The sequence below is a fragment of the Trachypithecus francoisi genome, unplaced genomic scaffold (genome assembly GCF_009764315.1).
Source record: "Trachypithecus francoisi isolate TF-2019V2 unplaced genomic scaffold, Tfra_2.0 Lachesis_group2, whole genome shotgun sequence".
NCBI lineage: Eukaryota > Metazoa > Chordata > Mammalia > Primates > Cercopithecidae > Trachypithecus > Trachypithecus francoisi.
The window spans coordinates 118,282,306-118,425,909 of record NW_022681465.1 but is presented as its reverse complement, the minus strand read 5'-3'; the positions used below and the strand labels follow the sequence as shown (position 1 = coordinate 118,425,909).

General features: G+C 48.5%; 2 protein-coding genes across 3 annotated transcripts; both read right to left on the bottom strand.

The window, feature by feature from the left end:
* Window positions 1-62,422: 62,422 nt before the first annotated feature.
* Window positions 62,423-100,598, bottom strand: FGF18 (fibroblast growth factor 18). Its single transcript, XM_033180286.1, has 5 exons — window positions 100,008-100,598; window positions 99,796-99,832; window positions 83,857-84,037; window positions 71,113-71,219; window positions 62,423-63,507 (listed from the first exon to the last, which is right to left on the bottom strand). Exons 1-5 carry the CDS (start codon window positions 100,037-100,039, stop codon window positions 63,241-63,243), a joined length of 624 nt encoding a protein of 207 aa, XP_033036177.1. The 5' UTR covers window positions 100,040-100,598; the 3' UTR covers window positions 62,423-63,240.
* An 8,341-nt stretch (window positions 100,599-108,939) lies between these two features.
* Window positions 108,940-129,245, bottom strand: NPM1 (nucleophosmin 1). Of its 2 annotated transcripts, XM_033180284.1 has the most exons (11): window positions 128,891-129,245; window positions 126,766-126,845; window positions 125,449-125,568; window positions 125,081-125,174; window positions 124,055-124,161; window positions 123,893-123,957; window positions 116,735-116,792; window positions 116,002-116,088; window positions 114,371-114,472; window positions 111,993-112,067; window positions 108,940-109,296 (listed from the first exon to the last, which is right to left on the bottom strand). In XM_033180284.1, the coding sequence occupies exons 1-11, from the start codon at window positions 128,946-128,948 to the stop codon at window positions 109,258-109,260; spliced, it is 885 nt and encodes a 294-aa protein (XP_033036175.1). In that variant the 5' UTR covers window positions 128,949-129,245; the 3' UTR covers window positions 108,940-109,257. The 2 variants fall into 2 exon arrangements, with proteins under 2 accessions (XP_033036175.1, XP_033036176.1); XM_033180285.1 differs by lacking the exons at window positions 108,940-109,296; window positions 111,993-112,067 and adding an exon at window positions 113,033-113,373.
* Window positions 129,246-143,604: the final 14,359 nt, after the last annotated feature.

Below are 143,604 nucleotides of genomic sequence, written 5' to 3'. Positions count from 1 at the left end.
ATAGAGGCGGTGTCCCCTTGCTTCCATGGCCACTTTCTGGCCTATGCTGCCCCATGCCTTCCCAAAAACACCTGCTCTCTCAGGACACAGGCTGTTTGCCGCATCTCACTGCCCTCACTTGTCCACAGCCTCTTGGGCACTCTTCACTCCCTGAGGAGCCCCCCAACTGCAACTCTTGCCATTGCCCTGAGTCACTTTGACACCCTCACGGACATCCCTCCCGATGTCCTGGCCCCTCTATCTTGGACTTCCTCATCACCAATGCCCCTCCTCCACCCCGAATCAGCCATCTTGACTCGTCATCACAGAAACTGTACTACTTCCACCATCAAAGACCCAGTCAATACCTTCTTCACCGGCAGCCTTCTCTCTGTCTCTGGGGCTCAGGAGCTCCTGTACTGCCCCCTCTGTCCCCAGACTGTTCTCAAACACACCTCTCTCTGTCCCTGAGAGCTTCCATCCCACGGCTGCAGCCCAGATTCCACAGCCAGCACGGCCATCCCTGCCTGCCCTCTCTGCCTCCACCACCCCCACCTGCCTGAGTCGCAAGCCTGGGTGACCCTCCAACCCACGCCCCTGCTCCTGTGCCTAAACAGCTGAGCTGGGCCAGAGACACTCACCCCGAGAGGCAGCTGGCTTCTGTGCTCCCAGTCCCAGGCTCGCACTGGGTGACCCGCATCGCTGGCAGCCTTTCCCTGGGCCCCAGCCGGCTTACTTTCCCTCTCTCCTTCATGGTCGCTGTATTGTTCCTTTCCTCTCCTCAACCCTCCCTCAACCTCAGCCTCAGCAAACTCCTCCTGACCCTCAGGAAGTGGTCTGGTCTTGTCTTGATCTTCATAAAGAAAATGGAGGCCTTTAGATGGAGGTCCCTGGATCTCCCCAGCTCATCTCCCTGCCCTGTGACTCTCCCTTCATCTCCCCTCACCGTGGAGATGGTGGCCCAGCCGCCATCCCCGGCCCTGGGTTCCCAACTCGGTCTCTTCACCCATCTTGCTCTCACTGATGTCCTTTCTCCAGAATCTCCATGTCCTCCTTCTCTGCAGGGTGCCCCCCATCCGCTTTTTTTTTTTTTCTGAGACAGGATCTCGGTCTGTCACCCAGGCTGAAATGCAGTGGTGTGATCTCAGCTCATTGCAACCTCCACTTCCTGGGCTCAAACCATCTTCCCACCTTAGCCTCCTGAGTAACTGGGACTACAGACACTCGCCACCACACTCAGCTAATTTTCATATTTTTAGTAGAGTTAGGATTTCACTATGTTGACCAGGCTTGTCTTGAACTCCTGGCCTCGAGTAATCCACCCACCTTGGCCTCCCAAAGTGCTGGGATTACAGGCATGAGCCAGTTTGCTTGGCCATCATCAGCATTTTTTAACGTTCTAGTCTCTCCCATCTTAAGACAAGAAAAATGTCCTGGACTTCATTCCGCTTCTCAAGCAAATTTATCAGAATTGTCACTCTCTTCTCATCTCTCCTCATCTCCCTTCCATTTCTTCAACCGACTTCAGTCAGACTTGCAGCCGAATGCTCCAGGAGGCTGCCAATGACAGCCTCGCCACCAAACCCGGGGGCTGCATGTCTGCTCCAGCATCCTTGGTCTCCCAGCAGCATTGGAGGTTACCACTCCATCCCTCTTCAAAGCTTCTCCTCCCCTTCCTGGTTTTCTCCTGCCTCTGGCTACTCCTCCAGTCTCCCTTGGAGCCAGGGTGACAAAGGTCCAAGCTTGCCCAGGACGGAGGGGCTGTTCGTCCTCCTATGTGGGGTGCCACCTTCTCTGTCCATGTTGCTTTCCCAGAGCTTGGTCTTCAGCAACTTTTCTCCCCGCTTTGCTCTCCTGCTTCAAGTGTGAGCTCCCACCCCTGTGCACTTAAATAAAGCCTGTGTGCCAGTGACTCCCAAAGGCAGGACCCAGCCCAGCCCACCCTGCCAAACTCTCTATGTCACCCTCTCCCACTGTGTCCAGAGTCCCTCCAAGGCAGGGCTACATGTTACGCCAGTCTGTATCCCCACAGTCTGAAACCTGTAATGAGAAAGTCAGTGATAACAGCAACTAACAGAAATTAAGTGCTCACCACGTGCTAGGCTCTGCTCAGTACCTTATATGAGGATATGAGGTCACTCATGCAATTCTGCCAACAATCCCATCAAAGCCATTTTAGAGGAAAGGAAACTGAGGCTGTAGAGGAGCAGTAACTTGACCAGCATCACATCACTAGGAAGCATGGAGCCAAGACCTGAGCTCCACAGTCCATGCCCTGACCTCACCGATGAGAACTTACCTTGTGAGGCAGGAGCCCATGACCCGTCTATTGAGTCGAGTTTTACTGGGTTACCTCCCACCCTAGAAGAAGTGGAGATCCTAGAGACTTCAACCAACCTCCTCCCGTTCTTGGAACTGTAGCCAGAGGTACCATTTGCCAAGAACTAAAGAAACATGTAAGGGAATGGTTAGAAGCTTAATCTGGAGTGAGACTTGCTGGTTTGAATGCCAGTTCTTTCTCTTGCTAACTCTTGGGGCTTGCTTGAGCAAGTCATTTATTTTGTACCTCAATTTTCTCATTTTTAAAATGGAAGATGGTGACCAGGCGTGGTGGCTAACACCTGCAATCTCAGCACTTTGGGAAGCCGAGGTGTGCAGATCACAAGGTCAGGAGATCAAGACCATCCTGACCAACATGGTGAAACTCTGTCTCTACCAAAAATACAAAAATTAGCCGGGCGTGGTGGCGGGCACCTGTAATCCCAGCTACTCGGGAGGCTGAGGCAGGAGAATCGCTTGAACCCAGGAGGCGGAGTTTGCAGTGAGCTGAGATGGCGCCACTGCTGTCCAGCCTGGCGACAAAGTGAGAATCCGTCTCAAAAAACAAAAAACAAAAAACAAAAAAAACCCAAAAAGGAAGATGGTAATAGTAAAGATTAAAGTAAGATAACACAATAAAGCACATAGCACAGTAGCAGGCACAGAGCAGATGAGCCACAAATATTTACTGAGCCTCTACTGTGTATTAGGGACCAACCTGGATGCTGGGATACAGAACTGAAAATATAGACAGGGCGGGGGCTGAAGGGTGTTTACAATCATGGGTGTAGGAAAAGAAACCCTGCAAGATTTGCTTTCTTTGATAACTGAGTTGCTGAGCTGTGTCTAAAACCAGCTTGTGCTTGGGGTGAAAGAGAAGCCGTGCACTTATTCACTCTCATTCCTCTCTGCCTATTCCCTCTCAAGCATAAGCTATTCCCTGTCCCAGCGCTCACTAGAAAACTCCTACTCAACCTGTAACACCCAGCCTGATTATTAGCCTCTTTCTGTGGAGCTGCCTCTGATTCCCACCGAATAGAACCAGTGTCTCTTTCCTCGGGCTAACCTTAGCATCTTACATATCCTCTTACCAGAGCCACTCATTCATTCAGTTTCATTAAACAAACACATTTGCTGAGTACCCAGGTACCTATTACGGGCACTGAGGTTACAAATAATAACTAAATGCTAATGTCTATTGAGTACTTACTATAAACCAGGGAGTTTTCAATGCTTTATGTATAATCTTCACAGCAACCCTGAAAGAGAGGAGCTGTAATTTTCTCCATTCTGTGGATGGGGACACTGAGATGCAGAGAAGTTCAGTTGCCCAGGCCTCACAGCTAGGCAGTGGGGAAGCCAGGATTGCTACCTGGGCCCATACCCACCCTGCCATATCACCTTGCAGAAGCCTGAGGAAATCACATTCCTTGCCTTCTCTGAGGTTCATCCACTGTTCATTTCTAGGGCGACCCCCAACCCGGTTTCCCCAGGACTGAGGAGTTTCCCAGGATGTGAGACCTCCCGTGCTAAACCTAAGAAAGTCCCAAAGAGGGACAAGTTGGCCACCCCAGTCTTCCCTTGAATTGTTGTGGAACCAGATTCATACTCACATCTGTCAGATTCCATACTTGCCCTCCCAAGCAACCTCCAAAGGAAAGAAAGAAGCTCCTGGCTGCTGGTCCCAGCGCTCCCGGTCTGCAAGGACCACAGGCTGGTGGAAATGGGGCTGGGGAGGGGCCAGCTGGAGGCCAGCAGGCAGGGAGAGGACCTCAGAGCAGGGGCCGGGCTCCCTTCATTCTTAGAGCCGGTCAAGTCACCACTGGCGGGCACCACTCCTGCCTGGCCCCTTCCCCTCTCTCGGGCCTCCTCGCCTCTCTCAGCAGAGGGAGAAGCTGAGGTGATGCTTTTCCCCATCCAGCCAGGAGCTGAAGAGGACTCAGGCCTCCTTTGTCCAGCCCTTTCTGAGGTGAGGGAGGGTGGGCCACTCAGGTGAAAATGTCTCCCCACACGCGGTGGCTCACGCCTGTAATCCCAGCACTTTGGGAGGCAGAGGCGGGCAGATCACGAGGTCAGGAGCTCAAGACCAGGCTGGCCAACATGGTGAAACCCCATCTCTAATAAAAACACAAAAATTAGCCAGGCATGGTGGCAGGCACCTGTAATCCCAGCTACTCGGGGGTCTGAGGCAGGGGAATTGCTTGAATCTGGGAGGCAGAGGTTGCAGTGAACCGAGACTACACCACTGCACTCCAGCCTGGGCAACAGAATGATACTCTGTCTCAAAAATAAAAAACAAAAAGAATAAGGAAAATGATGCCTCCCCTTGCCCAGTTCCTCTTCCTTTTTGGCCTGGTTCTAGGGATCCACTCAATATGATCTCCCTCTAGAGAAAGTAGTTTCTGAACAGCAAGGGGAAGGACAAAAGCATTGAAATGGATGAGAAATAAGAATAAATAAAAAGCACCATTCTTGAAAAGAGAAACCTTGAGTAAATGCTGAATTAATCTCATTAGTATGAAAGTATGGCAACTAGTTCCCATGTTAAAACCTCCTTTATCCCCAAATCCCCATCACCCCACTTTCCTTCTCCACTTGCAGTCAAATGCCTCAAAAGAGTCTACATTCACTCTCTCCACCTCCTCTCTTCCCATTGTCTCGAACCCACTCCAACTACCCCCTTCCCACCACTACCACGTTCCTGTAACCCCAAGACCTCTAGCCATCAGCTCCCATATTCAGTTTGTAGCCCTCGTCCTCCTCAATCCACTAGCGGCATCCGTTTGACACAGGTGACCCCTCCCTCCTTCTTGAAACCTGCTTCATGCTTAGCTCCCAGACCCTGCTCTGCCTATTCCCCTCCTGCCCTCAGGCCACTCTTTTCCAGCTGCCGGGTTGGTTGATCTCCATCCTGTTGCCCCATAAATGTAGGAGGGCCTCAGGGCTCTGCCCTCAGATGTGGACTTGTCCACACACCAACTCCCTTGGAGATGGATCCCATCAGTCTTGCTTCTTTAAATATAGCCTTTGCACACCCACTACTCCCAAATTTATATCTTCGGTCCAGACCTCTTCCAGACTTGCCGCTCTTTGAATATCCTCAACACCCACCTACATCAAGATCCTCAACACCTACCTACATCCAGATCTTTGCACCTTCTCTTTCTGTACATTCATCAGCAGAGCTACTCCAAGACACCCTCTCTTGCCACTTTATATATAAAGTAGCACACTTCCATAAACATCATCCACCCCCCAAATCTGCTTTCTCTCACTTCGTGTCATTTATCACAATTTGTCATGTATTTATTTGCTTATGCCTAATAGACTATAATCTCCTTCCATGCTGGAACCTCTTTACTTTGTTTACTGCTTTATCCCCAGCACATTTAATAAAGGCATATAGATAAATAGATGAAGGTGTGTGTGTGTGTGTGTGTATATACATACACACATATATATGCACACACATCTTTTTATATATATATATACACCTTTATTAAATATATGTATTTATATATACACAGATATATATGCTATGGTCCTATACCAAAGCAATATCCGGCATAGAGATGGCACGCAGTAAATATTTGTGGAATGGATGAATGAAAGAATGAATGAATGAACAAAATTGTAAATCATGAACAAGCAAGTAGCTGAATAATGGGTGAATACATTAATTAAAAGCTACATGAGTGGGAAATAAAAGGTCATGTGCTATGGAATACTAGTTAGCAATACAAAGGAATGAATTACTGATGCATGCAACAACATGGACAAATCCCAAATGATTCAGCCAAGTAAAAAAGAGGCCAGACACAGGAGATGATATAATATATGATTCCATTGATGTAAAATTCCAGAAAATGCAAACAAATTCATAGTGACAGAAAGCAGGGTGGTTACCTGGGTGTGGCACTGGAGGGAGGGATGGCCTGCGAAAGGGCACAACAAATCTTTAGGGAGCTGGGAATTGTCCGTGTCTTAATTGTGGCAATGGTTTCACGGGTAGACACGTGCAGCTGTTGAAACTCATCAAATTGTTCATTTTAAGGGAATGCAATTTATGGTATAGAATCAGACCTCAGTTAAGCTGATTTTTTTAAAAAGAAAAAAGTGAATAAATAAATCAGTCAACTTACTCAACATCCCTCTCCTTCTCACTACTCCCACCAGGGCTCCAAATACTTGGATGGAACCCGAAGTGACACAGTTTGGGTCTTTCTTTCCAAGAAAAGCTTTTCTTCCAGTGCAAATGGGATTGGTATCTATTTAGTGCCTGCTGTGTGACAGACACTGTGTCCATAATTATTTGAATTCTTCCTAACAAAGGTCTTGTGAGGTGGGCCATATTATTCCCATTTCACAGATAGGAGCACTGAGTCTCAGAAAAGGAGAGAGACATCTCCAGAATCATACAGCCCCAAAATGGCAGAACCAGGATTCAAACCCGAGTTTCTCAGACTCCTAAGCTACACCACGAACTTCCTCCCCACCAAGGTCCCCTGTACAAACCTCGTGTGTGTGTGTGTGTGTGTGTGTGGCCTTGTACATGTCTCTGATCTCTCAGCGAGAAAGTGTTGCTGCCACCAAGGAGAACAAATGTGTTTCTCATCACGTCTGAGTTGTCATGAGAAGATTCAAGGAGAAGCAGTAGCCAGGCCAGATGTTGTCTCTAGTCCACTGAGGACAAAGAAACCATCCCAGCTGAAGCAAGAGGGTCAGGCAGTGGTGTCCCTTTTGGGGTGAGGGAGGTGGAGGCGGCTATTCTCTGCCCAAGTGTAGGCCCCAGGAGGTTGCACCAGCCATGTCAGGGATATGTTTCTATTAAAGCTGGGGTGGGGGCACAGAGGAGACCTCGGTATGATTTCGCTCGATAAAACATAACCTGCCACCTACAGACAAGGAAGAAGGAGAGGAGAGGCCAAGGAATGCAGAAAACTGACATTTTTAAGAATGTAATAATATTTAAGGCACAGTACCAGACACTTGCACACATACCTCACTTGAGCCTCACAGCACGCTGCCAGGTAAATAGTATTTGATTTCCCTTTTATTTTTAGATGAAGAAATGGAGGCTCAGAGAAATAAGGCACATCTATCAATCACATAAAGGGTACATGATATGTTGCTTCTCGTCTACTAACTCTTCCGTAAAACAAACTTGCCGACTTTAGCATTTCCCCAATTTCTCACTCCCAAAAAGATCTATAGATTCCCAATACATCTATTCACACACCTATCTACTCATTCACCCACCCTGCCATCCATTCCTGCCTACATCTACTACACTTAGCCTTTCAATTATCCACCGGTCCACTCGTTTACTCATTACTCAGACTCCACCAGTCACACAGCCATCCACTGGTCCATGCATATGTGCGTCCATCGGCACTTCATCCAACCACAGGTCTTACTAGACAACATCCAACTATCCAACCAACATTCCACCCTTATCATCCTGTCCACCCACATGTTTACAACTCAACCAGTCACTCACCAATACATATATTCACCTCTCTACCTATCTGCCCACCCACCTACTCACACAACCAATCACTCTATTATTCATCTACCTATTCATTCACTTATTCATTCATTCATTCATCTGGCCTCTAAACACATAACCAATCATTTATATACATCATCTCATCCACATACCCAGTTATCCACTTGTCCATTCATCCCTCTGTTCCGCTATCCAGCTACCCACATTCCATGTATACAAAGACACACAGGCTGTGATAGATAATTTCATGTCTCAACTTGATGAAATTGCACCATCCAGATTTTTGGTCAAACACCAGTCTAGATGCTGCTGTGAAAGTATTTTTTAGAAAATTTAACATTTAGACCAGTAGACTTAGAGTAAAGTAGATGACCCTCTATAATGTGAGTGGGCCAGATCTAATCAGTTAAAGGCCTTAAGGAAAAAATGACTGAGGTTCCCCAAGAAAGAAGAAATTTTCCAGACAGTCTTTAGACCATTTAGAAGAATTGCAGCATCAACTCTTCCATGGATCTCCAGCCTGTCAGTCTGCCCTGCAGATTTTGGACTTACCAGCCCCGACAATCACATAAGCCAATTCCTTAAAATAAATCTATCTGCATCTATATATCTATACCCACATCCTATTGATTCTGTTTCTTTTTTTGGTTAAAAAAAAAATTTAAGTCAGGCACAGTGGCTTACACTTATAAATCCCAACACTCTGGGAGGCCAAGGCAAGCAGATCTTTGGAGCCCAGGAGTTCGAGACCAGCCTGGGCAACATGGCAAAATCCCATCTCTACAAAAAACACAAATAATAATAATAATAATAACTGGGTGTGGTGATGTGCACCTATAGTCCCAGCTACTAGAGGGGCTCAGTTGGAAGACCAATTGAGTCTGGGAGGTCAAGGCTACAGTGAGCCATGATCACACCACTGCACTCCAGCCTGGACAACAGAGTGAGATCCTATCTCAAAAAAAAAATTGTTTAATTAGGTTATATAAAAGCCCAACATAAACACTTTATGCAAGATTGAAACGCATCTTCAGGTTCAGGTTTTATAAAGATCCTCTGCATATAAAAGCTGCTTTTAGTCCCTCGTGCCCAAGAACGTCATACTTACCCGGCAAGGGAGACACCATGATCACCAAGAATGTTCTCTATAAAACTGATAGCAATAGCAATGGCGAATGGTAAGTTAATTTGCAATTCTAAAAACATGATTTAAAAAATGGCTCAAAGTTGGCCCGGTGCGGTGGCTCACACCTGTAATCCCAGCACTTTGGGAGGCCGAGGCAGGCAGATCACGATGTCAGGAGTTCGAGACCAGCCTAGCCAACATGGTGAAACCCCGTCTCTACTAAAACAGAAAAATTACCTGGTTGTGGTGGCACGCATCTGTAATCCCAGCTACTCGGGAGGCTGAGGCAGGAGAATTGCTTGAACCTGGGAGGCAGAGGTTGCAGTGAAGCCAAGATCGCACCATTACACTCCAGCCTGGACGACAAGAGCAAGACTCTGTCTCAAAAAATAAAATAAAATAAAATGTTCAAAGTTTAAATGCTTATGATCATTACAAACCAGAATGTTTAAATTCACAATACAAACTTCATCAATCTTGAGTGTTTTTGTATTAACATAACTTTTAGAGGACTTTTATATGACTTCATCGAATATTACATTTGTTTCAACATAAAAATATCGGCTGGCTCACACCTTTAATCCCAGCACTTTGGGAGGCCGAGGTGGGCGGATCACCTGAGATCGGGAGTTCAAGACCATCCTAACCAACATGGAGAAACCCCGTCTCTACTAAAAATACAAAAATTAGCCTGGCGTAGTGGCGCATGCCTATTATCCCAGCTACTCGGGAGGCTGAGGCAGGAGAATCACCTGAACCTGAGAGACTACAGTGAGCCAAGACTGCGCCATTGCACTCCAGCCTGGGCCACAAGAGTAAAACTGCATCTCAAAAAAAAAAAAAAACAGTTGGCTTTTCCTCAAAATTCTCAGGTAATACTGGCACTTAGAGAGATTCCTCACATCTACCTGTGACATTGTGTACTCCCTCCGATGCCATCAGCATTCAGCTTGAGAAGCACAGCTCTGGGCAATGAGGAGAAACTGAAGTGGTTTAACCCAGGGAATGATATGTTCTGATTAATGTTTCTAGAAGCAAAGGCCCTTTGGAACATGGTGGGTGTGATGGAAATGGAAAGAAGTCTCTAGATGTGGTGGGCATTGTTAAAGTGGCACTGGCGGGACGTAGTGACAGAAAGAAGAAGATGATGGGGTCAAGGAAGACTCCTGCGTCTGGCTTGAGAGAACGGGTAAGTGGAGATAGCATTGCCTGAGAACAAGGAGATGGGAGGAGAAGGGGAAGCAGTGAGCAGTTCACGTTTGGGCCTGTGGGGTTGGCAGTTCCTGTGGGATCCCTAGGGAGATATTCAGCAGGTGGCAGACATGAGCGGCTGGAGCTTAAGGAATAGAGAACTGAGGGTAGAGTCTTGAGTTAGTAGGAAAGCATAGGTGACAATCCTATTGGAATTGAGGGGCCTCAGGGCCATAAACGAGCTTCTGTAGGGGGAGCAGGGAGGGTCCTCCAAGCTGCTCCCTCTTTATCTGGGGCTCATGGAGGGTTCACAGGAGCAGGCGAGCCCCATAGGCTCCTGTCCTGCACAGATGGGCAAAGGGGTCATCTCAGACTCCAGCTAAGGGGTGGGCCCCGGAGCTCCAGCTGGAAACCCCATTTGGGGGCTGCAGGGGTGTGTGTTAAACTGCTCCCTGGGTGGCTCAGGCCAGAGCAGGGCAGCTCAGAGAACAAACTGTTGTCTCTGCCATAAATCCCGTCAGCCATAAAGTCCCTTTCCCTGTGACCCCTTGGTTGGTGTGAGAAACTGAGGTCAGGGCAGGGCAGGGTGATGACCCCCTGACTCCGGGGCCACTGGCCTCCCAGCCCACCATACTGTCACTTTCAGGGCCTCGCAAGCCCGTTCAGGGACCCAGCACTGAGAGACATGGCTCCGGCCTGGGAAGCAGAGCCCTGGTTCCAAACCCAACAATGCCCTGGTTTTCCCTTCCACTGCTCGCCCCCTCTGCCCCTGTCTGTATCTTGGTTTCTTCATTGGCAAACTGTGTTGAGAATCCCCGCTTTGCCTCTGGAGGGAAGTCTAGGACTAAAAGGAAAAGCACAATTTAGCTTCAGAGACCTGAAGGATCTATTTGAGCATGTGCCCCACAAACTTCATCTCTCTGCGCCTCCGTTTCCTCACCTATAAAACTGGCATCATGGGCCTGGCACGGTGGCTTGCACCTGTAATCCCAGCACTGTGGGAGGCCGAGGCGGGTGGATCACCTGAGGTTGGGAGTTCAAGATCAGCCTGACCAACATGAAGAAACCCCGTCTCTACTAAAAATACAAAATTAGCTGGGCGTAGTAGTGCCTGCCTGTAATCCCAGCTACTAGGGAAGCTGAGGCAGGAGAATTGCTTGAACCTGGGAGGCAGAGGTTGCAGGGAGCTGAGATGGTGCCACTGTACTCCAGCCTGGACAACAAGAGTGCAACTCCGTCTCAAAAAACAAAACAAAACAAAAAAACTGGAATCATGATAAACCCAACTGCCTCAAAAGGTTGTGTGAATGAAAGTGAGTACTGAATGAGGTACAAGTACAGTATCAATGCACTCTAGTAAAGCTGTTTGAAATGAAGCGTATGCATTGCCCTTTGTAAAATGTTTAAAGGGGTGCTAAGGTGGTCAGATAACATTTAGACGACTAGGGAAAATGTGATCAACAATGATTTCATGAATTGCCTGGGAAATGACATAATTTTTTCAATTGCACTTAATTTTCCTAAGATTTTTCTTCAAGACCAAAGCACTCATTTCCCAGCTGCCTGGAGTATTACCTGATGATGGCACATAGCAGAGTTGTCTCCAGGAATTGCCTTCAGCTAAGGTAAGCTGCCTCCTTCAAGGCTATGCACCTCCACAGGGGCAGCCCACGTCCAGTGACTGGTCTCCTCACTTCCATTCAAACAACCTAGAGATGCCATCCCAGCTCCAGAGACGCTTGTGGAATTGGCCAAGGCCTTTGTCTCCACTGTGTAGCAGTTCAACTTCTCCCTCCACCCCATCCTGCTTTCCTCACTCCCTCAGAGGACTCCCCTGCCCTGCTGCAGTGGTACAACTCTTAAAACTTTACCAACCATGATTTATGATGGGATGCCACACAGATGCAAAGCCTCAGATGTTTGAGAGGTTGGGGAAAATATCTTTACAATGATAATGGTATCAAATGACTGTTGCCAAGTGTCATCAATACAGTGGAAAAGACAATAAAGGGCTGCCAGTGTTTAATTACTAATTGAAGGTGAAGTGTGAAAGCCAGATGTTCTGCTTGGCAACATAAGAAGAGATTCCCATCTCCTGAGCATCAGGTTCAGAGTTCAGGAAAAAATGAGCTTCAGAGGTTGAATTCTCAACCCCAACAAGTCGGCTATGCCAGAGTCATGGTCCTGCTTGGATGGAGCGGAACTCAGAAGATGGATGTGGGAACATCTGGATGGAGGCACTGAAAACTCTTAAATACCTGAATTTCCCTGAACCCTATGAGTGTGCAGACATGGCTTACCACTCCCTGTTCAAGGCTGGCATTTCCCTCTTATCTGAAGATAATGCAGAGGTCTCTACTTTGAAAGACAGGATCTACCTCATTCAGAATCTACCCTCATCTTCTTCCTGGCTGCCAGACCAATAACTAGGGTTAATCACAACATGACCCAGCCAGATGAGTGGCAGAACCTGCTAAAGACAATGCTAGGGGACTACCACAAACTTAAACATGTAGCTCCAGTTGCAGCTGCCATATTGGATATGGCCTTTTGGCTACAGCAAATTAGCACCACGACAGGGACTGGGCATGTGGCCACTGGGTTGGCAAACGCATTCATTCCTATCACTATTAGGAAAGAGTACCAAAAAGAGTTATATTCACGTAGGATGGATAACAATCTTTCTCTAGGGCTATGGTAATTCTCCTAACCTCTGTCATAATGCACTCCGAAAAGATGTGGACCATCTAGACATCGTGCAAAATACCACAATAGCCCATGATGTTGAAAAGCTACAGCATACTTGGAAGGCTAAGGCAGGAGAATCGCTTGAACCCAGGAGGCGAATGTTGCAGTGAGCCGAAATCGCACCATTGCACTCCAGCCTGGGTGACAGAGTGAGACTCTGTCTAAAAAGAAAAAAGCTGTAGCATGTTAATTAGGCCAGAAAAACAAGAAGTGGCAAGTATGTTGGAGACCTTAGAAAAACACATACTTCACAGAGTAAGAGAGAAACTATATGAAGGTTCAGAGACCTACCATGTCAGTGATGTTTCCAAGAGTCCGGAGGCCAGGGCGTGCTGGGTCTACCCCCTCTAAAGTAAAAAACGACTTAGGCATCTTGCAGCTCCCACCACGGAGAAGGAAGCAGAAGGTCTGGTAAGGCCCTTTGGGTTCCAGAGGTAACATATTTTCCACTTGGAAATGTGTTCTTTCTGATCCATTTACCAAGTGACATGGAAACGGCCAACTTTGAGTTGGACCCAGAGCAGGAAAGGGCTCTGCAAGTGGCCCAGGCTGCAGTGCAAGGAGCTCTGCCTCGTAACCCAGTCTGTGCTATGCTGTTGGAAAGTGGCCATGGTAGGGGCAGGGTGTGGTGGCTCACGCCTGTAATCCCATCACTTTGGGAGGCAGAGGCAGGTGGGTCACTTGAGGTTAGGAGTTCCAGACCAGCCTGGCCAACATGGTGAAACCCCGTCTCTGCTAATAATACAAAAAAAATTAGCCAGGTGTGGTGGCATGTGCCTGTTATCTCGGCTACTCAGGAGGCTGAGGTGGGAGGATCACTTAAGCCTAGGAGGCAGAGGTTGCAGTGAGCTGAGATCGTGCCACCGCACTCTAGCCTGAGCTATAGAGTGAGACTCAGTCTCAAAAAAAAAAAAAAAAAAAAATTGAAAGTGTCCATGGTAGGAAAAACATGCCACTTGTATTTTTTGGGCACACCCCAGTAGGACAATTAAAATGTAGACTTCTAGAGTTCCAGAGCAAGGACATGCCATCTCTAGCAACAAATGGCATCTATCTAAAAAACAGTCCCTGAAGGGCTGCCAGGCCCTGGTAGAGACAGGCGCAGGACCAGACGGCACCAAGTGACTATGGGAACAGAACTGTCCATCATAAACTGGGTTCTTCAGACCCACCAAGTCACAATGTCAGGAAACCTGGCAGGAGATGCCACTCCCAGGATTGGATGTGAGCAGGGCCTGAGGGCAAAAGTGATCTGCACGGGCAAGTGGCCAGATGCCCCATTGCCCACCACTGCATAACTCACAGCCAAGCTCTAGTCACCACTGCCCAGAAGCCGACCAGTTCCGCCAGCCTAACCTAGAGATGGCAGCAATGGCAAGGCCTGGAAAGAACTAGAGCCAGGGCCAATGGGCAGGCAGGAAAATGAGAATCTGGAATCAACCATGGCCCTCACCACATTCAGGAGGAAGCCCAAGTCCTTTGCAAGGCTGCACAATTCACCATGACCTTGAGCCCTGTATTCTATTTCACCCCATTTTCCACCACTATCAGCTCTGTTCCACCCCTTATACATGCACACACATACACCCCATACACCATGGTTGTTTGCTATGCTACAGCCACTCTGAACTTCTTCAGTTTCCAGAACACACCAGATATCACTTTCTCTCTCCTCTGAGCCTTCACACATGCTGGTCCTTCAGCCTGAAACACTATTCCTCACCTCTACCTAGCTAACTCCTACTCCTCCTTCAGGGCCCAACCTTAGATTTCATCTCTCTCAGGAAGCTTATCCAGGGTCACCAGAGACTGAGTTAAGTGATCCAATTCCTGCAGCCCTTTGTCACCCCCTCACCTGTCCATACCACTTCTTTCTGGATGAATGGAGTAGTTAATACCATCCTGTATTATAATTTAAAACACATAGACATTCAATTTTGCATTAATCAGAGCTCTCTAGAGAAACAGAGATATCTGTAGATATATAGAAAGATGATTATGAAGGACTGGCTCATGTGACTATAGGGATGGGGAAGTCTCATGATCTGCTGTCGCAAGCCAGAGACCCAGGAAAGCTGGTCATGTAGTTCCAGTCCAAGCCCAAAGGCATGAGAAGCAGAGAAGCCAGGAGTGTAAGTCCCCGTCTGAAGTCAAAGGTTCAAGAAACAGGACCACTGGTGTAAGTCCTGGTCCAAGTTCAAAGACCCAAGTACCAGATGCACTGATGTCCATGGGCAGAAGAGACGGATGTCTCAGCTCAAGCAGAGGAGGTGGTCTTCACCTTCCTTCACTCTGTTGTTCTATTCAGAACTTCAACAGATTGAATGATGCTCACTTGCATTGGAGAGGGTGATCTTCTTTACTCAATCTACTGATTCAAATGCCAATTTTTTCCAGAACCCCCTCCAGACACACCCAGAAATAATGCTGCGCCAGTTTTCTGGGCAACACTTACCCCAGTTAAGTTTACACATAAAATTAACCATCCCAAACTTCAGCCTCCAAATTCAGCCAAAATCTGCTATTTGACTTCAACCTTGTCCTGGGCTTTGGAAAGCAAATAGACAAATGCTAATGTCACTGTCATTTCTGGCATTCCTAAGCTGTGGGTGAGAACTGGTCATGTAATCATATAGGTTTCGCATGGCGTCCAATCATTGTAACAACGTCAGCAATACATAGAAGACATACCATTCAGGCATGTTGTTAATTTCTGAATATTTACTTTTAGGGTTTTTAATTTTTTTTTTTTTTTTATTCACTCAGGCTGGAGTGGAGGGCCGTGGTGCAATCGTAGCTCACTGCAGCCTCAAACTCCTGTGCTCAAGTGATCCTCCCACCTTGGCTTCCCAAAGTGCTGGGATTACAGGCATGAGCCACTGTTCCTGGCCCTGAACATTTGCTTTTAAACATAGGAAATAATTCTAAATGTAACTTGAAGTGAAAATTGCCTTATGGGATTTATATCTTATCAGGCAGTCAAAGGGTAATGTATCATTGCAAGCATAAAGCCTGCAATAATTAATGACAATTGTGAACGCTGTTCATTTTATATACAAAAACAATTAAGCAAAATAAATTGACAGCTGTTGGTAGGCAATTCTCTGTGAGTCTCTTGATTTTCTTTCCTTTTTTTTTTTATTTTTGAGACGGAGTCTTGCTCTGTCACCCAGGCTGGAATGCAATGGCATGATTTCGGCTCACTGCATCCTCCGCCTCCTGGGTTCAAGTGATTCTCCTGCCTCAGCCTCCCGAGTAGCTGGGATTACAGGCATGAGCCACCACGCCCAGCTGAGTCTCTTGATTTTCTGCACATCTTGGGAACAGAGGCACTGTCACTTCAAGGTTGTTTGTATGTTATGAACAGCCCTGGAAGATCTCCATAGTATCTCCCTTCAGACCAAAGCGTAGGTTTGTCCAATGTCTGATATAACAAAGAAAAAGTCTTCTCCAGGGCAAAAGTCAAGTCAGTTTCCTGACCATTATAAAGGATACGGTTCCCCTAACTCAGGGTCTCTCCTCTGTAACACAAACCCACGGCACGTGCAGCCTCCACCTGGACCCGGCATGTGCAGCCTTCACCTGGACCCCTCCACATCATCCTTGTCAATGAAGCTCATGATGCCTGCGGTACAGTGAATAAGAATGTCCTTGTCTCTTGGGTTGATGGGTGCAGCAAACCACCATGGCACGTGTATACCTATGCAACAAACCTGCACATTCTGCACATGTATCCCAGAACTTAAAGTATTAAAAAAAAAAAAAAAGAAAAAAGAAAAAAAAAGAGTGTCCTTGTCTCTGACCCTGGAATCTTGTGTCTTCTGCCAGGATCCATGAAACAATGCAGGCTAACTTGTTAACTTGTATACAACTAGGATAAAAATCTCAGACCTTTTACAGTTCTTGACAACAGTTTACTTAAATATTAAGAGAGAGTATGTCCTAGGTCAGGTTTCTTGGGAAGCTGGCTCTAAGATTGCAGGACTCCTCTCAGCTAGTCAAGCAGAAGAGGTGACCCAAGGCCATCTCCTTGGGTCTGGGGAAGAGAGGCAGGTGTAAAGCATCAGGCAGTGGGTGAATTCCCAGATGCCGCTGTCTGAACCTGCACTTCTCCTGTTTCCAATCTGCATGCTGACCTTCTCCAAGGAGCGCTGAGATTAAACCCAGCTGAACACCAAGCCCCAGGGATGGGAACTCCACAAGTTCTGCACCCCAATTAGCAGGCAGACGGGGTTGTCAACCAGAGAGATAGAGGGCTGCCCAGACCAGGGTGCAGACCTCTCCCAAAAGCTAAAGACGTTAATCTAGGAATTATACATGTGACTATTTTTAGACAGGTGAAATCTGTAGAAAGCAGATAGGCTCAAAATGCAGCAAAAACCTGCTTTGAATTTACAGAGCAGACCTCCATGGGAGGGAGGAGGGGTGACTGGGGGGGCTCTCTTTCCAAGAAAAAAAGATGGAAATAATTTGATAAAAACGTGAAGGGGGGGTGTGGTGGCTCATGCCTGTAATTCCAACACCTTGGGAGGCCCAGGTGGGAGGATCGCTTGAGCCCAGGAGTTCAAGACCAGCCTAGGCAAATTGAGACCCTATCTCGATTTAATTACATAAAATATATATGTATTAAAAAAAAAAAAAAGGTAAGGGAGGACTCATTCCCACAGACACCCACTGTGCATCAGGTATGATGCTCAGAGAAATGACGTCTCAGTGTGGCCCAAACTCCAGACCCCATTCCACCACTCCCACATGCAAGGACTATCTGCAAATTAGATACCGATTACAAATGCAAGCTCTGGTCAACATGAATAACAACAACAATGGATGTAAACACATCAGAGAAGCTGGCAAACTTCCCATAAAGGGCCAGAGAGTAAATATTTTGGACTTGTAGGTAAGACTACTCAACTCTGTCACCGTAATGCAAAAGTAGCCAGAGACAATATGTAAGTGAATGAATACAGCTGTGTTCCAATAAAACTTCATTTTTTAAAATGAATATATTTTATTTTGGACTGGATTTAGCCTGTAGACCCACAGTTTGCCAACTGAAAATGTCAAAGTAAAATTACAAAACACGGCAGCCTGTTTTAAATATTAGCTCTGAGCAAATTAAAGGTTTTCAACCCCCATAAAATGTAAGATATCCCCAAGGCAATTTCAGGACGTTTTAGAGATACCAGTCCAGGCTGGGTGTGATGGCTCATGCCTGTAATCCCAGCACTTTGGGAGACAGAGGCGGATGGATCACCTGAGGTCTGGAGTTCAAGACCAGCCTGACCGAGAAATGCAAATCAAAACCACAATGAGATACCATCTCACACCAGTTAGAATGGCAATCATTAAAAAGTCAGGAAACAACAGGTGTTGGAGAGGATGTGGAGAAATAGGAACACTTTTACACTGTTGGTGGGAATGTAAACTAGTCCAACCATTATGGAAAAGAGTATGGCAATTCCTCAAGGATCTAGAACTAGATGTACCATATGACACAGCCATCCCACTACTGGGTATATACTCAAAGGATTATAAATCATGCTGCTATAAAGACACATGCACATGTATGTTTATTGTGGCACTATTCACAATAGCAAAGACTTGGAATCAACCCAAATGTCCATCTGTGACAGACTGGATTAAGAAAATGTGGCACATATACACCATGGAATACTATGCAGCCATAAAAAAGGATGAGTTTGCATCCTTTGTAGGGACATGGATGCAGCTGGAACCATCATTCTTAGCAAACTATCACAAGAAGAGAAAACCAAACACCGCATGTTCTCACTCATAGGTGGGAACTGAACAATGAGAACACTTGGACTCGGGAAGGGGAACATCACACAACGGGGCCTATCATGGGGAGGGGGGAGGGATTGCATTGGGAGTTATACCTGATATAAATGATGAATTGATGGGTGCTGATGAGTTGATGGGTGCAGCACACCAACATGGCACAAGTATACATATGTAACAAACCTGCACGTTATGCACATGTACCCTAGAACTTAAAGTATAATAAAAAAAAAAAAAAAAAAAAAAGACCAGCCTGACCAACATGGCAAAATCCCGTCTCTACTATAAATACAAAAAAAAAAAAATAGCCTGGTGGTAGCAAAAAAAGTAGGGTGTAGTGGCAGGCGCTTGTAAGCCCAGCTACTTGGGAGGCTGAGGCAGGAGGATTGCTTGAACCCGGGAGTCAGAGGTTGCAGTGAGCCATTGGACTCCAGCCCAGGCGACAGAGCGAGACTCTGTCTCAAAAAAATAAAAAATAAAGAAAGATACCAACCCATAGGGCACTACAGGCCAGACAATTTGATAACACGACAAATTCTATCAAGGTGAAATTGCCTACTATGAATCACATCAAGGTAATTCTGGGACAGGATATAGGGTGGCCAGATGAAATGTAGGATGACCAGTTAAACTTATTTTAAGATAAACAGCGAATAATGCTTTCATATAAATATATCTCATGCAACATTTGGGACATACTCATACTATACTAAAAAATTATTTGGTGCTTAACTGATATTTAAGTTTAACCTGATGTCCCATATTTTTAATCTGCTAAATCTGGCAATCCTAACAGCATGTGTAATCTGAATCGAAGAGGCTGTCGAAAGCCTACATCTACAGTTCTTTGTGATTGCAAGGCCAGGGCCAACTGAAGCTGGTATCCCGGGACACCCTACCACCACCCCACAAAGGCCCTAGATCCAAAGTAGAAAATTCACTGTTCAAGCAGATAGATCCAGGTTCATACGCAAATTGCCTGGTACCTAGTGGGTAGATGAGAAATTGTAGTTGTGGGTTTTATTCATTTGCAGTTTCTTTTGTCGTCGTCGTTTTGTCTTGTTTTGTTTTAAGACAGAGTCTTGCTCTGTCACCCAGGCTGGAGTGCAGTGGTGTGATCTCGGCTCACTGGAACCTCCGCCTCCCGGGTTTAAGCGATTCTCCTGCCTCAGCCTCCCGAGTAACTGGGATTACAGGTGTGCACCACCGCACTGGGCTAATTTTTGTATTTTTAGTAGAAACGGGGTTTCACTGTGTTGGCCAGGCTGGTCTCGAATTCCTGACTTCAAGTGATCCATCCACCTTGGCCTCCTAAAGTGCTGGGATTACAGGCGTGAGCCACCATGCCCGGCCCATTTGCAGTTTCTTGATGTGTTTTATTCTCCCTTTATAAACACTAACACTTGTTGGTGACCTTGGCCAAGTTTTTGAATTTTTTGTGAGCCTTAGTTTCCCCGTCTGTAACACAGGGATAATGCCAGCACCTTCTTCAGGAACCATTGGTATGAATTAAATGAGCCAATATGTGTCAAGTGCTTGGCACTGTGCCTGACAACTAATGTGCTTTCTGCAGATTTTAACAAAGTCTCTGCTAACTGATTCCAGCTTCACATTGAACCTTCTATTAAATCTTCAGAACAACCAGAGAGTAGGTATTAAGATCTCCTTTTCACAGAGCAGATACACTGAGGCTCTGAGAGCTCACTCGTAAGGAAGAAGCAGGAGAGATGGGATTTGAACTGGCAGTTCTGGCTGTGCTTGGCTCAACAACTGGCAAGGCTGGGCTGGGCTGGCTCCACACAGCCAGGATACAAAAGGCAGACTAGGCTGTGGCTCAGCCTCCATAGACCTCAGACACAAGTGCCCCCATCTGCTGAGCAAGCTGCCAGCTTCCCAGCAGATGACACTAGCCTGCAGAACTGGCACATTTTTACCTGGGTCAGGAATATTACCATGGGCAATCAGCTCCAGGTTGGGCCACTGGAATCAGACCACCCACGGGTTTTCCAGCTGCTGCGGGGCAGACAGGGGGAGGATTCCTCTGCCCCTTCAAGCATCCAGGGTCTTCAGCCCTGAAGACCTCTCCCACTGCCCTAGATAGAAGCCCTCCCTTATGCCATTGGGGTCCAAGGCTTTCTAATCTCGGTTTCCCCCAAGCATCTTCCTTACCCACTTCTAGGCCTTGCCTGACCCTGTACTTCTCCCTACCAGCCCAGGGCATGTTTAAAATCGTCCAATCAATTCAATTATGTGTCATGATTTGCTCGGCAACTGTCTTCCTCATTTGGCTGGAAGCTCCATGCGGGCAAGACTTCATCTATCCCAATAAACGTTTGTCGAATGACTAACAGACTGTGGCAACTAATATTTTTCAGGCATCTTTTATGTCCTAAGCCCTTTACCTGCATTTTTGTTGTCGCATTGCCAGGCTAATTTTGTGAGGTTGAAACTAGCAGTCTCATTTTACAGATAAGAAAACTGAGGTTCAGAGCCAGTCATAAAAAGCTGAGTGACATGGTAGTTAGGAGTGTGGCCTCTGCCACTTGCTGGCTGTACAGCTACAGGCAAATCCCTCACCTGTGAGATGGGAACAGTCACCTTACTACCTCAAGTGGCTGTTGTGAGGATTCAGTCAGAGAAGAATGAAAGGTACTCAGTGATGTCTCCGAAATACAATTAATGCAGTGAAATTGTTAGTATTACTACTTTTGCCAAACCAGACAGCTCATAAGTGCTGGTGCTGGGATCTGATTTCACTGTTCGTACAACCACAGCAGAGAGAAGCAAGACAAAAAGCGGGTGGAGCTGGGGCCTTGAGATTGCGGTCCTTGCATAGCTTTAGCCAGGCCTGACTGCACACTGAACCTTTTCCTAGAAAGACAGGCCTGGCCTTGCCACCCTTGATGCCATGAGGATGACAGGGTTGGCAAGCAAGTGGGCTACAAGCCCCATCTTTAACTTCATGGCTGAGTTACACTGCCACCCAGGCTGGGGTTGGGCAGACTGTGCTAAAGATGGAAATGGGACAGGAGAGAAGAGATAGCTCAAGGCCTGGACTTTTCTGCTTCCAGAATAGCCATTCATCTCTGTTCTTGTCCAAATCTGGAAAGAGAGCTTTATGGTACCCCTGGGAAAGGTACAAGATGCAGAGTGGATGAATCCTCACAAGGGAGCCATGGTCGCAGCTGTCCCTCCAGCTCAACATGCATCATGAGAAACATTCAGACTCTGGAGCTGGACATGCCTGAGGCCAAGCCCCAGGCTCACCACACCTGGATGTGTGGCCTTGGGCAGGCAGCTTTAGCCTTTGGGCCTCAGTTTTATTCATAAAGTGGGTAGAAAAAAACACCTCATCCTGGATTGCGTGGGGTATAGAATAAAACTAAAACTAACATGAGAAATGCACTTAGGCAAGGGGTAGGGGGCTAGGGGAGGGATAACATTAGGAGAAAAACCTAATGTAGACGATGGGTTGACGGGTGCAGCAAACCACCACGGCATGCATATACCTGTGTAACAAACCTGTATGTTCTGCACATGTATCCCAGAACTTAAAGTATAATAAATATAAAAGAAGAAGAAGGAGAAGGAGGAGGAGGAGGAGGAGGAGGAGGAGCAGAAGGAGGAGGAGGAGGAGGAGGAGAAATAATGCACTTAGGCTGGGTTAGGTGACTCAGGATGCTAAGGAACGTGGCCACTCCAGTGACCATATGGCCCCCAGATATGATGGGACCTCCCAACACTTTGGGAGGCTAAGATGGGAGAATTGCTTGAGGCTAAGAGTTTGAGAACAGCCTGGGCAACATAGTAAGACCCTATCTCTTAAAAAAAACCATTTTTTTAATTAGCCAGGTGTGGTGGCGTGTGCCTGTGATTCCAGCTACTCAGGAGGATGCGGCAGGAGAATTGCTTGAGCCTGGGAGATTGAGGTTACAGCACATTATGATCATGCTACTGTACTCCAGCCTGGCTGACAAAGTGAGACCCTGCCTCTAAGTAAACAAACAAATAAATAAAAACAAACATAAGTAGCTGGGCATGGTGGCTCATGCCTGTAATCCCAGTACTTTGGGAGGCTGAGGCGGGTGGATCACTCGAGGTCAGGAGTTCAAGACCAGCCTGGCCCAACATGGTGAAACCCTGTCTCTACTAAAAATACAAAAAATTAGCCGGGCGTGGTAGCACAAGCCTGTAATCACAACTACTTGGGAAGCCGAGGCAGGAGAATTGCTTGAACCCGGGAGGTGGAGGTTTCAGTGAGCCAAGATTGCACCATTGCACTCCAGCCTGCATGACAGAGCGAGACTCTGTCTCAAAAAATAGTAAGAATAATAAAATTAACATAAGAAAAGCACTTGGCACACAGGAGGGACTCTGTAAATGTCAGGTGGAGTTCCCTCTACCTCCCAGTCCCCCTCTCCCTCTGAGTCTCTCTTCCCAGTTCATTTCAGAGCAAGAGTTGGAAGGAACAAGAAGACCATCTTGGAGGCAAGCCTTAGTTAGGCTCTGCAGAAAGGATCCAGGGCCAAACATAACATCAGATTATTAAAAATGTGGACTGTAAACACCGGCACAACAGGCCAGAACACAGTGGCCAACACACCACAGCCCAGCTGCTGCTCATGCCCGTGGCCACACCACCTGCTGCCCCTGATTCTGGGATGGACCCAGCTCCACAGGCACCGGGCACAGACTGTTGTGTTTTTCCTGAGTTGAGCCCTGGGGACCTGGCCAAACCCTGTCCTCATAGTGAGAAGTCCTGGCAGGGTTCCTCAGAGAGGAGAGGGCCTCCTACCCTGCCCCCTGCCTTTAGGTTGGCCCTGAGGAGGTGACCAGAGACCAGGCCCCTCAGGGATTCTACAAGCTTGGGCCTGACAGTGTAGAGCCAGGTGCAGCATACAGGACGGGAACCCCAGCAACCCCAGTTGGCAGCTGTGTGAGCTTGGGCAAGCCACTTTACTTCTCTGAGCCCAAGAGTCCTCATCCAAAAAATGAGGGTACTGAAAGCCACCCCCTCCCCAGACTGTGGTGTGAGGGTTAAATGAGATAGTGCATGTAAAGCACAGTGCTGGCAGAATAAAGGTAGGACCGGGCCTCAGTGCACCCTGGCATCCCATGCCAAGCAGGACAAGTCAGATGCTGGGAACCAAGCTCCCATCGTATCTGGGGGCCATGTGGTCACTGGAATGGCCACTTTCCCTAAAGGTGAGCAGCCTGGGTGCAGAGCTGAGTGAGCAAGTCTTGGAGCCAAAGAATGCTGGATCTTTTTTTGTTTTTTTTGAGTTGAAGTCTTGCTCTGTCGCCCAGGCTGGAGTGCAATGGTGTGATCTCAGCTCACTGCAACCTTCGCCTCCCGGGTTCAAGTAATTATCATGCCTTGGCCTCCTGAGTAGCTGGGATTACAGGCGTGCACCACCAAACCCAGCTGATTTTTGTATTTTTAGTAGAGATAAGGTTTCACCATGTTACCCAGGCTGATCTTGAACTCTTGACCTCAAGTGATCCACTTGCCTCGACCTCTCAAAGTGCTGGGATTACAGGTGTGAGCCACCGGGCCTGGCCGGAAAGGTGGATTTGAACCCCACCCCCATAGCTGTCACTGCCCCATCTATAAATAGTGGTATTACTTACCTCACTGACATACTTGCTCACTCAAGGAATTATTGAATTATTGAAAAAAAGAATGAGGACCTGCCTTGTGTGCAGCTCTAGTCTCCATGGAACCCTAAGATTGGGTTCCTGTCCTCAAGATCATTGTGAAGATTCAAGGAGATGCTGTATGGCAATTTGGCCTGGCATTCGGCAAGTGCTCTTTCCAAATAAGCTGGCTTCCCTACATTAATTACTGTCTGCCTCTCTCCCTCCCCACCTTCCTTCCTCCTTCTCTCTCTCCCTTGGTGGCCCTTGCCTCCTTCCTTCCTTCTACTCCTACCCTCCCTTCTTCCCTCCCTCCCTCCCTCTGTCCCTCCTTTCCTTCCTTCCTTCCTTCCTTCCTCTGTGGGGCATGAATCAGACATGGGCCCTCTAGGAATAATTACATAGAGAATGGGGTGGAGAGTTCAACCCCCTCATTCCCCAAACAGGTACCAAGCCCTTCTTGGCAGGTGCAGACCAGCGCCTGGAAGGAAAAGACAGGGCTGGTGGCCACAACAGGAGAGAGGATTTAAAAAAACAACCCACTCAGTTACCTTCAAAAGACCAAGACTTTGGCCCCAAGACCTTCCTTCCAGCCCTGAATTCTCTGATCCTCAGTTCTGGGAGGGAAAGGAGAGAAGGGGCTGGATGACTCAGTGCCCCTCTGGGCAGAGTTTGTTCCAGCCCAGGGGCCCAGGGAAGCCCCTTGTGGGGAGGGGTAGCTGGTGGTCACATAAGCTGCAACGGGCCCTGGGACGCCCCATTGTCACCCCAGGGTCATGACCCCACAGGAAAAGAAGCTGTGGGACCCTCCCCAGCATGCCCCGCCTGTGTCACCACCCAGCCTGGCTGAAACCTGATCCGGAGAGATAGAGCCGGCCGAGCCAGCCAGTTATGTCTTAATGTAATTTAGCTGTAATCGCAGCGTGTTTTCCCTCGCTATAATTAGTAAAATGTGGTTGTTTTCTGTGTTCCTGGAAGATGTCTGAACCAGAGCCAGCTCCCCGTAGCTTCTCTGACAGGCTCTCCCAAACAGGCCCACTAGCAACACAGTGGATTTCCCAACATTATTTCCCCCCTTGACCTGAGTTCTCCTAATTCCTGAGTTGAGGCCTCTCTCTCCTGGCCCCTGAGGACACGTCTCAGGGTTTAGCATGGGGCCTGCATGCTGTAGGTGCCCAATAAACGTGAGTGGGTGATTGAGGGATCAAGCCAGCAACAACGAAAAATCATGTAGGGAAAGAATTCCTCGTTTAGGAAGTCCACAAGGCCCTCAAAGAAATGTGTGTGTTGTGTGTGTGTGCTCACAGGTGTGTGTGCTCCCAGGCGTGTGTGTTCTCACAGGCATGTGTGTGCTCTGTGTTGTGCATATGTGCTTGCAGGCATGTGTGTTTTGTGCATATGTGCTTGCAGGCATATGTGTATTGTGTATGTGTGCTTGCAGGCATGTGTGTGTTTGTGTGTGCTTGCAGGCATGTGTGTGTTGTGTGTGTGTGCTTGCAGGTATGTGTGTGTTGTATATATGTGCTTGCAGGCATGTGTGTATTGTGTATGTGTGCTTGCAGGCATGTGTGTGTTGTTTGTGTGTGCTTGCAGGCATGTGTGTGTTGTGTATGTGTGCTTGCAGGCATGTGTGTGTTGTTTGTGTGTGCTTGCAGGCATGTGTGCATTGTGTATGTGTGCTTGCAGGCATGTGTGTGTTGTGTATGTGTGCTTGCAGGCATGTGTGTGTTGTTTGTGTGTGCTTGCAGGCATGTGTGTATTGTGTATGTGTGCTTGCAGACATGTGTGTATCGTGTCTGTGTGCTTGCAGGCATGTGTGTGTTGTTTGTGTGTGCTTGCAGGCATGTGTGTATTGTGTATGTGTGCTTGCAGGCATGTGTGTGTTGTGTGTTGTGTGTGTGCTTGCAGATGCAGCTGTCTGCATGTGGGTGTATCTGGGATATCGGCACAGCCAGCTATGCGTGGGGCTCTACCAGGTTGGGACGTTTTGTCTGTGTGTTCCCACCAGACAGCGCTTGTGTGAGTGTGGGAATTCTGTGTGCTGTGCACGGGGCCACCCAGAGAGCACCAGAACTGGCCCTGAATGCTCTGCTGACTGCAACACAGCAAAGGATGTGGAGCCCCTGACTCTCCCTGTCCTGCGAGCACTGCTCACATCCCTTCTGCCTCAGATCCTCCTTCCGCACAGTCCTTTCTTCTTTCACTCGGGCATCAGCAAACATCCCTCAGGTCCTCCTGTGCACTGTCATCTGCCACTCTCGGTGGCTCTCCAATGGGTCTCTCTGTAGCTTCTTACTCCCCCACGAGTTCATTCATTCAATGAGCATTTCTTAAATAATTACGTGGGCTAGCTTGTGGTTTCGTGGTTTGTTTTTGTTTTTTTAATGAAAGATCAAGATTCACGTTTTCTGCGTTTGCCAATTCTCTCCCAACAGGAAACATGTTTCAGATCTCTTATTATTTTATTATCAATCGCTATGTAAAATAAAGTGGTGATAGCACTCACCCTTACCTCAAAGAGTTTTTGTGTACAGGCTACAGTCTAAATTCCTTTGCTCGGTATCCGTGACGACAGTGATTATGTCACAGAGGCAGTAGGGCAATCAGGAGCAAGAACTCCCACAACACTTATTTGTGTGGCCTCAGGCAGGCGACTTCACCTTTCTGAGGGCAGTTTGAACATGCTTGATGTGTAAGTGCTCAATAAATGTTAATTATTATGTTAGCAATTGTGTGGGCTTTGCATTTTCAATTAATTGGTCATGCTTGGAAAGTGCCGCCAACAATCATTTCTCCAACCCAGCGCCCAAAGTTGTGTCCTTGGCAGAAATCAAGAGCATCTGCACCAGAGGAATGCCGGGTTCTAGTTGGCTGAATTCGCCTGGACTCTGGATGTTCTAATTGGCTGGAACACGAGTGGGTGTGGCCCATTTCCCAGAGCGCACTTGGCAGTCATTCTTGGAGACGGACGTCAGACCGAGGATTTGGCATTTAACCTGGGCTATTGTTCTTTTTATCTTTTCTCGGGAAATCTCACCAAATATCCAGCCCTATGATTTCTGCAGATAAATTCTTCCAAAACACATCTCTCCTTACAAAATGCATAATTGTAGTATTTGCCCCACGGCGCTTGGGTGGGTGAAGTGGGAACGCGTGCTCTAGTGCGATGGTGCCGAGTTCCACCTTCTCACGTTGGGCTGGGGGTGTTCTGGGGACCTTGGCGCCAGGTCTTTACTCATGTGAAAGCCTCCGGTCCTCCTTGCAAATAGGGCATTTCTCCCGGCCAGGCACAGGAAGAAATTAGCTTTTTAAAAAATTTTGGTAAAATGCACATTAAAATGTTACCATCTCAACCATTTTTAAAGTACAGTTTGGTAATGTTAAATACATTCACATAGTTGTGCAGCCAATATCCAGAACTCTTTTCATCTTGCAAAACTGAAACTCGTATCTGTTAAACAGCAACTCCCCACTCACCCCTCCCTCCAGCCCCGGGTAACCACCACTCTATTTTCTGTCTTGATAAATGTGACCATTCTAGGCTGGGCACGATGGCTCATGCCTGTAATCCCAGCACTTTGTGAAGCTGAGGCGGGCACATCACTTGTGGTCAGGAGTTCAATACCAGCCTGATCAACATGGTGAAACACCGTCTCCACTAAAAACACAAAAATTAGCCAGGCGTGGTGGTGGGCACCTGTAATCCCAGCTACTAGGGAGGCTGAGGCAGGAGAATCACTTGAACCCAGGAGGTGGAGGTTGCAGTAAGCCCAGATCACGCCACTGCACTCCAGTCCAGGAACAAGAGCGAAACTCCATCTCAAAAAAAAAAAGAAAAAATGACTATTCTAGGTGCCTCATATACGTGGAATCATGCAATATTTGTCTTTTGGGGACTGGCTTATTTCATTTAGCATTTCATAACATCTTCAAAGTTCACCTGTGTGGTGGCATATGTCAGGATTTCTTTCCTTTTTAAGTCCTGAATAATATTCCATTGTAGGTGTTGGTCACAGTTTATTCATCCATCAATGGACGCTTGGGTTACATCCCCCTTTTGGCTATTGTGAATAAAGCTGCCATGAACATGGCTGTGCAAATACCTGTTCGAGTTCATGCTTTTCATTCTTTTGGGTATATACACAGAAGATGAATTGCAGAATCATATGAAAATGTTATTTTTAATTTTTTTGAAAAACTCAGTGTATTGTTTTCTGTAGCAGCTGCACCATTTTACATTCCCACCAACACAAGTGTTCCTGTTTTTTTCATTCTCACCAATATTTCTTATTTTTTGAAAGTTTTTTGTTTGTTTTTTGTATATTCTTTTGACAGTGGCCATCTTAATGAGTGTGCAGCAGTATCTCATTGTGATTTTGATTTGCATTTCCCTAGTGATTGCTCATTCTGACTAAGGGATTCTGTTTTAAACAATGAAACCAAATGGGGAATTTCTTCACCCCTAGTACCATCTGTACCATCTTTGAGACCAGAAGTGGCTGTGGGGCTTTTTCATTTTTGTTTTTGTATTGAGACAGAGTCTTGCTCTGTTGCCCAGGCTGGAGTGCAGTGGCTCAATCTCAGCTCACTGCAATCTCCATTTCCCAGGTTCAAGTGATTCTCCTGTCTCAGCCTCCCAAGTAGCTGGGATTACAGCCAGCAACCACACTGGGCTAATTATTGTATTTTTAGTAGAGATGGGATTTCATCATGTTGGCCAGGCTGGTCTCGAACTCCTGACCTCAAGTGATCTGCCCGCCTTGGTCTCCCAAAGTGTTGGGATTACAGGCATGAGCCACCGTGCCAGGCCGTGATTGTTCTTTTTTATGCATTCATTCATCACTCACTCATTCCTTTGCTATGCCTTAAATGCTGTACTGAGCTCTCCACAGATACTTAGGAGCAATTCCAAGGCAATGCTACTGAGAGCAGATGTGTGAAATGACATTCAAATGCAACATGGAGAACTTCAAATGGCCACTGAATACATGAAAACATTCTTCACCTCACTGATAATCATAAAAATCCATACCTAAACAAGAAGATGAATTTTCTCTTTTTTTTTTTTTGCCCTACCTTTTAGTAAACATTTAAAAGAGTTATATGAGTACTAACAAGATGAGAAAACAGGTCCTGATACATATTATTAGGGAGAACATAAATTGAGTCGACATTTTTGGAAGATAATTCAGCAAGTTCACATCTAGAATTTATCCTAAAGCAAAACTGGGGCAAACACACAAAAATAGGAATTTTACAATAATACAAATGACCATCAAGAGAGAATTAACTAAATAAATTATGATATGGTATGGGAGAAGACAGTGGCAGTGAAAGATGTCCAAAACAAAAGGCTCCTCCCAGATCTACGAGTTCCACATCCTTGGTTCAACAAACTGTGGATGCCAAACCTGTGGGCTGATTTCTTGTATCCACAGGTTCCCGCGAGGCAGACTGAGACTTGAGAATTCTTGTATTTTGGTATCGCAGGGATCCTGGAACCAAACTCTCATGGATACTGAGGGATGACTCTAAGCTAAAGCGAGTTACAGAAAAGTCTACAGTGCATATAAGCATACATACATACATAATAGGGAGGTAGACAAACACTTGTTTGTGCTGCTCTTGACAGTGGTTCTTTTGATGTGATGGTTTGAAATATGAAGACATAGACATAGAGGACAAGGATATAAGACTAATATCAAAGGAAGAGAAGTTTTAAAGATGTCTTCTGTCTTTTGCAAGTCTGCATTTTCTTTGGAATGTTTACAATGTACTTGCATTTTTCTGCTTATAGTCAGAAAAAATAATAATATTTTAAAAATAAATTCACTTTGGGAGGCCGAGGCAGGAGGATTGCTTGAGCCCAGGAGTTCAAGACTAGCCTGGGAAACACGGTAAACCCCCATCTCTACCAAAAATGCAGAAATTAGCCAGGCATGGTGGCATATGCCTGTAATCTCAGCTACTCTGAAGGCTGAGGTGGGAGGATCACTTGAACGTGGGAGGTCGAGGCTGCAGTGGTCGTGATCGCACCACTGCACTCCAGCCCAGGTGACAGAGCAAGATCTTGTCTCAAAAAAGAGTTTATCTGGACAGATTATTGTGAGATAAAGGCCATTAAATATATGAGAAAAAAGAATATGCTTTTCCAAGTGAGAGAAAAACAGAAACAAAAAATAGACAAAATTATTCAACTGGAGTGGAGGAAGTTAAGTATTATCTGTGCATGACGAAGTCACAAGTCACAATACTTAAAATTGCAGAGTAAAGTCGAATCTCATAAACAAGTTTTTACAGGAATTGAAGCACATAACCCACATGCCATTTTACCTCTACAGCATCTTGCAAGATAGGGGAGGGCAGGTTTGCTTACCACTGTCAGCATTTCCCGTTGATGGACGTGGATACCAGGTCCCAGAGAAGGAGGATGACAATCAGACCCTCTAAGGGGAAAGCATCTGAAGGTTTGGAGGGAGGGACAAGCTGGGTCAGGAGAACCCAAGAGCAAGGACAACTTCTCTTCCTTTGGAGGTGGAGCTGTCCACAGGCAGGAATAGACTCTGTCCCCCAGCTCGGCACCTTGGCAGGCTGATTCCATCTCAGGCGCTCTTTCTTGCTGAACCCTGTGCAGCCTGAAATTCATATTTATCCAAAACCATGGCCAGTCCGCCCAGAGTGCCTCCTAAGATGGAAAGGCTTGCCATTTTAGTCTGGACCAGCCACCTTCCTTGGCAGAGAAAGAGCCCAGGGCATGGAGTGGGGTTCTGTGGCACCGCACTGTGTCCAGGGCCCTCCTGGCAGCCCAGCCAAATGCCATCTCATCACGTGTGACCCTGAGGCAGCTGGGGCCACCCTTCCCTTCAACCTGCAGATACAGGCGCTCGAGCCCTGCCCCACAGGTACCTGCAGGACATGCAGCACCCTCCTTACTGCTTCCCAGGAGATCCCCCAGTGGCACTACCTTCCCTCTGTGTTCTGTCTCCTGCTCCTCAAGCCCACTGTCAGCTAGCTGTTCCCTGGTTGCTTCTGCCACCTTGATCACCTTGGCCACCAGCTGCTGGCCCTGCTCCACCCTGCTTGTCCTAGGCATGACCACAGCCCACTCTTCTTCGTTCCCCAAAGCACCCCAAGAACAGGGCTTTTGCCCATGACAGAGGGCTAGTGCTGCAAAGAGCAAAACTCAACTTAAAGCTGGAGAGAAAATCATCTGTCCCTAGAGTTTGTTAGCACTTCACCTTGACAAAGGATTTTCCTTGTATGTTTCTCAGGAATCCCTTCTCTTTCTATACCTTTACCCCCAAAACCCAGGACTCCTACTTTGGTGCCCCCTAAGATGGCTTCCATGAGGAGGGTGTGGGCAGTACAGGTGCCATGATACATCTGGGATACTCAGAAAAGCAAATTGCCTGCAGCTCTGCCCTCCATGCGTGTGCTCAAGCTGTTCCGCTGTCCGATTCAGCTTTCCTCTTCTGCCTCTTCTCTTTCCTACTCTCTCCTCGCCCTTCACGTCTCAGGTAAGGTTTCCCCTTTCTGCAGAGCCTCCCAGGATGAGTTAGAGTCCCAGCCTCAAGCGTTCCACAAGCCCCTTACAACATATTATAACAGAGGTCGTAAACCAAAACCCCAGGGGGATTTTGGTTGGTTTACTCTTGTCACCCCGGCTGGAGTGCAGTGGCACAATCTCGGCTCACTGCAACCTCCGCCTCTCGGGTTCAAGTGATTCTCCTGTCACAGCCTCCCAAGTAGTTGGGATTACAGGTGTCCAGCACCACACCCAGCTAATTTTTTCATTTTTAGTAGAGACAAGGTTTTGCCATGTTGGCCAGGCTGGTCTTGAACTCCTGACCTCAAGTGATCGGCCTGCCTCGGCCTCCCAAAGTGTTGGAATTACAGGCTTGAGCCATCGCACCCAGCTGGCTTTGTTTTGTTTTGTTTTGTTAAAACAAATTTTTTTTTTAATTTTTAATTTTAATTTTAATTTTTAACTTTTCTGGTTGATGCTCTTTTTTTCAGATTTTTAACACTAGTTTTAAGTTAATTTTCAAGTTTTGAAAAATAGGAGAATTCACATAAGTATCAAAATTTCTGATTTGACTTAAAAAGCTAGACGGTCTGTCCACACAGGGTCCATTTTCCCATGAACCCAGTGTGGGAATATGGACCCACATGGCAACAAGAGACTGCAGCTGATGGAAGCTGCCACCACCGCCAGGTGTGTCTCTGAAGTTCACCACAATCTCCACCATTCCCTATTGCCTCACACTTGGTCCCCTCACTAATTTACCCTCCCTACCTGCCCTGTATCAGGGGAAGTGGTCCCCTCACTAATTTACCCTCCCTACCTGCCCTGTATCAGGGGAACTTGTGGCTCCTGCAAGGTTGGCATCCCCTGCCCCGACCTGCCTTTGTCTCTCTAACACACTGTGAGCACTTTGAGAGAAAAGCTTCGCCGTGTCTGCCTCTCTACGCTGAGACAGACACTGGCTCAGAGCTGGTGCTCAACAAATGATTTGTCAAGAAAACACTTCAAGGCCCCTCTTCCCCCAGGAGGCCAGGACTCAGTATCTACGGCACCCAGGGATAGTGGCGCCATTGCTCTCCCTCTTGATCCAAGTTCCCCATGGACACTGGAAGGCCCACATCCCATGTTCTCAGCAAGGCCTCTCCTTACCCTCTGGATTACTTAGGGAAAACTAGGCCCTGCACAGGTAGTCCCGGCTCCTCAGCGAGTGGCTTTTACACAATGAAACCTCATTTCTCCTTCGCATCACAGTCCAATGCAGTTGCTCCTGGCCAGGCAGCCTCCATGCAGTCACTCAGGGCCCAAGCCTCTTCCATTCTGTGCTTCCATCCTCTTCCAGGCCCTCAGAGTCCTCTCAGCCAAGGGGCAAGAAAAGAGAAGGGGGCTCATTGGAGGGATTTTGGGGCCAGACCCAAAGTGGCATGAATCACTTCCACCACACTCCACAACCTAGAAATCACGCACATGGCCACACCTAATTGGAAAGAAGAAAGGGAATAGCAATGGAGCCATGTGACCAGGAGGGGTGGAAAAGGTAGAGACACATGAACATTGAGCTCTCGCTACCAAGCCTTCCTTCTCCTTCATTTCTGCTCGGGAGGAATCCTGCAGAGGTGCTCCAGACTCACAGGGACTTGATCTTTCAAGAGCAAGAAGCTAAAAAACAGTTTCCTAATCTCACTCCCAGCCTTGTTCAGTGACTCCTCCCAGGAACTGTTTTAAAGACCTATCGCTGCTACAGAACAAGTCACCCCAAAAGGGACTACGCAAGGGTGTGAATAGCAGGCATGCTTCACTGGACCAATCTAACAGTCTACACAGGTGCTCCAGCAGGGCAGCGTAGAACAATGTGGGACCTTTGAGTCCAGCCAACCAAGGTTCAAATCCCAGCTGCAACACTTGGCAGCTAGACGACCCTGAACATGCCACTTAGCCTCTCTGAGGCTCTGTTTATGCATCCTCATAGAGGGGTGAAAGCACTGTGGCCTTGGGGACTCTCAGGCTCCTGTAGCCCCCTCCTCCTCAGCTTCCACCCACTTTTATCTCTTAAATATTGAGATTCTAGATATGATTCTTCTAAAGAAAGAGAAGCAGTAGAATGCGGAAGTCAAGTCACAAGCTCCAGAGTGCCTGCCTTGCGGGGCTGCTGTACGGATTCAGTGTGATCATGCTGAGCCCTGGGCTTGGCCCCCACTAAGTGCTCCACACACATTATTAGTTCCCATGCCCCCGGCCCCAGCGGGACCCACCTGACGGTGTTTCCCCACTGCAGGGTATGTCTTGTACATACTGCAGCTGTATTTAATTCCCCCAGCATCACTGCAGAAGTCAGACAATTGCAGAGATTCGACTCCTACAAAAGAACAAGGTGACTCTCAGGTGGGACCTGGGTAGGAATTCACTCCATTACACAGAAACAGGACTTCGCATGGTACGGGGACCATATCCCCCCTTAGTGCTCCCAAGCTGGACACATAGCCAGGGGACCATTGATTCAACTCACATGACCACAGGCTGCTCCAGGACCCAGGATCCTACCCGGGAGAGGGTTTGGGACTGCTCAGAGGTGAGAAAGGGGCCTCTTGTTTACTATGGCTCTGGGGAAGAACTGATGGAGATTTAGGGGGCCCACATATCCATCCCCCAAGCCACCCCTTGGCTGCCACTGCCTATGACAGCCCACATGTCCTAGAGTCTCCAGTCAGGGCGGAAGTCTCTTCATCAGGGATATGAGGTTCTCTGCCCAGTTGCTGAGGCCAAGGATTAAAGCATCTACCTGTGTCACCCAAGGCCTGGACCTTATCTCAAAGTCAAGGTAGCACCCATAGAGGGAGCAAGTGGTGGTCTGGCGGCTCTACCCCTAACCAGCTCTGGGCCCGTGGGCAAGTCCCTGCTCCTCTCTGGGGCCTGGAGAGGGGGCATTCGATCAGGGTTTTTCAAACTGTGGCCTGGAAAGCTTCAGGCTCCTGTACCCCCACCTCCTCTGCTTCCACCCACTTTCATCTCTTAAATGTTGAGATTCTGGATAAGATTCTTCTAAAGGAAGAAAAGCAGCAGAATGCAGAAGTTAAGTCACAAGCTCCAGAGGCAAACAGACCTGGGTTCAAATGAGTAAGCTCAGGCAAGACAGTTCACCTCACTGATCCTCAGTCTCCCCATCTGTAAAATGGAAATAATACTGGAACATACCCCCGTGTGGGTTGTTCCTAGTACTAGGGGAGATTGTGTACATAGAACTGTTGGTATCGTGTCTGCCACACGGTGAGTGCTCGCTCTGTGGATGTAACCTACCATTATCATTATTTTGAAAAGCTGCCAAATTTTGTGAAGGTTTACAGATTTTGCTTTGGTGGTCTCTGATCTCATCAGTCCTAGCCCCCACCTTTGGTTCTCATCCCAGCCATCCTCCCCACTGCAGGGGCTGACTCTGGATGTCATGGGGCGTCTGCACTGGGCCTGGGACCCCCCTGCTTAGACCTGGATGGTGGTCTCAGCTCTGTCACTGACCAGCGGGGTGGTCTTGGGTGAGTCATTTTACTTCTCCAGACCTCGGTCTTGTCATCTGTTAAGTGGGAATGATGTCACTATATGCCTTCTAGGGGTGTTGTAGGGATTAGTACAGCACCTGACACATAATAAATGCTCAATGATTGCTGTAATGTTTAAGTTTAGTTGGGGGAGGCAGTTTGGGTTTTTTTTTTTAATCATGTTGGGGGGGGTGGGCGCCCTCTAGTGGTGAAGCCCCAGCTGGTGGGGGGTGCCTTAGCCTTTAGCCTGGGTGGGGAGGGTGGTGAAGGAAGGGCCTGTGGACCCACATCTTAGACGGGACCTTCTTGGAACCAGGGGTGAGTTCCAACCTAAGGTTACCACAGCTGGCCCTGGGACCAGCGATCTGTAAGCTGGTTTGGCAGGGAGGGCAGAGAAGGAAGTTCTGGCTTAGACCGCTGGGTAAACATCTCTGCAAAGAAGGAAGACACAGTGGCCACCATAGAGCGAGACGACAGGCATGAGAGGGTGCAGAGGCAGTTCTCATTCTCTCCTATTCTGTTGCTAGACACACCCTCACTATCATCCTCCCTGTCCATTTTACAGATGGAAAAACCGAGGCCCACAGAGGTAAAGGCGCTCTCCTACGGTCACACAAGACATCCAAGGCAGAATGCAGGCCGGCACCTGAGCTCCAGGTCCAGTGCTCTCTGCTCCACGCTACAAGGTCAGCTTGGCCAAGCCAGGCAATGGGAAGCAGAGGACATTTCATTGAATCATACAGTGAAATTTCGAAGAAGAAGGGGAAAAAAGCAGCAGGCGGAGTTCCCAGGGCTGGAGCCCTGCCCGGCTGGTCCCAGAGCTCAGGGAGGGTGGGAATGACGCAGCCTGGGCCCATAGCAGTCTCAGGAGCACCATTCGCCGGGAATCTGAAGGCAACGGCAGCCAGAAGGGCTGCAGAGGCTCTGGGAAGGACGGCTGAGCCGGCGGCGGCCCAGGCTGACTCCACAGGGGCGCCAGGATCCCTCCATTACGGAATCCAACGGGACCCCCACCTATCCCCAACCCCCCCGCCACACACACACAAACACAGAGAAGAGCCCAGGCCCAGCAGAGCGAACCAGCAACAGAAGCCTCCTCCACAAGGAAGGGGTCAGCCCGGAGCAGAGAAATCCCCGCAGACCCATGAGAGGGGCGGCCACCAGCAGGAGTCCAGGCCCAGCTGTGGGCCGGGGCTGAGGCAGAGGGCTGGAAGCCATGGACACGGCCAGCTCCCTTCCCCACTCAGACGGGCTCCTTTCCTGTCCTCCAACCTGGGAGGCCTCGCCTGCTATGTATCCGAAAAGCTTTCTCATGAGTTATAGCTCAGCTGAGACTCACAACGCCTCTGTCGGATCATCCCAACCTACAGGCAAGGAAGCTGAGGCTCCATGCGGGGAAGGGAAGGGGCTGCAGGCTTTCAGAGCCATTCCCACCCAGCATGACTGCCTGACATCACCCCTTTTGACATCTTGAGATCTGCAGCATTAGGCTAGGGAAAGGAGGGCATGGATCTGGTCAGCCACTAGCCCCCAGGACCCTGGTAAAATGCTATCCCCTATCCCAGCACTCAGCAGCCCCCAGCCCCAGCGATCACACACTCCCAGGGCTAGATGTGGAAGGAGGTGGTGCATGGTGACACAAAGAAAGCAGGCTTTGGCTCAGCTGGACCTGAGTTCAAATCCTGGCTCTGCTGTGTATTTTCTGGGTGACCTTGGACATGTCATTTACATCTCAGCTACCCAGTTTCCTGAGCTGACAGAAAAGCATAGTATCCTCTGCACATGCCGTTCGTAGTAAAAATAAGAGCTACTGTTTATTGCACCCTTTGAGATCAGGTCCTGTTCTAATCACTGTAGCTGCATTAGATGATCTAAGCCTTTCAACAATGCCATGATATGTTATTACTCATAGCTCCATTTGCAGAGAAGAAACAGAAATATCCAGGAATAGGCAGAGGAGGGATTTGAACTCAGCCTGTCTGGTCCCTAAATACTAAGCTACGGTGTCCATTTATCACACAGGAAAAGCACATCAGCGATGTCAGATGTGCTGTGGGGCTGGAAAGTTTGGGAGGAGTGGAGATGGCAAGGTTCAGAAACAGATTGGCCAGGGAGTGCCTGTCTCTGCCAGGATCCATTTGGACCAAGCTCATACCCTGGGTCTGGGAAGAGCTCCGGTTGTACTCTGGGGTCTCAGCTCACAGCTCCAGCCCGGTCACTTCATCAAATCACCGACTTCTCAGTAGTCACTGAGGCTGTCTTCTGGGCCAGGCCCAGGACTGGACATGCAGGCCAAGGCAGATGAGGGGCACAACGCCATAGCCCCCTCAAGTGGAAGGAGGCCTTGCTAGATGCCATGATGGTGAGGAGGCAGGAAACCAGGGCCATCTCTATGGTAGGTGGACTCACTACCTGATGGAAAGGAAGCTCTGCTCCCAGGGCTGAGAGGCTGAGCTCTCCTGGGACCCCTCCCTGCCCAGGAGCTGCTCCTTTAAGAAGCCTGACTGGCCCCTTTAAGGAGCAATGGAGCGAGGCCATTTCCCACTGTGTGCCCCCTCCAGTTGCAACTAAAAGACTCCTGGCTTTCACACCCAGGCTGAGCTGGGGATAGGCAGCCCCCTGCTCCTCCCTTGATCTCCTGGCCACCCCTCAACCCACCCCAGCCCAAAGTCCCCATGCCTTCATGCCTCAGTCCCAGACCCTCAGTGGCCCCCATCATCCCATCCGCTCTTGATCTGTTCCCTGGCTGGGACTCCTGGCTGGGGCTGCAGAGCCCTTCCCTTCCCACTCCGTGCTTGGCAGAGGGGTGAGTGTCTGTTCTCGAGCTGGGCCCAGGGGGCTGGCCGAGGCCAGCGAGTGGAAAGGGAGGTAGAGGGCAGGGCTGTCTAAAGGGAACCCCTTTTTCCAAGGAGCCAGATCCACCCACCACAGGGATGTGGGATGAGGGCAGGCAGAAAGGGGGACCAGCCTAAAGTGAGTGCTGGAGAGCATCTATCTGCACAGAAGACTGAAGTAAGTGGTTAGGCTTCCGGAAGAACTGATTAACCAAGGAGAATCCAGACCCCTGCAAGAACGGAAAGCCCCCATCTTCCTGGGAGTCTTGGCCTTCAGTCAGAGGAAGGCAGGCAACCATGCATCCAGAGGGGCGCCCGCTCTGCACCTGGCACCCTGCTAGCCTTCAGTCAGAGGAAGGCAGGCAACCATGCATCCAGAGGGGCGCCCGCTCTGCACCTGGCACCCTGCTAGCCTTCAGTCAGAGGAAGGCAGGCAACCATGCATCCAGAGGGGCACCCGCTCTGCACCTGGCACCCTGCTAAGACACCTCACAGGTCTGATGCCAGCTCACACCCGGACTTGCAGCCTTCCCACTCAGGTCCTCACCCAACTAGCAGAATGAGTAAGAACCTGGGCTTGGGAGTCTTGACAGATGCTGCAATTGAATCCTAGCCCCACCATTTACCACCCGTGTGACCTTGGACAAGTCATGTCACCTCTCTGGGCCTTAATTTCATCATCTGTAAGATGGTGATAGGCTGGGCACAGTGGCTCACACCTGTAATCCCAGCACTTTGGGAGGCCGAGGCAGGTGGATCACCTGAGGTCAGGAGTTCAAGACCAGCCTGGTCAACACGGTGAAACCCCATCTCTACTGAAAATACAGAAACAAATTAGCCAGCCGTGGTGGCGCATGCCTGTAATCTCAGCTACTCAGGAGGCTGAGGCAGGAGAATCGCTTGAACCTGGGAGGTGGAGGTTGTGATGAGCCGAGATGGTGCCATTGCACTCCAGCCTGGGCAACAAGAGGGAAACTCCATCTCAAAAAAAAAAAAAAAAAAGATGGTAATAATAGTTCCCACCTAGGGAGCTGTTGCAATGAATGCTCAGGCAGTGCGTGCTCCTTTCTATGGTTCTGCCAGCCCTGCATCCCCGCCGAGTCTCTTCGGTCCTGGTGGAGCCCCAGGTGGGGTGTCCGGCCTTCCTCAGCAGTGGGGAAGTCCCTCCCCTTGGCTCTGCCATCCTCCTGCTTATGTACTGCAGCTGTTCAGCAGAAGATGCACACAGCCATATTGTAGTCTCTTGCAGAAAGACCTGCAGACTGTCACCACCAAGGCTCCAAGGGACCCTCCCCAGGGCACCCCTGCGCTGTCACCTACTGGAATCAAAGTGAGGTCGAGAGGGGCCACTGAGAAGTGGATGGATCTCCCCAGATCCGCATCTGAAGGCCCGGGTCAAGTTTGTGTCTCCCGCTCCTTAGCAGAACGGCCTTGACCCCTCTGAGCCCTGTTTTCCCATCTGTGATGTGGAGCGCGCAGGAAAGCTCCCAAAGACTTCTGCCGCTGAAGGAGCTTGTTAGCCCAGGCTGAGGAGAGCCAAGGGGATGCAAATTCAGCCTCAAGGCTGCCCTTGCCTTTGTTTGCTTTATTGAGTAAAAGAAAATACTTTGAACATTTTATGGGGACTTGGGGAGGGGAGGAGGGGTCAGGGGAAGGCTTCATCCAAGAGAAACAGCTTCCAAGGAGGATCCAGCCAAGAAAACCCTAAGTGGGGGCCAGGGGGTTTCTCTGAGTGTGGCCAGGGATGGGAGTCTGAGGGGACACAGGAGCCAGGAGAGGGGCGGAGCGCTGCAGACGGTGAAGAGACCCCTCAGGCTGATCCTTCCCCCGCCAGCTAGTGCCTCCTTTCCTGCTGCCGCTGCTGCCCCAGGGGCCACCTAGAAGCCCCAGCTCCCCTATCACTCCCACTTGGGCTCGTTCATTCATTCCTTCATGCACTCACTGACTCATTCACTCATTCACACAGGCAGTCACTGTTCCGCTCATTCTTTCCCTCTTCCATTCATTCCCTCCCTGATTCATTCATTCACTCACTGAGGCACTGGCTCAAAGGTGAACAGTCAAGGGCCCTGCCTTCAAGGCATTCTCTGGTTAGTACAGGACAGTCCCTGAGAAGGAGCATGCCTGAGGCTGTAAGAGGCCAGGGGACCCTCCCCAGGAAGTGGTGAGTGTGGGGCACCAGGTGGTAAAGGGAGAGGGGAGGCCGTACAGGAGAATGGCACAGAGGTGGGCAAGTGTGCAGTGTGTTTTAGAAGGGGGCAGGAAGGCCACGGAAGGGGTGGAGCTTAGCACCTACAGAAGGCCAGCCCTGGGCACGTGGCAGGGGACTCCAGGACTGCTGTGGGCTGTCACCACTGCACCGGGCCAGGATGCCCTAAAATTCCCCAGCACTCACTGTGGGCCTTTTCCCTAAATTTCCCAGGGGACTGAAGTCAGACTACTGTGGGACCCCTCCCACCCTGCCTGGGGAAACCCCAACATGGCCCTATCTCTCCCACCCCGCAGGAAACCCCAGCACTTCCTGCCGTCTGGGTCACAGATCTGAAAACCTTCCTCTGGGCTCCTGTCCTCAAAGGCTGCAGGTCTTGAAATTCAAGCCCAGAGATTGCCAAAGCAGCTCGAAAACTGCTGAGTATTTTTCAGAAGAAGGAGGAGGAGGAGAGGTAGAAGAGGAGAAAAACAGAGAGCCTGGAAAAGAGTGAAGCTGGCCCCACATTGGAGCTCCTGTGGCTCTTCAAGCCCAACAGCTGGCCTGGCAGCAAAGACTCTCAGGCAGGGTCCCTGGGAGTTCCAGGGATGTCCCCAGGGTACGGCCTGGCTCCGCAGGGATACCGGTTCCCAGACCGTATTTCCACCCTCAAAGGTCTTTCAAGCAAGTGTGTGATGATCGCCAGGGAAGCAACTCACTGCCCTTTGCCTCAGCTTAGCACCTGAAGGCCACTTAGCACCTGAAGGTGTTAAAAACTCCCAGGTCACCACTCCCACTGGGGATGCTGGCTGCCACCCAGAACTCCAGGAAAAAAGACCAAGATGGCCGACAAGCTCCCTCAAGCACAGCAGAAAGAAGAAGAGCTGAATCCAAACACCACCTCTCTCCTTTATTGAGGGGTCTTGGATCAGTCAAGCAGCCTCTCTGGATCTCAATGTAAATGTGGACAATAATAGCTATGATAACAATAGGAGTCCTATTTATTGAGTGCTTACTGCTTGCCAGATATAGGCTAAACACACAACCTCATTTAAGCCTCATGACAATTCTATGAGATTCCACTTTACAGATTAGGAAACTAAGCTCAGAGAGGCTAAGTACCTTGCCCAAGGTGATCCAAGCAACAAGGGAAAAAATAAAGATTCCAGCCCACCCACCCCAACTCCAGAGCCTGCAGACGTCACAGTTTTGCTGCATCTCAAGGTGTTTTTGTGCATTCACTGGACAAATGAAGAATGTCTTCTTGTGCTGGGCACAGGACGTAGAGAGATGAATCTTGTATCTGCCCTCAAGGAGCTTCCAACCCAGTGGGTAAGACAGATAAATAACCAATTACAATGCAGTGTGGTTGTTGTTTCAGTAGATGAATTACAAGATGCTGGGTGTATATGTCAGGCTATTTAATGCAAGCTGCTTTAACAAATAATCCCAGCATCTCAATGACCTAACAAGACATCACATGGTACAGTGCGTAAGCAGGAGCTTCTGCTCCACGCAGTCATTATGAGATCCAGTCCTCCTTGGAGTCTTCTGCTGGAATCCCCTACTGGATGTCGGCCAACAAGCAAGAGAAAGACGTCATGGAGGACTGCGTGGAACATTTTATGGGCTGGCCCAGAAATCGCATACCTCACTTGTCCATAATCCACTGGCTGGAACCAGTCACACTGTCCCACTTAACTGCAAGGGAGGCTGGGAATTGAGGAGATAGTGTTGGTGAGCATCTAGCAGGTGTCTGCCACCCTAGGGGAGGGAGACAAAGAGAACACATCCCTATTTGGGTTGAGCAGAGATGCTTCCAGGAAGTGAAGATCAAACTAGGTTTGATCAAAGAGAGCAGTGACCCTGAAGTGGGGCTTGGCTTGGCAAATCACAATATGTAACAAAGACCCTCCCCTTAGGGCCTCTCTTAACTGGAGACAGGTGGAATAGGGAAAGAGCTATGGACTGGGAATCTGAGCTCCAATCCTGGCTCTCCTCTGACTGGACAGGCAAGCAACCATCTGAGTTCCGTGTCCTCATCTGTAAAATGGTAATTAGAAGATTAACTTGGAGATTGGGGTCAGAACCAGGCACACAGAGCAGCACTTGATAGATGCCAACTATCCTTGCTGTTGTCTACTGAGGCTTCCTGAATCCACACTACTTAGCCCTTGGGTGTTCTCTAGCAGTGTTACCTAGACAGATTGTGAAGAAAATATTTAGTCTATTCCCCAGTATATGATCTGATTCCTACCACTTCACAGCCCTGAAGGCTCCAAGGGAGTGGGACAGAAAACTCTATCTAGAGGCTAAAAACCTGCCCCAGGACATAACTTTCCACCCAATGACTTAAAGACTTTCCTGTCCCAAACTGTCAGAACTGGAAGACACCTTACAGGTCATTTGGGTCATTATTTAACAGATGGAAAAACTGAGGTCCAGGGAAAAGAAGGAATTTTTCCTCAAGGCCCCACAGTCCAAAAACAGAACTCACAAATATGTTTCACCCCATGTGCCAACTCTGATCAATTGGTTGTGGCTGCCTGGAGCACACTGATAAGATTTCTGAGACTTGATCTGGCCTCAGTGGGAAAGAATACCAGAATTGATTAGTCATGTCTGCTATGGGTGGCTTGGGGAAAGTAGACAGTACGTATTTACGTTGCTCAGTAGATGACGAGAAAATGCATCAATCCTCCTCACCAACTTCTACCTTCTCCTTAAAAGGTTTAGCAACATTCATAGAAGATGGTTCCAAAATAAGTCAAAAGGACTTACGGGACAAAAACCCAACTGTCCAAAAGGAAGTGAAATCACTTAATAAAAGCTCTAATGTAGACCCTACAGCAACAATAACTCCTTAATCATCATTCAGGCACTATAACCCTGGACTCCAGTAACTGGCTCCAGTATCCTAAATTAAAGTAGATATTTGTTGTTGCTACTTCCCCTTCCTAGAAATGTCCCAATTTCCTCCTGAGGAGCTGCCTGTTCCCCATAGCACGCAGTTTGTTGCATATGTTCCAATCTGCCCCCACCCCACCCAAAACTGGAAGTTGAGTCTTAAAGCAGAGACACAAGGAGACTGGAAAATCGTCCAGCCTTGGTGCCCAGCTGTCTAGGTTCAGAGTGAAGAGGTGACCCCTCATCATAGGTGTTTCCACACAACATTGTCACTGTCTGTGTCTCCTGTTAGACAGTAAGTTCCTTAAGGACCGAGACCTTGTCTTATTCACCGATGAATCAACAAAGTTTAGCAAGCTGTCTGCATGTGGCAAGCGTTCAATAATCTTTGCTGTTCTTAAATGAATGAATAATTTAATGAATATTAAGAAAGCATATAAGTTCTGAATCAGAGGACAAGATTTAAGATTAGCTCTGCTTCTCACTAGCCATGTGACCTTGGACAAGCCTGTTACCTCTCCGAGCCTCAGTTCTCTCATGTATAAAATGGATACAATTCCACACACCTCCCAGGATTGGCGACAGGTTTAAATGAGATAATGGATGTGCAGGGCTTTGTAGACTGTCCAAGTGATGTGCAGAGGGCAATTACTCTCATCACCAAGATAGGAAAGAGGTTGATACTAGGCCTGAATAATACAAATAACAAGCCCACCCTAGCAGATAATTGAGTGAAGGTGAAGCAGATGTTGTGTTTGTCCAAAAACAGTTTGTGATTCAATGTCTGTGTTGAAACTTAATTCAAACTAGCTTAGTCAACAAGAAGAATCTGTTGACTCAGGACAGAAAATTTTGGCACTAGCTTCAGGTAAGGTTTGATCTGATAGCTTAAGTGATGTCACCAAAGACCTAGTATCTAAGCACCAAAGATTCACTAGCCCAACATTAATTGGTGGCTCAGTTGCTGAGCACACAGTTAGAACCTAGGACATTTTTGTTCAAAAAAGATAAGCCAAATTGCCCTTAATGTGATATGCAGAACCAATAAAAACTTTTGATGAGTCAGGAATCAGGAACTTTGGTTGCGTGAAACAGAAAGAAACATAAGGAAATGTATTGGAAGAAGTGACAGGGAGGTTGGAGAATAAGGCTTGGAAATGGACAGGAATCAGTGATTGGCAGGGCCAGCCAGGTCTGGAAGGACCTTGTAAAGCATTGTAGAGTCCCAGGGTCAATGAAAAGCATGGGGAGATTTAAGCAAGAGGGCGGCATGCTTCCATTCGTGTTTTTAAAAAATCTCGGCCAGGCGCAGTGGCTCATACTTGTAATCCCAGCACTTTGAGAGGCCGAGGTGGGCAGATCACGAGGTCAGGAGATCGAGACCATCCTGGCTAACACAGTGAAACCCCATCTCTACTAAAAATACAAAAAAAAAAAAAAAAAAAGCAGGTGTGGTGGCGGGCACCTGTAGTCCTAGCTACTAGGGAGGCTGAGGCAGGAGAATGGTGGGAACCCAGGAGGCAGAGCTTGCAGTAAGCCAAGATCGCCACTGCACTCTAGCCTGGGCAACAGAGTGAGACTCCATCTGGAAAAAAAAAAAATCTCTCTGTGACCGCGCTTGGTGGCTCATACCTGTAATCCCAGCACTTTGGGAGGCCAAGGTGGGTAGATCACCTGAGGTTGGGAGTTCGAGACTGGCCTGACCAACATGGTGAAACCTTATCTCTACTAAAAATAAAAAATTAGCCAGGCGTGTGGTGCATGCCTGTAATCCCAGCTACTCGGGAGGCGGAGGCAGGAGAATCACGCGGGGGGCAGAGGCTGCTGTGAGCCAAGATCGCGCCATTACACTCCAGCTCTGGGCAACAAGAGCGAAACTCAAAATCAAAAAAAATTTAATTGATTAATTAAATAAATACAAAATAAAAAAAATATCTGGCTGCAGCCTGCTGGAAAGATGGAAGGCAAGACAGGGCAAAAGAAGACTAGAGATGAGTTTGCTGCTGTGGTCCAGGTGAGTGATGATGGAGGCACAGATCATGGTCACGTAGAGCTGGAGAGGTCTTGAGAAATGTGAATAAAAAGAGATCAACAGGATATGGAGATGGGATGGGCCAAGAGCCAAGAATGACCCGCAAGGTCCAAGCCTGGCAGCTGGGTGGGCAATGGCACCACTCACTAAAATGGGGGGCATGGAAAAAGGATGGTTTCACCTTGCTGGGTCTTGAGCTGGTGCCATTTGTCCTGCAGAAGGCCTAGGCCAGGCAGCCAGCCCAGGGAACTGGCCAGAGAGGGGCAGGCTGGAGAAGGACGCCTAGTTTGGTATCAGACGTCAGGGTAATTCCAAACTCTTTTGGGTACAGAGTTGGGCCTCCAGAGCCAAGTTCTGGGATGCTCTTTGCCTCTGGCTTCCCGCCATAGGCATCATCTGCAGAGAATATTCAAAGATGTAAACATGATGATTTCATCAAGGTCCGCGCGTTAGGGGACACATGTGCAGGCGATGGCAGCCCATCAAACCGTGGAAATTCTGACCCAGGATGTTGAGACACAACAATATGGAGGCTTCCCTCCCCCGCATCCCCTCTGGCCCGCGCCCAGTTCTCAAAAGTGGTTAATTAATGTAATGAATTATGACAAACGTGGATGGCGCCTCTGATTTGCTGACAGCTGATACAAACAGAGGCGGTGGCCAAGAAACCCAATGCGTACATTACACACACACACACACCCCACCACCACCACATACAACTCCACCAAAAATAGCTTGCAGCTAGGTTTGTAATTCAGTGACTTTTCCATCTGTACTGGAACGTGGCAAGAAATGACTGCTGCTGCAGCTCAGGGTAAATGAAGAGTTGGAAATATGTTGTCTCCCTGTGTTTTTAAATTATAAAGCCTTTCTTCTCCTCACCTCTGCCTCTCCCTATGACATACAGTCTAGGGTTACCTTTAGCCAACCCTGCATTCAGTGATGAAAGGAAAGGACTCACATTCACTGAGGACCTACTATGTGCCAGGCCTTTGTATGCTAAGTCAAAACTCTTTTGGTTGTAAGCAACAGAACTCCAACTGAATCAGCTTAGGAGAAAATGAAAAAGGGTGGATGTGAAAAGTCCTCTGAAATATTTCATATGATCAAACAAAAATTGAATAGTCGAACTATAAGAAGGACCAGGAGATAGCTAGGGCCAGTGACTCAATCCCCGCCAGAGCTGAGGGCCTCCCCACCTTAACATATCATCTATCTATCTATCTATCTATCCATCTAGCTATCTATCTGTCTGTCTATCTATCATCTATCTATCTATCTGTCTATCTATCATCTATCTATCTATCTGTCTGTCTATCTATCATCTATCTATCGTCTATCTGTCTATTTATCATCTATCTATCATCTATCTATCTATCATCTATCATCTATCTATCTATCATCTATCTATCTATCTATCTGTCTATCATCTATCCATCTATCATCTATATATCATCTATCTATCATCTATCTATCTATCTATCTATCTATCTATGTATCTATCTATCTGCATTTGATTCTCACTAGTCACAGATTCCATATTTGTGAATTCACCTACTTGCCAAAACGTATTTGCAACTCCCAAGCAAATATTCATGGCACTTTCATGGTCGTTCATGGGCATGCATGGAGTGGTGATAATTTTTTTTTTTTTTCCTGAGACAGAGTCTCACTCTGTTGCCCAGGCTGGAGTGCAATGGTGCAATCTTGGTTCACTGCAACTTCTGCCTCCTGGGTTCAAGCAATTGTCTGGCCTCAGCCTCCCAAGTAGCTGGGACTACAGGCGCCTGCCACCATGCCCAGGTAATTTTTGTATTTTTAGTAGAGAAGGAGTTTGCCGTGTTGGCCAGGCTGGTCTTGAACTCCTGACCTCAGGTGATCCACCCTCCTCAGCCTCCCAAAGTGCTGGGATTACAGGCGTGAGCCACTGCACCCAGCTGTGATAATTTTTTGAGTCATATGATGCACATGTTTCCAGCTAAGGTCAAACAAGGCAATGCTCTTCTTGTTCAGCTCTCATTTTATAAACAAGCATCCTTTTCAAGGTCCATTTAGTGGCACATTTTTATCTGGAGAAGCTTCATCCAGGAGTTACAGTGCTGCTGACCATGCGTTCAGTGTCAATGAATCCATAATATATATTAAATAAAGTGTTTAAACAGAAACACACATACAATGAGGTATATGTTGATCCATGGATGAAAATGCTGTGACCAGAAGTTCACGGGAACCTAACCCTGTGGTTCCTCTGGGAGCAGTAGGTTGGTGTTCACTAGTTTCACTTGTGGCAACTTTACGGAACATAAATACCACCAGAAATGAGAGTCAACTGTATCTCCTGTTTCTCCTTCTCTTGGCCTGCTTCCCTCTCTCCAACTCAGTGTCCGCGGCAGGGCAAGGAACAGGTCGCCAACAGGTGTGCTCATAGCCTCTGCCACCAGGGAGGAGCTTTTCATGTTAGAAAAATCCAGGACCAATCAACTATAGTGGGAGTAGGGGATCTTGTGTATATACAGGGTGTCTCCTAGTGAAACTACATAAAATTCAGGAACACCAGTTCCTAAAAGAACAGAGGCCTGCTCTCATATGCCTGGAAAAAACACTGAGCAGACAAACATGTCACTCACTCACACATACACACACACACGGGCACACACATGCACATATTTATTTAATTCTCATTGCACAAGTTTTACTATATGCACATACCACCTGTAACATTACCATCTAGTTTTTCTTAAATTAACTCTTTATTTTTTTACTTCAATGTATGTAAAAGGAAAATTTATATTTCTATCATATGTAGAAATTGATCATCAAAATAAACTTGTAACGTTAAAATAAAAAGCAAATGTTAGTCCAGAAGCCATCTGAAATCCTTTCGCCTGAAATTGACCATATGTTTTGAAACATAGGTTTATGTTTTAGTCTCTGTCTCTGAACTGGGAGCTCTGTTCCGAGGAACTATCTCTCATTCACTGCAGGCCAGCACAGGACTGGCACATATGAGCATGCAATAAACATTTTATATTTAAGCTCAAGTTTCTGCCACCTGCATCTTCCTCTTAGGTATATTGGAGAGGACACTGGTTGAAGAAGAGGAGCCCCTCAAGAGGAATGAAGGGGCCGGGTGAGGTAGCTCATGCCTGTAATCCTGGCACTTTGGGAGGCCTAGCCGGGAGGATTGCTCGAGTCCAGAAGTTTGAGACTGGCTTGGGCAACACAGTGAGACTCCTGTTTCTACAAAAATAAAAATTAAAAATTAGCTGAGCTGGTGGTGTTCACCTGTAGTCACAGCTACTTGGGAGGCTAAGGTGGAAGGATTACTTGAGCCCAGGAGGGCGAGGCTGCAGTGAGCCATGATCGCACCATTGCACTCCAGCCTGGGCAACAGAGATCCTCCTCAAAAAAAAGGAGGAATGAAGGGATAGAGAGAGGCAAAGAGGGAATGGAAAGGGGGTGTGCCTAATGGGCTGAGTCCTATCTGACCTCTTCTTAGAACGACACCTGCCACGGACCTACTGCCCTCCTGTGTACTTTTCCTGATTCCTCAACATCTTCATCTGGACTGTACCCACGTCCTAAAAAGCTCTCTCTTTTCTCTTCAAGACTCATTCTTCAAATACTACCTCCTCTTCTGTATCAGTTGGGAAGCTTTTAGCAACACATAACAAAAAACCCAGCTGCAAGAGACTTAACTACAAAAAAAGTTTTGTTATCGGAGACAATGAGAAGGCCCCATATGACTTAATTCAGCAGTGGAACAATATCATCAAGAACTCAAGCTCGTTCCGTCACTTTGCTCTGCCATCCTCAGTGTAGCATCTAGCTTTCCTCATGGTCTCAAGATAGCTACAACAGTTCCAGCCCTCACATCCTCACCAAAATGCACACTCAAAAAAGGAATCATGACTTCCTTGTGTCTGTTTTTAAGAATCATGAAGCCAGGCATTGTGGCTCATGCCTGTAATCCCAGCACTTTGAGAGGCTGAGGCAGGCGAATCGCTTGAGCTGAGTAGTGAAAGACCAGCCTGGGTAACATGGCAAAACTCCATCTCTACAACAAATACAAAAAAATTAGCCAAGCATGGTGTGCTTGAGCACAGGAGGTTGAGGGTGCAGTGAGCTGAGATCACACCACTGCACCCCAGCCTGGGTGACAAAGTGAGACCCTGTCTCAAAAAAAAAAAAAGAATCATAAAACTTCTCTAGAAACATGCCCCACCTCCACCACCACCCCTCAGACCCTAGTAGTTTGTTGACCAAAACATAATCACATGCCCCGTCTGAAGCCAGTTATTGGCACAGGGGCTGCAGTTAGCGTGATGGGCTGTAATGAATCAAGACTCACACCTTGGGCCGGGTGCGGTGGCTCAAGCCTGTAATCCCAGCACTTTGGGAGGCCAAGACGGGCGGATCACGAGGTCAGGAGATGGAGACCATCCTGGCTAACACGGTGAAACCCAGTCTCTACTAAAAAATACAAAAAACTAGCCAGGCGAGGTGGCGGGCGCCTGTAGTCCCAGCTACTCGGGAGGCTGAGGCAGGAGAATGGCGTGAACCCGGGAGGTGGAGCTTGCAGTGAGCTGAGATCCGGCCACTGCACTCCAGCCTGGGCGACAGAGTGAGACTCTGTCTCAAAAAAAAAAAAAAAAAAAAAGACTCACATCTTGTTTGGGAGGCCAAGGCAGGAGAAGCCTGTGAGCCCAGGGTTCGAGACCAGCCTGGGCAACAAAGCAAGATGCCGTATCTACAAAAAATTTTTTTAAAATTAGTTGAGCATGGCGATACACACCTGTAGTCCCAGTTACTCAGGAGGCTGAGGCAAGAGGATCTCTTGAGCCTAGGAGTTCAAGGTTGCAGTGAGCCATGATTGCGCCACTGCACCCCAGCCTAGGTGACAGAGAGACCCTGTTTTAAAAAAGAAGAAAATAAAAAAACAAAAAAAGACTCACCCTTTGAGGATGACGAGGGTAGGGGGGCAAAGTTTCTCTGAAGTACATGACCCCATAGGGGAGCACAGAACCCGAGCCAGGCCCAGTTCTGTAGTGAGAAGCCGACCACATTCTTTTCAATACTTCTCTAAATACCCACCCCTCAGGCCACTTGGATAAAATCCCTCTTTGGTCCGTGGGAGCCTCGTGTCTAATGGATTAAAATGTCTCCAGTCTTGTCCCCCTTTCTAGACTCCTCTGCATAAAGACCACTCCATGCCATCTCTCTCCTTTGTCTAGACTTGTTGACTTACTTTGCACTTACCATAGCACAGTGTAATTTATAATTGATCGCTTACTAGTCTGTCTTTGTCGCTAGGCTGTGAGATCCTTCCAGATAGGCCAGAATTGTACTCAGATCTAAGAACCTGGTCCAAGGTAGGTGCCGGGGGGAATGCCCTAGTTCTATTGAATTTGCTGAAATGAATTGTGAGGCCAAGGGAGAGGGGGAGGAGGAAGAGGGAGAGAGAAGCCAGGAGGAAAGAGAGAAGAGGACAAGGCAGTCAATAAAATACAGGCTTTGGCTGCAGACAAAACAGGGGATGCCTGGAAGAGCCAATTCATTAACCGGGATGGAGATTCTATTGTGGGAAATAATCATTTGTTAGCTTAAATAAACCCTTTTACCTCAATTACATGTAATAGAATACAGAAGTATTGACTCAGCCTGGGAAGGAAGGCAGAAGTTCAAACCCACCACCACTTCACTTGCAGGCACTAATTGCCCCATGGCTTAGGTCAAAGGTTATTACAGGACTGAAATTGTCAGTGAAAATAAAAGCAGGGCCTCGACTCCTGAATTAGCTAATTGCTCCTCTCCTCTGCTGGCTTTGCCCTGGCTTCATTTCTAATAGACGTGCTCTGTGGGCTGGCAGGTCCCCCTGCCCAGCAAGCCACTATTTCCACCTCTCTCCTTGCTAACCCAAACCCTCATTACACTTGGGCCCCTCCTCAGACTGTCTGGAGGTACAGAAAGCAAGTGTCTTAATGCATCAGAGGCTGGCAACAAGAAGGGAACTGAAGCAACTTGGATGAGTTAACTTTTGTCCTCAATCACAATATTACCCAAGTGCTATGTTCTTTCTTTCTTTTTCTTTTTTTTTTTTTTCTTTTGAGATAGAGTCTCGCACTATCGCCCAGACTGGAGTGCAGCAGCGCGATCTTGGCTCACTGCAACCTCCGCCTCCTGGGTTCAAGTGATTCTCCTGCCTAAGCCTCCCAAGTAGCTGGAATTACAGGCGTCCGCCACCACACCCAACTAATTTTTGTATTTGTAGTAGAGACGGAGTTTCACTATGTTGGCCAGGCAGATCTCAAACCCCTGACCTCTTGAACCGCCCGCCTCAGCCTCCCAAAGTGCTGGAATGACAGGCGTGAGCCCCTGCACCCGGCCCACATGATGTTCCAGGCACTGTGCAAAGCCAGGTTCCAGCTTTGTGGGTTTCTTTGTGCCTCTGTTTAATCCTCACTAAGTCCTGACACTCTCCACTAAATTAAACCAGGGCCCTAGGAAAAAGAGCTGATCCCAGGTCAGGGTTGGGAAACACACAGCACATTGAGACCACGCCGGACGTCTTTCCACATCAGAAAGCAAAGAAGCCGTCAAAGCACAAAGGCCATGATGACAAAAAGACACAAGAGCCACTTGCAGGAGTCCTCACTGGTCAAAAATTGAAAAATTTGACCTTCAGAAAGAACAGTGACTACTATGGATTGAAACTCATTAAATAAATTTTAAAATCCGGCCGGACGAAGTGGCTCACGCCTGTAATCCCAGCACTTTGGGAGGCCGAGACAGGTGGATCACTTGAGGTTAGGAGTTCGAGACCAGTCTGGCCAACATGATGAAACTCCATCTCTACTAAAAATACAAAAATTAGCTGACCATGGCGGCAGGCGCCTGTATCCCAGCTACTGGGGGGCTGAGGCACAAGAATCGCTTGAACCCAGGAGGCGGAAGTTTCAGTGAGCGGAGATCATGCCAACTGCACTCCAGCCTGGGCTGTAGAGCAAGATTCAGTCCCTAAATAAACAAATAAATAAATAAATAAGTTTAAAATCCAAAAGTTCATAGTGAGACTTAAGCAATGCACTCCTCATCTTTGGAGAGTGCTAGTTAACTAATGCTCTGAAAACTGGTAAATAAAGAGAAAGAATCAGGCACTTGTCCTATATTTCCTGTATGAATTGTATCTTGGGGTAACTGTATAGTTGATGGAAAGAAAGTTCTTGTTTTTAGGAAAATCCCAGTCAATAGACAGTGAAGAGATCATAGAATTTGAAAATTGCCATTTTGCCATCCTCCTGTAATAATGAATTTAGGCTAAAGTTTTTCAGCCTTGGCACAGCTGGTATCTGGGGCCAGACAGTTCCTTGTGGTTGAGGCTGTGCTGTGCACTGCAGGATGTTCGGCAGCATCTCTGGACTCTCTCCGCTAGATGCCAGCGGCAGTCCCCCAGCCCCCAGTTGTGACAACTGGGGAGTTGGGAGACAACCAATGGTGTCTCCACGCACTGCTGAAGTGTCCCTGAAGAACAAAATCACCCAGGTGAGAACCACGGATCCAGGCCACAGTCCTCAATGGCTGCACGGATCGTTGGAGCCAAGGTGCTATGGAACCAAGCTACACATGAGTCTGAGGCAGCCCATGAGATGCTCAAGGAGGCTGTGGTACCCACCACCACACATCATCAGCCCTGGCCCCAGCATCCCCAGCAGACCAGAAACCCTACGCAAATTCCCCAGTAACATTTCCCCAACCCTTCGTTTTTTTCTAACAAAGTTGCCACTCCTATATGGAAATGATAAGTCCTCCCCAGCTCCCTTTCTGTTTATTTCCCACAGGTTATGTTCTCTCTTAACCACGTGTTTGCACACGTTGCTGCTACTCCCTAGAATGCCTCATCCCCACTTTATTCCTGCCAATGCCTCCTCATTCTTTGGGTCTTCGATGTCTCTTCCTCCAGGAAGCCTTCTCTGACTCCTGCTTTGTACTATCCTTGCCCACTGTTGCTCTTGTCCCAAGTTGTGGTCATTGCTAACTGTCTGTCTCCTCAACAAGACTTGTAGGAGCAGAAACTGTACCAGATTCATTTTTTTTTTAATCTCCAAGGAACCCAGTGTAGAATAGGCACTTAGAAAATGTTCAGGTAGGCCAGGCACGGTGACTCACGCCTGTAATCCCAACACTTTGGGAGGTCAGAGTGGGTGGATGACCTGAGGTCAGGAGTTCAAGACCAGCCTGACCAACATAGTGAAATGCTGTCTCTACTAAAAATACAAAAATGACCTGGACATGGTGGTGCACGCCTGTAATCACAGCTACTTGGGAGGCTGAGGCAAGAGAATTGTTTGAACCCAGGAGATGGAGGTTGTAGTGAGCCAAGATCACACCACTGCACTCCAGCCTGGGCAACAGAGCAAGACTCTGTCTCAAAAAAAAAAAAAAGGAAAAGAAAAGAAAAGAAAAAAAGAAAATGTTGCAAGTAGGAAGGAAGGAGGGAAGAGGGGAGGCCCGAGTTGGTATAAGCTGTAAGCATCTGGATGATCGTCAGAGTGTGAGTGCACAAATGAGAACTAGGAACACAACAGCCTTGACCATCTGATCTCCTTCCTTTCCTGCCTCCAGCTCCCATCGCTCCACTTGCTCCAAGCTCCTGTCATGCCACATTTCTGTAAGCCTTCACACAGCTTTACTTCTCTCCACCTCTGCATGTGCTGTTCCTTCGGCCTGGGCTGCTCTTCCCTCTTTCTCTTTACAGTTAAAGCTCTATTCAGCCTCCCCAAGTCTCCTGACCCCCAGCTCTCACCCGCTTCCCAGCTAGTCATCACCTCCTCTGTGCATCCAAATCTTTAGGTTCTGCCTCTCCACCTTCCTCTCTTGCTGCCTCAAAGTCCACCTGTTTCCAGCACTCAGCTGTGAGCTCCCCAAGGGCTACCTCTTGACACACCCACAAGGGATCGTGCTGAGGCACCTCTGTACTGCCAGGGCCCAGGAGAATGTTTTCTAGGTTGATGCTGTGCATCTATGTGTGCATGTAGACCATCGAAGTGTGGATTCGACTAGAGTGGGCTCTTCACACTTTTTACTCATGAACTCCCTTAAATAATTTTGAAAACTGTGTATTTTAGGCTGGGCGCGGTGGCTCAAGCCTGTAATCCCAGCACTTTGAGAGGCCGAGACGGGCGGATCACGAGGTCAGGAGATCGAGACCATCCTGGCTAACACAGTGAAACCCCGTCTCTACTAAAAAAAACACAAAAAACTAGCCGGGCGAGGTGGCCGACGCCTGTAGTCCCAGCTACTCGGGAGGCTGAGGCAGAAGAATGGCGTAAACGCGGGAGGCGGAGCTTGCAGTGAGCTGAGATCCGGCCACTGCACTCCAGTCCGGGCGACAGAGCGAGACTCCGTCTCAAAAAAAAAAAAGAAAAGAAAAGAAACTGTGTATTTTAGTAGAATCCATCTCATACTCAATTAAGTTCATCTAAATCAAATAAATATTCACTGAGAATGAATATATGAGCAGTGATGAGTGAGAGAAAATAAGAGTTACACCCAAGTTTTTAAAAAGTGAATGTGGATTTATAGTAGCCAGTAATCTTTTTGCATAAGTTATCCCCCTCACAAATCAGAATAAATGTTCAAGAAAATACAAAACACAAACTTCAGCTAGGCACGGTGGCTCATGTCTGTGATTCCAGCACTTTGGGAGGTTGAGGCAGCAGGTCACCTGAGGTCAGGAGTTTGAGACCAGCCTGACCAACATGGCAAAACCCTACCTGCACTAAAAATACAAAAATTAGCCAAGTGTGCTGATGCACGCCTGTAAACCCAGCTACTTGAGAAGCTGAGGAGGGGGACTCGCTTGAACCTGGGAGGCAGAGGATGCACTGAACAGAGATTGCACCATGGCACCATTGCACTCCAGCCTGGGCAATAGAGCAAGGCTCTGTCAAAAAAAAACAAAAAACAAAAAACAAAACACACAAACTTCCCTCCAAGACAGGATCATTTACTCAAAAATGACCAGTAGACAGCAAGTTTGAAACATTTTAACTCCTTCTCTTTAGAATTGGACAAAATACTTTACAGAGATATAAAGCAAGGAAGGGATGGATAAGAAAATGCTCCAGGCATTCCTTGTTCCCAGCATGCTGTCTCCAAATCTTAAACATTGTGATTCTGAGATGATTTTGTTGGTCCGCAGGTAGGTAGGTAGGTAGGTGGATGGACAGATAGATTGATGGATGGATGGATGATAGACTGATGGACGGATGGATGAGAGAGTCAGAGAGAGAGAGAGAGACAGCATGGAACGTAGCCATGGGTTTGTGTCCCTGAATGAGTTACTCCTACTGCCAATATTTCTCTTGCTATCATAAGACCCTCCCTTAGTAGTGAATACTGAACGCATTCCAGGACAATATCTGGGGAATGAAAGATACATGGTAACTCAAGAAAAACTGTCAATACTCCTCCCATCTGACTGTACGATATACCTGAATTCAGAGTAGCTCAACACGGGCCAAAACAGGGGCTGCATTTTGCCCTGAGCCCTTCCTTACCATGAATGCGTGGCACCAGGATTCAAGGGAGCTCCCCACACCGAGATGGGCCCTGTATTCCATAGTCTGGAGTTTTCTACCCCCCAGGGAACACACACAGTGAAATGCGGGGCCAGTAAGAGGTGTACCTTTCCACTGTAAAATGCAGCAGAGTATTGTGTAAAGTGGGTGGGAAGAGGAAACACATGCAGTCAGAGGGGTGTTCTGCAGCAGATGGGTTAGGAAGGAGCTCTTGGAATATGTACACGGATTCCCTAAGATGACAGTATCCATGTGCCTCTTGGTCTGGGACTAGAACACACCCTTGTATGGCGATACTGTACAAAGAAGGCGGGAGCATGCGTGTAAAAGAAGGGCGCAGAACAGTGGTTCCCAAAATGTGGCCCCAGACCAGCAACATCAGGATCTCTTGAGAACTCGCTAGAAATGCAAATTCTCGGGTCTACCCTAGATATTTAAGCAGAAGCTGTAGGGGTGGGCCCCCGCAATCTGTGTGTTCACGAGCTCTCCTGGGGACTGATGCACATTCGAGTGAGAACCTCTGGTATAGACCTGTCTTGCTTTTGTAATCACCCCTTCTTCCAGTAACAACACTTCCATATTCCTTGGGGAAGCCACCCGCTCCCACTTTCAGACCTTATAGTTGGGTAAAATTGGCTTATCCCTTCCTCAGCCTGGCTCCAGGGACTGGCCCATGTCCTAGGCCTGGACAATTAAACTATTCTGTCTCCCTCATCCCAGTGACTGATGTAAGAGTACTCAAGAGAGAGGGTTAAGCCAGAGTCCACCCGGGGACTTTTACTGGAGCCTCGGGAAAGATATGTTCTCTTTCTGCTGAAGTTATTAGTAAGCCTAGAACACAGGGAAAACCTTCCTGAGGATAAAGCCAACACAGCAGAAAGCAAGGAGAGGAGAGTGAGCACCTGGATCCAGCTTTGCCTGAAGCCAGAGGACTGTGCACTTTTCTGTTCCATAAGCCAATAAATGTCCTTATTGGTTCAAGTCGGTTTTCATGTGTTTCTATCACTTGCAGCCAAAAGAATCCTGAATAGTACAGGAACAGGCGTGAAGGTGCAGAAGGGGAGAAGAAGCAGGTTCTGGAACCTGGTAGACATGGCTTCACCACTTAATAACTGTGACTTTGAGCAAGTCACCTTGCCTCTTGGATCTTCCGTCCTTATGTAAGACAGGAGTCACACCAACTCCTGGGTGTGGGGATTGGTGGGGCGCTGTTCCATGTCATAATAGTCACATGCAGGATATGGGGAGTCACACAGATGGCCTTGAGCAAGTGACCTCCCTTCTGTTTGCCAGTTTCCTCATCGGTAGGAAACAGATTAAAAATAAATATCCAGGAAGATTGTGGTGGGAATTAAGTGAGAGAATTGGGAGAAGGCCCCCGCCAAGCTGGTACTGGAAAGAGACTGAGGTCTGTGACAGTCTTTTTAAATCGGCTGCACCTCCAACCCACCCCAGAGGGTGGATGACACGGGGCCTGCAGCTGCAGCGCGGTCAGCCTGGGAGACTGAAGAGCAGGGCAGAAATTCTAGCAAGTGCTAATTGGGTCGTGAAGCTGCCCCGGGGAGGGGAGGGAATGCTTGATGAATGGCTGCTTGCTCTGCAGGGGTTCACACACCGGGGCTACCTGCCGCCTTCCCTCCTTGCCAGAGCTGGAAACCTCAGCCAGGAAGCCAGGCCGTCTTGGGACAGCAAGGGTGAGCCTTGCCACCATCTGGTCCCCAATTCGACTGCCTAATGTTTGTAACAGACTTGCAAGCTAATTGCATGGTCGGGGAGCAGCCTTCACATCTTTAGCACCTAATTCACTATTGTTCTTTGGGAGCCCCAGTCCTGCTGCTGGGGAGGGAGGGTTCTGCCCCATTTATGGGGCTTTCAAGCCCGGGGCCATCCCAGCCTGGCCTTGTTAGGCTCCAGCTGGGCAGGCAGGCAGGAGGGCATCCCCTCAACATCCTGCAGACAGCCTGGGGCTGTGCCTTCCCACACCTGCAACTCACCTGGCTGGCACTGGCAGTATACTCCCAAAACACAGCCTCTCCCACTTGTCATGGGAAAGGCCCTCCCCACCCACCCTGGTAGGGCCACTTGCTTCTCTGGCCCTCAGTTTTGGAGCTTTATTCCCCCACTCCACCCCCAGCAAAGACAGGGATAGAGAAGAACGCTGGGAAGGTGGAAAATGGAAACAGGGAGGTCTGGGCTCAAATCTCAGCTCAGTCACTTTCTACCGTGGAACCTGGGACAATTACATTCTCTAAGGGCCTCAGTTTTCCCATCTCCAAAATTTACATCCTAACATCTATCTTGCTAGGTTCTTGTGTCAATCAAATGAGATCAGAGTAACAACTAAGAGAGCAAGAGCTGGCCAAGCGCGGCGGCTCACGCCTGGAATCCCAGCACTTTGGGAGGCCGAGGTGGGCGGATCACGAGGTAAAGAGATGGAGGCCATGCTGGCCAACATGGTGAAACCCCATCTGTACTAAAAATACAAAAATTAGCTGGGCGTGGCGGCATGCGCCTGTAGTCCCAGCTACTCGGTAGACTGAGGCAGGAGAATCGCTTAAACCCAGGAGGCAGAGATTGCAGTGAGCCAAGATCGTGCCACTGCACGCCAGCCTGGGCTACAGAGCGAGACTCCGTCTCAAAAAAAAAAAAAAAAAGGAAAAGAAAAGAGAGCGAAGAGCTTCCTCTGCCCCAGGAACCATGCACTAGAAGCTGGATGTGTGCACATCAAGGGGGGTATAAAGCAGGAGGGCAAGGGGTGGCCAGAGGGAGAGGACTCTGGGTCCAAACAATGCACAGGGTAGGGGAGGTGGGGAGAGTGCCCTTGTCCCCAAATCCACTTCTGTCCCAGATTCAGGGGCCCTTTGCCACCATACTTGCCTGCCTGCCCCTTGAATGCTAGGGCAAGGTTCAATCTTCACTCACCTCCTGCACCATTATAGGGCTGGCGGGGTGGATGGTGAGGGCCTCTCCCCACTGCTCTCTGCTGCAAATTTGGGAAGGATGAGAAGAAGGGCCTGGCTGGCCACTGAAGGGGCCCCGACTCACCCCACCCACTATCATTCCTATGAATTGGTCATCTAGTGGGCTCTGTCATTAACTCACTGGGGGACCTATAGGAAATTGTTTCCTCTCTCTGGGTCTCAGCTCCCTCCTCTCTAAAGCAATGAGATGGAGAGAGAAGCCTGAGAGGATAAAGCCCCCTGCCTGGGTCCTCTCCCCTCTTCTGGGGCAGGAATCGTCCCCAGGTGTTTGCTCTGCTCTCTCTGGAGCATTACATTAGCCCCACAAGGTAGAATCGACTGGGATGATGAGAGACGCCATTCACAGAAAAGACATGCCTTGCCCAAGGTCACACAGCTGGCAAAGTGGCCACATCAAAGGCAAACTGAAGCACTCCAGGTCCCATGTCTCTGTGGTCCCCTTGACAGAAACATCCTGGGGAGGGTGTGGAGGGTGGGAGAAGGGCTGCCGTCGGCACCTGGGAATGTGGTCTATGCCTGCCTCCGCTCTCTGGTGGGTTGGGAAATGATGGATGCCAAGGCAGAATCAGGGGGTCAAGGGAAAAAGACGGGAACCTGGACAGATGCCAAGAGTTCCAAGCATCTGGACTTGGATCAAGTTAGAGCTCTAGAGACAGAAGGGCCTGGGTTTAAACCCCAGCTCCTCTATGTATTAGGTGTGTGACTTCAAGCAAGTGACTCTGCCTCTCTGAGCCTGCTCTATAAAGTGGGGTTAAAAATGCCCACCTCAAAGGTTGGTGGGGTGGGCCCAGTAGGATTGTGCTTGGTACACAGTAGATGTTCCAAAAGTCATAGCTGTTATCCCTGGGGTTCCTACCCAGCTGGACTATGGCAACCCTCGCCAGCCTCCTGCCTCAAGCAAGTGTGCCTAAGGAGACAGCATCCGTGGCTGGGACCCAGACCACTGTGCTTATCATCAACATATTCACAGCTCAGGAAATGTCCAGAAAGTTCTGTCTAGAGGAAACAAAAGCTGGGCCCACATCTTCCAATGTCAGGGATGCTAAAAGGCAGGACAAGGAAAGAACGCTGGTCCCATTGCCCCCAGGGATGGAGCAAAGGCAAGGTTTTTGGTGCAGGAGGTGCGAGCAGCCTGCAGACCTAGGACAGAGGCCTGGGCTGTGCTGGGGGCAGGGGCGCATCAAAGCCAGCGGCAGGAGGCAGCGTCGGGTCAGAGTGAGAGCCCAGGCTATGGCGCTGTGCAGCCGGGCTAGGTGCTGCCCAGTCTCCTCCACACCATAGCCAGAGCAGTCCCTTTAGGTGTAAGGCCCATCATGTGTGGCTCCTCATCTCCAAGTAAAAGCTCAGGTCGTGATCGTGATCTGCCCCCTCCCCTCAACCCCACCCACTCTGCTCCAGCCGTTCTGGCCCCTCTTCATCGCGAGACAGCCCTCCAGGCTGTGGTACGCTGTGGAACATGCTTCCCTCGCTTCCTTCCTGCTCAAATATCCCCCCTCCAGAAGCCTCCCTGACTACCCCATCTAAAATATCATCCTCTATGCCCTCACCATGTTTTATTTTTTTCTTATGATTTGCCACTCCCTGGCGTTATATTTTGTATCTATTTGCTTTATTATTGACCTTCCCTAATAGAATGGAAGCCCCATGAGGACCAGGGAGGGCTCCGTGCAGTTCACTGCTGTATCTCCAGCCCCTGGGACGGTGTCAGGCACAGCGTAAAGTCAACAAGTCTTTTTTGGATGAATGAGCAGATGACTGCCTGCATTCTGGCTCCACAATTTTCTAGCAAACACCCATCTCTTAGGATTATTGTTTCCATTAAATAAAACGATAAGGAAGAGTGAACGCAGCTGACATGTAACAGGTGCTCCATCAATGACAACGTGAATCACTGTGATTATCAGCCAGAGTCTCAGGCTGTCGCCTGTTCACTGTGAGGCCTGGGGCAGGCTGATACTCTCTTGGAGTCTCTGTCCAGTGTGGAAGAAGGGGTGCCCACCTCTCATGCAGGGATACCCACCTCCTACACAGAGTTGTCTGATGGATACCCAGGTAGCGCACCTACTGAAGCCCCCAGCAGGGGTTCCGACGATGTTAGACACTTTCCAAGTGGCAGCCGTCGCCATCCCGGAGAGGTTAAGATTTGGACACAGGCCCACCCACTTCTGCTTTCTCATTCTGTGATCTTGGAGAAGTGGCGTCATGTTATTGAGCCTCAGTTCTCCTCATCTGTAAAATGGGGATAATAATGGCATCCTGAGAACACCATGAGATGTGCAGCTAAAGAGCTTCACAAAACTCTACAGAAATGTGCTGTGACGGGCAGGAGGGCGAGACACAGACATGTGGGACAGGGCCCAGGGGTGCAGGGGTAAGGCTTCATGATGCAGAGAGCCAGGCAAGACCATGAGCTATGCTCGGAAGAAGTGGAAAGCCAACCCCGGCTAGGAACCTGCAGGGCAGGCATTTCTACCCCTTCCCCTGCCTCTGCCCCCACCTCTCCTTAGGGTCTCATGGGGACCTCTCCTGACCAGCCCTGGAGGGGGAGTTTTCAAAGGAGGCAGGTGACAGCCACAGGACCCCAGCAGCAGAGGTGTCTTCTGCCTCAGGCTATCTCCTGCCCCACCAAGAATATATGGTTTCCCCCACGAAGACACTTAGGTTGGAGGCCCTGGAGAGGGGAAAAAACAGAAACAGTCCCCCACTCTAAGCCCGACTGCTCACACAGCCCAAATCTCAGGGCAGAGGACTCACTAACCTTCAATCTGCCTCAATCCCGAGACTAACCTGGCCTCTCCCTGACATCCTGGGACAGGCCCTGGGAAATAAGACCTTGAAGGATGGGTTCTTGGAAGGTAACATCACCAGATTCCTCAAGCTCCAGCCCATGGGAGTTTGAGGAGAGACACGCCAGGTCCCAAACTGACCTAGATCTTCCCACCATATTCCCTTGTTCAGCCTGTGCCTGGCAAAACACTGATGTGGAAGACACAAGTGACTCAATCAATTAATCCCTAGACTCAAGCTCTGAGAGGCATGATTTCTTGTCTGTTTTATTCTTTGATGAATTTCCAGTACCTAGAAGAGTGCCCGGCACTTAGTAAGTGTCTAAGAAATATATATTGAATGGATGAATCCATCAATAAATGAGTGAATTAAGCAATGAATCAATGAATTACTAGAAGTGAAGTTCCCTGAGGGCCGGGATTTTTTCCCACATTCTTTGATAAATCCCCAGGGTCTGGAATCGAGCCTTGGCACACGAGAGGTATGAGTTAATGCATATGAACAAATGACCAAAGCGGCCACTGAATCAATGACCCATTAGAATGGAATCTTCCTGAAAGCAAGGATTCCCATCTGTTCTAAGGCTGCCTTCTCAGTGCCTGGTGTAGAGTAATGTTGAATTCAAAGAATGAATGAATGAATGAATGTGCAAGGCCCTAGCTCTCAGTGCAAAGACCACAGATCGACCAGAAAGCATGAGACACAGAGGCCACCCTGCGCCCGCCCTGCCACCAGCCACCACTCGCCTCATGGTTTTTTTAAATAATTTGTCTGTTGTTTTTAATTGTTGAGGCAGTAATACTTGGTTCATGAAACTGCAATATACAGAGAGGTGAAATAAATAGCTTATATATATATATATATATATATATATATAATATAGCTGGTTTTAAAATATTCCCTTATCATTGGTGTACTAGGTCACGTGAGTCACGGAAGGTCGATAGCAGCATCCTCCAGAACTGCGAGCAAGGCAGGGTCACCATGATTGGACGAGGCGTCTGTCGTCGGGAGGTCGAGGCGCGGAGAATTCCCAGGGGCACGCCTTCCCTGCGCGGTGTCTCGGGGCAGCTTGCAGCGGACAATAAATAAATGACTGCAAACCAGAGAGCGATTTTTGTTGGAGTTTGGGGCAGGGATAGAGGACTGGGAAAATTCGGGGGAGTTTGTTGGTGGGCAGAGTACTACTTTCTCTTTGTTTTTCTTTTTGTTTTTTTTCCTTTCAGAACCTTTGGGAAAAAGGACTTTGGTTTCTCGAAGTGTCGGTTTCCTCATTCAAGTCCTCCTCTGGGGACGAGTTTAGAGTTGTCTGTTCCTAGAGAGAGACAAGCACCTGTGGGTTGACTACAGTCCCTTTGCATGAGTCTTTTGCCATCGGGGGGTTTCAAGTCAACAATAAAATCCTTATCACCCCTCCCCCCAAGAGTTTTGGTTCAGTTTTGTCTTCTTTTAAACACAATGTACAAAAATAGAGCTTCTTCCTTATTTTTCATGTAAAAATATTCCTCTGATGCAGTTCTCTGGGAGTGTGAGTGTGGCCAGGGCGACCTGAGGGGCCGCGGCGGGGTGGCCTAGGCGGGGTGTGTGGGCCGGATCCGACGGGACCTCTTGGTCACCGTCGTGTACTTGAAGGGCTTCTGAAGCTCCGGCTGCCCCTTGGGGTAGCGCTTCATGAAATGCACGTCCTGCTGGTTCTCCCGGGTCTTGGGACCCTTCCGCGGCCGCCCCTTCTTGGTGAAGCCCACGTACCAGCCGGAGTACTTCGCCGACATCAGGGCCGTGTAGTTGTTCTCCAGAACCTTCTCGATGAACACACACTCCTTGCTGGTGCCATCGGGCTGCAGGGGAGAGAGGGGGAGTATTCAAGAAAAAACAATGACTCAGCGATGCTCGCTAAAGCACAGTGAGGAAGGTTTTTTTCAGGACCATTGCGATCGTTGTAGGGACAACTGTAAGGAGGTTTTGCAGAGAGGGAGAGAGATTGAACTCAACTCTGAATACAGCACAGGCAGGTGGGGGTTTATAACCAAGGAGCAGAGTGGAAAATGACTAAGAGAAAACATCGAGGGTGTGGGGGATTCTGGCTAAAGCCACCTAACAGGGTTTTTGCTGAGGACAAGCCAGGGTGACCAGACATCACCTGGGTGATGGAGGAGGATGAGGACCCTGATCATATATCAAGAGTGGGGGGTTCTTGCTAAAATGACTGATCAGGGCTCTTGCTAAAACTGGATTTTACAAAGAAGTGCACAGATGGGCCTAAGAGAAGGTTCAAGAGCCTGACTCTAGTTTGGCCAAGTGAAGACTCTTTGTTAGGAGGCGAGAAAGGGGACAGTAGGTACAAGGGGCATGGGCAGAAGGCTGTGGCTGGGGCAGCACAGGAGAAAGAGCCTTCACTTCCTGGATGTGTGGAGTAAACTTTTGTTACTGGCTCCTGCATCTTTCCCCCACCCTCCAATTAGGTAACAGACTCCCACTGTCATTCAGAAATCTATTCCTGGCTAGGTGCGGTGGCTCACGCCTGTAATCCCAGCACTTTGGGAGGCCGAGGCGGGTGGATCACCTGAGGTCAGGAGTTTGAGACCAGCCTGACCAACATGAAGAAATCCTGTCTCTACTAAAAATACAAAAATTAGCTGGGCGTGGTGGCGCATGCCTGTAATCCCAGCTACTCGGGAGGCTGAGGCAGGAGAATCTCTTGAACCCAGGAGGTAGAGGTTGCGGTGAGCCGAGATTGCGCCATTGCACTCCAGCCTAGGCAATAAGAGCGAAACTCCATCTCCAAAAAAGAAAGAAAGAAATCTATTCCTTCTTCCCCACTCTCCACCCTCATAGCCCAGGGGCTCCACCTCATCCCTATCAGAGCAAGATATCCAGACACTATTTTCCCTTTGGCCTCAGTGATTGGCTCACAGGTGAGCAAGTGACCCAAGCCATCCAATCAGAGTGTTCCTTGAGACCTTTTCTAGGCAACCCCAAACATAGATGGATTTAAACTGGAGGAGTTTGTAAGGCTGAAGCAGAGGCAGCCACTTTATCACCATGGGGGCAGATCCTGTCTGACAGTGAAGCCAACACAGATAAAGCAAAGCCAAGGAGGGGAGAAGAAGAGAAACTACATACTGGTCACATCATTTGGGCTCTAGGTGGCATCATTTGGGCTCTAGATCCAGCCACGTCTGAAGCTCAAGTTACCTCACGGTTATGTGAGCCAATAATGGCTCGTTTCCTTTAAACCAGGTGATGATACTGTGTTCTATCGCGTACAACAGAAATGAGTCCTGATAGATTTGCATAAAACCTGACATTAAATCAGCAACTCAGCTATAACTCAGCTCCACTGTGATCTAGTTAAACATAAATTACATGCCATGTGGGATGTGGTGCATTTTAATACTTGGTATGAAGTAAGGTGGGGGCCTCCAATAACAAGAGATTTCACATGGCCAAAGTCCAAACTGTGCCATCAGTTGTGGGATCTCAGGCTCCTGGGCCGATGTGTGAAATCCCTTGGGAGTCTGGGTATGCTGGGCAAGGAGCACCAGATCTGGAGTCAGAAAACAAACGACCTCTAACACTTCCCTTGCATAACCTCAGGCCAGTCAGTCCCACTCTGTAAACCTCAAATTCCTCATCTACCTAATGGGAACAATGACTTCTGCATCATAGAGACACTGTAGGAGTGATGCAAAAAACGAATCTGACACACAGTAGTAGCTTGCTAGATTATTCCTGAAGGGCAGTTGTTCCTGACAGGGCTCTCTTGGATCTGATCTGGACAGGGGGTGGTGGGGAGGCAGGGTTTTAGTCTCCTCTCTGAGACAGCCGAATTGCTCGATGGGGAAGAGTGGGAAACACACAAAGTTGGAAGGCCTGAATTAGCAGCACTCGAGTTTCCAACTAACATCTCCAAATTTAGGCCGGGCCCACTCCTCGTTACGGACGGATGCCCAGCCAAGCTGGAAGCCCAGCGGTCTGGCTGTATGTGGAGACTGAAGTGCAAGTTCCAGCCTTTTGTTTGAAGTGGAAAACAGGCTGGAGCTTCCAGGAACGTTCACCTTTGAGCAGAGGGCAAGCTTGGGCCCTCCAGACAAAGTGCTGAACTTTGCAGAAAGGGACAGGCAGCGTAAGAAAACACTCTCTGGAGGATGAGATCTTTCGAGGAGGCTGCAGAACAGGCAGGGGCAGGCCTGGGACACAAACGTGGGACCCAGAGGACACTATGGGTGGCGTGAGCAGCAAAGATCTATTGTGAGGAAAGCCAGGGTAAGCATGCAAGGCAGGTGGAGAGGAGTAGTCCCTGGGCTCTGGGTACCCCATGGAAAATTCTGGATGCTGCCTGTCCAACCTGAATCCAGGTTCTTTGCCTGGTCTCAACCAAAGAGTAGGAGCAAACAGACTAAAGGCTACACTATGATGTTTCCCCATCCTAGAATACCTGCCACTGCCTGGAAAATGGCTTTCATCTCTCCAGGCTCAGCTCAAAAACTGCCTCCTATGGGAAGCCTTCCAGGACTGCCCTTTATCTCCCTGGGCAATTCCTCTTCCTCATTCAAGACTCCATTCAAGTGTCAAGTCTTACTGGGCTCACATACTCCATCTTCTGAACCCTATTCCTTCTCCCCACACCCCAACAGAGAAATTCCATATCTGCTGGCCTCTGCATTAGCCCAAGTGCCTGCTGAGGTCAGGGCTGCTTCTCAGTTCTCTTGTTGCTGAGCACAGGCCTTAGCTCAAGACAGAGGTGCCCCGAGCATTTGGGGTTGAACGTATTTTCGTGAGGATGGAAACGGTGGGATGATACATGAAAGGGGTTTCCTCCTGAAGAAAACAGACTCTCCCTCCTGGATCTGTTGTCAATGTCCCAGAGACAATCATAAGCTATGAGAGGTCCCTCCTGGGACACACTGATTAGGGAGACAAAGCAAGCTGAGCCCTAGAAATTGTCTAGCCCACTTGGTCTCCCTACTCATTCATTAACCATTTATTGATTGCCAACTACAGGCCAAACATTGCTACTTCCATTGCTGCATTTCATCCTCTTCTTCGACTCTGCTTGGTAGAAGAAAGCAGAGCTCAGAAGCAAATTGGTTTGCCCAAGGTCATGGAGCTTGTAAGTGGCAGAGCTGGGATTTGAACTTGCCCTAGCCACTGCAGCTCACTTCTCCTCTGCCCAGTTCCAGAGAGGTCCGCAACGGGAAAGGGTGGCGAGGAGCAGGTGCTGCCCATCAAAACATCTCACCTCCCCCAGGCCTACATAGCCACCATTGGCACAAAGCGAGGTTTTGGATGTACAAGGAGCTACCCAGTGCCAGATACACAGGCTCAGTGCATGCCTGGGTTCACTTAAAAGGGTTGAATGGCTTTGGCTGAAATTCACAAATCTTGGGAACCAGCCCTGGGGCTATGATGATCACAAGTTCCCCTCCACGACCTCAGGCAAAAATGGATAAGCACCTAACAGCACGCTACACCTGGGCTAGACACTTGCCTCTGCCCCTGGCTACCTCTATGACCCTGCTCACCATAGCAGAAATTCCAAAAACACCTATGCTTGGGCCCGGCCCCCGGAAACTCTGACACAATTAGTTCAGGCAAGGCAGAAGCATCAGTATGTAGAGAGTAAGTGAATATTCCATCCCAGAACCCTGATGATGTAGCAGAACTTGATCTCTTTCCTACTACCACCTCCAACCTCTCGCAACCCAAACTGGAGCCCTAGTCCTTCGATTTGATCTGAAGATGGAATCCTGATGACCTCCTCTGGCCCCTAGATCCAATCTTACCTGAAACTAGAACTACCCCCCGGACTGCTGTTTGTTGTTGTTGTTGTTGTTTGCTATATAAGCCCCATATTCCCTTTTTGCTTAAGGCATTTTAGATTAAGTTTCAGCCATTTGCAACCAAAGTCATCTTAACGAAGGTGTGCTGGTGGGCAGAGCACTCCCCTGACCTGAAAAGGTCTGTGGCTCTATGTTGCCCCAAAAAGGACTCATCAGTGATCGCAACAGGTGGTGGCAGATGAGAAAAATACAACCTGGGTTGCATCTCCAGAGATGGGAAAAAAAAATGCCTAGCACATCATGCTAGACACTCAACCACTGTTTACCACATGAAAGGAAGAGCCACCTCCTGGGCCAGGTGACATGGGTTCCAGAGGGGTAGCAAGGAGAAGGGGGGCCGCCTGAGCATGCAGCGGCCGGGACAGAGCTTTGGCATCTGATTAGTACAATGCAGCAGAAAGAGGAACTCCAGCAAGGGCCTGCAACCTCTGGAAAGCTCTGTCAAGGGCTTGATGCAGGGACCCTTGCTGTGGCCAGAGATGTGCAGGGTTGGCACACAGATGGCCCAAGGAAGCTGTCCCATTGAGCCACTCCAAAGGAGTCGGCACTGGAGCTGAGACCAGGCATTCCCACAGGTGAAGAAGTGACCTTGTGACCCGGCTCCAAAGGGAAAGGGACTAACACTTAGCAAGTGCCTACTTGCCTACTAAGTGCCTGGATGATCACTCCCATTTTACAGATGAGGACGCTGAGGCTCAGCAAGTCCAGGGGGCTTAGACTCCCTTGGGTTGATGTGGATAATTCAGGCTGTAGCTTAAAAGTCAATCCACAGACAGCAGGAAACATGTTTCTAATTTTCTTTGGTGCCCCCAGAGCCCTTTGGCCAGGTACACAGATCTCAAATGAATGGATGCAGAATCGGCCCTCAGGGAGCTCCCAGTGTGACAGAGGATGCAGGGACAAAGACAAACAGTGATAACCCAGGTCAGCAGACAGGCAACAAGGGGCTGCGCGAGGGCCTGTGGGGCTCCGGGGTGGGTGGGCTGACAGAGGGGTCCGGGAATGACCAGCCAGGACTCTGGGCAAGTGGACAGAGGGAAGGGCAGGCCCGGCAGAGGGCCCAAAGACCCCGTCCCTGGAGCAGTGGTGTTCAGTGCCACGCATCTGGAGCATAAGGAATCCATGTGCCCGGGGAGGCTCCCCAGGGCCTTCCGCGTCCCATAGCAAGGTGGGAGGACCCATGGATGGGTTTGGAGCTGGGTGGGGGTGGAGGGCAGGCCATGTGCTGCCCTCCAAGGCCACATGTGCTGTAGAAAGCCGAAGGTGGGCAGCGGGGAAAGGCCTGGAGGTGCAGAGGCCACACACCAGGGACTGGGGCAACGATTTCCGGGATGGTAGGAGGCCACAACAGGGGCCGTGGCAGGGGTTAGGACAGGAGGGGACTCCCAGGACCTGAGGCCCGACCGGGCAGGGAGGCTGTGGCGAGGACCGCAGCCCAGGAGCCAGATTCCCACCTCCGGGGCCAGAGAGTGAGGGGGCGCTGGGCGGGGCAGAGGTCAAGCCTGGACAGGTGGATTTGGGGGCGTCCTCAAGTCCCCCGGGTGGGCCCAGAAGACAGGAGGCTGGCAAGGGATGGGGGCGGGCGTGGAGGCCGGGGCGGGAGCGGGGGAGGCGCCGGGGGCCGGGGCCCGGCCTCCCTCCGCTGCGCCAGGGCGCGCCGCGCCAGCTGAACCGTCACCAATATTAATGACGGGAGAGAGGGCGAGGGGGCAGGAAATCGGAGCCGGCTCCTGTGGAAGCGGTGACTCAGCGGCTAGCCCGCGGGCGGGAGGCGGCCGGCGGCGGGGTGGGGGGGCGGCCCGAGGGGACGGGGCTGCTCTTTTGACCCCCGCGTGGCCCTCCTGGGGTCAGGATGCCGGGAACCGCGCGCAGACGGCGAGGGCGGGCCGCGGCGTGGGCACGGGCACTGGCTGGTGCCGCTGGCCCCTCCTGGGCGAGAAAGAAAAACGAGCCGAAAACTCAAAGCAGGTTGGGCCTGGGAGGCGGCCCAGGCGGGCAGGAGAACAAAGCGCCTGACGCGGGGCTGGGCCGCGCCGCCACAGGAAACGACCGGCCAGGCCAGGGGGACCGGCCAGGCCAGGGGGACCCGGCGCCCGCGCCCCAGTCCGCGGCCCCGGCCCCGACCCCCCTCGCCGGCCGGCCGGCTTTGCAACGGCGGAAAGTGAATCACTAATTAAAACCACTCCTCGGCATCCCGGAGCCGCGCTCTGTGGATTACTATTATTTTGCTGTTTGAGAAGCCTCAGTTGGTGTGGGCAGTGCGGCTGGAATCCTTTCCTTCCAAACCAGGCTTTGAATCCCGCCGAGCTCTAGTGTGGGACCTGGGACAAGTGCCCGGGCGTGGCCGAGCCTCGGCTTCCTCATCTGTGGAATGGGGATGGTAGCGGTGGCAGCCTCCTGGGATTCACTGGAAGCGTTTCAGTTCAGTGCCAGGCAGAAAGTCGGTGCTCAATTAGCAGAGGCTATTATGACTGTAATTATTAACAAAATAATGCGACAATGCCCTGACTGGGATTCCTGGCCTGTTACATCCTCCCTAGCCTCTTGGGTATGGGGGAGGGGGGAGGGATAAGACTTGGGGAATTCAAAAAATCAAAAACATAGCTTCAGCAAGACTGAAGTCATCTCCCCCATCCCCAACAAGATGTAATGAACCGCAAATAATCAGCCAGGGCATTGTCCCCAAGCACAAGCCCATCCCCCTTGAAATCCAGGCCTACCCTCCACCCCACTCCACCTATCCAGGCAGAACCCCATCAATCCTGGTTACACAAGCTGGATATGGGAGTCAGTCCCTGCAGAGAGAAGAGGACAGAAAACGTGACCCTACCATAGAGCTCCTGTGGATAACACCTTCCATTGGAACACCCAGAGGAAGCCAGTTCCTGACTTCTGCAAACAAGTGCATCCAGGAAACGAACAGGGGTGCTGAGAAGCAGCATCATTGGAGACTGAGATCTCCACACAAGTGGGTCTCCCCAACCTGAGGGTCCCCCCGACCTGCACCCTCCCCTGCCTCCGCCCTAATTTGTTACATGCAGCTCTCTTGCTTCAAAGTAATAAAGTAATAAAAGTTTCAAAGTAATAAAATCTTCCTGAAATGCTAGAACCATGAGGCCCAGCGCTGACAAGGCAGCCAGGTTCTAGAGGCCACTGCTGCAGGACGGCGCTATAAGCCCCTGGCGATTGTTAAAATGATCGCTGCAGTCACAGCCCTTGGCCTGCTGGTTCCTTGCTCCCAGAGTCAGGGATAGGTAGCCGGGGTGCCCCAGAGCCCCTCAAGGATCCTCCCACTATCAAGCAAGCCAGAGCTCCACACCCAGCAGGAGAGACCAGGGCCCTATGTGCACCGTAAGTCATAGCCATGGATACCTCAGCCTGGTGAGCTCAAGTGCCCAGGGAAGAGAAGTGGGGGATGGGGTGGGGTGAAAGAAAGAGATTACAGTCTCTCTCTCTCACACACACACACACACACACACACACACACACACACGGCCTGTTTTCCATTTGGGGCTGACAGTGCCACAGACACATTGTTCCAGCTCCCAGAGCTGCCAGAGGGGAAGCCCAAGTTCCCAGGAATCCCAAAGTGTCACTCACCTTCCCCACCAGCTTGCCTTTGCGGTTCATGCACAGGTAGAATTCCGTCTCCTTGCCCTTGATCCGGACTTGACTACCGAAGGTGTCTGTCTCCACTAGGAGCTGGGCTTCGAAAGGCAGAAGGAGAACAAGACACATTTTATTACCAGGGGCAGTGGCTTGGTCTAAAGGCTCAGTGACATGGTCCCTGATCCTATCTTTGGTCCCTCACTCCCCCAAAATCAGGCATGGGGAGGCCTAACAAGTCCCACAGGACAGATGCCTAAATAACCACAGAGAAGTCAGAGAAGTAGCAGTCCCTGCCCCTCAGGCAGGGAGACGGAAGCTGCCTATCACCTGTTCCCTTCCCTCCAGCCTCTCTTGGCTCCACTTGGGATCCAGATGGCTCCAGCCAGAAGGGAGTTCTGCCCCTTGTGGCTAAACACCAGTGTGCCCTTCTCCCCATCGTCACCCACCTTCCCCAGCCCCTCAACTCTACTGCACCAAACAGGACAAAGAGCCGTGCAAAAAACCCATTTCCCAAAGCAGGACAGACAGCCATACCAAAAGGCCATTATCCCAAGCAGGACAGGCAGCAGTGCAAATAACTCCATCCCCCAAACCCAAAGCAAGACAGACAATCATAAAAAAAACCCCATTCCCCAAATCAGGACAGATGCCATACAAATAACCACAGAGAAGTAGCTAAGGGGACCAAGGGGACAGACAGACACAGATGCAGGCATGTGCATGCACACCTCCCCCGCCTTCAGGACGCCAAGCTATTTCCTCCAAAAGTTAGGTCTATGGCCCCTTCCTGCAGAGCCAACATCTGGAGCCCCTGCTAGTGCCCCCTGGCACCTTTACCCTGGCTCTTCATAGCAGGAAGGGCACGGGGAGTGAGGTGCGAGCTCCCTGGAAAAGGGGATGCAGAGTATTCCACTGCCCTCCATGGAGGCCACCAAAGCTGAAGGGTAATTAACTCCCAGGAGCCCAGAAATTCCAGTCAGGACCCAATTCCCCCTGCGATCCCCCCAGGGTGGGAGACCCCATGCTACACCATCCATGCTCCACAAAGCCTCCCTCAGGATGAGGGGTCCAGAGCGGATCCCCCAAAGCCCTGCCTGAACAAGGACATCAAGCAGGCAAAGAGTGACTGTCCCTTGATTAGGTGTGCTGTATCCAAATCAAATTTTCCTCTCCCTCTTCCAGCCCACATTTTTCTCCCCAGAAGGCTGCTGTGTGACTTTGGGTAGGCCACACGCCCTCTCTTAGCTGTCTGTCCTCTCTGGTCTTAAACCCCTGTGCCTGACTCCCCAATACCACCTGCTTTCTTTGCCTGTGACCGCCCCCCTCCCAATTCATGCACTCTTTCTCCTGACCCCTTGCTTCCTAGCCCCTGCCCCTCCCTCACCCACAAAAGTTTAATTTCAGTGACAAGGGACTTGCTTCTCCATAACAAAAATCATAGCCCCAAATTCCTGAGTACAGTATCCTTGGAGCCACAAAGAGTATACCTCAGTGCCCCTAAAATACACTAGGTATGATTTTAATAAAAAAAAATTACAAATATAGATCCTGGTGCCCTGCTGTGAAAATTAAAACCATCTGGAACTTGAGATTTCCAATAATTAATCTAGCCCTCCTTTGACACCACTACTAATTAAAATACGATACCCACCTTTCCAAGAGGGAAAAAAAGAAGAATTTACATAAAATTTAAAGATCTAACAAGAATTTAGTAACTCTAGAAACAAGGGGAGGCACATTCTTCCCTCCACCTCCCCCTAGCCCTGGTCAACACTGAGTCAGGGATATTTACCAACGCTGAGATGGCGGTGGGTACAAGCCCCTGATCCTCCCTGTTCCCCTTAAGTCAAACTCCCTGTCATTTCGTCTGTGAACTCCCTCCCCAGGGCCAAACATCACTGCAGCTCTGAAACTTGCTTTCTCCATCTCTTCGCAAAGCTCAGGCCCCACAGCGGGTGAGGAGTTATGGGGGCATCAGGACAATTTCGGGCGCTTCTGATGAGGGGGAAAGGTGAGAGCTTTAGGGTGCACAAATCTGGGTATGAATCCACGGCCCCAACCGTATGACCCTGGGTCTCAGTTTCTTCTCCTGTAAAATGGGGGTATAATCTTCAATAGTTATTGTGAGGATTATACAAAATGATGCTGTGAAGAGCTTAGCACTCTGTTCTCAGAGGTCAGGGAGAGAAAACTCAATAAATGTTACTTTTCCTACCAACTGCAAAACCAAACTGTTTTCCCAAAAGAAAAGAAAAACGAAAATACAGTGGAAGGAAATCGGCGGTGTCTGCAAGGGGGGAGGAGCAGCAGAGCTTCCCTCCCCAGGTCTTGAGCTATGACCTGAACTTCCCAGTATCCTTCAGGGCTGCAGGCATCCCACACTGTAAAATCCATCAAAAAATGCCTGGGCTGGGGCTCACCGGGTCTAGTTTCCTTCTGGCATTGCCATCCTAGGCTGTGTGACCTTGAGCAAGTCATATCCCACTCTGAGCCTCAGTTTCCCTACCTGTGCAAGGGTGAGGAGCTTGACCCTATTCTCCTTCTCCTTGGGATTAGGAAGTGGGGTCTAGCAGAGGGGCAGGGATGGGAGATGCAGGAAGTAGGTAAAGCCACTGAGCTGGGGCCCAGACAACCCCAAGTAGGCCCAAGGGGGAGACTCCCTCTCGGCCCTTCCCAGCATATGCCTGGGCCTCTGTCCTCACAACAGTTCCTGCTGTGCTCCCCTTAGAGCGCACTGAACCATCCATCCCCATGAGATTGGGTGCCTTTGTCCCTATTCTACAGTGTAGGAAACTTAGATTCAGAGCATCAACCTGGTAACAGGGGCTGACCTCAGGACTGCCTGCCTCTTTCTACTGGGGCCTGGGCTCCAGGGGAGAGGCCCCCAGCTCTGGAGGGACAGGCCTCCCAGCGCAACCCCCACCCTTCACCAGCCAGCACCACCAAAGGAAGCAAGCCCTGGCCTTTGCCTGGCTGTCCAAAGGGCCTGGGGCAGAGGTTGCACCTCCACCCCACAACAAGCCTCAGCACCCCCACCCCAGCATGGGGAGGGTCTGCGCCTGGCCGGCACGCCAGGGGAGCCAGAAGTCTGTTCTCTCCCCGACCGCAGCATGCGATGGAGTGACCTAGACTCCACTCAGCACATGACATCATGAGGAGGGAGCCGGGCCAGAATTATGTAAAGTCTTTGGGGAGTAATAGCAGCAGCAGTTCTCAGAGAGAGAGAGAGAGAGAGAGGGAGAGAGAAAACGAGACAGAGAGAGAGACAGGAGAAGGAGAAGAGAGAGACACCACCCAGGCCAGGTCCTCAGCATCACGCACCCACTCTCATGACCCAAGCCCCCAGGATGCTGCTCTCAAGAGCTGAAAACTTCATCCGGGCTCAGGCACAGCTCCATTCGTGGGGCCTGCACCAGGCCAGGCAGAGGAGTTGATGACATTACCTCACCCTGCTCATCAGACTTCCTCACGGCCCCGGCCAGGCCACTGTGCCCTCCAGCCTGCACAATTCAACAGCCCCCTCCCCTTGCCATTCTCACCCCCATCCACCTCTCCTCCACACCGCAGCCAGAGGAATCCTTTCAAAATATAAATTTGCCAGGCGCTGTGGCTCATGCCTGTAATCCTAGCACTTTGGGAGGCCGAGGCAGGTGGATCACCTGAGGTCAGGAGTTCGAACCCAGCCTGGCCAACATGATGAAACCCCATCTCTACTAAAAAAAAAAAAAATACAAAAATTAGCCGGGCATGGTGGTGCACACCTGTAGTCCCAGCTACTCAGGAGGCTGAGGCAGGAGAATCACTTGAACCCAGGAGGCAGAGGTTGCAGTGAGCAGAGATCATGCCATTGCACTCCAGCCTGGGCGACAGAGTGAGACCCCATCTCAAAAAATAAAATAAAAAATATATCAATTTAATTTTGTCCCTTCTCTGCTAAAGACCTCCTAGGGATCCCCAACCCACATAGAAGAACATGTAAACTCTTCACTGGGACCGACACAGGCCACACAGCCTGGCCCCTGTGGGCCAGCCCCGCCTCCCTTCCTTGCTGCTCCGCTCTAGCATACCAAGCATGCTCCTGCCGCAGGGCCCCTGCACATGCCGTTCCTCTGCCTGGAGGCTGCTTTGCCCAGAGCTTCCAGAGTGGCTCCTCATCTCCTAGGTTGTGGCACAAATATTGCCCCTCAGAGAGGCCTTCCCAGACCATGATGTCTAATGCTGGCACCACCCTCCCCAGCCCAGCCCTACCCCATTCCCCTGCTCCATTTTCCTGAGAGCTCTTCTCCGAAACTCTTACTTTTATTGTCGGTCTCCACCCAGCAGAAAGTAAGCTCCACGAGGACAAGAACCTGACTGTCTTATCACCACTCTGACTTCCAGCGCCTATCCCACACCTGGCTCAGAGTGAGTGACCAGCAAGCCAGTTTTAATAAGCTCATCAACAGCCTTGTGGTGTGGAGATGACTAACACCATTCACTGGCTAATGAAAATGAAATTCAGGGAGGTGAAGTGGCTTGCCTGACTCACATGGCTGGGAAGAGCAGGGTAAGGTCTGAGTCCAGTGTCTGATTTCACAGTCAATGCCCTTCACCACTGTGCGCCTTCCTGGTGTGACTCTCGGTGCTACTTGCAGGAACCATGGGCTCCCACCCACCCATCCCCAGCCTCAGTGACACAGCAGAAAACCTTTTCCCTCTCTGGGCCAGATCTAGGTAACCTCTGAGGCCTCTTTCAGTTCTACCACACTGGTAAGTATCAGTAACTGACACTTCTTTAGAGTTTATGATGTGTTGGGCATTGTCCTAACTACCTTACATGCATTATCTCATTTAATTCTTACCACCATCCTAGGAGGTTTGAACTATTGTTATTATCCCCAATTTACAGATGAGAAAACCAAGTCCCACAGTCACACAGTGATAGAGCTGAGATCCAAGCCCAGGCAGTCCGACCCAGAAGTCTCGGACTTTGCCTGTCTACCCCAGCCCTCACTTCTCAGAGGCCCCAGTCCCTTTCCTGAGGAGCGAGTGAGTGAACAGTGAAGGAGGCAGGAGGATCTTCTCTCTGGCCCCACTTTCTTTGGGCAGCAGTTAGTGGCGGGGATGTCCACCTTCCCTCAGCTCCACTTCCAAATGACTTTGAGGAAGGAGGGAGCCCCTAGGGTCACCCTGAGAAAGATACCTTTGATATCAGGAGAGGGGGAAGCCCTCAGGACCACCCAGGGCTGGGCTGCGACCACAGCCAGAGAGAGACAAGGCAGGTTTCAGATCTGATCAAGAGGAGAAAAGGCTGCATGAAACAAGACGAATACAAAAAGGGAAGCCCCGGGCCACAGCTGCCCGAGAAGGAAGGCCCACAGAGCCTGTCTCCCCAGGGCTCCGCACAGAGCAGGAGCCCAGAGGCCACCCAGGGCTGGGGCCCAGGAGAGTGGTGTAAAGAAAAAGGGCTCAAGGCTCTGCTCCCTTCTCCAGCATCCAGAGAGGAGAGCAGCAAAGGGGAAAGAGCGCAGGAAGGGAGCTGGAGAGAAAACTTTCTACAAAAAAACTCACGTTGTCTCTTCCCACTTTAATGCCTGCAGCAAAAACGACTAAATAATGATGGTAACAGTACTAGTTATCTGAGCATCTACCATGTGTCAGGCAATGTTAAGTGTGAATGTGGGGCGGTGGCTCAAGCCTGAAACCCCAGCACTTTGGGAGGCCAAGGCAGGCAGATCACCTGAGGTCAGGAGTTCGAGACCAGCCTGACCAACGTGGTGAAACCCTGTCTCTAATAAAAATACAAAGATTAGCTGGGTGTGGTGGCATGTGCCTGTAATCCCAGCTACTCGGGAGGCTAAGGCAGGAGAATCACCCGAACCTGGGAGGCGGAGGTTGCAGTGAGCTGAGATTGCACCACTGCACTCCAGCCTGGGCTATAGGGCAAACTACATTTAAAAAACAAACAAACAAACAAACAAAACAGAGTGTGAATATGGAATATCTCATTTGATCGTCACAACAGCCCTATGAGATAGGAAATATTACTCCATTTTACAGATGAAGAAACTAAGTCAGTTATGCAGATAAGTTAAAAGGACCAGGATTTGAACACAGGCAGAGCAAGGCCAGAGCCAGTCTGAGACAGATGGAGATTCTGACCGAGGTATGCAGGCAGAGTGGGAACAGACATTACGCAGGCTGGTGATGACAGAAAAGGGAAGTGGCATTGACTGATTGACTGATTGTTTGACTAATCCCAGTGTGCTTCCCCAGCCAGGTTTCCTAGAGGGTGATCCGGGGCCTTGCTGTGAAGACTTTGGGTTTGAAGGGTAGGAAACAGCAGGGAAAGACTCAGAGAGGCAGCCAGAGGCCTGGAGAGAGACACAGCACAGAGACAGAGCTGAATCCCACAGACGCAGGGGACAAGACCCAAAGAGGCAGAACCCAAGAGAACAAAGCTGGAGGGTGAGTTTGTTTTCCCCAAGCCTGGGGTAAAGTCCCCGAGACCCGCAAGAGCAGCAGGGGAGCTGGGAGCCAGCGAGGGGCTGGGCCCCCGGTCTGGGGCCCTGCGAGGGCTGGACAGTAGCTGGCCAGCCACAAAGATCCCAGTGCTGACAGAGCTGCTGGCTGCTCTCCAGGCGTCTTCCCCCAGTGAAGAACCATCCTCACTGCAGACAGCACTGAGGGGTCACCCCGAGTCAGCCCTCCCTCCTTCCCTACTGAAGGCAGACCAGGTCTTGAGAGAGGGAGAGAGAGGTGGAGTTGGAGGAGAAGGTATCCTTTCTGGAGTCGCTTCCCCGTCCACTGTCACACACACACCCATGCACATACACATACACTGCTGTATATGGTCTTTTCTCAAAGGTGCCCAGTTTCCTTTCTCCGTATGGACACACCAGAAAGTCGGGGGGAAAATCAATAGGGTTCATCGGGAGCTCTATTTAACCCTCGCTGTAGCTCTAGTGCCGCCATGTCAGTCAGGGGGTTGGTGAGGTGTGGATGGTCCTCCCTGGGGACAGAAGTTGTGGGACATGAGCTCAGAGGGGCAGGGGTTTAGGTGGAGATAGGAAGTTCCATTCCCAGCTGGGAGAGCTCCTGGGGAAAGCTGGGTCTGATGATCACCCTATCCCCATTGCACAGTGCAAGGTTGGCTGGATAGAAAGGAAGGGTGGTGGGAAAGGAGGGAGGGAGCACTGATTTGCCAAGCACCTACTGTGCACTGAGATCTGTGCCAAACAGAAAGAAGCCCCTTTGCCCCAATGCGCCAGGGGAAATGATATCTGCCACACACCCCGACACACACAGGCGTCACCCATACATTCACTTGCTCAAGCATACACTGAGAGCGTCTTCGTGGCTGGCCCTGTGTACTGGGGATGCAGGAGTGAACAAGACAGAAAAAACCTCTACCCTCCAGGAGTTTACACTCTAAACACGGGAGACAGATAGTGGGTAACTAAATATATAACAGAAGGTCAGATAGTGACAAGTGCTAGGAAGTGGGGACAGAGCTGGGGACTCTCTGCTACGGGGACAATAGTACAGAAGCCTGAGTGGGTGAGGGAGCAGGCCGGGGGATATCTGGGAGAAGAGCACTCTCAGGACAGCAAATGCAAAGGCCCTCAGATGGACAGTGCTAGGGCGTTTACAGGATGCCCGGAAGGCTGCTGTGGCTGCGGCCACATGAGCAAGGAGCTGAGGCAGAGCCTGAGGCTGCAACAGGATCAGGAGCCAGGCACACCAGGCCTGCAAGCTGACTCAAGGACATGAGTTTTACTCGAAGTGAGACGAGCACCTCTGCGCTGTGGAGGAACACGCTCACATGTTGGGATGTGCGTGGAAAATGGACCATGGGGGCTCAACTCTGAGACTAGGGGTCCCTGCTACGTCAGCCACCCAACCAGTCCAAAGGACCTCTGGCAACTACCGGAACGAGGGAAATGGGGATGAGAGGACCTCCTCCCAGCTCCACCACCAACTCAGCAATAGCCCTGAAGCGCCCACCTTCCGCCCTGTGTGAGCCACTGAGGGCAGCCCCCGGTTCCGCTTTGAGTTGCCCGTACATATTTTATGCATCCTTCTGGACGCCTTTAAAGGGGCCTTGCTCTCTGCCAGGCCTTGTGCTGGACATGGCGACATGGCAAAGAGCAAGACAAGGTCACTCCTTCCAAGGAGCTCACACTCTCACAGGGCATCAGCCACGTCAACAGATGGTTCCACCGCAGCAGGACCCTTGTTGGGACAAGGACGAGCACAGGGGCTCCGGGGCTCTGCACCCAGCCTGGGGGCTCAGGGAAGCATCTGCACTGGGGCCGCTGACTCCCTGCGAAGCTGGAATCACAGACTTACCCCATGCCTGAGCTGGAGGAAGCTGCAGAGTACCAGCTGCATACCCTTTACCCCACCCACATTACAGGTGGGGAAACTGAGGCTCAGGGAGAGAACGGGTGGGCTCACAGTCACGTGGAAAGTTCATAGCCTAGGTTCTTCCTACTCAAAGCCAGCCTCTAATAAGGAACAGGGGACCCTAGACTGAAGGCTCCTTGATGACTGGGATGAGGCATGTCACTCACCACAGCAGCCCCCTCCCCTGGTGCTTGTGCTTGGTAATTTATGTAGAATGAATAAGTGAGTGAGGGGAGACACACCCAATCAGGGCAGCCAAAGGCCCTCCTCCCTCATGGGGGCAGAGACCTTGCTGCTGGGAATCACCGGAGGACGCCTCCTCTACCTGCATCTAGCCTGCCAGGGTTCCACTGACAGCAGACAGGAGCACAGCTGCTTCTTCCCTCAGGTCCTTTCTGGAAGCCTCTGGAACCAGTACCTGATGGCAGCTCCTCACCTGAGCCCACAACAGCACCACCGCCCCACACACCCATAGTAAGGAGGTCAGGTGGTGATTATTAATACTGGTTTAATGATCATATAATCTTTGGGCAAAAGATTCTCCCATTTCAATTTCCCTGTTTGTAGAAGAGGAAACAGGATCAGAAAGGCTAACTCAGATCCACAGTCTCCCACTCAAAAGTGGTGGAGCCAAGATTCAAATCCCATTGGATTCCCGAGTTGACAAGCTCAGTCCTCCAAATACCATCTCCCTGGCTAGCAGGGCCCCTGTGCTGGCCTGCCCAGGGTTATTCCGGCGCTGTCAGTCTGGAGGCTGGCCGACGGCAAAATAGGGTTTTTCAATCATTTTTTTTTCTCAAACAGAGAAATCTTTTTTCAAATAAAAGCAGGCAGGAATATCCAATCATAAGGTTTCGTAAACTTTAAAAGCAGAGTTGCCCCAGAAACTCCCCGATGCTGGAGTCTCCCTGCGTGTGGGCTCAGCTGGCCCCTCCTTCTGAGGAGTTGGTGCCTCCCCCTCTCGCCACATCCCAGGCTTAGGAACATCCACCTTGAGGGCAGGTGGAGGGGGCCTTCTCCTCCCCACTTGGCAGATAAAGAAACTAAGCCCAGTCATGGAGGCTCTTCCCCAGCTCTGCAGGATGCTCAGTGGCAGAGCTGCGGCTGGAACTCAGTGTCCTGCTTGTCATTCCAGTGGTGTTTTTTGACATGGCAACTGCCTGCAGGACAGAGTATCCAGCACCAAGGGCAAGAAGAGGGGAGGCTGATATTATCCCAGGTGGGCAGGATGTCCCTCCCCTACAACCTCCCACCTGCCAGACATTCAACTACCTAAGTCTCCAGCCTTCTGGCCAGCTGTGCTCTCCCTCCAGAACCCAAAGCAAGGCTGAGAAAGTCCCTTATTCCTGGAGCGGCCCACTCTCTGAGCCCCTAAAGGTTTTCGGTACTGGGAAAGCTTTAGGGGGCCACAGGGAGACCCTCTTGCAGAATGCCAAGGTGCAGAAGGCCCACTGACATCTAAGCAGATTTCACTGAAGGACCACCCACTCCTGTGCAGCAGGCCAAGAGCCCCTCGTGCCCACCCACAGAGCCAGCACCTCAGGATTCTGGCCTTTACAGAGGCAAATCTGAGTTTCTGAGTGTCTGTGGTGATTCCAGATTCCAGGTGTTTACAGGGATGTATCCGTGGTGTTTGCTGAGACTCTGAGACTGCATGTTATCAAATCACACGATTCTGACAAAGTGTGTGGTACATCTCAGACTGCATCATTCTCAGTGGGAGCAGGTTCCTGAACTGAACTGTCCTGGGCGCCCTGGCCGCCCTCCCCCCTGAGATAAGGCAGGCCCCTAATGCAGAGCAGCCCCACCCTCCTGCCCTGGCTTGGCCACATAAATCACCCTCCCAATAATATTTGTATTGATTACCTAGATTGGAAGCCTCAATTGGCTCCATTGTCTCACTTCCTCTCCCCGGGCTCACAGATGGGGTCCCTTGGCCTCATCTGTGTTTCTAATGTGGCATTTAAATGGAGCAGCAGCAGCAAGGCCCTGCACTGCCCTGGGTGTCGGGGGTCGGAGGAGTACAGAAACATATTCCTTGAGAGAGGATCATAAAATCTTAGAAAGTGTGGTGCTGGCAGAGAAGCCAAGAAGGCCTAGTCCCTAGGTACTGGAAGTGCCGCCCACTGGCCCCGACCAGGCACTTGTCAAATGCAGCAGCTCAGGCCCCGCCCCCAAGACCCACTGAACCAACACAGGCATTTGGACAGGATCCCTCTGTGGTCACACGCATGTTACACTTAAGAAGCATGGCGGGGCGCGGTGGATCATGCCTGTAATCCCAGCATTTTGGGAGGTCAAGGCGGGTGGGTCACCTGAGGTCAAGAGTTCGAGACCACCCTGGCCAACACAGCGAAACCCCGTCTCTACTGAAAATACAAAAACTAGCCAGGCGTGGTGGCGGGTGCCTGTAGTCCCAGCTTCTCGGGAGGCTGAAGCAGGAGAATTGCTTGAACCCGGGAGGCAGAGGTTGCAGTGGGCTGAGATCGTGCCACTGCACTCTCCAGCCTGGGCAACACAGCAAGAGTCTGTCTCAAAAAAAAAAAAAAGCAGCAGCAGCAGCACTGCTTTAGCCCAACCATTGCATCGTGCAGAAGAGAAACCAAGGCCCAGAGAAGGCAAAGGGCTTGTCTGAAGTCACACAGCAGGAAAGATTCCCTGAGTTCCCAGTTCAGGCAGAGGGAATGAGAGGGCGAGTTGCTTCTGGGGTGAGGGGCCAGCCATTTCTGGGCTCCCCTCCCTCTCGAGCTCCCGCCTCCTGTCTCAGGGTGTGGACAGATGGTTCAGACCAGAGTCTGACCCCCCTGTACTCTCCCAGCCTGGAGGGGCCAATGAGAGCTCCGGGGACTCCCCAGAAGGGCACCTCCTCCCGCCACGGCCAGCCAGCTGCCCCTTCTGGCAGCGACTGGACAGCAGATCCCAGGGAAAACCACCACCTGGGTCAGCCCAGCACAGCCAGGCGTCTGTGGAGGGGGGCACGAGGGATGGGAGGCCCCATAGAGGCGGCCAGCAGAGGGCCTGGGAGAGGTGGGGAGGAGGGAAGCTGTGGTCCGAAGAAGGGAAGCAGAGCTGGTGGGGAGGGGGACAGAGAGGTGGACAGAAACAAAACAGGGAACGAGGAAGAGCCGGGAAAGGAAGAAGGGGAAAGAGAGTGGAAGGGGAGCAGAGGCGGTGAACAGTGATGTCGGGGAGAAGGGAGGCAGCTGGCCCGGAGGTGCACAAGCCCAGTGTGGCCCAGCCCTACCCAGCCTGGCCTGGCCTGGCCCGGCCCAGCCCCCAGTGACGGTGCAGCTGCCACACTTGGGCCCTACTATGAGGTCAGTCCTGCCCCGGGGCTGAGGGAAAATAAATGGTGTCCAAGATAAAAGGTCCAAGAAATTATTTGTCTTGTTGTCATGTCCTGACTGCAACGGGCAGGGCTGGCAGGCAGGCGGGGCATCATCCCCAAAACACTCAGGCTGGCAGGTTCGGCCCCACACACAGGACCACAGCCCCAGATCCCCAGAACCTGGGCCTGAGAAGGCAGGAATGGGTGGGGGCAGGTGCTTTCCCGGTGAGTGGCAAGGACCAGGAGGCCTCGCAGCGGTCTCCGCTTTTCCTGCCTGGCAATTTTAAATAAATAATCTGTGTGGTATTTGCTCAGTGTCTGTCTAGGCCAGATGCCCTCCAAGCTCTGGGAAGGCGGAGCGCTGCCTGTTTCGCTCACTGCTGAGCACCTTTGTGGACCAGCGGCTTGAGATGTCTCACTCCTCCCAGCCATTGCAGAGGCAGCACAGGCAGGGGAGTGGGGAGAGTTCCCAATAACTCCAGGAGGGTTGGGCAGTTCCAGGGTCAAGGGCAGGTCAACAGGACCATGGCCCAAGGTGTTACGCGTGCCATGTATCACAGGTGCACAGGCTCAAGCTCAAGCACCCATATGCACACGTGCACATAACACACACACTAGGCTGATTTCCACCACCAGCAGCTTCCAAAAAGCATCACCTAGAGGCTCCTGCCCCTTGAAGGGGCCGAACCTGGGGCTGGTGAGTGGTGGCATGGGAGCAGCCACCTGCTTTAGGCCATCCCAGGCAAGCCACTGATACCACAGCAAATGCCACTTAGGGGGCATTTACCAGCCAAAGAACTTCTCATTCACATCTTCAGTAAGTACTCCTGACAATGCTCTCAAGGATTCACTATTGCATCCCCATTTTCCATTTTACAGATCAGGAAACAGACCCAGAAAGGATCAGTGCCAGGTCCAAGATCACACAGCCAGGACCAGCAGAGCTGGCGTTTGAACTTGAGGTCTCTGAGGCCAGGAAGGACATGTATACCAGGTAGGAGAAGAGGGTTGGCACATACCATACTTGTCCCCATCCTCGCCGCGGGCACTGATCCTGCGGCCCAGGACCTGGATGTGTTTTCCACTGGTCCGGCTGTAGAGCTGGTACAGCCGCAGCTGCTTACGGCTCACATCGTCCCGAGCCCGCGTCTGGTTCTCTACGTGGATGCGGAAGTCCACGTTCTCCTCGGCAACCAGCACCTGGGCAGGGAAAGGGACATAATGAGCCACCCCAGATGTCCCAGACCCACTGCATGCAGGAGCCAGCCACGCCCACCACAAAGACCAAGGGCTTCTCTACACTGGCTCTGAGCCAGGCCGTGGCACACACTGATAACCACCCCCTCACTACCCCCATTCAAAGACAACGCAAATGGGGCTCTGAGAGGTGAGGCAAGTTGCCCAAGGTGGTCCAGCCAGAAAGTGGCAAAGCTAAGAATCAGGTCTAGGTCTATGTGACAACAAAGCTTCTCTTTCCACCACAGGCCCCGTTAAAGCAAGAACAATTCTCGGTAAAGTGGTGGGGCAGTGCCCCTACCCTGATTCCATCCCAGGGTAGCTGTGAGGACTAAGTGAGCAAATGGGAAGAGAAGTACTCAAATCCATATGGAGATGGGTAAGGAACGAGAGCGGATGGAACGCTGCGTCCGTGGGGACAGAGGAAGGCCTGGAGAGCCTCATCCGGGGATCCAACAGGCCAAGTCCTCTGTGACTTTGCGCCCTGCAGCTGATGCTGGGGTCTCCTCCTCACACCCTAAGGGTCCTCATGCTCACTCCCACACCAAACATTTGCCCACATCCTTAACTCCTCTGGGGAAGCCTTTGTTTTGCATCTGCCACCAAAATTCCAGCTCCCTTGAGGCTTAGCTTGTGCCTGTCCACATCCTTCAGGAAGCCTTCTCTGGTTACACCAACACATACCGCGCTCATCTTCCTTCCCCTCTCATTGGGACGACTTGCACCTGCCTCCTCAGTGGCCTTCTGCTTCCACTCTCGCCTTCTGGTAGTCTCTCTTCTACCAAACCCAATCCCCTCTTCACACTCTCCGGGGTTTCCCATCACGCTTCGGGGAAGGACTCCTCCGAGGCCTCAAGGCCCTGCAAGGTGAGCCGCTGAATGCTTCTCCACCTTCCTCTCCCACCACTCCCTCCCCACCAGCCACGCTGGCCACTGGCCACCTTGGCATGGCTCTGGGCATTCCAAAATCAAAGCACACTCCTGCCCCAGGGCCTTTGTACTTGTTCTTCCCTCTGCTTTGATGCTCTATCTCAGATCCTTACATTCTAACCCCTTGAGCTCACTCGGGTCTCTGCTCAAATGTCACCTCCTCATGCAGGCCTTCCTGGACCCCTTTCTGAAGCCACCTCCAGCTCTGACACTCTCCCTCCCCCCACCATGCTTTGTGCTTCTTTCCAGCACTTTTCTGGGTTCTGTCTTTTGGCCCCAGTAGACTGGTAGCACCATCAAAAAAAAGAGAGAGAGAGAGAGAGAGAAAGAGAAAGCTGGAGCAGTGTCTCTCATTTGCCACTATATCCGCAGCACCTAACACGGTAGAAACTCAAACCCTTCTTGAATGGATGCATGAACAAATGTTGAAAAGGCCTGGAGTCCTGTTGTGCCCTACACCCTGCTAGTTGTATGCATGTCCTATCCCATGTCAACCATAAGGCTGAGCCATTCCTGAAGCCCAGACAGCATTCTGGGTTTGTCCCCTGCGTGCCCACAAAGTCTATCACAATGCTAGGCACAAGGGACCCCCATTACCACGCTGGCACAGCCCCACTCAGCCCATGGCAGAGTTCTTAGGACCCTGGCTGCCAAAACATCTGTCTCACCTCTCAGTTGTGAGCTCCCAAGGGCAGGCATGTGTTTCCTTCATTTGCTACAGTAGGATCTCTGTCCCCAAGCAGACCTGCATGTACCTCCTGATCCTGGACTGGGCCCGCAGGTATGTCAGCAGGACCACATTGTTGAACCTTCACGATTGTCCTCAGGGCGGAAGCATCATCCCACATTACGGATGAGGAAACTGAGCAGTAACGCAGAATTAACCCCAGGCCTTGTGACCCCAAAGACTGTGTTTCCTGTGCCCCACCCCTGCAGGCAGCCCCAGGCCACTGCCTTGCAGGGCCCTGCCTGCCCCACCAGTGCCATCAGGAGCTGGCCCTGGGTTCAAAACCCAGGGTGTGCCACTCTCCAGCTAAGGGACCTTATGCAAGTTATTAAACTCTAGTGCCTGTTTCCTCGCCTATAAAATAGGGTGATGACAACAGCACCCTCCTCGTGAGTGGCTGTAAAGATTAAACATATAAAGCCATATATTAAGCGCTCAGAGCCGTGCCTGGCTCACTAGGGGTAACTAGTGGGAGAACACAAGGGAGTTTTTCACGGGGCTCTAGGTGAAGCCCTGCAAACCAGATTAGCATGTGGGAAAATGCTATTGCTTTTCATAGTCCTGACAACCATGCACCATGAGAACGCTTTTCACCCACACTGAACGGATGCAGACACTATGGCCCAGAAAAGTTAAGTCCATTGCTCCAAACCACACAGCCCAGTGAGGCAGGGCCTGGTCTGCTGGCCCACCAAGTGTGCCCCCCTTCACTTCCCCTTCCCTCAGCGGCCACACACATCACCACTCCACCACTCGCAGCCCGGGTCTGATACCTGGGGCCCGCCTCCTTCCACATCCTGCTGCTCAGGGACAGAAGAACTCCAGTGCCCCTGAGGCCCACACCTGGTGGGCATTTGTCTGGAAGACGCCCCACCCGTGGCCTTTGACCTTCCTGGAATGACTTCCGGAGGTGGCTAGCCCTGTCCCCTCCCCCAAGGGCAGGCCTCTGGCATCCCCTCCCTGTCCTCCAACTCTGCTCCTCCTCACAGGAGACCTTATCGACCAGAGGTCAAACCAATCTCCTTCCCCCGGGTCCCCGAGGGGAGCTGCCCTGCCCCAGAAGCCGGCCTCCCATTAATGATTTTCTCCCTGCCCCACTGGACAGAGGCAGCGTGGGTGACCCAGGGTCAGCAGGGGCTATCAGGTGGCACTTCCCCAGGATGCGGGAGGGAACAATCCATCTTGCCCAGCTCTCACCATTGAAGCCCCACTCTGTGGCCAGATCAACTCCCAGGGAGGTGGCGGGGGGTGGCCTCTAGTTTGGAAACAAGGTCCGTTCTCCTGGAAAGGCAGGAGGCACCCCGGGCTTCGCAGGCAAGACCTCTGGAGGGTGTGACACCCCCCACCCCAAAGCCTTTCCTAGCCCCACCTCCCAGGCTGGGTGAGGGCCCCCAAACACTCTACTGCAATGGCTTATTGTCCCAAGTCCAGTGTGACTGGTTCATCCCTGAATCTCAGCTCTGCCCTCAGAAGGCAACCAGCAAACACATGCCAAAAGGCTGAGGCCAAAAGCGAGGGAAACCTGGAGGCCAACATCAGCCCTCCCACTTACCAGCCAGAGTGCCCCACAGAGGGATGTGTTAAGGCAACTGACTGCTCAGCATTCCTCTGTTCCAGACACTCTGCTAAGAAGACCCCTAGGCCAGTCGCGGTGGCTCAGCACTTTGGGAGGCCGAGGTGGGCGGATCGCTTGAGGCCAGGAGTTCAAGACCAGCTTGAGGAGTTCAACACCATCTTAACATACTGAAACCCCGTCTCTACTGAAAATACAAAAATTAGCCAGGTGTGGTGGTGCACGCCTGTAATCCCAGATACCCAAGAGACTGAGGCTGGAGAATCACTTGAACCCGGGAGGCAGAGGTTGCCACGAGCAGAGATCGCACCACTCCAGCCTGGGTGACAGAGTGAGAATCTGTCTGAAATAAATAAATAAATAAAATTTAAAAAATAAGAAGAAGAAGAAAATGACCCCTAGACCTGGCACCTCAATGACCCGTGAAGGTGAGCACCGGTTAAAGCCCATTTCAAGGTCTGCTGCCAGAGTACATGCATAGTGGGACTGCCTTGGGAACATCCACTTCTCCTGTCCTACTAGCTGGGTGGCAGATCACTTGGCTCGGTGCCCTACAAGGGGGACCTATCTTCAAGGTCTTCCCAGAACAGTCAATGTTGCTGTCGGCCTGGCTAACACCCCTCCAGGCATACAATGATCAGGAGTGTTGAAAAGCTGCGGTTTGAACAAAATCAAATTGTTGAAACTCTTTTTTTCTTTTTTGAGACTGAGTCTCACTCTGTCGCCCAGACTGGAGTGCAGTGGCACAATCTCGGCTCACTGCAACCTCCACCTCCCAGGTTCAAGCGATTCTCGTGCCTCAGCCTCCCCGAGTAGCTGGGATTACAGGTGCCCAACACCACACCGGCTAATTTTTGTAGTTTTGGTAGAGATGGGGTTTCACCATATTGGCCAGGCTGGTCTTGAACTCCTGACCTCAGGTGATCTGCCCGCCTCGGCCTCCCAAAGTGCTGGGATTATAGGTGTGAGCCACCATACCCAGCCTGCTGCAACTCTCAAAAGCAGAGAAGGGTTGGTGCATAAAGCATGTCTTCGATGGAGACAAGGTGCCTTTTGTCATGCTACCTTGCCTGCCACGCCATGCACATGGATTATCTTTTGGGTGGAAGCAGCTTTTCTCACAGCATGGTGGCCTAGGGTCCTCTTCAGCCTAAAGTTCCAGTTGTCCCCAGCCCCTGCTTCCCCTGCCTTGAGGGCTTCAGTTCACTCTTCCAATGCAGCAACTGCACAGAGGCAAGGAGGCCCCAAGAGGCTCAAATCCCTCCCCCAAGCCTGCCAAGGTCCCCCAGCCCTGGGGACAACCATGGGGCTCAGTGGCACAGAGCCCACCCACCTTCTGCCTTCGGTTCCATCCTCTCCCGGTGCAGCTCTTAACACAAAATGTGATGCCATGTCCCTGCCCAGGCTCCCTATTACCCGAGACAACAGCCAAGTGTCATCCTTACAGTCAAGCCCCGTCTACCTTGCAAGCCTCCCCTCTTAGGCACCTTGGTAAGTGCCTAAGGGGTGAAAAGAGGTTGAGGTGAGCCCCCAGCCTAGTGCCAGCTTCCAGGGATCAACCAACGTACCATCTCACACCAGGGCATCCAACAGCCTCCATCACTCCCTCTGGCCTGAAGACTTCAGCCTCTCCAGCCCACTCATGGCTGAAAAGCATGTCTGAGATTTTCCTCTTTCTTCCTGGCCCCCATTTCCACCTCCCACAAATGTGCATCACATCACACATCACCTATGTACACACCTCACACAGGCAACACTAACACAGTAACCACCACTGACTGACCTTAGCTGTCACCTGGCTTCACCCCCAGTCAACCAACTTATTTGACTTCTTTAGCTCTCAGTTTTCCCATCAGCAAAATGGGAACTTTTTCCTTTAGTTTTGCTTTGTTTCTTAAACAGCCACTGTGTGTTTAGCACTTCCTCTGTGCTAAGAATCTCTTGAGGGACATCTTCGTATGTAATGCCCAGAACAACCCTATGACTTGGTACGATTTTTTTTTTGAGACACAGTCTTACTCCGTTGCCCAGGCTGGAGTGCAATGGCATGATCTTGGCTCACTGCAATCTCTGCCACCCAGGTTCAAGTGATTCTCCCGCCTCAGTCTCTGAAGTAGCTGGGATTACAGGCGTCTGCCACCACGCCTGGTGAATTTTTGTAGTTTTTAGTAGAGACAGGGTTTCACCATCTTGGCCAGGCTGGTCTTGAACTCCTGACCTCATGATCCACCCACCTCGGCCTCCCAAAGTGCTGGGATTACAGGCGTGAGCCACCGCGCCCAACCTGGTATGATTATATCCCCATTTTACAGAGATGGAAACTGAGGCTCAGAGAGGTTACAACACTTGTTTTATGTCACAGAATTGGTGAGAAACCAAGATTCAAATCCAGCCCAGGCTCTCTCCTGCTTTGCCCTCACCTGCCACTGTTCTCCCTCCTCTTCCTCACCCACCTCCTTTCTACCTTTCCAAGATGACAACTGGTTCAGGCCACAGACCATAGTTTGGGGGCAAGGAGGTTGGAATATTGTCCACAAAAACGCTGGAGCCCTTAAGCCTTCTGCTCCCACTCAAGAGAGAGGGATGGGGCCCCACAGCCTCTCCCACCCAGGTCCCCATCCTCTGATCCTTGAGGCTTCATGTAACCCATGCTCCTGTCTCCAGGCAACCTGCCCAGAAAGGGAAGGTTTCCCTGGTCCCAGGAGGGGCAGCCCCCAGACTTTCAGCCATGTTCCACACCACGTGCCTCCTCCAGCAGCAGCAGCAGCATCGGGCCAGCCAAGGCTTTCAGATGTTCTCCAAACTCTGGATTCAAACTGGAGACCTTCACTCCTCTCCAGCGAGGGTTCCCAGTAAAGTCAACCACTCTCTCCACCGGAAAATGCAGCTCCCCTAACTCTTCCTGGACTCTGGCCCAAGGGGCACTCTCTGGATTACTGTCATTGAGAGTGAAGCTCACGTTGGCTCCCACTGGCTGGGCACCTACCCCCATGCCAGGGCCCATGTCCACTCCTCACACAACCTGAGCAGCCGAAACTATTATACTCTCCCTGTGTTCCAGGTGACAAAGGAAGACACAGAGAGGCCGTGAGACTGGCCCAAATTGAACAGAAACTGACAGAGCCACGATCTGAACCCAACTCTGGATCTGAAGCCCATGAGTTTCCCACGGATGGAAAGGGGAGGAGGAAGGCTGGGCCCACCCTGAATCTGAGTGTGGCTCCAATGGGTGCCCCCACCTCCTCAACCCCGGGCTTCTGGGCTCTTGCCTGTCACACTCTGCACACCAACTCAGCCAGGACAGACAGTGACACCGCAAGGGCCCTTCCCCAGCCCCCAGCCTGTCCATTAAGCTCCCAGGGCTATCAATGTATTGATTGGCAGGGCTGAGCCATCAGCAGGGGAGGGGGCACTGCAGGATAGGGGGTTGGGCCCGAGGGTTGGCTTCTCTCTCCCCATACATCAGCCTTCATGGTACAGATCGTCAATATGGGCCCCGCTGCTGCAGGCAGTCAACCCTGGAGCCATAAAGACGACCTGTTCTCTCCCTCCCTTTCCTCTTCCCACCGATCCCTGTTTCAATTCCAGCTCTCTAAAGCCCCTGGGTAGGGAGAGTAGCCATCCATGCCCATGAGATAACAAACAAGCCCTTTATTCCAGCATTCAAAACCCACCACAGTCTTTTCCATCACCCCCATTCCTGGGAATGGACGCGCCAGCTACCCCAGTCACGCAGAGGCTCACAGTGCCCTCTTCACCCGGTTTGCTCTCATTTGAAGATCTACATGAAGCATCGACCCAGGCCAGACCCTCTTGCCCCAGAGTCTGGTTCCAGGCCTGTCATCAGAGTCCCCGCTGCACCCTTGAGCTCTTGCTCTCCAGCACATACCCCCCGATCCCCGATCCTCTCAAGTCTCCAAGGGCTAGGATAGGTGCTGGCTCTTGCTGTGCCCCAGCCCCTGGCACAGATGAGTGGGTGGGGGGACTCAGTCCGGGTCCCCACCCGCAGAGAACCTCTCCCCCAAACCTCCACTCACTGACCCAACATTCCTCCAGCATGCCAGGTCTGTGCCAGGTGCCATGGTGCCTGTGGCAGGGGCCAGACCTCCCTTTGACTTCCAAGAACCCGTGGGCTGGTGGACAAGCCGGCCTTGAGACACCCCAGAGTTCAACGCAGATACACAGTTCACGTTACTCAACACTTATCATGAGCCAGGCGCTATGCCAAGTGCATCCCCCGGGCAGGGGGAACTCACCCTTCCAGCAAACCCGGGAGGGAGGTTCTGTCCTAATGCCTACTGGAATGATAAGTCACAGAGAGGCCAGTCAATCACTCAATCACACGGCCAACTGAAGCATGCTGGGCCTGGAACCCATCCATACCCGTGTGCCCCGCAGAGTGCCCTGGATCAAAGACAGTGGCCAGGTGCTATGCGATTCCAAGGCAGAAGGTGGGATGGGGACTGGGGGAAACAAGAGCTGCTGAAGTATGTGCCATCTCTTCATGGAAGAAGAGCCTTGGATACCTTCTTCATTCCCCTCAAAACCAGTCCAGGCCCAGGTATGCAGCAAAGCCTATGTATTCAAGCATCACAGCAAGTGTCCCGTCAATGTTTGTGGATTGTTGATGATGAGCAACACTATATTTAAGTGCCTACTACATGTCTGGTCATCAATTACTCCTACCAACAGGCCAGGGGAGTGGGATTAGCATCCTTAATTTGCCCATGGTGAGGAAGTGGAGACTCAGAGAGGTTAAGGGCCTTGCCCAAGGCCACACAGTCTTGAGTGGTAGAGTGGCAATTAAATCCAGACTAAGTCCAAAGCCTGTGCTCCCAACTCAGACTGGAGGAGGCCTGATGTCACTGATCCAAGAACATGTCCTTTCTAGCTTTCTCTAGCACCACATAGCATGTTACCTAACACAGACAATATCATTGATTGAACAATTACTTTTACTCAATTATTCATGGAGTGTTTTGCCATTGTGCTAGCTACTCTGTGTGCAATATCCCACTTAGTTCTCACAATAACCCTTAAGAAGTAGGTATTTCTCTTTTTTTTTTTTTTCAGATGGAGTTTCGCTCTTGGTGTCCAGGCTGGAGTGCAGTGGAGTGATCTCGGCTCACCGCAACCTCCACCTCCCGAGTTCAAGCGATTCTCCTGTCTCAGCCTCCTGAGTAGCTGGGATCACAGGCACCCATTAAGCCTCGTTAATTTTTGTTATTTTTAGTAGGCATGGGGTTTCACCATGTTGGCCAGGCTGGTCTCAAACTCCTGACCTCAAGTGATCCGCCCATCTTGGCCTCCCAAAGTGCTGGGATTATAGGCGTGAGCTACTGCACCCGGCCAGAAGTAGGTATTTCTCATGATCCCATTTTACAGATGGGGAAACTGAGGTGTAGAAAATTGAAGGTTAAGGAATATTTGCTGAACAGCTGCCAAGAAGCACAGCCAGGATTCAACCTAGGCTTCCCCTACACCAAAGCCTATGTATTCAAGCATCACAGAAGCCACTGACCTCACCTCACTGATACCCAGGTGTGTAAATCAAAGCTCAGAGAGAGAGGTCAGTGAGCCTAGGCCAGAGCCAGGCCTGGAACCCAGGTATTCAGGGATTCCACTCTGTAGCCCACATGGGGCTTGTCTTTGGCCCCATCCTTGGCACAACAGCATTTTGAATGGCCTGAGGCCTTTTGCCACTGAGATGTCAGAGCAAACACATTGCTAGCAAGCTGGACCAAAGCCCAAGGGGCCTACTGACCTGCTGGGGTTTCAGAACAAATCCCCATGCTCAGGCCCAAAGTGCTGACAGCAGGCCAAGCCCCTTCTTTTTTTTTTTTTTTTTTTTTTTTTTGAGATGGAGTCTCGCTCTGTCACTCAGGCTGGAGTACAGTGGCCGGATCTCAGCTCACTGCAAGCTCCGCCTCCTGGGTTCACGCCATTCTCCTGCCTCAGCCTCCCAGGTAGCTGGGACTACAGGCGCCCACCACCTAGCCCGGCTAGTTTTTTGCATTTTTTAGTAGAGACGGGGTTTCACTGTGTTAGCCAGGATGGTCTTGATCTCCTGACCTCGTGATCCGCCCGCCTCAGCCTCCCAAAGTGCTGGGATTACAGGCTTGAGCCACAGCGCCTGGCCGGCCCAAGCCCCTTCTAAGGCCAGCCCTCCCCTCCGTGCACTGCCATGGGGTCCTATGCATTAGAGAAGAGCTGACACAGCAAAAGCTAGGAGCATACAGAGGTTCCTCAGAGCAGCCCTCACCCACAGAAAGGAAAAATCAACACCTCCCCTCCCACAGTGTCGAGAAGACAGCAGCCCTGGGGAAGGACTCACTATACCTGCTGGGGGCGGGCAGGGGGCAAGGGAACCCTCCCAGAGTAAGAGGCATAGGAGCTTGGTCGGGACTACAAACAAGAGTTTGGATCATGCACTGTCCCTCCACAACTACCTGAGGCAGTAGGGACGGTTTCCTTGGTTGCTTTTTCCCATTGTACACATGCAGAAGCTGAGACCCAGGGAGGTTAAGTAATTTGCCCAAGGTCACATAGCAAAGAGAAGGCAGAGCCACACTCCAGAGCCCTCATACAAGTAAGCTTGAGTCCTAGAGTCAGGCAGACACAGAGCTGAATCCAGCTCTGCCTCTCTCTTGCTATGTGACCAATAGCAGGTTACTTTATGCCCCGGTGCCTCTCTTTTTCTTCCTCTGTAGAATTCCCTAGTTCCAGGCTGGTTGTGAGGCTTGACCTGGATAATGTGCAAAACCACATGGTGGGCTGGGCGCTGTGGCTCACGCCTGTAATCCCAGCACTTTGGGAGGCCGAGGCGAGAGGATCACGAGGTCAGGAGATCAAGACCATCCCGGCTAACACAGTGAAACCCTGTCTCTACTAAAAATACAAAAAATTAGCCGGGTGTGGTGGCAGGCGCCCGTAGTCCCAGCTACTCGGGAGGCTGAAGCAGGAGAATGACGTGAACCTAGGAGGCAGAGCTTGCAGTGAGCCGAGATCGCGCCACTGCACTCCAGCCTGGGCGACAGGGTGAGACTCCGTCTCAAAAAACAAAACAAAACAAAACAAAAAAGCACACGGCAGCCAGGCGCAGTGGCTGATGCCTATAATCCCAGCACTTTGGGAGGCCGAGGGAGGTGGATCACCTGAGGTCAAGAGTTCAAGACCCGCCTGGCCAACATGGTTAAACTCCATCTCTACCAAAAACACAAAAATTACCCAGACGTGGTGGCATGCAGGCTGAGGCAGAAGGATTGCTTGAACCTGGGAGGCAGAGGTTGCAGTGAGCTGAGATCACACCATTGCACTCCAGCCTGGGCAACAGAGCAAGACTCCATCTCAACAACAGTAACAAAAAAATCACTTGGTATGTGGTGAGCGCACTATACCTGGTGGCCACTATGAATATTGTTGTTGTTTTTGGTGGCTTGATGTGCCTGCACCCCAATTTTCCACACCCACAAGTCTCCTGCTAGAGGACTAGGTCAGAACCAAAAGGCCCTGCAGAAAATGGAAATCTCTTCCTGATCCCCCTCTAGTCTCCCTTTGGGGGTCCAGTGTGTCCTTGGAGCTGCCCAGGGCAGGGTAGAGGCTGCATCTGTGACCCTGATGGGTTGCCCCAAGCCTGCTGACACTGGCCGTGCCAATCACAAGAAATTCTAAAAATCCACCTCCTTATCTCAGAGCGGGTGACACTTCCGAGCTTCAGGAATGCTGGTGGGGAGTCCCGCCCCCTCCCCCTCTCCCTCCTCCTCTGCTGGGGAAAGGCTGGAAGAGGACTGCTGAATTCTCCAGGCCCCAGCCCCCAAGTATCCCCCTCTAACTCTGGGACCCTCTCAGATCAACACATTCCAGGAGGATCAGGACCTGCAGACTCCAAGTCAGACACCCTCAAGCCTAGAGACGCCTACCTGGGCTCTCAACATCCCCCCCTACACCAGAATCCAAAGAGAATCTCACTACAGATCCCTAGCATGTCCCTAAGGACTCCATGGGCACACCAATATTATTTCTGAATAATTTCAGGATTCCTTGAGAAGAAGGTCCATCTGCTATGGCAGAAAGAATACAAGATCTTGAATCCAGCATGTTGGGTCTTAGCTATGACCCTGAACAAATCCCTTCCTCATTCTGTGCCTTGGTTTCTCGAACTGTGAAAAAGAATTGTTACCCTCTCTTACCTTGCCCTCCCTGTAGAATGGGTGAAAGAACCGAACCAGCTTCCCAATGTAAGGGACATTTTAGAATTTCTACAAGCACCTTCTTTTTCCTTCATGCAAATCACTGCTCCTCGGACTCAGTTTCTTCCCCTGCTAAACGGAAGGAAGATGTATGTACCTGCCTCACTCCACTTCACAGTGCTGGGAGAGGAGGGAGCAGAACAGACAAGATTCTGTTCATCTGGCATGTTCTCCCTTTAAACTGGGAGCTCTTAGAGGCCAGGGACTGACCGGACCTTATTCCCAAGGCAGCAAGAAGCAGGCTCCCAGCAAGCATGTGCTGAATGAATACCTGACTGTGGCTGGATGGATGATGTTGCTTTAAGAAATTAAAAGGCCAAGGCCGGGCGTGGTGGCTCAAGCCTGTAATCCCAGCACTTTGGGAGGCCGAGACGGGCGGATCACGAGGTCAGGAGATCGAGACCATCCCGGCTAACACGGTGAAACCCCGTCTCTACTAAAAATACAAAAACTAGCCGGGCGAGGTGGCCGACGCCTGTAGTCCCAGCTACTCGGGAGGCTGAGGCAGGAGAATGGCGTAAACCCGGGAGCTTGCAGTGAGCTGAGATCTGGCCACTGCACTCCAGTCCGGGCGACAGAGCGAGACTCTGCCTCAAAAAAAAAAAAGAAATTAAAAGGCCAGGTGGGTGGCTTACACCTGTAATCTCAGCACTTTGGGAGGCCAAGGCAGGCAGATCACCTGAGGTCAGGAGTTTGAGACCAGCCTGGCCAACGTGGTGAAACCCTGTCTCTACTAAAAATACAAAAATTCGCCCAGCATGGTGATGTGTACCTATAATCCCAGCTACTTGGGAGGCTGAGGAGAGTCACTTGAACCCAGAAGACAGAGGTTGCGGTAAGCTGAGATCACGCCACCGCACTTCAGCCTGGGTGACAGAGCTCAAAAAAAAAAAAAAAAAAAGTGCCATCCACTAACAGAGCATCGCATCCTCTTTTTGTCCCAAAGGACACTGTCTCCAGCTTCCCCATCCTAGCCAGCTTAAAGAAAGGGTCTAAACCTCACTGAGGAGGCTGGGTGTGGGGGTGGTCACGCCGAGAGGGGGCATGGAAGGAAACTTCCAAACTTGAACACTTCTTGTGGTGAGAGAGGAAGTGGCGCTGCAGGAGGGACAAGGGGCTAAGGGGCTGGCAGGAGGGACAAGAGGCCAGGGGATGCCCCCCCGCACCCCGCCCGGCCTGGCCTGCGTCATGCCTGGTCTGTCTGGGGAAGGCCAGGACCTAGCCGAGCCTAGCGGCAGGAACAATGTCAGGCAGGTGCCGGCCGAGCTGCGGGAAAGGCCCAGCCCGGTGTCATTGTCAGAGCTCAGCCAAGTGCAGAAAAGCAATTTACTGGTCACGCCGCTTGCTCCCCACGGAAATTTTTAAAATTCTTCCAATTTGAGCTATCTACGGTGTCCTGAGTCGTGTGGAGAAGGGATGAAGGGATTTTATTAAATTCCCAGCTTCCTACTTCCTAGGGTGGCCAGCGGGTGAGGGCGGGGCTCACCACTTTGGGGGTGGGCAGGACGGTGTCTGGCATTGAATGTGCTCATGGAAACGTAGCTGGGGGCAGGGACCCATCCTGAGCTTGGTAGCGATGGACAGGAGGAAAGGAGGGGCCCAGAAACTCCACTGCTGAGACTGGACCAGTCCTGGAAAACACTGAGGTGGGGGAGGGAAGGGTGTAGGCACATCTATTTCCCAGCAGCCACAGTGTGCCTTCCTGGGTGGATGAGAACTGGCAAAACTTCCCCATCCCCTATCATGTACCAGTTTAACTCCATGACCAACCATTTCACAAATGATGCAGCGAAGACTCTGGGGACCCAGAGAGGGAAAGATGGAGCTGGAGCTGGGGTTCAGGCCTAGGCCACTGGATTGCAAAGCCCTGAGCCCTTCCCTCCATGCAGAGAGGCTTCCCTGGGCCCTGCTCACCCTAAAGGAGCTTCAACTGCTACCTGCTAAGTGCAGCCTACCCAAACCTCAGCAGGGAGCAGGCCTCAGATTCCTAGCAGTTAACATCATGTGGCTCCCACCCCTCATTTCAACCATTAAGGCCACCTGACTTTTGTTCCTATAGTGTAAATGGGGACATAAGCCTGACAACCTTGCCCATAACTCCCAGGATAACATTTCTTTATCTTTAGGGGTCATAGATGTTTTGAAACTCTGTGGGGAGCAGACAACCCTCTTCCAGACACAGCACATTTGAGCACCATTTTTGCGCAATGTTTCAGGGGCCTCCCCCTCCCACAATCCCATCCTTTGACACTCCAAGGGTACATGGACCATGGGTTAAAAACATCAGTCCTATGGCACTTTGGATGCAGAAAGCCCGGTGGGGACAAAGGGGTGAAGGAAGGAGGAAGGTGGAGGGGGTGGGGAGAGGAGGTTCCCTCACCTGCTCTAAGGCTGCCTCTTGACCTAACCAGGGCAGACCACCCAGCTCTTTCCCAAGATGCTGGCTCTAGCTCTGGCCAGGAGGTGGAGGTGGGATGCAGAGTCCACACTCCCTCCCTCCAGCTCCCCTGAAGAACACAAAGACCACACAGCAGCCCCTCCTGGGCCCCACTTCAAGAAGAACCAAGAGCAGCAGGCATCCAGAGGCTTGAGCCACACGTCTGCAGGCCTCCCTGCTACTCCATGCCCATTTCATCACTCCTGCCCCCAGGCTCAGAACTCTGGAAAAGAGCTCTTGCCCAGGTCAGACAAGCAGACCCCCTGGAGTGACCCCGGGGCCTACCCTCTGCTTGGGGACTCAGCTGCAGACCAGGCAGGCCATGCCTGGCACTGGCCTCCCTCTTTGACACCAGCCGTTCCCCACCCCCGCCCCCATCACCACACAGGGTCACATCTGCTTTGGCAAACAGCCAGTCTTAAGTTACTGACTCCAGTTATATTGATTCAAGGAGTCACTGGGGACCCCAGCCTGGCCAACAGGAGGAAAGAACCCATCAGTCCGTCCACCCTTCCATCCCCAAGCCCTACTGGATGCCCCCAGCTCAGTGCCTATCAGAAGGGTAACAACCCTCTCCTGGGTGTGGAGGGAAGATAACAGGCCCACCATCGCCAAACACTGCGAGAGGCTGCTGAGTCGCAGCAGTGCTCAAGGCACACAACACTCCTTGAGCCAGAAAACCGAGAGAACCATCAATTTCCTGTGCTTAAGGCTTGCTCTGGGGATCTCCTGAATCCAGAAGGCTGAGGTCTAAGAATCTTCTCTAATCCCGGAAAGCCACCTGCCTTCCACCGAGGGGGAAGGGTCAGACAACCTTCTTTTGGCCTGTGTCCAGATCCTCCTGGCCTGGCCCCTTGCAGCACTAGGTGGGTGGGAGCTTGGGGAGCTGACGCTTCCTATTCTCTTTGCCCGCCGCCCCCCCACCCCCAACATACAGAGGCAGCCCTGGTCTGGTTCTAATCGGGGCTGAAGTCGGCTCCCTTTTTCGCTCTTCTCTCTCCCTCCCCCCAACCCTTTTTCCTTCATTTCTACGGCTTTGGAAGCCAGAGCGTTCCAACTGTCTGTGTGCCAAGACCTTCCCGAGTCTGAAAGCTGCTGAAGTAACAGATCAGATTTTAGCAAGTGCTTTCCAGGCTGAGCGCCAAGCCCTCTTCTGATTCACGGAGAGCGAGCGAACAGGGAGCAGGCGGGGAACCAACGAGGGCTGCACCACCTTAGGCGAGGGAGTGCGGAGCGTGGCCCGTCCGGGAGCGGCCTCGCGGGCAACGGCCACTCGGTCTAGGCGCCCTCGAGGTTCCCCTTGTCCCGGGCGTGTGTGTCTGTATGTGTGTCTCAGTGTTGCAAGCGCCTTCAAAACCAGAGTAATTTACAACTGAAGCTTTCTCCCTGGACTCGAAATCCACTCGGCTGAAAGCCTTTTTGTTTGGAAGCGGTGATGTTAAGGGAAGGTTGGCAGAGAAAATCCCTAGGTCCTACCCCTCGCTTACTGAGGGCAGGGGTCTTAGAGCCGGGTATATTGCTGCGGCTGAGCCCGCCGGCTCTGCGAGATCTCCTTCCAGCCGAGGCCGACAGGGGCCGCGACAGCCAGCGCCGCCTCGGGCCCCACGGCAGAGCCCCTTGCCCTTGGCCGGTCCCCCGCCGGTGCAGGGCGCGCGCGGAGCCGCCCTTCCGCGCCCTGGGAACAGGTGCACTGGGCTCGGCGCCCAGGAGGGGTGGGGCACAGGGAGGGGGCGCGGCCGGGGAAGGGGGGTCGGCGTGTACCGCGAGGCAGGGGCGGGAGGAGGTCAGAGTCAGGAGCCCACGTACCTGTACCTGGAAGCACAGCAGCAGGAAGTGTAAACACCTGCGGGAAACAGATGGAGAAGCGGTCAGTGGGACCTGAGGAGGGGGGCGCACGGACAGACAGACACGCAGTCCAACAGTCAAGCAAACGGACGGGCGGGTAGACAGAGGCACAGGGCACAGGCACACGGACAGACGGCCAGGCAGGGTGGGCAGCCCTGCGCGCGGGCGCTTACAGGCAAGTGCAGGCGGAGGGCGCTGAATACATCGCTGAGCGGGAGGGAGGCGGCGGCTCCTAGCCCAGCCTGCACATGTCCGCTCCGCGCGGCCGGGACCGGGCGCCTCCGCCGCCGCCGCCGCCGCCGCCGCCGCTGCTGCTGCTCCCTCCTCGCCGGCTGCTGCTGCTGCAGACTCTGCTGCTCCGGGGCGCTCCGCGGCGCGCCCTGCGGCATCAGCGCCCCGCGCGGCTCCTCCCGAGCGCTGCGCCCTCCGGGCTGGCGCAGGGGCTGCGGGGCGGCAGCCGCTGTGCAGGAGGCGCCTGGCCGGTGCGGGGAAGCTTGCTCACTGCTGGCCCGCCGGCCGTCCGTGGGAGGCTGGCTTCCCGGCTCAGTTCGGGGACAGCATGCGCGGCGGGGCTGGAAGCCGGGTTGCACTCTCCGGCCCGGGCGCGGAGCTGCGTGAGGCCAGGGGTCAGCGCTCCGGAGTCGGGGCGCGCGGCTGCAGCACGAAAGCGTCACGGCCGCTCCGTCTGGGCGCCCGCCGGCTCATGTCTCCTCCTCCGCGTCTCTCCGGCCGTGCGCATCGCCGCCTCCCACCACTGGCGGCGGCCGGGGCGTTTTCTACGCGCGGGCGGCGAGGGGGCGGGGGGCCGGGGGCGGGCCCGGGCCAGAGCCGGCACAATGAGGATGCGGGGCCTGGGGGCTCCCCCCTCGGGGCGCGGCCGGACGGGCGCTCAGCTCGCCTGGGTGCGCCCAGCCCACATCAAAGGCGGCCCTGCCTGCTCGCCTGCCTGCCGCGGCCTCTCGCTGCCTCCTCCTCCTTCTCCTGGCGGCTCGGGGTTGGAGGGGAGGCGCTCAGACTCTCTGCGACGGAACCGGCAGCTCCGAAGGGGCAGGACCCACGAAACTGAAGCTGGTGAGCACTGGAAGCCGTCGGAGCTCTGCGCCCGAACGCAGTGACCCGCTCCTCCGCGCAAACGTTGCCCAAATTGGGCAGGCGATGCTCCCCAAGAAAGCAGTTAGGTACGGAGCGTCCTCACCTGCCCATATTCGCTAGTCGCACTCACCGTAGCGCTCGAGTGGGGAGCCGAGAGGGGGCGGGTCAGACCCAGCCCCCGGGCGGCTCCACTGAATGGGGGTCGCTTTTACCCGCTCTGTGATCGTGGAGTTTCCCAGCCACCCTCTTGACTGGCTACACACTTAAGTGAGCCCCCTTTCTCTTCTTACGTCCCTGCCGCTGCGAAGGGGGCTCCGGGGCGTCTCTCCTTCCCACCCCTTGCCGCCTCCGGGGCTCTGGGGTCGGTTCACGGGATCCCAGCTGGGCTCTCCCGTAGGCGAGCCAGCTTTGGAAACACACGGCTACCACCAAGCGGCCCCGAGACGTCACTGCAACCCCAGCACGTACGGCTGCACGCCGGGGAGTAGCCAGCAGGACTCTGGTCAGCGACCACGCTGAGGCCCTCTTCCGGCCTCCTCCCAAAACCAGGCTGAGACTTGCCTCCGTTTGCATACTATGCAGCTTCGTTCCTTTAACCAGGGTCCCATTCAGGACACTGGTTCTTACCGCCTCCGCCCCTTCCAGAGGCATAAGTCCTGTCCTTCCCACCAACCCCAAAACGTAGATGTTCTTGTCACGCACCTGCCTCACTGTCTAGAGCCGGTGTCAGCCAAGCTCTGCTTAGGCCTGATGCTAAGGAAAATAAGTCAGTGAGAAAGACATTGGAGTACAGCCTCAACCAAAACTCAGGAATCTGGACTGTTTGGTTAAAGCCTCCTTGCGTTGGCAATGGTTGATGGTCCACTAGAGCATAAACTGAGGTAGGACTGTCGAACGGTGCTATTTCCTGAAGCCATGAATATAAAACATTGGTAATTGTTCCAAATATCAGGCCTCCTTGCAAGCTATTTTAAGTTCCCTTTCAAAGCTGAGGCTATTTTAAACAGCCTCTGTTTCAAGTGCAGAAAACCTTTTCAAAACCAGGTGCTGAGTGATGGCGAAAATTCCTGCATGAAGCTTTTGAGCTGAATTTACTTAGACATTCTGATTGCCAGAGCTGGACTTGCAGAGTTACTCGTAACTTCCCAAGTTTTGGAGAAAATGAACCGATCCCAAGATAGGATGCAACGACGAACCATAAATAGAAATGACAGGAATTCTCCCACCGATGACCTGAGTCATTGCCGCCATCTTTGATCTTGCTTTATAGGAAGATTGACAAACCCAGTCAAGAGGGGTTTTTGGCTTACCATCTGCTAGTTTGAAGTATCTCCTGGCTAAGAATCATGCTTCAAATTTTCTGTACTGTTACTATTTTTTATTACTTGTGAATGGAATAGGTATATAATTATTTATACCCTATCTAAAATGCTTGCAGTATTTTTCAATGCTCAAAGTATATTTGCCAATCTCACCTATCAAACAAATCAGACGGACCAAAAAGTCCAGCCAAGAGAACACTTCTGAGTAAGAGCATAAACTCAGGAGTCAGAGGTAGTGCATTTGAATACTGTCACCAACATTTACTTAGAAATTCCAGCAAGCAATGGTTTGAGACTCTGCTTCCTCCTCTACAAAATATGGCTAAAAACAGTAACGACTCTCACAGAGTTGTGAGTACTCAGTGAGTGTCTGGCACACAATGAAAACTCCAAACATTTTAGCTGTTAACTAATAATCCTAATTATGGTTTTCAGGTTATTTTCACATTTCTTTCTGAACAATTTTATGAAGTAGGGAGGCAAGATCACTTCCAATTTACAGTTGAAGAGGCATCTAGTCAGAATGTCTTTTGACTCCAAATCAATTTCATACTACACTTTCTTTTCCCCACCACTCACACCCTCACGTCTGGTTTCATGTACCTATTTACCAATATGACCTATTTACCATATGCCTGAATCTTAAATGGGTTCTACCTGGATTTAGCATGTTCATACAACACTTAATGTATACCACTATTTTAGTAGTCACTTCTTACTAGTTCAATCACAATTTATTGAGATCCTACAGTGTCGGGCCCTCACTGAAAGACGGGCAAGGTCCCTGCACTAAAAAAGTACTTCGTCTCCACTAGGGAAGATGAGCAACAAGCAAATACACCAAGAGATAAATGCTGGCTTGTTACCAGTGCTTTGAGAGAAACCAGTGGGATGAGATGAACAGTACAGGAGATAGAGAAGCCAGAAGACCTCTTGGTAACATTTAGGCCCAGACCCGAAGACAGGAGATAGCCATGCAAAGGAATATTCCAGGTAAAAAATGCAAAGTGCCTCCAGTGGAAAAAGGCTAGGCGACTGGCAGGGTTAGCCAGGGAGAGTATGGCAAGAGGTAAGGGTGAAAATAGGCAATGTTCTTGACCGGGCCTTCACAGGAAATGAAGTAGCCATCAATGGCTTAAGGGTACCAGTTTTGCAATGCATCGGTTTTAAGTGTACGGTTCAGTTCTGACAAATACATCTAGGTACAAACACTACCTCTTCTCAGGCAATCTTCCAGCCCCCAATTACTGGTCCCAAGCAATCATTTATCTGGCACTGGTTTATTTTCAATTTCACATAAACAGAACCACCTAGTATGTGCTTGTGTCTGGCTGAGCATGTTTGAGATTGGTCCGTTGTTGCACTTTGCAGTAGTCAATTCTTTTTCATCGTGGGATAGTATTTCATAGTATAGATATGCCACAATTTGTCAGTTAAGGGCTTTGAAACTGAGTCAAAAATCAGTTTGTTAAAAAAGCTTTACCCTGGCTAAGAATGAAGTGGAATGCTGTTACACCATTCCACTTCATTCTTAGTAGCTGGAGTAAGCAGGACACTAAGAAAGCTAGCTATTACCAGTCCAGGTAAGGGTACTGTAGCTTGGGCTACGCAGCCATGTGCTATTTTGGGGTCGGAATCAGACACACCTGCATTAAATTCACAGCTCTAAGTTAGTAAACTCAGGCAATTTTCTAAGGGAAGTTAAGAACGTATGTTGACTGGTAACACAATGAAATGAAAGCGCTGCAGAGCATCTCGATGCCTTGCCTACTGACTAACCCTAAGCACCTAGAACTTTTGTCTAAGATAATGTATTTAAATCCCTTTGTTCAAGTATGCAAGTAAACTGAGCACTGCAATCTTTCCACTTGTTTTCAACTTCTCCCCAGTCTTGACGGAGAAGACACCTAAGATTCAGGGAATCTGTGGAGTACAAATATTGTGGAGACAGAGATGGAAAACATCTAGCCTAAGAACACAGGACAGGCCGGGCATGGTGGCTCACGTCTATAATCCCAGCACTTGGGAGGCTGAGGTGGGCGGATCATGAGGTCAGGAGTTCGAGAGGAGCCTAACCAACACAATGAAACCGTGTCTCTACTAAAAATACAAAAATTAGTCGGGCATGGTGGCACAAGCCTATAATCCCAGCTACTCAGGAGGCTGAGGCAGGAGAATCGCCTGAACCCGGGAGGCGGGGGTTGCACTGAGCTGAGATCCGGCCACTGCACTCCAGCCTGGGGGACAGAGCGAGACTCCGTCTCAAAAAAAAAAAAAAAAGGACAAGCAGTCTCAAGCAGCACTGTCTTCAGTAGTATAGTAGTATCAGGTAAACAGCAAAGTAGACCCTTAGCACAAATAGGCTGTAAAGAAGCCAGCTCCTAGAACGCGCACAGCATTTAAATCTTGGGACCTCTACTGCCAAGTCCACGAGTCAGGGAGCAACTGGCTTTTCATTAAGGAACTGGCTAGAAAGTAGCCTCACTTTCTTAAACTTTAACCCTGTATTTCCGGAGTCCAGGCCACCTTTATAATAGGCTCAGTATAAACTTGTAACCCTCAACTTTTTTTTCTTGGACAATTTCCAAGAAAAGACTCACACCCTATACAATGCTCATCTCTCCTTGCTCATTAAGCTAGTACTATCAAGAGCTACATAGCGGGTCGTGGTGGCTCATGCCTGTAATCCCAGACCTTTGGGAAGCTGAGGCGAATGGATCACTTAACATCAGGAGTTTGAGACCAGTCTGGCCAATATGGTGAAACCATCTCTATACAAAATACAAAATTTAGCCGAGTGTGGTGGCGTGCGCCTGTAGTCCCAGCTACTCGGGAGGCTGAGGTGAGAGAATCACTGGAACCCGGGAGGCGGAGGCTGCAGTGAGCCAAGATCACACCACTGCACTCCAGCCTGGGCAAGAGACTGAGACTCTGTCAAAAAAAAAAAGAAAGAAAAAACGAATTTATCTGTTAAGAAAAAAAGAAAAAAAGCTGGCTGGGCGCCGTGGCTCACACCTGTAATCCCAGAATTTTGGGAGGCCAAGGCGGGCAGATCACCTGAGGTCAGGAGTTCGAGACCAGCCTGGCCAACATGGTGAGATGCCATCTCTATTAAAAATATAAAAATTAGCCAGGCATGGTGGCATGTTGCCTGTAATTCCAGCTACTTGGGAGGCTGAGGCAGAAGGTTACTCACTGTAACCTGAGAGGCAGAGGTTACAGAGACAAAACTGCACCACTGCACTCCAGCCTGGGCAACAGAGCGAGACTCTCTCTCAAAAAACAGAACAAAAATAAAAGCTACTTAACGATGGTTTGGTTAACAACAGACCACCTGTATGGTGGGCCCAGACTAAAAGGGAGCTGACCATTGTAGCAGATGCATTACTCATGTTCATGATGCTGGTGCAAAGAAACCTGTACATGCAATTATGTACAGCACATACTTGATACTATGAAAATGTTACTGATTTACATATTTATTGCATTTTATCAGTGTTATCCTTTACAAAAAAAAAAAAAAAAGTATTCCAGATGTTAATGTTATAGATGACAGCATTGTCTTATTGCCCCTGAAGACCTTCCAGTGGGACAACATATGGTGGATGAGTGACTTGTTGATGATCCTGACCCTATGGTAGGCCTAGGCTAATAACCCTACAGTAAGCCTACACCTAGTTAACAAAAAAGTTGAAAAAAACTTAATAGAAACGTACAGAAGAACGTATTTTTGAGGCCGGGCACAGTGGCTCACGCCTGTAATCCCAGCACTACCCAGTGGGTAGATCACATGAGGTTAGGAGTTCGAGACCAGCCTGGCCAACATGGTGAAACCCTTACAAAAATACCAAAAAAAAAAAAAAAAAAAATTAGCCAGCCATGATGGCGGGTGCCTATAATCCCAGCTACTTGGGAGGCTGAGGCGGGAGAACTGCTTGAACCCAGGAGGCGGAGGTTGCGGTGAGCCAAGATCACACCATTGCACTCCAGCCTGGGCAACAGACTCTGTCTCAAAACATAAATGTATTTTTGTAGTTTTTTAAGTATTATGAGTGAAAGTTTTTAAAGTTTATGAAGTTCAGTAAGCTAAGATCAATGAAGAAAAACATTTTTATATTTAACGTTTAAGTATACCGTGTTTATAGTTTAGTAATGTCCTAGGCTTTTCATTCTCACTCAGCAACTTCCATATACCGTGTTTATAGTTTACAGTAGTGTAATGTCCTAGGCTTTTCATTCTCACTCAGCAACTTCCACTTCTGCAAGCTGTATTCATTCCAGTGCCCTATATAGGTATGCCATTTTATCTTTATTTTTACCATACCTCTGTTTAGAGACACAAATACTATTGAGATACAAGTGCCTGTAGTATTCAGTTCACCTATACTGTACAGGTTTGTAGCCTTGGAGGCATGGGTTGTACCTTACAGCTTAGGTGTATGGTAGGCTATACCACCTAAATTCACGGAAGTACACTCTGATGTTCACATGACAAAATCACCTAATGGTGCGTTTCTCAGCACGTATCCCCATCATTAAGTGACCCATGACTACATATTAAGTCAAATCCATGTATTTTCCTCATTGATACACCACTATAAACCTATTATTCTGTATTTGCGTGTTTTTAAGCTCATCTGCTTTCCCTGCATGGCCTTACTTTTTACTACTGTAACCTATTCTACCTGTTCTCTGAGACTGAATGTAGTTACATTGACTGTTGACTTACGAAAAGCTTGTCAGCCAACCTGTGCACGGATGCCCTCCTCAGCACTTAAAATTGTTCATTCCCTTGTTTTTCCAAAGGGTCTGGTCTGATCTAATCAATCGACTACCCTAGAACCCAGTATTAACAAGCAATGTTCCCACCCAGACAGTGGTCTACAAATACCATTATTTCTAAGGGAGGCAGGGTTCTTTGGGGGAAATGGCCACTCCAGGTCTGAGGAAGAGAATGAGCAAGATGAAACACCCTGTCACAGAAGAAATCAAAGAGTGATCAGATTACTGAGATCTACTATGACAGGAGCAAGCTTGAAGGGGACTCCCTTGATCAGCATCAAAAAAATACAGTGGGTTGAGATATATACAAATAAATAAAAACCTGAATTAAGGTTAAACTCATTCACTGATTCTTTTTCACAAGCTGCTAGGTATCAATCCAGCATTCTAAAAATTGGCAAAAAAGAAAAAAATCACATTAAAATGATTTCCAGCACAGAATGAAAGCCTGTCTGGGTACACTGGCTCACGCTCGATGCCAGCACTTTGCAAGGCCGAGGCAGGCAGATCACTTGAGTTCGAGACCAGACTGGCCAACATGGTGAAACCCTATCTCTACTAAAATTATATATATATATATATATTAGTGTATCTATATACTATATATTTATATTTTAGTATTTTATATACTATATATATTTACATATTTGTTTTTATGTGTATATACAAACTTAGCCAGGTGTGGTAGCACACACTTGTAATCCCAACTATTCGGGAGGCTGAGATGGGAGACTGCAGTGAGCTAGATTGCACCACTGCACTCCAGCCTAGGGGACAGAACGAGAACAGGTCTCAAAACAAGAAAGGAAAAAAATTCAAGACCACTTCAAAATGTTGGAATAAATAAAATGTTGAGTAATGTTTTTTAGATTTCAGATACACACCCAAAGCAGCAAGCAGTTGGTATATTAAAATCAACACAAAAATTTGAAAGACAAAATAAAAGTCTCTTTCGCGAGTTTAAACAAAAAGGAATGAGAAAAACCATCCAAGACAATCAAACAAGTCTAAGAATGGATAGAAGTGGGAGATGAAAATCTCCCAAGGAAAACGGCACAGAACTGGAGAACATTCCCTCATCTGCTCAAACTACTGGAGTATACACCACAGCAAAACAATAGAAATCAAATCAGTATATCCAACTCAGATCATGTGTAATCAGCTTAAGGCAGAACATATAAAGGTGCTAATTAGTCCCCGAATATCCTCATATCTACGTGATAATTTTTCTCCTATACATCTGTAAGAAGTACTATTAGGCAACTTCAGCAAATAGTCACTGAAATAACTGCTTTCAGACAAGGAATCCAGGTTGAGGTCAGGTGCGGTTGCTCACACCTATAATCCTAGCACTTTAGGAAGCTGAGATGGGCAGATCACTTGAAGGTCAGGAGTTCAAGACCAGCCTGGCCAACATGGTGAAACCCTATCTCTACTAAAAATACAAAAATTAGCTGGGCTGGTGGTTCACACCTGTAATCCCAGCTACCTGGGAGGCTGAGGCAGGAGACTTGCTTGAACCCAAGAAGCAGAAGCTGCAGTGAGCTGAGACTGTGCCACTGCACTCCAGCCTAGGGGAAAAAAACAATAATACAGGTTGAAAGGCTGCTTTTAAACTGTTTTAACATGCCAGATTTTCTTTGTGAGTGAGGCTAGAATAGGCGGATAGGAGGTCTAATGGAACATTTGAAAACATGTTGCAGTTATAATAATTGTTAACTATCATCAGGAGGTGGGAACACAGCACTAAATCCTTATGATGAAAAAGTGGTTAGCTCCAGTGAACTATTGAAGGGGAGGGGCAGGGACATTCTCATAGAATTTTAGAATACTGTTTGCCATTCCTAACTACGTAAATTATTTCTTTGACAAAGTATAAAGCAGTTAAATAAATCAACAGAAACCGTGCTACTTTATTAAAATACTGAGTTTTATTTCACATGTATATTTTTGTCTCCCCACCATTTCCATGTCTGACCACCGCTACTACTATGTCCTATCATAACATTCCATACATACTTAAAACCAAGCAAAGGGTGGAGTTCCATCTTTAAAAACTAAACAGGCATTTTGGACAACACATTCTTGGCAATGGAACCTGGACAACATTTATCAAACACGGTAGGGAAAGTTCTCACTCTGCATTATAAAAAGGACAGCCAGATAGCAACTGTTACAGAAATGAAATAAGACGGAAAATTTTTAACAAATTGTTTAAACTATTTTCTTAAAGAGACTTCCTCCACTGCCAGAGATCTTGAATAGCCTGGAAAAAAAAAGAAATGTGGTTAAGGAACCACAACACTTCATAGACATCAATAAATTAAATGTCTCTTTGCATAGTTCAACATCTATTTTTCATTCTACCACCAAATAGGTTAACTCTAGATAAAGAAATGACTCCAAGAAAATGTATACTCAGATGTAATTTAATTCCTAACACTTTAATCAGTCATAAAAATAATGTGAACAATATACTAATATTTAATAGTTTATTTACTTAAGGAAATAAAGACCAGAGACCCATTTGGCCAATGTTACTTCCAACTTCATCTCCCCTGAGATCAGCTTTAGAGTTGGCCAGATTTAGCAAATAAAGTTACATAAACACCAGAAACGTATTCTGAATTGCCTGTGCATGTGTGCCTGTGCATATGTACATTTAGAAAAAACTATCTGCTGAAGCTAGGCATGGTGGCTCACGCCTGTAATCCCTACACTTTGGGAGACTGAGGTGGGCAGATCACTTCAGCTTAGGAATTCGAGACCAACCTTGGCAACATGGTGAAACCCTGTCTACTAAAAATGCAAAAATTAGCTGGGCATGGTGGTGTGCAACTATAGGAGGCCCAGCTACTCAGGAGGCTGAGGAGGGAGGGTTGCCTGAGCCCAAGAGGCGGAGGTTGCAGTGAGCCAAGATCACATTACAGATGGGTGACCAAAGCAAACACAAAAACAAAAAACAGCTGGCCAGACATGGTGGCTCATGCTTGTAATCCCAGCACTTCAGGAGGCCGAGGTGGTAGATCACCTGAAGTCAGGAGTTCAAGACCAGCCTGGCCAACATGGCAAGGTGGTTCTGAAGAAAAATCCAGAAGTTCACCAACAACTAGAAAATGAGATGACAGGATTCTCTCAGCTGTCACTGTTTCACAGCCAATGGGTTCTCAGGTACAAGATAACTGAATGCCAATATTAAATACCATAGAAATCTTTTTTTGTTGAGATGGACTCTGACTCTGCCACCCAGGCTGGAGTGCAGTGGCGCTCACTGCAACCTCTGCCTCCCAGGTTCAAGCGATCCTCCTGCCTCAGCCTCTTGAGTAGGTGGGATTACAGGTACATGCCACCATGCCCAGCTAAATTTATTATTTTTAGTAGAGACGCAGTTTTGCCATGTTGCCTCCCAAAGTGCTGGGATTATAAGCATGAACTACCACGCCCAGCCAAAGATCTTCTTATCATCAGGTTCAAACAAATACACATTGTCATTGCTTGCATCTTGCATCTCTATGTCCAAGATGGGAAGCATTTAGTTTTGATAATCTCTAATAGTAATTCAAGTTATTAAACATTTACTATTTATTGCAGAAATTTCATTCTGACACGAGAACACTTTCAATTCTAGAGCAAGATAATACTTCTGGGTAGGCTGGGCAAAGTGGCTCATGCCTGTAATCCTAGCACTTTGGGAGGCCAAGATGGGAGGACTGCTTGAGGCCAGGAGTTCAAGATCAACCTGGGCAAAAATACTTTTAAAAAGAGAATACTTCTGGTAGAAGTGCTGGTTCAGTAATTTAATAGCTACAAGCCTTTGTAAACTACAGAAGATCACTGCAACTTAATCATGAAATTATCACTTTCCTTGGCTGTACTTGAAGAAATGCATCTCTTATGCTTAGTTGTTAGTACATATTGGTTATTTATGTCTGACTTTCCACTATTTTCAATATTAAATAACTTGTTGCATAATGCTTCAAAATAACCTGTTGCATAAAGTTTCAAAATAACTTATGCTCAATCAATGTTTAGTATTCCAAATAAACTCCCAAAACTCACACTTTAAACTTTGGGATTCAAATGTAGAGAAAAAACAGAACAGCAACCAAAAGACTGAATCTGATTATCTTAAAGCCCATAACTGCAACTTTAGCAAAGCTAAACTCAAAATTAACCATATCACGGTTTTACAAACCCAAAAACTAAAAATTAAGGTGCAATTAAATAACTGACCTGCTAAATATTACGGCAGAAAAAAAAAGCTAATTGCCAAATTTTCTGAAAAAAGCCGACTACAGGAAACCTAAAAACCATTAAAAGTAGCCATCGGTTCTCTACACGATACCTAACGTCCCTATTTAACCACTTTTACATTTTCTTTACACTTATAAGTCAACTATAAATAAGAGCAAAAATAAATGCATAAACTGTACGTTGACTAAGACTTTCACATGTACTAATTGTAAAATCTAACAGCTAAACTCAAGCTTAAATATCTAGTAGTAGCCACAATTTAGTGTCTTGCTTCCAGGTTTCATGTTAGGATGATTTTGGCAAAATATATTTCCCATAAGATCTATGAAAAAAAAAATGGTCTCTACCAACTCCCAAAAAAGCAAAGACCAGACTGCCCCAAGCAGCCAAATGGAGCAACAAGGAAAACCACAGCAATTTCCTTAGCCAACATAGTACCAAAAACGTAAAACTGAATTCAATAACCAAGAAATACTTTGCCAACTATAGGGAATCTGGGAAAAATATACTAAAGTTACCGTCTCAGACTGCCAACTGTATTCTTCATGTATTTCATTAAATACATGAGTTTTCAGATTATTTCATTAAATGAATTATCTGTGGTTAGGAACTTTTTAAAAAGAGCCAACACTTAAAAAGGGTAAAGGCAGAATTATAATAAATCACGAAAAACTTGGACTTCATCATGTCCCCAGAAAATTCAGTTACCTCTTGGTCAGTCATCCGGAAGCAATTCTTCACATAATTGATGAACTTGGCTTCCACTTTGGGAAGAGAACCACCCTATTGAGACAAAAGCATTATTACAGGTAAGTAGAGAAATACACTGAGAGAGATACCTTTAGAAAATTCCTCAATAATCTGCAATGCTACTACATAGAGCAGTTTACTCCTTTTCCCTTCAACTTTCCAAGAACACTCAATGTCTTTTTCAGGGCCAGAAAGCCCTATTGGGCAGCATGGCTAGTATCTCTATTCAAACAGATTTGCCAAAGGGTCAAATCTTCCCAGACAACCTCTCTAGGAACATAAAATATAAGCTACACTTGAGATTCTACAGACAAACATGACATGGCAACTCAGTTGCTTATCTGTATTATCTAACAAGCCGGTTTTATCACCCAGAACCAAACACAACCTATAACACCCCTTTGGAGAACCATGTCAAGTGACCCAAACTGTTATTTAAAAAAACAAACAAAACCCCACAAAACACTTGTTGATCACAAACCAGTTCATAACAATGATCTGGTCATCAGTTAAAGATATATGAAGTTGAATGGGGAAAAAATTACAGTAATTACATTTCACTAATCACTCTTACCATTTCCTTCAAATTATGGATATAGGCAAGAAACTACAATAGGGGGAGAAATTACAGTAATTACACTTCACTAATCACTCTTACCATTTCCTTCAATTTCCTTCAAATTATGGATATAGGCAAGAAACTACAACAGTGTTGGTGATACCTGTAACTTTTTGTCACCAAAATTTCAAAACATTACTATTGCAAATATCTTGAAATGTTTATTTATCACTACTTTGGAATTACCTTAAAGCACTGAATATATGTTTTTATTAAATTTAATACCTTTCCCTTTAAGTATCTTTTATGCATTTTTAGAAGACTGAAAAGGTTTTCAAACTTGGCAGAATCAAGTATAGCGTTAAGAAACTTAACTGCCTCCAATAACCTAGTAAAATAAACCTCAATTTCCATTTCAAAATTATTGTCACATACATTCTTAATTGATTCATTCAAATATTTATTGAGCAGCTAAGGAGATACAAAGGCAATTTAAAACATTGTCAGAGGTGAGGCAAATGCACAAGTAATAGAAAGCAAAGGGCAAGGTTCACTGAATCACAGCAGTCAGAAGAAAGTGCTTTAGGGAACCAAGAGTGAGATTGTTTCCAGCCTGAAGAGGCATGGGTGGCAAATCAGAAAAGGGGATTGAGATTAAAATAGAAGACTTCAGTCTGGATTGTTGATGACACTCAGTATGGACTATATTTGTCTCTCCTTTTCCTTTCTCCCCATCTTTGGGCTTAATTTACATGTAGTGCCCAGGGCTGTTCAATGCGCCTGCAATTAAACCAAGGAGATAGGACCATATTAAAATGGAAGGGAGGGGAATCTAAAATATGTCATTTTAGCATTGTATCCAAGGGACAAAACTCTGATAAGCAGGCAGGCTAAAGGGTTTCCAGTGTGATTAAAACAAGAAATATGTTCCAGTTCTAAAATTTTTTTTCCAGTGGACTTATCACTGTACAAGGAAATCTACTGAAGCCAAAGAAAAATCTATAGAGCACAGGAAAAACATGGGGAAATGAGTTGGCAATTTTTCCTTACCACCCCACATTTGTTCTCAATAATTGCGGTCTAAAAATATTATTCATTGAATTAAAGCTTCTCTCAAATATGCTTCCAAGGCATTTAAACCATTTATTCCATATCCTACTCAAATCCCCCAGTCAAGCAGACAAGAGACCTAATCGTCTTCCCACATTTCCATTATTTAAGACAAAAGGAAACTAGATTTAAGCCTATTAGTCATTCACAAAATCTAGCTATTACTACACATATTAACTGGTGACAACTTGGTGTAAAGGGCAAAAAGAAATGTCTCAATCTGCTGAAAATTACTTCTGACTAGGGTCAATCATGAATATTTAACTATAATACCAAGCAACAGCCCGCGTCTACTTTTCCAGCTGTTTGCAATTTTAATGAAGTCTCATACGCCCTCTGTTGGTTCTCTAGCATATCTTACAACCAGAAAAGGTCAAGAGTTCTCACTGATCTATTTTAACATGGAAGGTCAGATGTTATCTTGTAACCAGTGCACTACGTTCCTTTTATCATGAAAAATAAGGCATATTTAATTTTGCATATGCAAATCACCATAGACACGATTATAAATGTTTTATAATTCATTTTATAAAAAATTCACACCACGAACAGGGCAAGTATATTAAACCAAAACAAAAAAAAAACAAGAAACATTCAAGTCTACGCAAACCAGACACATGCGATTTGAGGGGGGAGACAAAGTTTTTTTTAAGATAACTTTACTCACTTTTTCTATACTTGCTTGCATTTTTGCTTTAATGTCTTCTACAGAACTAGGTCCTTTTGGTGTTTTAGGAGTTTTTTCCTGTTTTTTGAAGGATTCTTGTCCCTGAAAAAGAAATGAACTTCCAAAAGGTCATAAGAATAAATACAACTCCCAATTTAAAACCCATTCTGTCTGGATTTCCTCAAATAGTCTTACAAACTCCCTTATAAAGCTAATTATACAACTGGAATTATCAATAAATTCACATCATACAATTTTGTTCTTAAAAATCTTTCTTCTAAGGAAGGAATAAGATTAGCTAGGCATGGTGGTGCATGCCTGTAATCCCAGCTACTCAGGAGGCTAAGGCAGGAGGATTGCTTGAGCCCAGCAGCTGGAGGCTGTACAGTGGTATGATCATACCACTGTACTCCCAACTAGGCAAGAGTAGGACATCCATCTCTTTAAAAAACAAAAAAGGAGTAACTTGGGAGTTCGCTTTTTTATGCACAATACTAAGTTCAAAAAATGAAATCAGAAGATCCCTAAGAACAAAGGAAGAAAGTCATTGTAGTCTGATGCCTGGGGCCCACCCCAGACCAATTTCATGACAATCTCCTTAAGTAGAGCACAAGTATTGGGTTCTTTTAAAGTTTTTCTCCTTTAAATTCCATTTTCTGCAGGAAGGGGGTAAGGCCAGAAAGGAGACCATCACACCCTGTCTGGCCCTAAATATTCTACTTCAATCTAATATGCAGCCAAGGTTGAGAATCTCTACTCTATGTAGGCATACTTTTCAACAAAGATTCCTTACAGGAAACAACTATTGACTTCACAATCATAAAAAATTCAGGCCAGTCGTGGTGGCTCACGCCTATAATCTCAGCACTCTGGGAGGCCCAGGAGGGCGGATCACCTGCAGTCAGGAGTTCGAGACTAGACTGGCCAACTTATATAGTGAAACCCCACCTCTACTCAAAAATACAAAAATAAGCTGGGCCTGGTGGCATGCACGTGTAGTCCTAGCTACTTGAGAAGCTGAGGGAGGAGAATCACTTGAACCCGGGAAGTGAAGGTTGCAGCAAGCCGAGATCACGCAACTCTAACCCAGACTCAGTGACAAAGCAAGTGTCCGTCTCTCTCAAAAAAAAGTCTATTGGCTTCCCCCTGCCACTGGAACCCCAGCAGCACCTTACATTTAGTATGTTTGTCTGTGTGTACCTACAACACACAACAAGCTGATTTTTTTTTTTTTGGAGGCGGAGTCTGACTCTTTCGCCCAAGCTGGAGTGCAGTGGTGCAATCTCACTGCAACCTCCACCTCCTGAGCAGGTGGAATTACAGGAACATTATCACCATGCCTGGCTAATTTTTGTGTTTTTAGTAAGGATGGGGTTTCACGATGTTGGCCAGGCTAGTCTCAAACTCCCGACCTCAGGTGATCCCACCGACCTTAGCCTCCCTCCCAAAGTGCTGGGATTACAGGAGTGAGCCACTGCGCCCAGCTGCAGCAAGCTGATTTAAACTTTAAAACAGCAATTACAGGGGTTCTAAAAGGCCTATGAAATTTCAGACACACTAGATTCTTCCACAGTAGAATCTTTTTTCCCCAACTATATCAATGAGACCCATACGTAAATGTAGCCACTTACTTTTGATCTTGGTGTTGATGATGGTTTTGAGTCTTTTCCATTCTGATTTGACTTTTGTGCATTTTTGGCTGGAGTATCTCGTATAGACTGCAATTAGAAATTTATCTTAATCACTGTCCCCGACCCCAACAACAGTGCAAACAAAACTGTCCAAGCCATGTAAGAAAAGCAGCAACCACACAGGCTGGACGCAGTGGCTCACGCCTGTAATCCCAGGACTTTGGGAGGCCGAGGCAGGTGGATCATGAGGTCAGGAGTTCGAGACCTGCCTGGCCAACATGATGAAACTCCATCTCTACTAAAAATGCAAAAATTAGCTCGGTGTGGTGACCTGAGTCTGTAATTCCAGCTACTCAGGAGGCTGAGGCAGGAGAATCGCTTCAACCCGGGAGGCAGAGGTTGCAGTGAGCCGAGATCACGCCACTGTACTCCAGTCTGGGTGACACAGACTCCGTCTCAAAAAAAAAGAAAAAGGAAAAAAAAAGAAAAGAAAAAGCAACAACTACTTGAACAAAAGGTTACACAAGACTAACAAATTGGGTGGAGGGCTACATGGATAAAGAAAACAGACCATTCCCCACTATAAGTTTTCTGTAGTCCTCCTCGGGACTAATTTTCAGTATGAGATGATCTCCCACACCAGCTTCCCTTAACTACAAAACAAGCAAATAACACTAAAAAATTACCATTTCTATTGTTAGTTTAACAACCTTGTAGCATTGTATCTACTCACTTTCTTCACTGGTGCTTTTTCTTCAGCTTCCTCATCATCAAAATCATCATCATCATCACTACAAATGAAACGTCAAGACATTAAGCACTTTCAAAATTTGGGAGTAGACACAGGAATTGAAAGCAGGACCTTGACGTGATTATTTGTCCACCCGTGTTAATCGAAGCATTCACTGTTCACAACAGCCAAGAGATGAAAGCAACCCAACTGTTAAATGGCTGAATAATGAAAATGTATACGCACACACAATGAAAATCCTCTTGCATGCTACATGACTGAACCTTGAACAAAGTAAAATAAGCCAGCCACAAAAAACAAACACTGTATGATTCTATTCATTAAGTATCCAAAAGTAGTCAAACTCAAAAGAAATGAAGGTATAATTGTGATCACTAGGGGCTGGGAAACAAAGCTGCTCAATAAGTAGTTTTGCATGAATATACACTATACCAATGTATAATACATGTATATTTAAGTAATGTATAAACTGTACACTCAAATAGAGTGAATTTGTGTTAAAAAAAAAAATTAAAGACCTAAATAGAAACATTCCATGTTCAGATATTGCCAAGATGGCAACACTCCCCAAATATACACGTTAAATACAATCCTTAGAAGACTCCCCAAGCTGGTTTCTCTGTAGAAATAGATCCTAAAATTTATATACAAACCCAAGAGTCGGCAGTGTCTCACACCTATAATCCTAACACTTTGGGAGGCTGAGGTGGGAGGATCTCATTTGAGTTCAAGACCAGCCTAGGCAACATGAGAACTCGCTCTACAAAAAAAAATTTTAATTAGCAGACGTGGTTGTGTGTGCCTGTAGTCCCAGCTACTTGAAAAGCTAAGGCAGAAGGATCTACTTGAGGCAGTAACTGTAACTGTGTAATTCTGCCACTGCGCTCCAGCCTGGGTGACAGAGCAAGACCCTATCTCAAAAAACAAAAACAAAAAAAGACACTTAAGGGACCCAAAGAGGCCAAATGCAATCTTGAAAGGAACAAAGCTAGAGAACTCACATTTGATTTCAAAAAATCAGCTATAAGACCCACGAAGGGGTAAAGGCACCATGGTTCATGCTTGTAATCCCAATACTTTTTAGGAGGCAGAGGCAGCTGGATCACCTGAGGTCAGGAGTTTTGAGACCAGCCTGGCCAACAGGGAGAAACCCAGTCTCTACTAAAAATACAAAAATTAACCAGGAGTGGTGGCGGGCACCTGTAATCCCAGCTACTCAGGAAGCTGAAGCAGGAGAACCCAGGAGGCGGAGGTTGCAGTAAGCCAAGGCAACCAGCCTTGTGCTTCCAGCCTGGGCAAGAGTGAGACCCATTTAAAAAAAAAAAAAACTACAAAGGAACAGTGTTGTAACTGTTCTTACCTGTTAAGGATAGACACATACATCAACAAACAGACCAGAAATAAAACCGTGTATTTATAGTAAGTGGTTTTTTTTTTTTTTTGAGATGGAATCTCGCTGTCACCAGGCTGGAGTACAGTGGCGCAATCTGCGATCACTGCAACCTCTGCCCCCCAGGTTCAAGTGAATTCTCCAGCCTCAGCCTCCTGAGTAGGTGGTACTACAGGCACATGCTACCATGGCCAGCTAAAATTTGTATTTTTAGTAGAGACAGGGTTTCACCATATTGGCCAAGATAGTCTCTATCTCCTGGTCGTGATCCACCTGCCTGGGACTCTCAAAGTGCCGGGATTACAGGCGTGAGCCACCGTACCGAGCCTTAAGTGACTTTTAAAGGTTGCCAAGATCATTCAATGGGGAAAAAATAGTTTTTGAACAAATCATTTGGGGAAACTGCTCATCTATATCCAAAGTCTATATTTGGACCCCTCCATTCACAACATACACAGACATTTACTCAAAACGGAACAAAACGCTAAATATAACTACAGGACAAAACTCAGAATTAAGGGGGTAAATTTTCACAACTTCGAATTTAGCAATGATTTCTTAGGATTGACACCAAAGGCACAAGCAACAAAAGAAATCAGACATCATAAAAATTAAAAACCTGGTCAAAGGCCACCATCATGAAAGTTAAATGACAATTCACAGAATGGTGGAAAATAATCTGCAAATCATACGTCTGATAAGGTACTTGTTTGCAGAATATATAAAGAATTCTTACTTGCAGTGGCTCAACGCCTGTAATCCCAGCACTTGTGGGAGGCCGAGGCAGGCCTGAAGTCAGGAGTTCAAGACCAGCCTGGCCAACATGGTGAAACCCAGTCTCTATTAAAAATACAGAAAATTAGCCGGGCATGGAAGGAGTCGGGATGCCTGTAATCCTTGGGAGAAGCAGGGGAAATGCTTGAACAAGGGAGGAGGAGGTTGCAGTGAGCGAGAGCCAAGATCACATCATTGCACTCAAGCCTGGGCAACAGAAAGAGACTTGTCTAAAAAAAAGAATTCTTGCCAGGGCACAGTGGCTCACAGCTGTAATCCCAGCAGTTTGGGAGGCAGAGGGAGGTGGATCTGAAAACAGGCATTTAAGGACAGCCTGGCCAACATGGCGAAACCCCTTCTCTTACTAAAAATACAAAAATCATAGGAAAAAAAAATTCTTACAGCTCAGTGATGACAAAGAGAAGTAACTGGATTTTTTAAATGGGTAAAGACATTTCTCCAAAGATATATAGCCAATGAATACATGAAAAGACGCTCTAGTAAAGACTAATAATAGTCTACAGGGAAATGCAATCAAACCCACAACCAGCACTTCATACGACCAGGATTAGAGAGTCAGATAATGGCAAGTGAGGGTGTAGTGAAATCAGAAGCCCCATACACTGCTAGTGGAAATACAATGGGTCAGCCACTCTGCTTTAGGTGTACACCCAAAAAAAAATGACATATCCACAAGCGTTCATAGCAGTCAACAAGTAGAAGCAACCCAAATGCTCACCAACTGATGCATAACCAAATAACATACCCATACAATGTATTCAACCATAAAAATAAACGGAGTACTGATAATGCTTTCACATGGATGAAACTTGAAAACACTGTGCTAGGAAAACAGTCACAGAAGTCCATTCATGCAAAATACGAGGGACAGGAAACCTACAAAGTTCACTTGTGGCTGACTACAGCTGAGGCACACTAAAACCACTGAACTGTACACTACGAAACACTACTTTTTTCTTTTTTGAGTTTTACTCTTGTTGCCCAATCTGGAGTGCAATGGTGTGATCTCGGCTCACTGCAACCTCCGCCTCCCCGGTTCAAGCAATTCTCCTGCCTCACCCTCGGTAGTAGCTGGGATTGCAGGCAACGACCATCACACCCAGCTATCTTTTGTATGTTAGTAGTGACGGGGTTTCACCATATTGGCCAGGCTGGTCTTTAACTCCTGACCTCAGGTGATCCGTCCCCGCCTCGACCTCCTAAAGTGCTGGGATTACAGGTATGAACTGTACACGTTAAATAGGTAAATAATGGAAGGGAGTAATCAAATCGAGTCATTGGAGGGCAAGTCAGGCAGAAGTCTATATCAGTAAATACTAAGTGGTTCACGTTTAATTCAAAAAAACTGAACATACTGGTCTCTAAATCCCAATACGGCAACTTCATGTAAGAAACACCTATGTTTCTAATTTCCGTATTTAGAAAAAGTATCATAACTTTAAAAAGCTGCCACGAATATAGCCCTTCAAGTGCTTTTTAACAGTGATTTTGTCGTTACAAGTTTCTGGCACTAGAACCCAATCCCTGCAGGTACCTCCCCTGTGCCAGAAACAAGATGAGAATGCTTTTCTTAAACGTTTTTCTTATTCATTAAAACAAGTCTACTAAACTACTATCAAAACAGCTATCAAAACTACTATCAAAACAGCTTTATTGGCAGGGCGTGGTGGCTCACACCTGTCATCTCAGCACTCTAGGAGGCTGGGGTGGGCAGATCACCTGAGGTCAGGAGTTCAAGACTAGCCTGACCAACATGGTGAAACACCATCTCTACTAAAAATACAAAAAATTAGTTTGGCCACACTGGCATACGCCTGTAATGCCAGCTACTTGGGAGGCTGAGGCAGGAGAATCACTTGAGCCCAGGAGGCAGAAGTTACATTCCAGCCTGGCCAACAATGCACTTCAGGTGGGGCGACAGAGATTGTCTCGAAAAAAATCCAGCTTTACTTATTAAGAAATTCCACAAATTAAAAAAGACATTTAAGGGTCACATAGTATCAAGATATTACATACACTTACATATAGGATACATCAGCACTATGCACATTATATAACTTTTCTTGCTTAAATCAAGAGTCAACTAAGCCCACACTATATATACCCTTTCCATCCTCAAAACGGGAACACTGATTTCCCCTTTTATCTGTGTTCAAAGGGTTAGATTTCTAAGTAACTATAACAAACCTTCTTGCACCTCTTTGCATTTTCATTGCCATCTAGCTATATGCTGGGCCCTTGCCATCTCACCACTTAGGTTTCTATTAAGACTTGTTTCCCTCAAAGCATCCTTTACCACTATGCCTAGACCTTAGTACGCTTTCTTCAACTTATATGAAAACTTGCAGCGGGGAATGGTGGCTCACGCCTGTAATCCCAGCACTTTGGGAGGCCCAGGCAGGCAGATCACCTGAGGTCAGGAGTCCGAGACCAGATTAGCCAACATGGTGAAACCCCATCTCTACTAAAAACACAAAAACTAGGCGGGCATGGTGGCAGGCACCTGTAATCCCAGCTACTCGGGAGGCTGAGGCAGGAGAATTGCTTGAACCCAGGTGGTGAAGGTTGCAGTAAGCAGATATCACGCCATTGCACTCCAGCCTGGGAGACAAGAGCAAGACTTAAAAAAAAAAGGGGGGGGGGGGGTACTGATTTGGACCCTGATTATTATCTACACACTTCTCATTCCTATCAACACCAAGACAAAGAAAAATTATTACATTGTGGTTATATCATGAATTTACATCCATTTTTTTGAGATGGGAGTCTCCCTCTGTTGCCCAGGATGGAATGCAGTGGCATGTTCTTGGCTTGCTGCAACCTCCACCTTCCAGGTTCAAGCAATTCTCCTGACTCAGGCTCCCAAGTAACTGGGACCAACAGGCAGGCACCACCACACCCAGCTGATTTTTGTATTTTTAGTAGATGCTGGGTTTCACCATGTTGGCCAGGCTGGTCTTGAAGTCCTGAGCTCAAGTGATCCACCCACCTCAGCCTCCCAAAGTGCTGGGATTACAGGCATGAGCCACCACGCCTAGCCTAACTATACCCATTTTTAAAAAAGGAAATCTTCCAAAACCCCAACAGGATCAAGACCACCATCAGGTCCTACTCCAAAGCCTTTCTGGATGTGATTGCTTGTCCCCGAGCCTTGGTGAATGCTATTAAATACTTATTTTATAAACTTGTGCAAAGGTAACTCAAAATCGGACTAAACCAATCCAAATCATATCATCTCTATTCTCATTTGTGTTTTTAGCCTGTTTCCCATTCCTCTCTTGGGATGTATTTCAATTCTTACTAATGAGAAATATTCTTAAAAGTGATTAACAAACTGGGTTTGGTTATGCACCTGCTTCGTAGGCTAAGACGGGAGGACAGCTTGTGCCCAGGAATTCAACTCCAGTCTGAGCAGCATGGTAAAACACCATCTCAAGAAAAAGTGGCCGTGCGCAGTGGCTCATGTCTGTAATCCCAGCACTTTGGGAGGATGAGGTGACCGGATTACCTGAGGTCAGGAGTTTGAGACTAGCCTGGCCAACATGGCAAAACTCCGTCTTCTATGAAAAATATAAAAATCTGACTGGGTGGACTGGCTCACGTCTGCAATCCCAGCACTTTGTGAGGCCGAGGCAGGGAGATCATGAGGTCAGGAGTTCAAGACCAGCCTGACCAACATACTGAAACCCTGTCTCTACTAAATACAAAAATTAGCAGGGCATGGTGGCCCGCCTGTAGTCCCAGCTACTCGGGAGGCTAAGGCAGCACAATCGCTTGAACTCAGGAGGCAGAGGTTGCGGTGAGCCGAGATGGCGCCACTGCACTCCAGCCTGGGCAACAGTAGGGAGACTTCATCTAAAAAAAAAAAAAAAAAAAAAAAAAAAAAAAGAAGAAAAACAGTGACAAATACTGCCTTAAGTTTGACTTCATTTATGGAAGTCTGACATGCAAGTACTTTGAGTTTTTATTTTTCTTTTGAGATTGGGTCTTGCTGTGTTGACCAGGCTGGCCTCAAACTCCTGGCCTTAAGAGATCCTCCCATCTCGGCTGGGTATTGGGATTACAGGCATGAACCACTGAACCTGGTCAAATTTGAATTTTTAAGCTTTCAGCTCTTTCAGCCTTTTTCCTGTTTCCTGCCTTCATCATCAATGCTCAAAGATTTTGAAGAACCACCAGTTTAAAACTCCCAATTTGATCATTCATGCATGTTCTCTATTAGAGTGCATGTTCTTATATTTTATTTAATGTGTTTTCAATAAATGCATATGGACCAATCTCAGAACTGAAGGACAAAGCTGAGAGCCAAGTATTTAATGTATTACTGATACTGGCACACATAAGACCAATTATAAACAGTACTTTATACCAGTGTGTGTGTGTAACTGTTTATACCAACAGTTTGATCTAGTTTAATATAAACATATCAAATCTTGTTTCCAATCATATTTTAAATCCCAAGAAAAATCTTAATATCCCTTTTAGGATCTTATTTTCGTCCGTTAAGTATCTACATAAAACCACAAGCCAAAATCCTTTTGGGGAATAACAAACCTTCAATAACAATTTGTAAAATGAATACACAGCTATTAGTCAGATTTTCTTTCAACCCAATCTAATTAACTTCACCATAATACATACCAGGCTTGACGGGTATAACATCCACTAAATCTTTAAAACAAAGGGACATAATCAAACTTCGCAAATGCTATAGTCTACCCTTCTGAAGAGTCACAAGTCACAGCACTGTAAAGGCTCATGACCCAATATCCTTTCAATTCAGCTCATTTAACTTAAACTGACAACAGATGACCACTTGCCCTTTTATTATAAACTATTACACAGGATGGCTTTTTGTAAATGACCTTTATAAAATCCTCATGCATATAACGATGTCAAATTCCTTTTTTTGTTAAGATTTCAGAAGTGCATCAAGTTTCTAAGATCATACTTACTCTTCATCATCATCATCTTCATCATCATCATCATCATCTTCATCAGCAGCAAGTTTTACTTTTTTCTTTTAAAAGAAAAGGTACATACTCATGAACAAGAGCTGTTCTATCACCAAACTAAAATCTGTAATACAAAACCTATAATAAAATTGCCATCTCTACCTGTGGAACCTTGCTACCACCTCCAGGGGCAGACCGCTTTCCAGATATACTTAAGAGTTTCACGTCCTCCTCCTCTTCATCTTCTGACTCTGCATCTTCCTCCACAGCTAAAACACAATTTATTAGACATTATAAAACTCAAGCAGCAAAGAAATCAGAAAAAAAAGAACACTGATAGCATACAGTAAATATTCTAAAAACTGAGATTTCTATTTAAAAAAAAAAAAAAGCAAATGGGAAAAGGAACTTTTTAACAAAGGTATTTTGAGGCCTAACGTTCACTGCCAGGTTTTAAATGCCAGAAGCCTGGGCAGGGTGGCTCATGCCTGTAATCTCACTTTGGCGAGGCCAAGGCGGACCACTTGAAGCCAAGAGACCAATCTGGGCAACACAGTGAGATCCCATCTGCACATATACAAAAAAAATTAGCCAGGCGTGGTGGAGTGTGCCTGCAGTTCTAGCTACTCCAGAGGCTGATGTGAACCCAGTAGTTCGAGGCTGTAACAAGCTATGATCACTGCACTCCAGCCTCATTAGAATGAGACTGTCTTTATTAAAAAAAAAAAAAAAATTTAGGCCAGGCACAGTGGCTGATGCATGTAGTACTAGCACTTTGAGAGGCCAGGGCGTGCAGAACACTTTAAGGCCAGGAGTTGAAGATCAGGCTGGCCAACATCACAAAACCCCTTCTCTACTAAAACTATAAAACACAACTAGGCTTGGTGGCACACGCCTGTGGTCCCAGCTACTGGGGAGGCTGAGACAGAAGGATCGCTTGAATCCCAGAGTGAGAGGTTCCAGTGAGCCAAGATCGTGCCACTGTACTCTACCCTGGGTGACAGAGCAAGATTTTGTCCCCCCGCCCCCAAAATTAATTTGTCCTCTCCAATTATAAATTTCTAGACTCACACTGGAATCTATTTTAAAGACAGCAGTACTATACCCATGCTTTAAGTCCAAACTGGGAACCAAGCAACTGCATTAAAGAGAATAAACTAAGTAGTATAATATATAAAAATAACATACCTACTAAGTGCTGTCCACTAATATGCACTGGCCCTGAACCACACTTCAACCTTAAGACCACTGGTGGTGTTATTTCAAAGCCCCCAAGGGAAACCTAGAAGGAAGAAATTTTTAATCACTAAACATATGAAGAAAATGTACAATAAACATTACAAGCAAACACATAAGCCAAATCAACAAACCCGTGAACCTGTTTTTCCACCTCTGATAAACTAGCAGCAGAAACCCCCATGTTCAAGAGCTGACCATTGAACTCCAGTGACAGAAGACAACCACTTTCTATCCCCTTGGCACAACGAAATGACACCAAACCTACCTTAAAACAGAATTAAACCTTGACAACATCCAAAGTATGTAAGTGCCCTTACCGTTGGCTGTACAGACATTTTCAAAGTTGCCAGTGTTACTTTAATTGGACTGCCTTCGTAATTCATTGCCTCTGCTTCAACAATGTGCAATTCATCCTTTGCACCAGCCCCTAAACTGACCTGTGAACAAAAAAAAATACTACTTCAACTTTGAGTTCCACCTATTTTACAGCCCCCCCACCACTAAATGTTATATGCAGCCATGCGTCACTTAACCACAGGGCTAAGTTCTGAGAAATGTGTTGTTAGACAATTTCATCTTTGTACAATCATAAGAATGTGCTTATACTAACAAACCTAGATGGTATATAGCCTACTACACGCACCTAGGCTACAAACCTGTACAGTATGTTACTGTACTGAATACTGTAAGCAACTGAAATACAATAGTAAGTATTTGTGCATCTAAGCATAGGAAAGGGCCGGGCGTGGTGGCTCATGCCTATAATCCCAGCACTTAGGGAGGCTGAGGCGGGCAGATCATGAGGTCAGGAGTTTGAGACCAGCCTGGACGACATGGTAAAATTCCATCTCTACTAAAAATACAAAAATTAGCCAGGCATGGTGGCACATGCCTGTAATCCCAGCTACTTGGGAGGCTGAGGCAGGAAATCACTTGAACACGGAAATCAAGAGGTTGCACTGAGCTAAGATTATGCCACTGCACTCCAGCCTGGGTGATAGAGGAAAACTGTCTCCAAAGGAAAAACAAAAACAAAAACAAAAACAGGAAAGGTACATTAAAAATAGGGCATAATAATCTTATGTGACCACCGTTGTATGATCCATCTGTTGACCCAACAGTTGCAATGAGGCACACGACTATGATTTTTTTAAAAAACAAGTATAAACCTCTCACTGTTACCTTGGAAAACAAATCTGTGCAATGTTATCCTCAGGTTTTGTGATCTTGGCAAATCAATTTCTCATATTCAGAAAATTTAAGAAATGCATAAATATGCATACACAGAATATAGATCACCTAACTTATTTATTGAGCAACTTCTAAGTTGAGACAAGAGCTAGTCTCTGGTAGACATGTAAGATTATCGATGCCTTTTACAAGGGCTTTATAATCCAACTGAAGAAAATAAGGCAAGTTTAACAATGTGACTGGATTTTACATGGTTACCAAATGAGTATAGATGCCAAGTTCTTCATCAAAGATGTACAGACAGTGAGGTACACACAATACCCAGGTGTAAGAAATAGTATTTTACAAGCAGTCAGCAAAGGAAAAGTCTCAAGCCACATGAAAAGAAACTAAAAGGCTGAAATCAAGTAGGGTTAAGTAGTTTATTTTGAAAGTTTAAGTACCGTTCTTAAAGATAACTGGTGCTCATTTTCATCATTATCCACCTTAAAGTGATAATCTTTGTCGGCCTTTAGTTCACAACCTGTAAATGAAGAAAAAAGCAACTCTAACAAGGAGAAAAATAACACTGAAACTTAAGTGTGGGTAACCAAAAAGGTCAGGTCTAACTTTTGAACTAGTTTTTCACAATTTTAGCTACCAGAAGGCAAAGCAGAATGATCAATTCCTAGATTCTTGAACAGAAACCTCTACAAACAAGTAACACCCATAGAAGACTACAATTCCATTTTCTCATCATACCATATTTCATCTCTAACTACGCTGATAGGCACTGTTATTCTGCATACAGAAACAAGCTCAACGGTTTAGTAAATCTGAACCTAAAACAATTACCTGAAACCAAATGTAATGTCCAATGTTAAGTTTCCCACTATTTAAAACAGCTGATTTACCCACCTAAATTCCCAAATGGAAAGTTCGAAATGAGAACGGTTACAAACACGAATAGCTTACTATTACAAAAGAAAAACGACAAAGGTAAAAGAACCAAAGCTTGCTACAGGGGTCAACACTCTAAAGCAACAGAAAGTGACATACGCCTGAAACTATACTCAGAAACTATGTTTAAGACAAGGAGGGTTGTTTCCAACAGTTATCAAAAAGTACTGATACAAACTTATCAAAATTCTGTTATCCAAAATAGCTAGGAATTAAAGCCTTAATGTTTTAAACACATGTGTCTGCTCCCACTCTATGTATGGGCAAAATTCTTTAAAATACTGTCAGAATAAAAATTTTAAATAATTCCATTTAACTACCATCTAACCGTTACCAATACATATACATGCTTAAATGTGAAGAGGTTTAATTAACAAATCTCAGCACGGATAATGAACAAGATAAAATTCACGGTAGGATTCGCACTTACTTCGAAGTCTGAATAGTACCAAGATTAGGCTTCTGCAATTAAACCTACTGACATTAAAAACGCAAGTGGGACTCTCCTTTTTGGGGCAGGGCTACAGCAAGTCGAGGGGGGGGTGGTCCCAAAATTCTGCGAATAGTTTTAGGTCTTGATCTGACTCAAACCGAACACTCTACGTGTTTCTTGTATTTAAATAAGCGGTTTGGTCAATGCCGCACAAATGGCGGCATGCGAGGACGTCCCCCTAAAACGAAGCCTCATTAATATTCACGAAGCAGCAGCTATGAGTCAAGGGTCTTGGTTTAGTTTTAGCCTCTTTGCCTATAAGTACAACCTTCGTTAAGTGAGTTTATCTCTGGGCACCAGTGCCCTCATCTGCCAAGTGGGGCTAGCTCCACCTACTGCAGTGAGACAGAAAAGGGGCTCAAAAAAAAAAAAAAAAAAGAGCTGCCATCACAGTAGATGCTGTAAGCACTGAACAAAGACCTCCAGAATCCTAGTGTTACCAGCCTCTTAACATTTCCCACTTCAACTGAGCCACAGCATCCCTTGATCTGGAGTAGCAACATGCTGGTGAGCCCCGGATGTAGCGCCCACACCCCCCTCCCTCCCCCAACCACGTGGCAACCACGTGCTCCCAGCGGTTGCGGCCTCCTCACGCCGCCCCGCGTCTCCCCTCCCCCAGTAACTGGCCGAAGCACGCGAGTGAAGTCTGGGTCCTGCAGCTCCAGACTCTGAGGTCAGAACAACGCCAGGCCGTGCATTTATCCTCTCCAACAAGCAGGCCCATGCTTCCCGGTAAACCCAGTCTCCGGGACCACCAACCCGGGGCCTGGGATCAGAAGCCTACGAACAAACTCCGTTAGAAAATTAAACCACGCCTGGGGCTCCGCGGCGTATAGCCGGCAACGGCCGAACTTCCAGGCGTCCAGTTCCGCTATACCTCAGGCCCTGGGCCTCGGACTGCTCACGCTCCAGGCGCTTCAGGCCGCTCGTGTCCTCCCCCTTCACGCCTCCGGCTCCCCGCGCGGCTCCAATCCCTCCAGGTCCAGGGCTCGGGCAGCTCTTCCCACCCGCTCAGGCCTCCAGCCGGTCTGGCGGTCTCCACCAGACCCTGCTGCAGCCGGATTCCCTCCCCTCACCCCCACCTTCACCGCCACCAGGCCCCGCTCGGCCTCGCTCCAGCTCCCCCCTGCAGTTACCGAAAAGATAGTTCTGGGGCCTCAGGGGGCTCATGTCCATGTCCATCGAATCTTCCATCAGGTGGCGGCACGCACTTAGGTGGGAGAGAAGGCGGACGGAGATACACGAACGCTGCTCCAAAGAACAGCCGCGCAGGACGGAATCACACCAGGGAAAGGACGCAGGCTCCCCGCGCTTATATATAGCCCCTGAAGATCTCGCGAGCACTTCTCAAGTCCCGCCTCCGCGCGCGTGCTCCGGAGCCTTCCCACCCCCGTACCGTAGCCCTCCTGCGCAAGCGCTCTTCAACCACACTCCTTTCTACCTCGCCCCCCACCTCCTTCCAGGTACTCCGCGGGCTCCCACCGAGCACGCGCACTCGTACACTGGCCCCACCCCTTCGCCACTGTCGCCTGTGCGCACGCGTGCTTTCCAGTCGTAACGCGCGCTCCCCACCTCCAACACTTCCACGTCCTCTCCCGCTCAAGCGCGCCGGCCTCCCGCCAAGAGTCTGCGTAGCCCACCCTGCAAAATGGCGTCGGCAGCTCTTAGCTGTGTTAGATATGGCGGGTTAGCTGGCTGGGAATGAGCCGGAGAGCACCTCGATTGACTTTCCCCATACCCTAGTGCTTTGCAAGCCTCCAAACAGGCGTAATCATTTCAGGATTTTTTTACTTGCCTGAAGGCTTGGGATCGCAGTTAATCGTTACCCCAAAGTTCAGGTGCCGGAGAGAGTGAATTGCGGCTTATTCTTTGTTAGGAAGGAAAGATGTAGCTACCGGCCAGGCTGTGTTTTTACAGCTCTGCCCTTCCTGAGAAAACATCTCCAAAGTCCTCATCTTTATGTAACTTGGGGGCCTAAAGGGGACAGAATCAGTCTCCAAATGAGCAAGGACATCGCCCTAAGAGAGCTCGGAGGGTGGGCGGACTCTTGACTTCTTGCCGCTCTTAATCTTTAGCATTCCTCCTGAAAGAAAGCGGGTGACTTAAAAGAACTACGGAAGCCTTACTCGAATATTTGGTAGCGAGCATGGGAATTAACATTTTAAGCTACACCTTGACAAACTCCGAGGTACCCCAGCAGCCCCGGGCATTGGGGCGTTCCGAAGACCCGTAATCTTTTTTTTAGCCTCAACATATCAAACAAATTTAAGAAGTGAGGAGGCCGGGCGCGGTGGCTCAAGCCTGTAATCCCAGCACTTTGGGAGGCCGAGACGGGCGGATCACGAGGTCAGGAGATCGAGACCATCCTGGCTAACCCGGTGAAACCCCGTCTCTACTAAAAAATACAAAAAAACTAGCCGGGCGAGGTGGCGGGCGCCTGTAGTCCCAGCTACTCGGGAGGCTGAGGCAGGAGAATGGCGTTAACCCGGGAGGCGGAGCTTGCAGTGAGCCGAGATCCGGCCACTGCACTCCAGCCTGGGCTACAGAGCGAGACTCCGTCTCAAAAAAAAAAAAAAGAAGTGAAGAATACAAATGATAGCCTCAGAAAGGAAGACCCCCCCCTACCCCAAGGCATTATTTCTTACAAGAAAATTATAGAGACAATTTCAGCATCCATCAAAAGAGGAATGAACAGTTAAATTATAACATATCCATAATATGCGTTAATTGTGGACACATACTAACGCATAATATGGATATGTTATAATTTAACTCTTCCTTTCTGAGAGCACCTTTGTCACATAAAGCTTTGAGTCACCAAATTTGTTATGGTTTTTTTTCTTTTTTTTTTTTGTGGAGACGGAGTCTCGCAGTGTTGAGTGTTGTCCAGGCTGGAGTGCAGTGGCGTGATCTCGGTTCAATGCAACCTCCGCCTCCTGGGCTCAAACAATTCTGCCTCAGCCTCCCGAGTAGCCAGGACTACAGGTGCATGCCACTACGCCCGGCTAATTTTTGTGTTTTAGTAGAGATGGGGTTTCACTGTGTTCGCCAGGCTGGGCTCAAACTCCTGACCTCGGGTGATTCACCTGTCTCGGCCTCCCAAAGTGCTGGAATTACAAGCATGAACCACCGTGCCTGGCCTTTTTTTTTAAGTAGACACTAGGCTTCACCATGTTGGCCAGGCTGGTCTTGAACCTCTGACCTCAGGTGATCCTCCCACCTCTGCCTCCCAAAGTGTTAAGATTACAGGTGGGAGCCACCACGGCCAGCCAAGAATTATTTTAAATTCTAATTTGTACTATAATGTCATTATGGTTACGTTTAAAAATTGTTACCTGTTAAAGATCCATACTGAAGTATTTGTAGGTGAAATTATGTATCTGGGATATTTTGTTTTATTACTTATTTATTTATTTATGTATTTTGAGACAGGGCCTCACTCTGTGGCTCAAGCTGGAGTGCAGTGGCTCGATCTTGGCTCACTGCAACCTCCACTTTCCAGGTTCAAGCAATTCTCATACCTCAGACTCCTGAGTAGCTAGGACTACAGGTGTACACCACCACGCCAGGCTAATTTTTGGATTTTTAGTAGAGACGGGGTTTTGCCATGTTGGCCAGGCTTTATTTTATTTTTGTTTGTTTGTTTGTTTGAGACGAAATCTCACTCTGTCATCCAGGCTGGAGTACAATGGCACAATCTTGGCTTACTGCAACCTCCGCTTCCCGGGTTCAAGCAGTTCTCCTGCCTCAGCCTCTCAAGTAGCAGGGATTACAGGCACCTACCACCATGCCCAGCTAATTTTTGTATTTTTAGTAGAGTCAGGGTTTCACCATGTTGGCCAGGGTGGACTCGAACTCCTGACCTGAAGTGATCCACCCGCCTCAGCCTCTCAAAGTGCTGTGCTTACATGCATGAACCATGGCGCCTGGCCTTATCTGAGACTTTAAAAAAAAAAAAAATCCAGCGAAAGGGGAGGAGAAAGGGGAGTGGAAAGGTATGTATGAAATAAAATTGACTACGTGATAATAATTGTTAAAGCTGGGTGGTGGGCATATGCTTGTTCATCATAGGATTCTTTCTATTTTTGTTCTTGTTTGAACATTTCCATCATAAAATGTGTTAAAAGATGAAGATTAAAATAAAACTTGTATTTAAGAAATGGTATATCAGTTTATCCTATGGAATACTGTGCAACTTCTAAAAAGAATACAGTGGTCCCCTATACATTATATCCTGGAAAGATAGCTACACCACATGAAGAGAAAAAGCAAAGTTGGAGAACTATATATATATATATAATACAACACTACTTATGTAAATGGTGAATGCCAGGTGCGGTGGCTCACGCCTGTAATCCCAGCACTTTGGGAGGCTGAGGCAGGAGGGGCTGGAGTTGGAGACCAGCCTGGACAACATAGTGAGAACCTGTTTCTACAAAAAATAGAAAAAATTAGCTGAATGTGGTAGCACATGCCTGTAGTTCCAACTGCTGAAGAGGCTGAGGTAGGTGGGAGGATCTCTTAAGCCTGGAAAGTCAAGGTTGCTGTGAGTCCTGTTCACACCACTGCTCTCTAGCCTGGGTGACAGAGTGAGAGCCTGTCTCTAAAAAACCCAAACAAACAAGAAACCAAAAAAAGAAAAGAAAAGAAAAGAAGCATTTATATGTACTGTATATATATTTGTAAGTGCCTGCTCTACTTACTGTGCAAATCCATTTCTTAGAATACTCTACACAACTACTTTCAGACATTAATAATAATATATATACAAAAATATTTACTAAGGCATTCTCTCCCTAATTGGAAGGCTGAGGCAGGAAAATCACTTGAACCCAGGAGATGGAAGTTGCAGTGAGCTGAGATTTAGCCACTGCACTCCAGCTCGGGTGACAGAGTGAGACTCCATCTCTCTCTCTCTCTTTCTCTCTCTCTCTCTATATATTTTCTCTCTATATATATATTTCTAATATTATGAATTATCCAGTTCAAATACCCCTAACTGTGTCTTACAGTTGATTTGCTTGAATAAGGATCCAAACAAGGTCTACACATTACCCTGAGTCATGTTGTCATTTAACATGTTCCTGGCCGGGTGTGGTGACTCACGCCTGTAATCCAAGCACTTTGGGAGGCCGAGGCGAGTGGATCACCTGAGGTCGGGAGTTCAAGACCAACATGGAGAAACACTGTCTCTACTAAAAATGCATAATTAGCCAGGTGTGGTGGCATGCCTGTAATCCCACCTACTCAGAAGGCTGAGGCAGGAGAATTGCTTGAACCCAGGAGGCGGAGGTTGCGGTGAGCCAAGATGGCACCATTGCACTCTAGCCTGGGCAACAAGAGTGAAACTCCGTCTCAAAAAAAAAAAAAAAAAGTTCCTTTGTCTTCTGTATTTTCTGTAAATTAGTAGATCAAGAGATACACTGTTGGCCAGGCACAGTGGCTCACACCTAGGAGGGCAGATCACCTGAGGTCAGGAGTTAGAGACGAGCCTGGCCAACATGGTGAAACCCCGTCTCTACTAAAAATACAGCTGTGCGTGGTGGCTCATTCCTGTAATCCCAGCACTTTGGGAGGCCAAGGTGGGTGGATCCCCTGAAGTCAGGAGTTCGAGACCAGCCTGGCCAACAAGGCAAAACCCTGTCTCTACTAAAAATACAAAAATTAGGCGAGCGTGGTGGTGGGAGCCTGTAATCCCAGCTACTTAGGAGGCTGAGGTAGGAAAATCGCTTGAACCTGGAAGGCAGAGGTTGCAGTGAGCAGAGATCGTACCACTGCACTCCAGCCTGAGCAATAGAATGAGACTGTCTCAAAAAACAAACAAACAAACAAACAAAAAAGCCGGTCCTGGTGTCACACGCCTGTAATCCTGGCTACTAGGGAGGCTGAGGTGGGTAGGTCGCTTGAACATGGGAGGCAGAGGTTGTAGTAAGTTGAGATCCTATCTTGAACAACAAATAAAATTAATTAAAATTTAACTGAAATTAAAAAGTTAGTTCCTCAATCTCACTAGCCAAATACTCAATAATCACATGTGGCTAATGACTACAGTATAGGATAATACACAAAGGCCATTTCCATCATCGCAGAAAGTTCTGTTTGGACAGTGCTGATCTAGAGGCTTGACTAGATTCAGGTTCACTCTCATGGCAAGAAACTTCATAGGTGGCAAGAATACTTCCCATTGTATCAGAGACACATAATATCTGGTTGTTTCTCTTGTTAATTTATGGAATTGTCAACCTGATTCTTCCTTTACAATGTTCACCATTCACTTTTCACCAAAGAGTTTTAGCAGATTATTGCTTCAGTTCATCCTAATTCTGTCACTTACTCAGCATTTATTAACTGGAATTCTTCTGTAAAGGAGAATGTTTCTCGATCAATTATTTGATTACCCTAAAAACTCATTTTCAGCCAGGTGCAGTGGCTCACACCTGTAATCCCAGCATTTTGGGAGGCCGAGGCAGATGGATCACCTGCGATCAGGAGTTTGAGAGCAGCCTGACCAACATGATGAAACCTTGTTTCTACTAAATACAAAAAAAAAAAAAAAAAAATAGCTGGGTGCGGTGGCATATGCCTGTAATTCCAGCTACTTGGGAGGCTGAGGCAGGAGAATTGCTTGACCCTGGGAGGCGGAGGTTGCAGTGAGCCGAGATTGCATCATTGCACTCCAGCCTGAACCACAAGAGCGAAAACTCCATCTCAAAAAAAATAAGTTTTCTTTCTGAGATGGGGTCTCACTCTGTCACCCAGCCTGGAGTAGAGTGGGGCGATCTCGGCTCACTTCCGCCTCCCAGGTTCAAGTGATCCTCCCATTTCAGCCTACTAAGTAGCTGGGACTGCAGGCACAGGACACCATGCCCAGCGAATTTTTTGTATTTTTGGTAGAGACGGTTTCACCATGTTGTTCAGGCTGGTCTTGAACTCCTGAGCTCAAGCAACCCACCCACCTTGGTCTCCCCGAGTGTTGGGATTACAGGTGTGAGCCACCATGCCTGGCCAAAAATAATTTGTACCACCCTGGGCAACATAGGGAGACCCCAGCTTTACAAAATTTTTAAAATTTGTTGCGTGGCTCACACATATGGTCCCTGCTACTCAGGAGGCTGAGGTGGGAGGATCACTTGAGATGGGGAGGTCAAGGCTGTGGTAAACCATGATCAAGCCACTGCACTCCAGCCTGGGAAACAGAGAAAGACACTGTCTCAAAAAATAAATAAATAGAAATAATTTGTACAAGAAAAGCAGGAAAATGATTGAGTCTTTCCCTTTATTTCCTTGTTTTCAGAATAAGGTGGAATCCTAAGTGTCTCCAAAGGTGACTAATTTTTTTTAGTATCTTTATCTGCACGAGTTTTACTCCAGCTAATGTTTCAATTTGTTTTAATAATGATTTTTTGGTACTCAAATGGTTCATTGTGGCAATGAGAGCTCTTTCAATTTGGCATTGATGTTTTTGTGAAATAATTCCAGCAATCTCTGACAGCTTTCTTACATTCTGGTATGATAAAATATTCCAGGTTCAGATGGAGCTTTGTGGATTTTGCCTATAATCCCAGCTAGGTGACTCAGGAAGGAGGATCCCTTAAGGGCAGGGGTACGAGACCAGCTGGGGCAACATAACAAGACCTCGTCTCTCTCTCTCTTTTTTTTTTTTTTTTTTTGAGACAGAGTCCTGCTCTGTCACCCAAGACTGGAGTGCAGTGGCACAAACTCGGCTCACTGCAACCTCCAACTCCCGGGTTCAAGCGATTCTCTTGCCTCAGCCTCCCAGGTAGCTGGGATTACAGTCGCCTGCCACCACTCTCAGCTAATTTTTTTTTGGTATTTTTAGTAGAGACAGGGTTTTGCCATGTTGGCCAGGCTGGTCTCAAACTCCTGACCACGTGATCCGCCCACCTCGGCCTCCCAAAATGCTGGGATTACAGTTGTGAGCCACCGTGCCTGTAAATAATAGATAAATAAAACACAAAAATTCCAGATTCAGGCTGCTCAGCCTATGGAGTAGCCATTCTTTATTCGTTTACTTTCCTAACAAACTTGCTTTCCATTAAAAAATAATAATTCCAGGTTCACCTTGTACATTTTCTGCCCCATCATAGATTAAGCCATTTCTTTAAGGACTGTGGTTCCTTTCAGTGGGAAGTGGCATTAGAGATCACATTCTGGTTTTGAAAAGCACTCATTGCTATTGCTTTGGTTGTTTTTCTAGTGTTTTTCAATGGATAGAGCTAGGAAATGCTTTCTTAGATAACGAGTAATATACAATACTACATTGCTTTGCATTTTCTTTTTTCTTTTCTCTCACTTAGCAACATATTGTAGACACCACTCTATGGCAGCATATAAAGTTTTTTTCTCACATTTACAGCTGCATTTTCTATTTTACAGCTGCATAGTGTGGATATACTCTAGTTTATTTAACCAGCTCCTTATTAATGGACATTTGGGTTGTTTCTAGTCTTGTGCTGTTATAAATTGTAGAGCAGGCTAGGAGCAGTGGCTCATGCCTGTAATCCCAGCACTTTGGGAAGCTGAGGCAGGAGGATCATCTGAGGTCAGGAGTTCAAGACCAGCCTGGCCAACATGGTGAAACCCTGTCTCTCGTAAAAATACAAAAACTAGGCCAGGCACAGTGACTCATGCCTGTAATTCCAGCACTTTGGGAGGCCGAGACGGGTGGATCACCTAAGGAGTTCGAGACCAGCCTGGCCAACATAGTGAAACTCCATCTCTACTAAAAATACAGAATTATCTGGGTGTGGTGGCAGGTGCCTGTAGTCCCAGCTACTCAGGAGGCTGAGACAGGAGAATCGTTTGAACCCAGGAGGCCAGAACTGCAGTGAGCCGAGATTCGCACCACTGCGCTCCAGCCTGGGCCGGACAGAGTGAGACTCTATCTCAAAAAAAAAAAAAAAAAAATTAGCTGGACGTGGTGGCAGGCCCCTACTTGGGAGGTTGAGGCATGAGAATCACTTGAACCTGGGAGGCAGAGGTTGCAGTGAGCCGAGATTGCACCATTGCACTCCAGCCTGCGAAGAGAGCAAGACTCTGTCTCAAACAAACAAACAAAAAAGACATTATATAAGACACAGATGGCCGGGCGCAGTGGCTCACGCCTGTAATCCCAGCACTTTGGGAGGCTGAGGTGGGCGAATCACCTGAGGTCCAGGGTTTGAGACCAGCCTGACCAACATGGAGAAACCCTGTATCTACTACAAATACAAAATTAGCCAGGCATGGCGGTGCGTGCCTGTAACTCCAGCTACTCGGGAGGCTGAGTCAGGAGAATTGCTTGAACCCGGGAGGCAGAGGTTTCGGTGAGCCAAGATTGTGCCATTGCACTCCAGCCTGGGCAACAGGAACGAAACTCCATCTCAAAAAAAAAAAAAAAAAAAGACACAGATGGGAGGAAGGGGGTGATGAAGAGAGGTAGATTAATGAGTACAAATACATTTTGATACAAGAAGTAAGACCACTTAGTGTTCAGTAGATCAGTAGGGTGATTATAGTTATCATTAATTGATGGTACATTCCAAATTAGCTAGAAAAAATAATTTGAATATTCCAACATAAAGAAAATATAAATATTTCAGGTGATGGATATTCCAGTTACCCTGATTTGATTACATGAATGTATCAAATTATCACATATACCCTCCAAAATATGTACACCAAATTTGTATCAACAAAAAATAAATAAATAAATACATAGGACACAGATGAACTGCCATGTGAAGTACATGGGGTGAGGTCTGAAAGCGTAGGCCATCAACATAGGAGCTTCTGTCTTCATGGAGATGGGGTGTGCCACTCTCCTGGCGATGGATGCTTTTACTCAGCTCATCAAGTTTTTTTTTTTTTAGTTTTTTTCCTTGTTTTTTTGAGACAGAGTCTCACTCTGTCACCCAGGCTGGAGTGCAATGGCACAATCTCCGCTCACTGCAACCTTTACCTCCCAGGTTCAAGAAATTCTCCTGCCTCAGTCTCCAGAGTAGCTGGGATTACAGGCACCCACAACCATGCCTAGCTAATTTTTGTATTTTTAGTAGAGACAGGGGTTTCACCATGTTGGTCAGGCTGGTCTTGAACTCCTGACCTCAAGCATTCCATCTGCCTCGGCCTCCCAAAGTGCTGGGATTACAGGCATGAGCCACTGCGCCCAGCTTTTTTTTTTTTTTTTTTTCTTCGAGATGGAGTCTTACTCTGTTGCCCAGGCTGGAGTGCAATGGCACAATCTTGGCTCACTGCAACCTCCGCCTCCTGAGTTCAAGTGATTCTCTTGCCTCAGCCTCCCAAGTAGTGGGGACTGCAGAGGTGCACCACCCCACTGGCGAATTTTTGTTTTTTTAGTAAAGATGGAATTTCACCATGTTGGCCAGGCTGGTCTCAAACTCTTGACCTCAGGTGATCCCCCGCCTCGACCTCCCGTAGTGCTGGGATTACAGGTGTGAGCCACAGCACCGGGCCCATCAAGTGTTTTCAACAGGTTTTATGAGGCTTGGGCCAGAAGCGGTGGCTCATGCCTGTACCCCAACACTTTGAGAGGCTCATGTGGGAGGATCACTTGAGCCCAGGAGTTCAAGACCAGCCTGGGCAACTACTGAGACCCCCGTCTCTAAAAAAAAAAAAAAAAAAACCACTTTATTTTAATTAAAAAAAAATTTTTTTTTTTTGAGATGGAGTCTTGCTGTGTTGCCCAAACTGGAATGCAGTGGTGTGATCTCAGCTCACTGCAACTTCCGTCTCCCGGGTTCAAGCAATTCTTCCTCAGCCTCCTTGGTAACTGGGATGACAGACAGGCACCACTATGCATGGGTAATTTTTGTATTTTTAATAGAGACAGAGTTTCACCATGTTGGCTAGGCTGGTCTCGAACTCCTGACCTCAAGTGATCCACCCACCTCAGCCTCCCAACTTGCTGGGATTACAGGTATGAGTCACTGCACTGGGTCCCTAAAATTTTTATTAATTTAAAAACATGGCCGGGCATAGTGGCTCATGCCTGTAATCCCAGCACTTTGGGAGACCGAGGCGGGTGAATCACCTGAGTTCAGGAGTTCAAGACCAGACTAGAAAACATGGTGAAACCCCATCTCTACAAAAACACAAAAATTAGCTGGGTGTGATGGCGGATGCCTGTAATCCCAGCTACTCGGATTCTCCCTGCTACAGAGCAGGAGAATCACTTGAACCCAGGAAGCAGAGTTTGCAGTGAGCCAAGATCACACCATTGCACTGCAACCTGGAGAACAGAGCAAAGCTCAGTCTCAAAAAAACGACAACAACAAATAAGAGTTTTTATAAGGCCTAGTCTCCAACTCCACCCACCTCTTCCCAGACGTCAGTCAGTGGAGCTGAAAGTTCCAATCCTCTAATCTCTTGGTCTTTCTGGTGGCCAGCCCTATCCTGAGGCTATCCAGGCGCCCCATCCTCACCCACCTCATTACTGTAAACTCAAGTGTGATCAAAAGGGCCTTGGCCAGCAAGGTGACTCACACCTGTAGTCCCTGCACTTTGAGCTCAGGAGTTAGAGGCTAGCCTAAGGCTGAGGTGGGAGAATCACTTGAACCCAGGAGGTGGAGGTTGCAGTAAGCTGAGATGGCACCATTGCACTGCAGCCTGGGCAACAGAGCTAGACTCTGTCTCAAAAGAAAAAAAAAAGAGACGGAGCACGGTGGCTCACACCTGTAATCCTAGCACTTTGGGAGACTGAGGTGAGTGGATCATCTGAGGTCAGGAGTTCGAGATCAGCCTGGCCAACATGGTGAAACCCTGTCTCTACTAAAAATACAAAAACTTAGCCATGTGTAGTGGTATGCCCCTGTAATCCCAGCTACTCAGGAGGCTGAGGCAGGAGAATTGCTTGAACCCAGGAGGCAGAGGTTGCAGTGAGCTGAGATCATGCCACTGCACTCTAGCCTGGGCAACAGAGCAAGACTCCATCTCAAAACAAACAAACAAATAAAACAAAACAAAACAAAAAAACAAATGCCCATCAATGATAGACTGGATAAAGAAAATGTGGTGCATATATACCATGGAATACTATGTAGCCATAAAAAAGGATGAGTTCATGTCCTTTGCAGGGACATGGATGAAGCTGGAAACCATCATTCTCAGCCAATTAACACAGGAGCAGAAAACCAAACACCACATGTTCTCACTCCTAAGTGGGAGTACAACAGTGAGAACACATGGATACAGGGAGGGAAACATCACACACTGGGGCCTGTCAGGGGATGGGGGGCCTAGGGGAGGGATAGCATTAGGAGAAATACCTAATGTAGATGATGGGTTGATGGGTGCAGCAAACCACCATGGCACGTGTATACCTATATAACAAACCTGCACATTCTGCACGTGTATCCCAGAACTTAGAGTATAATAAAAATAAAAAAAGATTGCTAACACCACTTGTTTCCCAAAAACCTATTGAAATAAAAATTTTGCCGGGCGCGGTGGCTCACGCCTGTAATCCCAGCTCTCAGGGAGGCAGAGGCGGGAGGATAGCTTGAGCCCAGGAGTTCGAGACCTGCCTGGGTAATACAGCGAGACCCCGTTCTCCACAAAAAGGAAAAAAAAAAAAAAAAAGACAAAAAAAAAGAAATAAAAATTTAAAATAAAAAAATCCACAAAAAATGCTCATTGTGAATTTCAAAATGCACTCCTATCACTCAGAAAATTCCAAGGGTTTTAGGACTTTCTCTGTGACAGGGTGACAGGAACTGGCACAAAGACCAAATATATTTCATATTATACCATATCACCACAAATAAATAATAAGTATGTTAAGTATTGAATTTGTCAATGGTTAATAACCATTCCACAATGTATGCGTATTTTAAAACATCCTGTTGTACAATATAAATATATATATACACGTTAATTTGTCAATTTAAAAATAAATAGGAAAAATAAATATTTTTCCCCTAAAAAGCTTCTATGTATATTTGTGGACTGTTTATATGCAAGCATCTGCTTTGATTTTTCTTGAATAAACATGTAGTGGTGAAAAAGTGGTTCATCTGGGACATCTATGTTAAAATCTTTTCCTCTTTTTTTTTTTTTTTAAGACAAGGTCTCCCTCTGTTGCCCAGGCTGGAGTGCTACGGTGCAATCTCTGCTCACTGCAGCCTTGACTTCCCGGGTTTAAGCAAATCCTCCCACCTCAGTCTCCTGAGTAGCCAGGACTACAGGAATTTGCCACCGCATGCTGCCGATTTTTTGTATTTTTAGTAGAGACAGAGTTTCATTATGTTGCCCAGGCTGGTCTCCAACTCCTGGACTGAAGCAATCCTACCACCTTGGCCTCCCAAAGTGCTGGGATTACAGGTGTGAGCTACCGCGCCTGCCCATATTAAACTCTTTAAGAAATTGCAGAGCCGAGGCCAGGCGTGGTGGCGCATGCCTGTAATCCCAGTCCCAGCACTTTGGGAGGCCAAGGCGGGTGGATCGCTTGAGGTCAGGAGTTTGAAAGCAGCCTGGCCAGCATGGTGAAACCCCGTCTCTACTAAAAATACAAAAATTATCCAGGCCTGGTGGTGCACACCTGTAAATGCAGCTACTCGGGAGGCTAAGGCTTAAGAATTGCTTCAACCTGAGAGGCATCATAGCCAATCCCCGTCTTTACTAAAAATACAAAACATTAGCTAGGTGTGGTGGCACATGCCTGTGGTCCCAGCCACTCAGGAGGTTGAGGCAAGAGGCTTGTCTGAGCTCTTGCCTGAGCCTGGGAGGTCGAGGCTGCAGTGAGTCGAGATCGCATCAGTGCACTCCAGCCTGGACAACAGAGTGAGACTGTCTCAAAGAAAAAAAAAGAAGAAGAAGAAGAAGAAGAAGAAGAAGAAGAAGAAGAAGAAGAGAAGAAGAAGAAGAGGAAGAGGAAGAGGAAGAGGAAGTAAAGAAATGGCCAAAGTGTTTTCCAAAGTTATTGAAGTTGTAGTACCATTTTACAGTAAAATGCCATGTTTGATTGTTTTAGTTCCTACACATCCTTATCCTCACTAACACATTTTCATTTCAGACGATCTATTATGTGTGCAGAGGCATCTTATTGTGGTTTTAATTTGCATTTCCCTAACAATTAATGATGGTCAACGTGTTTTCATGTGCTTATTTGCTATTCACATAACATCTTTGGTGAAATGTCTGTTTAAATCTTTTGCCTCCTTTTGTTAAATCTTTTGCCGCCGCCTTCTTTTTTTTTTGAGACGGAGTCTTGCTTTGTCACCCAGGCTGGAGTGCAGTGGCGCTTTCTCAGCTCACTGCAACCTCTGCCTCCCGAGTTCAAGCGATTCTCCTGCCTCAGTCTCCCAAATAGCTGAGATTACAGGCATGTGCCACCATGCCCGTCTAATTTTTGTATTTTTTTCTATTTTTAGTAGAGATGGAGTCTCACCATGTTGGTCAGGCTGGTCTCAAACTCCTGACCTTAAGTGAACAATGCCCTCGGCTCAGTCTCTCAAGTAGCTGGGGTTACAGGTGCCTACCACCACATCTGGCTAATGTTTGTATTTTTAGTAGAGACGGGGCTTCACCCTGTTGGCCAGGCTGGTCTTTAACTCCTGACCTACTGTGATCTGCCTTCCTAGACCTCCTAAAGTGCTGGGATCACAGGTGTGAACCACCACGCCTGGCCCTCCTTTCCTCCCCACACCTTTTTTTTTTAAGAGACGAGGTCTCACTATGTTGCCCAGGTTGCCCAGGTTGGTCTGGAACTGCTGGCCTGGAGTAATCCTCTCATCTCAGCCTCCTTAGTAGCTGGGATTAGAGGCTTGAACCATCTCACCAGGTTTTTATGCCCATTTTTAAAAGTTGGGTTATTGGTTTCTCACTATTGAGTTTTGGGAGGTCTGTATATTCTGGATACAAGTTCTTTATCATCCAGGTGATTTGCAAATATTTTCTCCCAGCCTGTGAATTGTCTTTTCTTTTTTTTTTTTTTTTGAGATGGAGTCTCGCTATTGTCGCCCAGGCTGGAGTGCAGTGGCCGGATCTCAGCTCACTGCAAGCTCTGCCTCCCGGGTTTATGCCATTCTCCTGACTCAGCCTCCCGAGTAGCTGGGACTACAGGCGCCCGCCTCGTCGCCCGGCTAGTTTTTTGTATTTTTAAGTAGAGACAGGGTTTCACCATATTAGCCAGGATGGTCTCGATCTCCTGACCTCGTGATCCGCCCGTCTCGGCCTCCCAAAGTGCTGGGATTACAGGCTTGAGCCACCGCGCCCGGCCATCTTTTCATTTCCTTAACAGTGTCTTTTGAAGAGTAGAAGATTTTAATTTTTATGAAATTTCATTTATCAGGCTCTTTCTCATATGGATCATGCTTTTGATGTAGGGTCTAAAATATCTTAAAATATCTTTCCCTAACCAAAGGACAAAAAATACCAAAATATCCTCTGTTTCTTTGTTTGCTTGTTTTGAGACAGGGTCTCACAAGTCATCGAGGCTGGAGTGTGATCACAGCTCACTGCAGCCTCAACCTCCTGGGCTCAAGCGATCATCCTGTCTCAGCGTCCCCAGTAGCTAGGACAACGTGTGTGCGCTAGACCACACCTGGCTAATTTTTGTATGTGTTATTGAGATATTGTTTCTCCATGTTGTCCAGACTGGTCTCAAACTCCTGGGCTCAAGCAATCTTCCTGCTTTGGATTCCCAAAGTGCTGGGATTACAGGCATGAGCCACCACACCTCGTCTCTCGTTTTTTGGGTTTTTTTTTTTAGAAGTCTTTCTTTCTTCTTCTCTTTCTTTCTTTCTTTCTTTCTTTCTTTCTTTCTTTTCTTTGTCTTTCTTTTTCTTTCTTACTTTCTTTTCTTTCTTTCTTCTTTCTTCTTACTTTGTTC

What these genes read in the sequence shown, in the direction of transcription:
- NPM1 (XM_033180284.1), bottom strand. Translation starts at nt 128,948, where the DNA reads ATGGAAGATTCGATGGACATGGACATGAGCCCCCTGAGGCCCCAGAAC. An exon ending in AAAAAGCACCAGTGAAGAAA is followed by an intron (nt 116,089 to 116,734) that starts GTGAGTAGATAC and finishes TTCTAATTGCAG; the next exon opens with TCTATACGAGATACTCCAGC. An exon ending in TCCGGATGACTGACCAAGAG is followed by an intron (nt 109,297 to 111,992) that starts GTAACTGAATTT and finishes TTTTTTTTCCAG; the next exon opens with GCTATTCAAGATCTCTGGCA.
- FGF18 (XM_033180286.1), bottom strand. Translation starts at nt 100,039, where the DNA reads ATGTATTCAGCGCCCTCCGCCTGCACTTGCCT. An exon ending in CCCTCCGCCTGCACTTGCCT is followed by an intron (nt 99,833 to 100,007) that starts GTAAGCGCCCGC and finishes TGTTTCCCGCAG; the next exon opens with GTGTTTACACTTCCTGCTGC. An exon ending in TGCTGTGCTTCCAGGTACAG is followed by an intron (nt 84,038 to 99,795) that starts GTACGTGGGCTC and finishes TTCCCTGCCCAG; the next exon opens with GTGCTGGTTGCCGAGGAGAA.